General features: G+C 41.9%; 5 protein-coding genes across 10 annotated transcripts in view; 3 read left to right on the forward strand and 2 right to left on the reverse strand.

Moving 5' to 3' along the window:
* Nucleotides 1–4,505, forward strand: part of LOC311109308 (uncharacterized protein) — a 98,877-nt gene extending 94,372 nt beyond the window's left edge. The window contains exons 15-16 of the mRNA XM_084152141.1: nucleotides 2,191–2,380; nucleotides 4,395–4,505. Coding sequence (XP_084008267.1) covers nucleotides 2,191–2,380; nucleotides 4,395–4,399 — 195 coding nt within the window. The 3' untranslated portion in view covers nucleotides 4,400–4,505. The remainder of the gene's footprint in view (nucleotides 1–2,190; nucleotides 2,381–4,394) is intronic.
* Nucleotides 4,506–28,020: 23,515 nt separating this feature from the next.
* On the reverse strand, nucleotides 28,021–46,119 carry LOC311109071 (myosin-7-like; the record flags this gene model as incomplete). 6 transcript variants are annotated; one of them, XM_084151870.1, is made up of 37 exons in its annotated part: nucleotides 28,021–28,041; nucleotides 30,990–31,124; nucleotides 31,224–31,319; nucleotides 31,419–31,523; nucleotides 31,666–31,962; nucleotides 32,063–32,266; nucleotides 32,376–32,684; nucleotides 32,772–32,896; nucleotides 33,518–33,683; nucleotides 34,019–34,202; nucleotides 34,529–34,725; nucleotides 34,816–34,934; nucleotides 35,033–35,159; nucleotides 35,267–35,656; nucleotides 36,251–36,341; nucleotides 36,424–36,569; nucleotides 36,666–36,842; nucleotides 36,931–37,173; nucleotides 37,401–37,656; nucleotides 37,743–37,879; nucleotides 38,425–38,548; nucleotides 38,641–38,846; nucleotides 39,041–39,114; nucleotides 39,233–39,530; nucleotides 39,698–39,868; nucleotides 39,971–40,120; nucleotides 40,322–40,440; nucleotides 40,544–40,682; nucleotides 41,300–41,403; nucleotides 41,843–41,941; nucleotides 42,032–42,095; nucleotides 42,483–42,575; nucleotides 43,839–43,944; nucleotides 44,036–44,063; nucleotides 44,149–44,305; nucleotides 44,393–44,536; nucleotides 45,919–46,119. In XM_084151870.1, the coding sequence occupies 37 exons, from the start codon at nucleotides 46,117–46,119 to the stop codon at nucleotides 28,021–28,023; spliced, it is 5,802 nt and encodes a 1,933-aa protein (XP_084007996.1). The 6 variants fall into 6 exon arrangements, with proteins under 6 accessions (XP_084007996.1, XP_084007997.1, XP_084007993.1 ...); XM_084151871.1 differs by having other exon boundaries at nucleotides 39,041–39,096; nucleotides 39,221–39,530; XM_084151867.1 differs by having other exon boundaries at nucleotides 39,221–39,530.
* Nucleotides 46,120–60,189: 14,070 nt separating this feature from the next.
* On the reverse strand, nucleotides 60,190–73,020 carry LOC311109378 (myosin-7-like; the record flags this gene model as incomplete). The annotated part of the gene is made up of 37 exons (XM_084152232.1): nucleotides 60,190–60,210; nucleotides 60,551–60,685; nucleotides 60,804–60,899; nucleotides 60,996–61,100; nucleotides 61,243–61,539; nucleotides 61,639–61,842; nucleotides 61,952–62,260; nucleotides 62,348–62,472; nucleotides 62,780–62,945; nucleotides 63,317–63,500; nucleotides 64,402–64,598; nucleotides 64,687–64,805; nucleotides 64,904–65,030; nucleotides 65,138–65,527; nucleotides 65,620–65,710; nucleotides 65,786–65,931; nucleotides 66,009–66,185; nucleotides 66,274–66,516; nucleotides 66,758–67,013; nucleotides 67,100–67,236; nucleotides 67,797–67,920; nucleotides 68,020–68,225; nucleotides 68,420–68,493; nucleotides 68,600–68,909; nucleotides 69,068–69,238; nucleotides 69,343–69,492; nucleotides 69,694–69,812; nucleotides 69,916–70,054; nucleotides 70,151–70,254; nucleotides 70,684–70,782; nucleotides 71,101–71,164; nucleotides 71,597–71,689; nucleotides 71,823–71,928; nucleotides 72,021–72,048; nucleotides 72,138–72,294; nucleotides 72,382–72,525; nucleotides 72,820–73,020. 37 exons carry the CDS (start codon nucleotides 73,018–73,020, stop codon nucleotides 60,190–60,192), a joined length of 5,814 nt encoding a protein of 1,937 aa, XP_084008358.1.
* Nucleotides 73,021–111,707: 38,687 nt separating this feature from the next.
* On the forward strand, nucleotides 111,708–113,639 carry LOC311109213 (sialic acid-binding Ig-like lectin 13; the record flags this gene model as incomplete). Its single annotated transcript, XM_084152061.1, has 4 exons — nucleotides 111,708–112,086; nucleotides 112,320–112,625; nucleotides 112,762–113,028; nucleotides 113,542–113,639. The coding sequence occupies exons 1-4, from the start codon at nucleotides 111,741–111,743 to the stop codon at nucleotides 113,637–113,639; spliced, it is 1,017 nt and encodes a 338-aa protein (XP_084008187.1). The 5' UTR covers nucleotides 111,708–111,740.
* Nucleotides 113,640–119,891: 6,252 nt separating this feature from the next.
* LOC311109214 (sialic acid-binding Ig-like lectin 13) overlaps nucleotides 119,892–144,179 on the forward strand; it is a gene marked incomplete at its 3' end in the record, with an annotated part of 29,540 nt that continues 5,252 nt past the window's right edge. The window contains exons 1-7 of the mRNA XM_084152062.1: nucleotides 119,892–119,968; nucleotides 120,304–120,690; nucleotides 120,923–121,228; nucleotides 121,365–121,631; nucleotides 122,618–122,711; nucleotides 122,824–122,881; nucleotides 123,258–123,452. Of these exons, the coding sequence (XP_084008188.1) occupies nucleotides 119,920–119,968; nucleotides 120,304–120,690; nucleotides 120,923–121,228; nucleotides 121,365–121,631; nucleotides 122,618–122,711; nucleotides 122,824–122,881; nucleotides 123,258–123,452 (1,356 nt within the window). The 5' untranslated portion in view covers nucleotides 119,892–119,919. The remainder of the gene's footprint in view (nucleotides 119,969–120,303; nucleotides 120,691–120,922; nucleotides 121,229–121,364; nucleotides 121,632–122,617; nucleotides 122,712–122,823; nucleotides 122,882–123,257; nucleotides 123,453–144,179) is intronic.

Below are 144,179 nucleotides of genomic sequence, written 5' to 3' on the forward strand. Positions count from 1 at the left end.
GTTGAGAATATAATCGCAGTGAGGTGCTATAGGCCTATTTCAGAGATGGTATACTATGCCTGCACATACCTATCATCTTACACAACACTTGACCAATCCATGTTTACATCATACAGTGAGGGGAAAAAAGTATTTGATCCCCTGCTGATTTTGTACGTTTGCCCACTGACAAAGAAATGATCAGTCTATAATTTTAATGGTAGGTTTATTTGAACAGTGAGAGACAGAATAACAACAAATAAATCCAGAAAAACGCATGTCAAAAATTTTATAAATTTATTTGCATTTTAATGAGGGAAATAAGTATTTGACCCCCTCTCAATCAGAAAGATTTCTGGCTCCCAGGTGTCTTTTATACAGGTAACAAACTGAGATTAGGAGCACACTCTTAAAGGGAGTGCTCCTAATCTCAGTTTGTTACCTGTATAAAAGACACCTGTCCACAGAAGCAATCAATCAATCAGATTCCAAACTCTCCACCATGGCCAAGACCAAAGAGCTCTCCAAGGATGTCAGGGACAAGATTGTATACCTACACAAGGCTGGAATGGGCTACAAGACCATCGCCAAGCAGCTTGGTGAGAAGGTGACAACAGTTGGTGCGATTATTCGCAAATTGAAGAAACACAAAATAACTGTCAATCTCCCTCGGCCTGGGGCTCCATGCAAGATCTCACCTCGTGGAGTTGCAATGATCATGAGAACGGTGAGGAATCAGCCCAGAACTACACGGGAGGATCTTGTCAATGATCTCAAGGCAGCTGGGACCATAGTCACCAAGAAAACAATTGGTAACACACTACGCCGTGAAGGACTGAAATCCTGCAGCGTCCGCAAGGTCCCCCTGCTCAAGAAAGCACATATACAGGCCCGTCTGAAGTTTGCCAATGAACATCTGAATGATTCAGAGGAGAACTGGGTGAAAGTGTTGTGGTCAGATGAGACCAAAATCAAGCTCTTTGGCATCAACTCAACTCGCCGTGTTTGGAGGAGGAGGAATGCTGCCTATGACCTCAAGAACACCATCCCCACCGTCAAACATGGAGGTGGAAACATTATGCATTGGGGGTGTTTTTCTGCTAAGGGGACAGGACAACTTCACCGCATCAAAGGGACGATGGACGGGGCCATGTACCGTCAAATCTTGGGTGAGAACCTCCTTCCCTCAGCCAGGGCATTGAAAATGGGTCGTGGATGGGTATTCCAGCATGACAATGACCCAAAACACACGGCCAAGGCAACAAAGGAGTGGCTCAAGAAGAAGCACATTAAGGTCCTGGAGTGGCCTAGCCAGTCTCCAGACCTTAATTCCATAGAAACCTGTGGAGGGAGCTGAAGGTTCGAGTTGCCAAACGTCAGCCTCGAAACCTTAATGACTTGGAGAAGATCTGCAAAGAGGAGTGGGACAAAATCCCTCTTGAGATGTGTGCAAACCTGGTGGCCAACTAAGTCATGTTTTGCAGAGGGGTCAACTGCTTATTTCCCTCATTAAAATGCAAATCAATTCATAACATTTTTGACATGCGTTTTTTGGATTTTTTTGTTGTTATTTTGTCTCTCACTGTTCAGATAAACCTACCATTAAAATGATAGACTGATCATTTCTTTGTCAGTGGGCAAACGTACATAATCAGCAGGGGATCAAATACTTTTTCCCCTCACTGTATTTGTTTTGGCGCTCTCTATGGTTTAGGTATGCACATTTCTTTCAAATTAAAATGGTGATAAAACCCAGGGTTTAATGGGTTTGAAATATATTGAATTACACACACATTTACCAAACAATCTAACTTCCCCTGGATTTTATCATTGGTCCCTTCCATTGTAGTCTCTTTGTGAAATAGTGACACCTGATTTATGGACCCAGAGACTCATACTACGTACTCCTACACCCCTGTCTAAAGATTCAGATTATTATTATTCCAATTGTTAAATATAGATTAAGAATATATTCCTCATCTAATATGTTTGAGTAAATATAGCTCGATTTTCCACTTGATTTGATTCTGTCAGACCACTCACCCTGGTTGTGCTATAGCTTTAATGATTTTCTTACCATTTTTATTGAAGACATCCTCAGCGCTTGCCATGTTTTCTTTGAGTACTCTTGTTGTCCTACTGTACACACACTGCAAACCCTTTTCCATTCCATTGCCCCAACTGACACCCTGCCACTGTATGTGTTTCTAGGCTGAGGGTGCCCAGGAGATAGCAGAGGGGAATGGGGTTCCCCCCAGTGATACCCCAACCCTAGCCCCAGTCTCAGCCACGGTGCCAGGGCAGGCAAACAGCCCCGCCCAGGAGAATGGGGTGAAGGAGGGCGCCCCGTGCCAGGGCCTCCATTACTCCCAGGGCCTGGACTCACGTATCCCTGAGACAAGTAAGTATGCCCTCCTCCCAAGCCGACCTGTCCCCCACCTCTCCTCGCTCCTCCAGGGCCGCGTACCACTCCTGACTCCTTGTCAGACTCCTATCCCCTGATGTGAGTCCAGGCTCTGTCGTAGCTGGCCGTGACCGGGAGACCCATGGTCGGCGCACAATTGGCCCAGCGTCGTCCAGGGTAGGGGAGGGAATGGCCGGCAGGGATGTAGCTCAGTTGGTAGAGCATGGCGTTTGCAACACCAGGGTTGTGGGTTTGATTCCCACGGGGGGACAGTATAAAAAAATAAAATAATGTATGCACTCACTAACTGTAAGTCGCTCTGGATAAGAGCATCTGCTAAATGACTAAAATGTAAATGTAAAATGTGAGCTGAAATGAGGCCTCTCAAATACTGGCCTGTACCTTTGACCACCTAGCTTCAATCCAAATGTGCTTTATGAATGTCTGGTCTGGAGAGGGGCCTTTTGAAGTTGGGATGCAAAAGGAACAGAGAGGGTCTGTTATCTAAATGACTTTGTGACGTCCTTATTTATTTTGTGAATTATTTAATTTGTACATGAAGTCCCTGACCTCCACATGACCTTTGACTTCTTATTCTACAGGCGTCTAATTCTTCTTTGTGTTATCCCTCTACCCTCCTCATCTCAACCCCCTCAACATCTCCTCTCTCTCTCCTCCTCTCCTCTCTCTCCTTCACTCCTCTCGCCCCTTCACTCCTCTCTCTACTTCACTCCTCTCTCTCCTTCTCTCCTCGCTCTCCTTCTCTCCTCTCTCTTCTCTCTCTCCTTCACTCCTCTCTCCTCCTCTCCTCTCTGTCCTTCGCTCCTCTCTCTCCTCCTCTCTTCTCTGTCCTTCTCTCTCTCTCCTTCTCTCCTCTCTCTCCTTCTCTCCTCTCTCTCCTCTCTCTCCTCCTCTCCTCTCTCTCCTCTCCTCTCTCTCCTTCACTCCTCTCTCTCCTCCTCTCTTCTCTGTCCTTCTCTCTCTCTCCTTCTCTCCTCTCTCTCCTTCTCTCCTCTCTCTCCTCTCCTCTCTCTCCTTCTCTCCTCTCTCTTCTCTCTCTCCTTCACTCCTCTCTCCTCATCTCCTCTCTGTCCTTCGCTCCTCTCTCCTTCACTCCTCTCTCTCCTCCTCTCTTCTCTGTCCTTCTCTCTCTCTCCTTCTCTCCTCTCTCTCCTTCTCTCCTCTCTCTCCTCTCTCTCCTCCTCTCCTCTCTCTCCTTCACTCCTCTCGCCCCTTCACTCCTCTCTCTACTTCACTCCTCTCTCTCCTTCTCTCCTCGCTCTCCTTCTCTCCTCTCTCTTCTCTCTCTCCTTCACTCCTCTCTCCTCCTCTCCTCTCTGTCCTTCGCTCCTCTCTCTCCTTCACTCCTCTCTCTCCTCCTCTCTTCTCTGTCCTCTCTCTCTCCTTCTCTCCTCTCTCTCCTTCTCTCCTCTCTCTCCTCTCTCTCCTCCTCTCCTCTCTCTCCTCTCCTCTCTCTCCTTCACTCCTCTCTCTCCTCCTCTCTTCTCTGTCCTTCTCTCTCTCTCCTTCTCTCCTCTCTCTCCTTCTCTCCTCTCTCTCCTCTCCTCTCTCTCCTTCTCTCCTCTCTCTTCTCTCTCTCCTTCACTCCTCTCTCCTCCTCTCCTCTCTGTCCTTCGCTCCTCTCTCCTTCACTCCTCTCTCTCCTCCTCTCTTCTCTGTCCTTCTCTCTCTCTCCTTCTCTCCTCTCTCTCCTTCTCTCCTCTCTCTTCTCTCTCTCCTTCACTCCTCTCTCTCCTCTCCTCTCTCTCCTTCTCTCCTCTCTCTTCTCTCTCTCCTTCACTCCTCTCTCCTCCTCTCCTCTCTGTCCTTCGCTCCTCTCTCCTTCACTCCTCTCTCTCCTCCTCTCTTCTCTGTCCTTCTCTCTCTCTCCTTCTCTCCTCTCTCTCCTTCTCTCCTTCTCTCCTCTCTCTCCTTCTCTCCTCTCTCTCCTCCTCTCCTCTCTCTCCTCTCCTCTCTCTACTTCACTCCTCTCTCTTCTCTCCTCCTCCAGATTGAGTCTTTCAAGCTCAACTTCCGCGAGAACGCCTGCTCTCGCACGGACCACGGCGCCGACATCATAACCTGGCCAGCCTCGGACGACAGCCCCTCACACCTGCAACCCAGCGTCTCTCTCAATGACTCCCAGGCCTCCGCCAGCTACCCCTGCTGCCCCCGGCCCCCTCACTCCTCCCCCTGCTGGGGCATGGGGGCAGCGGCACACTAGCAGGACTCAGGTCATGACCCTCAACCCCACTCCCCACATCCAAACACCTCTCCCTTCCTATGATCTCATTAATGTGTCATGTTATTACGTCTACCCCTGCGCTACCTACCTACCTACCTACCGCTGTCCTGTTCTCATTGGCTGAGCTGACATTGTGCATACAGTAGGCCAAGCTTCAGGCAGGGTGGGATAACAATGGGAGGGGAACGGAAGCTTGCCATGTTCTCTCCGATTTCTCTGGTTGTGCTAACCTTGTATTAACGTGCTCTGAGGACTCTCCTAGGAATCATGGTTTCCATTGGTCCCTCTGATCAGGTGATGGGAGGGGGCGATGGGTTGTGTTGTATATGAACCTTTCCCTTCCTGGCGTCTGACAACAGTGCTCATTTTAGATCACGTTTCCTTCACCTCTACAAGAGCATAACATGGCAGTCACAGCGTACAGTAGCAAACGTCAGTCTTGTCCAGTATTACAGGACGTACTAGTGCCGTTTTAGTGAGAGCGTAACCTACCAGGCAACCCCAGCCTTGAACAAACCTGTTTGCTTCGCACAGACACCCCCCATAGACACTACCCAATGGGAAACCCTCCTAGACTCACCTGTGGGTTATGTATGCAGAGTAATATGTGTGTAGCACCCCTTTACTTGTGAGCATGTAGGGCTGTCGTGTGTTCCCAATAACCATTGATTATTCACTCACTATTCACTAACCATCGACTCACTCACTGCCTCACCTCCCTCCTCTCTTTCTTCACTGTCCATCATAAGAGCATTTAAATCTAGTAGACTGTTTGAACAGTAGGCTATTTAACTCTCTTTAATCTCTGTGTTTGTGATGGTGTGTTTGAGTGAATTCTGCTGTAACAATGAGCTGTGGTGTTCTGTTCTGTTTACTTTCTCTCTCTCGACTGGTTTATTTTCCTCATCTGTTTTGGTAGAAGGTTTTTCTCATCGTTTTCTTCTTGATTTTTATATTTTCTTGTACAAGCAATACGGTGGATGGTCTCTTTACCGTTAGGACTCAGAAAGCCTCTTGAATACACGCACACATTTATGTTTCTTGAAACAAAGGCATACAGTCATAAAGATGCAACTCTGTTTAGGGCTTTGAGACTGAGGAGGCATGTCAGGCGTGTAACGAGGGAGATGAAGACAGGGAGACAATGAACACTGAAAGACGTCTCCAGTGTGTTAAAACAACACTGTGATGTGTCAGAATAGTAGTCTGGGAAAGTTCAAGAAAGTAATAGAGTTTGGAAGCTTTTTATTTTGAATTCAGTACAAGGGACTTGTGCGAAGATTAATGATGTGAAGGAAAGTGTCTTGGAAATTGGTGGAGCTGTGTGTCTTTGTCTATGTGCCTCCTGTCCTGCTTACCTGAAACTGGGATGGAACTCGGGCTGGAAGCTCAAGCTGATGTACTCTTGTCCCTGGAGAGACACAGACAGAAAGAATGTCATAGTTGAAAACGAACCGTCAAGCCGCCTGGTGGCACTGTAGTTTGATTAGGATTTAGAAGAGTTGTATTTTGTAACTAGTCCTGGTTGTTGTTCCATTTCAGTTGTTTTCTGAAGGTTCTGGTCAGGTGTCATTGACAGTTACAAGAGGACTTGCTGAAGGACTTGTTGGAACATTATTAGAGGACTTGCTGAAGGACTTGTTGGAACATTATTAGAGGACTTGCTGAAGGACTTGTTGGAACATTATTGGAGGACTTGCTGAAGGACTTGTTGGAACATTATTAGAGGACTTGCTGAAGGACTTGTTGGAACATTATTAGAGGACTTGTTGAAGGACTTGTTGGAACATTATTAGAGGACTTGCTGGAGGACTTGTTGGAACATTATTAGGGTTTATGCTGAAGGACTTGTTGGAACATTATTAGAGGACTTGCTGAAGGACTTGTTGGAACATTATTAGAGGACTTGCTGAAGGACTTGTTGGAACATTATTAGAGGACTTGCTGAAGGACTTGTTGGAACATTATTAGAGGACTTGCTGAAGGACTTGTTGGAACATTATTAGCGGACTTGCTGAAGGACTTGTTGGAACATTATTAGAGGACTTGCTGAAGGACTTGTTGGAACGTTATTAGAGGACTTGCTGAAGGACTTGTTGGAACATTATTAGAGGACTTGCTGAAGGACTTGTTGGAACATTATTAGAGGACTTGCTGAAGGACTTGTTGGAACATTATTAGAGGACTTGCTAAAGGACTTGTTGGAACATTATTAGCGGACTTGCTGAAGGACTTGTTGGAACATTATCAGAGGACTTGCTGAAGTACTTGTTGGAACATTATTAGAGGACTTGCTGAAGGACTTGTTGGAACATTATTAGAGGACTTGCTGAAGGACTTGTTGAAACATTATTAGAGGACTTGCTGAAGGACTTGTTGGAACATTATTAAGGGTTCTGCTGAAGGACTTGTTTTGTCAGGCTGTTGGCAGTGGAACATTCAATGTGGCTTATTTTACTCATAGCAATGTATCCAACAATTGCCTCCAATTGCCTTTTTAGTGCATGGCCAGGTAATATAATGCCCAGAGCAGAAAGCCTATGTGCATTATGACTTGCAGTGTTGTGGTTCAGTATATTTGTCCTTGGGGGCAATCATAGTCAGTGGTGTATCTTTCCTTATTATTGCTTTCTTTGCTTTAGACAGTGGGCAGGAAGAAAATCGGGGGCTGTCATTTTGCCTGACAATTATATTGCAGTTTGGTATATTATATAATTCAGCTATAAGTTCATCGTGTTTATTTGTGTTGTACTCAAATGAGGACAGGACACCAATTACGCCCCGCTAATTCAAGTCAAGATGGAGACCTACTGAAAGTAGCACCAACACTCCAAAATGTGTAAAAATAATACAATTGACACTTGAATCTCCTCTTAAATCAGAGATATGGAAGCTATTAAAAGCACCTTAAAGGCTTGAATATATCAAAGAGGGTTCACTGTGATGGAGATCTGTATTTGATTAAAGGTAGAGCTATCCCTGGAAATGTCTACAATGCATCAGGGCCCCTTAACAAACACAGTTAAGGAGCTTTGCACACTCCTGCAGAGCATATAACTGTATTTAATCTTGATGGCCTCCCATTTTGCTTCTTGGACCTCCATGAAATATTGTTTAAGAGATTAATAGTGTTTTTAAATTGAATTAATCACAATCTATTGAGATGTGTGGAATAATCCCCAGAGCCAAATGTTTTAAGAAAAACAGGCTATACATTTTATTGTTATCAACAAAGATTTTATTTTGAAATTGGAGAGGTTTGTAGATATTGATATTTGAGCAGTTTTGTCGCGCATTAGAGGAGCGGCCGCTGAGGTGGATCGTCGTATGGCCTCTGTTGCCACGGTCCTCGTCTGATGGGGACATTTCTCCTTGTGCCTGTCCACACTTTTACTATCTCTTTCACCCCTGGTCTTGACTGAGGTTCTCTCTGAGATCGCACACGGTTGTATAGAAATATAGATCTGACTGTTTATACACTATTTCGTCACAGCAACAAAAACAATATGAAAACAACAATGAGGGTAATAAGGAAGTATAGCTTTTATGTTCATCTACCTTTTAACGGTTTTAATGGTAAGGAGCAACATTATTATTATTATTATTATTGAGCAAGTCTGCCTTTTTTTTTTCAAGAAAAGGGCTGCTAAAGTGAAAGAATGTTCTGGAGATATAATGTACTAAAGACGCAACACTTTTGTAAATGTATTTATCTTGTGTTCCCATTGCTTCGTGATGGTTGTGTCAGTGGGGAGTGTTAGAGGGTTTATGGGAGGGATAGTAGGGTCTGGTCCAGTTTGTGCATTGCTGTCTATTGAACAGCCTTTGGTTAACTTTCACATAATCTTTGTCCATCCCCACATATTGTTATTTACCTTTTTAGATGTGATTTTGACATTGTAGGATACAGTGACCTCCTTGCGTTGATTTGAAAACAAGATACCTGTAACATGAAAGGGATTGAAACTAATATGTATGAATTGCACTGTATAAAATACCGTTATAACATGCAAGGAAGAGGGATTAGAAATCAGAGGTCATATCGGTCATTTAGGAACATTGTTCCCCTCGCCCTCCACACACACACACACACACACACACACACATATGGAACACACACAAACACACACTACCCTGGAGTGTCATGGAGACCTCCACGTCCTAACACACAGTTTTGTGTAAGACTAACAGTAGCTGTCAGGTTTGGCTTGTGTTATGCTTAGAGCTCTCCAGTAATAGAACAATGGGGTCCATAGATCTGCTTCTACCACTAGCTTCTACCACACACAGTGTACAAATAGAACACACCTACTTAAAAGCATGCTGAAACAAATGGGGATGTGTTAGGTAGACTTTGTAATTTGCTAAATGTATTTTTGTTAGATTTTTTGTTTTTCATTCATTTTGAATTAATTTTTTGGTTTGAAATAAGTGTTTTATTGTGGTTAATTGTTAATTAGTGATGTGATTATTAAAAATGTAATAAAATACAAATGTTTAAGATGTGCTTGCCTTTTGATTAATTACATAATCCTCTCTGCCACAGATGAGCCATACATACATGATATAGATTTACATTGCAAATAGAAAGCAAGAAACATTTCGACACATTCCCTTTGGACAATTACTTAATGAGGCAGCGAAATGCTATTGTAGAAGTGAGTCCTATCTGCCGGAAGACAATCTCACATAATAAACTATATTTCTAGGCCCATATAACCGTTCATACAATGTTTGCACATAAAACATTTTCCCCCAATTAATACAAGAGTAATAAATTGCGTAGTTCACCATTTAATTTTGTTTTATTATCAGGGGGTGCTGCACCCCAACTTCCCGTGGCTATGCATAAGAGGAATCGATTCAAGTCACATGCTGACAGTGAACAGTAGATTTAAACAAGCTACACACATTTCATCACTTCCTGGTCCACAGTGAACAGTAGATTTAAACAAGCTACACACATTTCATCACTTCCTGGTCCACAGTGAACAGTAGATTTAAACAAGCTACGCACATTTCATCACTTCCTGGTCCAAAGTGAACAGTAGATTTAAACAAGCTACACACATTTCATCACTTCCTGGTCCACAGTGAACAGTAGATTTAAACAAGCTAGCTACACACATTTCATCACTTCCTGGTCCACTTCCTGATATTTACTGACCCTGGCCGTGACCCCACTCTCCGAGGGTCTCAGGGGGACTTGGGATATGCAAAAAAACACATTTCCAATTTCACACATGCGTATTAATACAAATAGGACAAATCTAACCACATACTAAATTATTATTAATATTATTACTTTAAATAGTTTGTTCGGAAGTCAAAGCATTGTCCATTCAGGGTGGAAATGGGGAAATCTGCTTATTAAAAAAAATAAAAATGAACAGGCGAGTATGTTTCAGAATCCCCATTGCGTGCATGCTAGTGCATGACAACAATATTTGGAGTTGACTGGAGCTGATCAATCTTAAGTTAAATGAAATGTATTTTTGTGTGACCGCAAGGAAACATTCTTGGCCTTGGGGAAAACTGTTGGCCTATAGTAGGACAATAAGTGTCAGCTATAGTCTCATATAGCCTGCTCTTGCATTGTTGCCAAACAAATGTCCCTATGGGACAATAAAGTATTCATTAATTCCTCCACCAAGCAAACTGGATGCAAACGAGGATTCTGGTACTTGGCCTCGCATGAGAAAAGTCTGCCCTCTAGTGCACACACAAAGATTTCCTTTAATAAATATCTGTCTGCTGCACTTTATGCACATATGATAAGTCCTTTGTAGTTTTTCGCCTCTGAATATATTTCAATAAAATTGAAATAAATGTAAATACATTGGGTAATGTATTTATCAAATATATATGTATATAAATTAACATTAAAATATGTGTGTAAAATACACAGTCGCACCTCACAACCTTCTCAACCCTGATGGTAATGCTATTGACCATTGTCATTAGGTTCCCAAAGTGGGCTTTTGCATGCAAAAGTTGGATCAGAAAATGAATTATGCAGCTAACCTATTATCCTATTCCTTGAGGTATATCTGCTACTTATTAAACACAGTAAGTTTAAAGAGACAGGTGAACCTAGAACATATCTGTAAATATATTTTTCAGTGAGCTGTCAATCACAATTTCAAATGTTCCCAAGCCCTATGGAGCGAGATACCTGCCAAAAGGTTGATCGTAAAAATCGTTAGGATCGTAAGAAAATCCATACGTAAATTTTTAGGATCGTAAGAAAAGCCATGAATGAAACGTAAACGTGACATTTTATCTGTGAACATACAAACACCATGTTACGATCACGGACGAACATTTTAGGCTTCAACAAATCTTGTGACGTACAATAATACCTTTCAGAGTTTTCGCAGTTTCACATCACCAACAAAAAAAACGTACACCAAACGGCCTGTGAGGAGTGCTACGCGAACAAGCATAACACAGTATATAAAAAAAAAAACGGAAGTCAGGGATACCGGAAAGAGGTAACCTGCACTTTAAGTTAAAATTCTCCATTCACTATTACTCCTCAGTTGAGTTTACTTCACATTTAGGTAGCTAATGTAATGGATTTGTTTGCCAGTGCAAGTCTAGATAGCACTAGCTGTATTATGCCTACAACAGTGAAGTTTCAGTCCGCTAGGTGTATCTGTACAGCATGGGCATATCTCTGGGTGACGTGGACATCCCCATGCATGCACCTTATCAAAATATGACTCATTTAATATTGCACCCTCCCATGCTCCGGGCTCTGTCTGCAATCATAACCAGTAGTATCTACCAAGAATAATGAAACATAGAATAATAATAGATGTTTGGTGAATCTATGGATTATGTATGACCACTGGAGTCTACCACTCAAATGTAGTTTTTTATAGAATATTTCGATATTTATTTCATCACTCAAAATCTTGCCAAAGCATATTCTGTAGGAGGGGTTAATATGAATTTAAAATAATTTTACATGATTTATATGAATCGGGTCATGAACATATGGACTTTGAAATGAACAAGGGAGAGGTTAAACGTAGGTTAATGTCTGGTATAAGCTTATTCCCACACTTTACAATAACTCTGTTGCAGTGGTCTTAGGTAGTCTCCGTATAGGCTATTCCCTCCATCGCGACACCGCTGCCCAGTTGAAGAGCTTGTGATCTCCATGCAGCACCACAGCACCATGCGCCTTCGGAAAAGCACCCCTAAGCCTCAGAAGATGTCCTTGTGGAGGCATGCAGCCGTAGAGTCTGTCGTATCGAGTAAATGCTGGCAATTATTGCTGATAAACAAAGGAGTCCGCTCATACTGAACCTGGATCATACGTTTTATTCATATCACAAGCTTTCAGCATGAGTTACAGACTTGCAGGGTCTGGAGAGCAGTGTCCTCGAATTCTAATGGCTGCTCTAACCCCCTATGCCCCCAGCATATACTTATAAACAATGTGAAAATATGGGTTGCTCCCTCTGCGGTCCAATCACCGGTCTCCCCTGGGGCGTCACCCCACAAATGGCTACTTTTGAACTAACATAAACAACATTCTTTCAGTTCCACTTAAAACCATTAACAAAGACATAATCCTAATACACGACATATCCCCCCTTCGAGACTACTAAAAGTCTCGAAAACAAACAGAATAGGATTATGACAAGTACCAATTTATCTTATTGAGTATTTTTAACCTTAACCCAAAAAACATTCTTCTCTAGAGTGTATATACCTTTCTATGAAATATGAATAACTGTTTATGAAGTGTGAATACATTACTATGAAATATGAACAAATCTTTATGGAGTGTGAATACATTACTATGAAATATGAACAAATCTTTATGGAGTGTGAGAGCGAAAAACTGTCTGGCAACCTTCATTCCAAATCCATCCATCAATCAAGACAGTAAAATTCTCTCACGGTTCCTCTGCCCCAAGCAACCACCTAGATACTCCCGATGACTTCATATTTCTTTATAAATGCATTTGAAACTATGATGCAATTAAATATACATGTAAGCCCCTGCAAACAAAATCCTATCCAAAAAATGTCCACTCTAAGGCTGGTCAACCCATTGGACCCTATAGTGGACCTCTCCCTGCCTAGACTCCCTGTCCCTAAGCATTCACGAAATAAACAAAAACATCTAAGTTCCCCACTGTCAGAATCGTCTACCATAGATGAGGACCAAGGCGCAGCGTTGCAGGCAAACATACTCTTTATTAAGAGACACGAAAAAACAACAAACGATACGTGACAGTTCACGGTCTAACAATAACAGACTTGAAACAAGATCCCACAAAACCAAATGGGAAACAGACAGTTTAAATATGGCTCCCAATCAGAGACAACCAACGACAGCTGACACTCGTTGCCTCTGATTGGGAGCCACTCAGGCCAACATAGAAATACACATACTAGTTTAACAAATGAAATGCACACCCTGGCTCAACATACAAGTGTCCCCAGAGCCAGGGCGTGACACCCACATGTATTCAATAACATCAAATATCATTCTACAAAAATCAATACCTAAGAATATGACACAAATTATGTATTACACATGCAAATATGTCTATATTTCATTGCAGACACTGGAATGTAGTCCACTACACTTCATCTCCCCCGTAGTCTCGACTTCCAATGAATTGTTGATGATGGAATGGGAATCTTTCCACACCCTCCTTGTTTCATCTCCTCCAGTCATTGTCCTTTCATATTGTCCCTTCATATTGTCCTTGTTTGAGTATTTCAATCTCCACATATTCCCCCAAATGCTTCTGGAAGAAAAGAAAAGACCAAACAGTATCTTTTGCAAAACAACACTTTCAAATTAAACATCAATATCATCTAAGAATATAAAAATGATATATAAATGATATCAACTAAGAATATAAAAATGATATATAAATGATGTATGAATCACATTATCCTATTCCCCCCTTTGATTCATAAAATCATACTAAAAATCACACTAATATTGAAAACATGTTTTTTTTTAAATGATCAATAATCAAAAAGGATATTTATCATCCAGTCCCACTTGTCCATCTTCATCCAGATCAGGAACAGTCAACAACGGCATCTGAGTGTTGTCTCCAGGCATCACTACTCCAACCTATCTCAATATCATAGCTTTCTCAAAGGTCAGTAACAAATTACAAACATCACACACAGTGCTATCAAAACTGCTATTAAAATGTAATCCATCACTGCTCCTACTGGCCTACCTGATCTTGCAACCAAGTCTTCGCTGACCATCCAGCTCCTTCAGATCTACCAAATGCATCCCTTATATTCTTCAATGCATATATAACCCTAGTGATAATATCTGAACTATCTGGACTCAAAGTATAACTAATATTATCAATATGATCTTCCCAAATGTTACACCATACCATGGAAAAAGTCCCCCCTTCTCCCTTAGATGTATCCTTCAATGATAGGCTTGATGACTATGACATGTCGCCATGTCTCTTTTCACCCTATTTTCAACCCTAGCTTCAGATTTATCTGTGTCCGGTGCTACCCCTCTTTTAATGGTAAAAACCTCATATGGAAGCTTCAACGTTGACATGTAACAACATCCTGTCCTTCCATAGGGTAAGAATATATATGCTTTATCACCACAAACCCTCCAAATATCTCTAAAATTCCCAATAGTCACATTGTCAGGCAAAAGCTAATTTTTCACCATCAAAGTCTTGCTCTTCTTACTAACTGGAACATAAAAACGAACATTATATTTCTCATTACTACCCTTAAGGTCATGCTTACCCAAAGTTATCATATAATCATCACAATCTGATATTCCCATAAACATACCCCTTACATCATATGTTTTATTAGAACAAAACAACTTTTAGCCCTCAATGGTTTCACCTCCAATGCTTCAGGGTTCGCTGTTAACTGATTTTCCTTCCCATCTAACAAATGCACACAAGTTAATTCACTTAACCCAATAACACCTAACCCTAGGCTTAAACAAATGTTTTGACAACGACATTATTTTATCTGTTACTGATTGTTGCTGATACAACAGCCATGACCCTGAGTCCTTCTTGCTACCCCCTTTAATTTCAGAAAAGTTGTTGTCGGTGTCATACTTCCTACATTTGTTATTGCCGTCGCATCATTAATCCCTTCCAAAGTTACCATTAAAGTAGTTGATTTAGTTGATGTATTAACACCCTTAACTACTTCTAGTGGGAAAGTTCCCGATATCCTCTGTGTATTATTTACTGTTGGAGTGACTACTGTAATCTACTCCTCCTGAACTCCTTCGGTGACTGTGGAAGCTTCAACAGATTTCAAATCTTCCATTATAAGCGTCACTTTACGAATTACATAGCCTTTTAACCAATAATTCTTAACCGGAACAAATTTTTAATGCTTGCACTAGATAAGTACACATATATTCTCCCTGATCTTTCTCTGTAACATTACGCAAAATAAATGAACAATCACTCATAACCCTCTTCCACTTCATATCGTTGTACAAAATATACTTCCTTTGACTAGGTGCAGCAGCTTCTACATCTGGTCCTGATAACAATACTTATTCTCCATAATTATCTCTCCATGTGGGAGGAATGTCCCCATCCTAACCCTAATAACAGTCTTTTCCCCCTAAAATTGGTGCTGGAGCTATTGGTTCCCTTATAATCAAATGCGATATATTTATGGCTTTAATAACTATCAATGTTGAAAGAGTTAAATTGCTTCTCACTGTTGTTTTAATAGACTGACGTGTTAATGTCCTTATTGTTACTTCATCTAGTTTCCCCAAAGCTTTGAACTCTTTGCTTGTACTTCCATCTATCACCACTAGTGTCAAATGACGTAAATGTAACTTACATTCACTCTCTCTTCCTACTCTAAACCCTCACTTTCAAACCTTTGATTATAAAAAATACACCTACAATTACCTTGATCTTCCTACTCTAAAATATCCTTCACCATTGTTCTCTCTCTTACTACTAACTTTGAAACTTAGCTTACTGTCTTAGAGTTCCTTCAACCCTAGTTCTCCTAACTTTTTTTTTTAAATCTAATCTTTTCTCCTAACCTTTAAAAACATTTTCCACTGATTTATTCACAAAATCCTTTACCACCAATTTTTAGAATATGTGATTGGGAAAGTCCCCACCTGCTTCTGACTTCTTTACACACAGACTTGGCAAACGACTAAACATCTTTTAGCCTAGCCTGAAATCTCTTGGTGTAAGAATGTAACCCAGAATAACAGTCACCCCTTTTAACTTTATTTTTCAGACAGATTGTCTAATATGCAGTCTAATAGATTATCATCCTTCCTATGATATTATCTTTTCAAGCCAATATGATTCCCAAAAACCCTACTTTTTAAAATCCTCTACCAGACAGTCGTCTAGTGTACATCTTATTGTACAATTCAATTTACACCATGCATCTCTTCCCAACAATGCAATAGGTATATGTTCTAATATTAGTATGTCTATTTTAATTTCTCTTTGATTTTTATAGCAGAGCTCAATTGGTTCCTTAAGAGTAATTAGCTGTTTTACTACCTCAAATCCCTATCCTAATTAGTTAATTTTACCTAGTGAGATGTTTAACCTCTTTAGGCTCAACACAGATAAAAGCTTTTCCACTATTCACCTCTCCTAGTCCTTTGTTTTTACTTCAATTGTTAGATATTTTCTCTTCTTCTCTAATCGGTGCTACCAGCTGACACCCCCCTTCGTATCTTCTAGGCACTCTAGAATCCTTAGGGTTCACCTGTCCTTTATCTTCCTTAGAAATGTCCTCTGTTGTTTCCTCCTGGCCCATTGCAGTCACAGGTAAAGTGACCAACCTGTCCATAATTATAACAGTCTTCTGGAGATTGCTGGAAGTGTAGCTGAAATCTTCCTCCTCCTTCTAAGCCTTCTCGTCCTCTTCCTCTCCAATTCTGTGTCTGTCCAGGAACTGGCTGTGGATATGAAACACCTGGTACCGCCCTTGGTGGCTGGTACAATTGCATTTGATCTTGTTCAGTTGAAGCTGTAACAGTGATTGTTGATTTGGTTCACTCTGATTCTTCATAACCAAAGCTTCTCTTCTCCTTCTCCACCAGTTGTATGATTGAGTTTTTTGAGAGTTTCTTCGTCCTGTTCTTTGTTGTTGACATATCAGGATTCTTCAACAGCTTATATTCGAAATATCATCTTCCATCATCTTCTTACTATTGGCCTTTCCTTGACCTCAATGTATTCTTCTCCTCCAATTCTTGGGATCCTTTCCTCAGCAGTTTTCTTCTGTATCTTCCCTTCTTGAGTTGTTCATCCAGTTGTGTTACTTCTTCTAAACTATTCGCTTTATCCAGGCATGATAAGCATCGGTCTATATCTTCTTCTATTTCTTCTGTGCCAGTCCTTGTAGGATAAACTCCTTTTGAATACACAGCACCTTTAGTCTCCTCTTTATCGCTGTCTTCATCTGAACTCGAATCTCTTGTATCCTTCTTCCTTCAACTTCCATCAGAGATCAAATCTCTAGTATCCTTCTTTCCTCTCTTGCCAACTTCCTTCTGATCACAGAGTCATATCCACCCATGATCTCTTCTCAATCACTCTGATCTTCATCTTCATCATCTTCTTCAAGTTCCATCTTCCTTAACCTCACTCTTCTCTTCCAGACATCTCATTTTCTTCCTTCTGGAGTTTTGGATTCATTTTTATTGTCGTTTCTGCTTGTCCTCTATCTATTATTCGTTCATCTTCATCTCTGATGCAATAATCACCCTGCTGGAGGATCACTGGAAGCTGAGGATAAACATCCCTAAGCTCTACTTCCTTCTCGTAAGGTGGGTGTCTTTTTGCTGAATCCGTATGTGAGAAAGGTGTACTAACTTCTGCCATTAGTTTTTCTGTCGCCTTTTCTTCCTTTAGCATTTTCCTCTATACCTTTGTTTATCTTATCGCTGGAATTTTTTATAAGTTTTTGTTTGAGAATGAAGGGCAACTTTTGTTTCATTTGCCGGATAACCTAGCAATACTTTAGTTAAAGGATTTCTATTTTGTACTATATCATCAGGTGTAATCTCCTTCATAGCCTTGCTGTCCTTTCTCCCCATTGTAACAACCCTTTTATATTCCTTTATTGTGACTTATTTTATTTTAGACTATATAGCCTATGGCTTCCCCCCTTTAATTATTAATATAACCTAAACAAAAAAAATAATAATAATAATCATCCAATCGCAAATTTTTATTTTATTTTAAATCAATCAACCAAAATATGAATATTAAAAATTCAATTAAATTTTTTTATTCAAAAAATATTTTTAATTAAAATAAAAAATCTATAAAAAAATCAATTAAAAATTATGAATAATTAAAACCAATGTTTTATTTCTATATCCTATCTTACCAATTTATCAATTAGTGGCTATCTTACCATTCCTAAAAACAAAGCCCTCTAACCTTACAACACTACAATTCCCATAAACCCCCTTGCTCTATAAGCACCTAATTATCTTAATTTTACAGAATAATGTCAGTACTCGATTTCCAACACAACTGCAATCAAACCCAAGTGATGCCCGAGACTCCAAAATGCAAATTTTATTCAAATGATCAGTCTGTTGCCAAGCCTCTGTGAAATTGTCATAACATCAAATATCCCATAGGGGAAGATTTTGCAAACATACCAGTACCAAAACCTTTTTGACTTGATCCTCTGTCGCGTCACGTGACGTCACGTCAGCACCCCCTCTCTTTCTCTCTCTCTCTCCATCGTCTTTCCTCTCATATGACAAAAAACAGAGACACAGAAAAAGATTTTAGTAGTTACTGCAATCACTGAGTTATTTCAACCATATTCAATATTCCTTCGTTCACATTCGCTCTAAGAATCAACTCAGGACTAAATAGCTCAATAACATTTTTATTTATTTTAATCGTCTTTTAATTTAATTTATTATAATCCGTCCACATATATCTAATTTATAAATTCACTACATCTCAACAAATAGTTTCATTTTCAAACAACAGCCGCTTTAACGACTAAAAGATTCGTGTCCAAATCTCTCTTGTCTGTGGCTATTTCTCTGTCTCCCCCTACAGCGCACATCCGAACAGAAATATGACACTTTACCCACAATCCCTGTCTTGTAGTTTTAGCAAACCCCTCGTGTTGTAGTTTTAGCGCCGTAAAATCAAGCGCATGCGCAAATCCATTCAAAAAATACTTTCTCACACAATAGAACGCCAGCATTCTACCACAGCCTCTCTATTTTACCCTTATAGTCAAACAATAACAATTAACAGAGCTCACATATCGCATAGAACTCTGAATTCTACACATACAAACATAATTTAAGAGGCATATCCAATCGCAATGGCACCCCTAAGGACACCCGTTAGCATGTAGCACGCAACACAATTAGCATTTAGCATTTAGCATTTAGCCTTAGCCTTTATGTACAATGTGGCCTGAAACCCAACCAGCATTTAGCATCAGCATTAGCATTAGCCTTTAGCTAACCTGTGGCTGGCACCACGCAACAGGTACCTTTCACTGCCCTTTTTACCTTTTGTCTATTTCTCCTACCGTTTGTGATGCCGTGAGTTTAATGACCATCCACTGAGAAATTACACCCAAGCGGACACCACGTCGGACGAAAGTCGAGCCATAATCACAATCAGATAAATTCCATCAACTCGAGTTTTTCTTTAAAACACACCGACTTGCACATTCTAACGCGCAACCGGATTTTCGGCCCATTCCTACAATGGCCCACTCCGGGGTCTTAAATGGTACAGTGCCCTAATGCATACGTATTCCTGCCTTTATTCACTACCAATCAATTGTTCTAGACTTCCTATTATTTACCGTTTACCAATGCAACCACATTTTAGAATAATTATTACAGACTCCTAGTCGACCGCAATAGCACCACATCAACAACACCGACCCAAGTAATTTTAACGGTACACCCTTCCCATCCCCTCAATGAGCCATCGAAACAACTAATGCCCAAATTGTGTGAGAAATCTCACCTTTAAAGCCGGCTTGAGCAGTAGTCAACTCGCGACTCAGGAAGGGAACCAAGAACGATGCAATCAGTATCTCAGCGGAGCCTCCATTATGTCGTGTTGCATCGGCTGTTGGTGGTTATTGCTGACAAACAAAGGAGTCCGCTCATACTGAACCTGGATCATAAGTTTTATTAATATCACAAGCTTTCAGCATGAGTTACAGACTTGCAGGGTCTGGAGAGCAGTGTCCTCGAATTATAATGGCTGCTCTAACCCCCTATGCCCCCAGCATATACTTATAAACAATGTGAAAATATGGGTTGCTCCCTCTGCGGTCCAATCACCGGTCTCCCCTGGGGCGTCACCCCACAAATGGCTACTTTTGAACTAACATAAACAACATTCTTTCAGTTCCACTTAAAACCATTAACAAAGACATAATCCTAATACACGACAAGTCATTATACCCTAACGTAGGCCTATTTGCCTACTAGCCAAATAAAGTGCAGAGCGTTGCATGATGCATGCAACTAGTCATTCCAACATATTTGAACATTTAATTCATCCTTCATTCAGTTCAGTCAGTCAGTATGTCATCCATTCAGTCATTTGTCTGAGTTGCAATAGGAACTAAATCAAAGAGAATAGAACAGTCTTATCCATTTGTTTATTGAAATCCATGTTTGTATTCAAAATTATCTTAATTCTCCAAAGTTCTTTAGGCTATCGCTTTAATAATTCAATGTTTAATTTAGGCCTATCCAAATAAAGAATGTGCATTGCAATTTAGGCTATCATTTTGGGGGGTGGCAGGTAGCTTAGTGGGTAAGAGCGTTGTGCCAGTAACCGAAAGGTCGCTGGTTCTAATCCCCGAGCCGACTAGGTGAAAAATCTGTCGATGTGCCCTTAAGCAAGGCACTTAACCCTAATTGCTCCTGTAAGTAGCTCTGGATAAGAGCGTCTCGTAAATGTAAATTTTGAGTACTGGTGTTTTTTAACTGTTGTTATTATAGGGCTCACAGTCCTCTCAATATAGCATCTAAATAAATGTTAAACAGAATATTTGAAGAAGCACGTGCAGTGGCAGATAGGGAAAACAGATCTGGCAATAAGAACAGGCTATAGATACAGTAGTCTTGACCATTTGGGACCCCTTGGCTATTTTGTTCAGGACAGGTTATAGCCAAGAATTAATCAATATTTTATTTTGTCTCATTTATTGATATGGATATAGCCTCTGCGTGATGGGGTTGTGCAACGCAAATGGCTATAACAAGTCACTAAGACAACAGTCAAAATGCCTAATATAAGGCCTACAGTCCGTGCTCCCAAATAGTGGAAAAAGTGTGATTCATTAGGTTACATGATCACCACAGTAGCCTCACGTGGCTATAAAAATAAATTATACAATTATATGGCCATTAAATAACACACAACAGCATGGCATATTTAGATAGTGGAATAGGCCTACATCATATTTACTTACTATTTTGCAGCTCAGGCGGTTATTCTAGACAAGGCTTTTCTGTGTCTTTATCATTCTCACACAAGTCATTTACTGAAGGCCCAAGCCTATACTACGCCATCTACTGGTATAACGTTGTTATTGAATGCAGTTCTAAAACAAGCTCTAGACTTTTATTTTGGAAATTAAACCAGAAGCTGCAAAGCAACTCTAACATCTGCAAAGCAACTCTAACATTGCTTGATTGACTCGCTAACTCTGACTAGCTACTTTCGGTTCATGTCCTTTGCAGATACCACATTACTGACAACAGTTTGTACATATAAAAAAGATCTGTAACCGAGTAAAGGGAGACGTAAAGTAAGAATTCAATGTGTAAATGTTTAATTCATAGTCGTAACATGTTTACAGATCTAATTTAACGTTTACATTTAATGTTTTACATGGCTTTTCTTATGATCCTAACAATTTACATATGGATTTTCTTACGATCCTAACGATAAGTATGTTCAAGATTTTGGCAGCTATCTCGCTCCATAGAGCCCCGTCTGCAGAGTCCAACCGAAAGAGCATCCGTTACAATTCAAAAAATAAATTGCTCGGAGGAAGGAGAAGAGCAGTCATTACCAAATGTTTTCTCATGGAAAATGGCATTTTATTGAATTACATATTCATAACATTGATTAAAAATATTTTTCCACCTGGGGGTGACAGAGGAAGAAAATAAATTGTTCGGAACTGCTTGCAAGCAAGAGATTTCATCGAGCTAACGTTATAGCTAGTTCATGTTAAATGTTCTTGGCTAGCAAGCTAGCTACGTACTGGCAATAAAGATGGTTTTCCGTACCATACTTAGCGCTAGCTAGCTAAATAACGTTAGTAGTCAAAGCGAGTGGAATGAACGGGCTGCTGCAGTCACTATGGTAAGTTATGGGAGCTGTTAAATTCTGCATAAGAGCATTACCTTGTAGCTAAATGGTTGAACTAGTGAGAAATATGTGATTGTGGCAAAAAATGTGTGCCGAAATTGAAATGTTGATTTATTTTTAAATATATTATTTTATATTACGCTAATTTTCTGTAGCTACATGGACAGTTAATTAGCTATTACACTAAGCTGGACACATTACATTTTTAGACGATTTGTTGTTTCTAAATTGCTGCTGGGTAATTTGATATGCGTTGAAATCTTCGTTCGTAAGCATTGAATTGAGCGAATGCTGCGCAGGTTCACTGAGTTGCAAACAAAATGGATAGGTCTAGCTCATTGATTTGTAGATCTGATGCAGATTATGATAAAGTGTCGTGAATTAGGTATGTAGTACCCACAGAAGGCCACAGGGAGGAGCAAGAGAGCAAAAACCCATACTGTTTGATTTAGTGTCACTATAAATCACTTAGTTAGGCTGTGTTTACACAGGAAGATAAATTCTGATGTTTTGCACAATTATTGGCAAAAGATCTGATCTGATTGGAGTTGGAGTGAGTAGTCATGCTGTACTTCGCTCCGCAGGTAATATGACACACATTACATTACAATGGAACGATTTGATTAGTGTAATGTTAGCTAGCTACATAGTTGTCTTTGTATCAAAGATAAAGGTGTAGTATAGAGAAACTATCGAGGTTAGCTAGCCAGCTACATTCATTCGCAGCGACGCCGTTTTTTCAAACAAAGTCAACACCGCAGCCATTGCTAGCTAGCCAACACTACCAGCTAGCAGTACTGAAGCAACTAAATACAATATCATTTTAGCCAGCTACATTCGTTCGCAGCGATGCCGTTTTTCAAACAAAGTCAACACCGCAGCCATTGCTATCTAGCCAACACTACCAGCTAGCAGTACTGTAACAACTAAATACAATATCATTTTAGTCAATGAGAATTTTGCAACGTAAAGCTTCACTTTCTGAACATTCGAGATATGTAGTCCATTTGTGTAGCTAGCATGACTGACTTTGTGCTAGCCAGCCAACGTTGAATTATTTCTGCATTATGAAAAGAACTAGACACGATTATCTGTGTATTGTGTTAACACACTATTTACATTTTACGTCATTTAGCAGACGCTCTTATCCAGAGCGACTTACATAAAATAAAAAAATCATACACGACCCACGTGGAGTTCCAGGCCTCCGGCAGCCTCTGGAACTGATGTTCTGCGGCCAACAAGGCAGAGTTCATTTCAGCCTATGCTACCCTCCAGTCCCTCGACTTCTTGGCGCTGACGGAAACATGGATTACCACAGAAAACACTACTACTCCTACTGCTCTTTCCTCGTCTGATCATGTGTTCTCGTATACCCCGAGAGAATCTGGTCAGCGCGGCAGTGGCACAGGAATCCTCATCTCTCCCAAGTGGACATTCTCTCTTTTCCCCCTGACCCATCTGTCTATCTCCTCATTTGAATTGCATGCTGTCACAGTCACTAGCCCATTCAAGTATAACATCCTTAACATCCAGGTTCCCTTGGAGAGTTCATCAATGAGCCTGATGCCTTGATAAGTTCCTTTCCTGAGGATAGCTCACCCCTCACAGTTATGGGTGACTTTAACCTCCCTACGTCTGCCTTTGACTCATTTCTCTCTGCCTCCTTCTTTCCACTCCTTTCCTCTTTTGACCTCACCCTCTCACCATCCCCCCCTACTCACAAGGCAGGCAATGTGCTTGACCTCACCTTTACTAGATGCTGTTCTTCTACTAATCTCACTGCAACTCCCCTCCAAGTCTCTGACCACTACTTTGTATCCTTTTCTCTCTCGCTCTCCTCCAACACTACTCACTCTGCCCCTACTCAGATGGTAATGTGCCGTCGCAACCGTCGCTCTCTCTCTCCCGCTACTCTCTCTTCTTCCATCCTATCATCTCTTCCCTCTACTAAATCCTTCTCCCTCCGATCTCCTGATTCTGCCTCCTCAAGCCTCCTCTCCTCCCTTTCTGCATCTTTTGACTCTATGTCCCCTATCCTCCCAGCAGACTCGGTACTCCCCTCCTGCTCCGTGGCTTGACAACTCATTGCGACCTCACAGAACAGGGCTCCGGGCATCCGAGCAGAAATGGAGGAAAACTAGACTCCCTGCGGACCTGTCATCTTTTCATTAACCTCCTTTCTACATTTTCTTCCTCTGTTTCTGCTGCTAAAGCCACTTTCTACCACTCTAAATTTCAAGCCTCTGACTCTAACCCTAGGAAGCTCTTTGCCACCTTCTCCTCCCTGCTGAATCCTCCTCCTCCTCCTCCCTCTTCCCTCTCTGTGGATGACTTCGTCAACCATTTTGAAAAGAAGGTTGACGACATCCGATCCTAATTTATTAAGCCAAATGACACCGCTGGTCCTGCTCACATTGCCCTACCCTATGCTTTGACTTTTTTCTCCCCTCTCTCTCCAGATGAAATCTTGCGACTTGTGACAGCCGGCCGCCCAACAACCTGCCTGCTTGACCCTATCCCCTCCTCTCTTCTTCAGACCATTTCCGGAGACCTTCTCCCTTACCTCACCTCGCTCATCAACTCATCCTTGACCGCGGGCTATGTCCCTTCCGTTTTCAAGAGAGCGAGAGTTGCACCCCTCCTCAAAAAACCTACACTCGATCCCTCCGATGTCAACAACTACAGACCAGTATCCCTTCTTTCTTTTCTCTCCAAAACTCTTGAGCATGCCGTCTCTAGCCAACTCTCCTGCTATCTCTCTCAGAATGACCTTCTTGATACAAACCAGTCAGGTTTCAAGACTGGTCATTCAACTGAGACTGCTCTTCTCTGTGTCACGGAGGCTCTCCGCACTGCTAAAGCTAACTCTCTCTCCTCTGCTCTTATCCTTTCAGACCTATCTGCTGCCTTTGATACTGTGAACCATCAGATCCTTCTCTCCACCCTCTCCGAGTTGGGCATCTCCGGCGCTGCTCCCTCTTGGATTGCGTCCTACCTGACAGGTCGCTCCTACCAGGGGGCGTGGCAAGAATCTGTCTCCGCACCACGTGCTCTCACCACTGGTGTCCCCCAGAGCTCAGTTCTAGGCCCTCTCCTATTCTCTCTATATACCAAGTCACTTGGCTCTGTCATATCCTCACATGGTCTCTCCTATCATTGCTACGCAGACGACACACAATACATTTTCTCCTTTCCCCCTTCTGATAACCAGGTGGCGAATTGCATCTCTGCATGTCTGGTAGACATATTAGTGTGGATGTCGGATCATCACCTCAAGCTGAACCTCGGCAAGACGGAGCTGCTCTTCCTCCCGGGGAAGGATTGCCCACTCCATGAACTCGCCATCACAGTTGACAACTCCATTGTGTCCTCCTCCCAGAGTGCAAAGAACCTTGGCGTGACCCTGGACAACACCCTGTCGTTCTCCGCTAACATCAAAGCGTGACCCGATCCTGCAGGTTCATGCTCTACAACATTCGTAGAGTACGACCCTACCTTACACAGAAAGCGGCACAGGTCCTAATCCAGGCACTTGTCATCTCCCGTCTGGATTACTGCAACTCGCTGTTGGCTGGGCTCCCTGCCTGTGCCATTAAACCCCTGCAATTTATGCAGAACGCTGCAGACCGTCTGGTGTTCAATCTTCCCAAGTTCTCTCATGTCACCCCGCTCCTCTGCACACTCCACTGGCTTCCAGTTGAGGCTCGCATCTACTACAAGACCAAGGTGCTTGCCTACTGAGCTGTGAGAGGAACGGCACATTTACATTTACATTTACGTCATTTAGGCACCTCCTTACCTTCAGGCTCTGATCAGACCCTACACCCAAACGAGGGCACTACGTTCATCCACCTCTGGCCTGCTAGCCCCCCTACCTCTACGGAAGCACAGTTCCCGCTCAGCCCAGTCAAAGCTATTCGCTGCTCTGGCACCCCAATAGTGGAACAAGCTCCCCCACGACGCCAGGACAGCGGAGTCACTGACCACCTTCCGGAGACACTTGAAACCCTACCTCTTTAAGGAATACCTGGAATAGTATAAAAGTAATCTTTCTACCCCCCCCCCCCTCCCCCACCCCCCATAAAAAAAATAGTGGGTGTCCCACTGGCTATCATAAGTTGAATGCACCAATTTGTAAGTCGCTCTGGATAAGAGCGTCTGCTAAATGATGTAAATGTGAAATGAAAGGTGGTTAACTGTTGATCAACAACATTTGCATTAAAGTAGCTTATTTGATTATGGCGTGCGCTGTCTCTTTAACTAGTAATGACGTCATTCACGTGGCAAGAGGGCTGCCTAGAGTCAGTTCGCTGAGGCAATAGATCATCTTTGGGAGAGACTTGAGAAAGAGACCGAGTAAGTGAAGGAATAAAGTTTTGGTGGCAATAGGCTTTGAAATCAGCATATTTTGCATGTTATCATAAACAAAGTACAAGGGGAGTGAATTGATGATAGCTTCATCTGTAAGCTAGCAAGACAAGTTAGCCTACAAAGCTGGAAGCTACCGGCATCTTCTTGCATTGTAAAGTGTTCTAGCCTGTATGGACATTGTTTTGCGAACAGTAGTGAACAGTTTCAAAATTTCTACATGCCGTGTCACATTATTCAAATGTGGCACGGTGCTTTCGTGCTATAAGGGGGACATCGGCTGCGCTAATAGACAGAGTTGATCTGTGAGACACATTTGACAGAAGTATCGAAAGTTACTTTTTCATGTTCTATTATCGAAAAATTATAGAAGTTTCGGTATGCGGTGCGACACTAATCGAATTGTCTTGAAAGGGAAAGATGCACACCCATAAAACATTTATATCTTGGCGCTGGCTGGTGGAATTTCTCACTCTGGGTGATCAATCATCAGTGTCCTACATGACTCCGTTTAGTATGCAAGAAGTCATTGTTATGAGCATAAAGACACATTTCCATTCTCTGTAAATTCATGGGCAATAAAGCAAATCTTATCTCATGAGTATATTTTTTATTTTAGCTTCACTGTCCCAATACATATGGAGGTGAGTGTAGTTGTCTGGTTTGGCTCGCTCATATGGGCAAGTCAGAATAACCTACAGAGAGTTGTGCAGGTCAGGGGAAAGATTGTAGGGGGTAAAGGCTCTCCAAGACATATACAAAGAGTGGAAACTGCTTTGGATCGAACAACATCCACTGAATAATCAATATGCAGGTAGCTTAGTGGTTAAGAGTGTTGTGCCAGTAACCGAAAAGTCGCTGGTTCTAATCCCCGAGCCGATTAGGTGAAAAATCTGTCGATGTGCCCTTGAGCAAGGCACTTAACCCTAATTGCTCATGTAAGTCGCTCTGGATAAGAGCGTCTGCTAAATTACTAAAATGTATATGCAGTACTGCCATAAGTGCGCAAACTCAGGTCTTTGCCTCTCAAAACCAAGAGAGCCACTAACAGTTTTGTACCGGCATATGTATGGCTGTTACCGACGTCTGTTAGATGTTTACTGTATTTTTAGATCTTATCTGACGTGCAACAACTGAAGTTCCTTCAGGGAAAATAAAGTGATTCTATTCTTAACTGCCAATTATGTCCTTAAGGAAAGCTAATAATCACAGCACTGAAATTATGAAAGATCCCTTTCAGTAGGTATGTCAATAGATAAACAATTTTGATATAATGCAAGTGCTAGTGGGTAAGTCAGTTTCTGTCCAGCATGCCACTGGGCCATGTGATTAGAAGTCAATTTGAGGTAAATAACCAAATTAGATTATGGAACATATCTGAACAATATTATCTAAATGTCCTGTTCGTAATGGAATTTATGTTCGTAATGGAATCAACACCAACCCAGATAGATGTCTATACCAGACATGGAAAAACTTTGGCATACAGCAGGTAACATGTTACAAGCAAAACACAGAGGGGCTATTTTAACTTGACTTCATTCTTTATTCTGCTCATGTTACATGGAGAATATAGAAAACTAAATCACTACAGTCAGGAGATGTTCAGAAAGGTCCATCCGAGAGCTTCACTCTTCATCATGTCCTTTCTGTGACAAAGAAGATAGATAAAGGTTGAGAACATTAACTTCTGAAAACGTTATTATTAAAATACTGTTCTTCATTTAAAGGAGTCATTATGTTTAAATCTTACAACCAACTCTTACAAGAAATAACCATTATACTTTTGAAATAATGTTTAAAAAAATAGTTACAAGTGAACAATAATCCAATTCATATTTGATTCTGTCTTGTACTGTAGTGTATAAAACATTAGGAACACTTCCTAATATTGAGGTGCACCCCCTTTTGCTCTCAGAACATGATCAATAGGAGGTGCACGGACTCTACAAGGTGTTGAAAGCGTTCCACAAGGATGCTGGACCATGTTGACTCCAATGCTTCCCACAGTTGTGACAAGTTGGCTGGATGTCCTTTGGGTGGTGGACCATTCTTGATACACACAGGAAACGGTTGAGCGTAAAAAACCCAGCAGTGTTGCAGTTCTTGACAAACTCAAACTGGTGCGCCTGGCACCTACTACCATACCCCGTTCAAAGGCACTTCAATCTTGTGTCTTGTCCATTCACCCTCTGAATGGCACACATACACAATCCATGTCTCAATTGTCTCAAGGCTTAAAAAACCTTCTTTAACCTGTCTCCTCCCCTTCATCTACACTGAATGAAGTGGATTTAATAAGTGACATGGATAAGGGATCATGCTTTCACCTGGTTCGTCTATGTCATGGAAAGTGCAGGTGTTCCTAATGTTTTATACACTCAGTGAATATAAAAATATATAATATGAATGATAGTATAGCTGTTTGACATCAAATACTTACAAAGCTATTGAGGTAGAAGCTGTTGACATAGTTGACATGAGGGAATTTGCAAATTATAACCAATATAATGAATTTGATTAGAAGAACTGACCTGGGAGCGGGCATCACAACTCTTGACCTCACTCCTCATCCTTTCCTTTCTGTGACAGAGAAGATGGATTCATCATGAGAAAATGTTTACTGTGTACTGGAAAACATCTTATACTGCCCTTTACTGTGTCCTTAAAATGATATGGTGGGAAACTTAAACAGGTATGTACAGTATGTATATTATGGTGAAGGGTTTGTGTCAGCTTTTAGAAATCTGCATTTTCAAAACGCAGACCATCAAAAAATATTTTTTAAACCATTTAGTTTTGCATTTTATATTGGAAGTGCACAGGTTTTTTTCTTCTTCAGTAGAATGATCAGGGGCATGCAACTATAGTTTTCCTTCACACAAAATACATTAGTGCTACACATTCAACAGAAAATAGCTTCATTTTCATCAGATGACAACAGAAGTGCAATGCTATTTTGGGCAGCAGCTAAACAAGTACATTAGCTTTCACTGAAAAAGCAAGGTATTTTTTTTTGCTAAAACGATGCATGGCCATCATATTTCTCATGTTTATCATTGAAAGAATGTAGCCAACTATATTTCCTAATGTTTTGCTTGAAGTTAATCTTACATTTTATGAGAGTAAAGTACACAGAGAAAAGCAGCTACACATCAGTCAGAGTGCTGTCTGCTGATAAAATGCCCTGGAAGTGAATACAGGAAATTGATTGGTCTGATGACAAGAGCAAAGATTTCTCATCTGAGTGGAGAAGTGCAACTGAAGCACAACATTAGTCAGAAGCCGAGCAGAAATGACAATAAAGAAGCATTATAGATCTGCGTTTACAAAATGCAGCCAAGATATTTGTTATGCGTTTTAGCCTATTTTTCTGTGTGGAAAATTGCAGAATTCTGCATTAACGCAACCCCTGCTGGTATGGAATACACTATGAACATCATGCTGTCCCTATACAGATATTAAACAAGTACCTGATTCACGTTACTGTGTAATACACTCAAGGGTTTACAAAACATTTATTGGAGCAACAATGTCCAATTTAAAGAATTCAATGGACACAAAAAAATTATACAATCTGTTATATTTTTTGCCTAATTCAGTTTTTTCCCAAATTATGTTTTTCCCATTTTGTCTTTCCTGGTTTCTGTTTTTCCCCCTGTTCTTTCAGGTTTTTGCTCTCAAAATTACAAATTTGTTATAGAGAAACATCTCAATTGGATGTTTTAAGTCCACAACAATGCTTTAACCACATCAGGAGACCACTTATGAGGTCTGGGAAAAATCGAATACATTTTTGCGTGTTCAACTGGGCACCGGCAAGAGACTAGCGGTGTTTCTGTAGCACACATATAATTGCAGAGTTTGCTAAACAAATCGCCACTGGATTGATGCAAATAATCATGATATCATGATACCAGGTAGGCATACTTTGTAGTTAACGTTTAATTTAGAAGGTTTTTGTGAACGCCTTTCCATCTACCGGAAGACGGTTATCATCATTAGCATCATCGCTAACGGCTACACAAAATGGTAGACAAACGCGCACACAAAGACAGGGGCGTTCCTGCGTTACCTCAACAGAAAGATTAAGGGAATACGAATCACTGATGCATTTTGTTAATGTATTATGATCATCTTGGGAAAATACATTTAGTTTATTTCCTACTAAGTTCAATGCATTGTTGAATTCTGTTTTAATGTCTGGATTCCGTCCACGCTCTCCGCTTCCTGGTTTTTATAGGGCCCTAATTTTTGCTCTTCAACTACAGGATGTATTGCAGAAAATTGTTAAAACCTGTTTGCGGCACAAATTCAAGGAGTAATCTAAAACAATTCTAGGGTTAAATGAAATTAAAGGGGAACTCCTCAACAACAACAAAAGGAATAGAGATAACGATAATATGAATATTATTTATTAATTATTATTATTATTATTATTATTATTATTATTATTATTATTATATTATGCTATTTCATGTAATATGCCTTTAAGCTATTCCATGTTGAGTTTTTTGCCATCTACATGGGAACACTACAGTACATGGGAAGTCTGAAAATTATCCTTTTGGACTCTTGAAAAAGTAACTTTACTGACCTTGGAGCCGGAATCACGACTCTTGGCTCTCATCTTGTTGACCTGCGACTCAGCAATATCAGCCCTCTCCTCTGCTTCATCCAGTTCATGCTGAATCTTGCGTAACTTGCCCAAATTAGAATTGGCTTGTTCCTCCTGTGAATAATGTTTTAAGTATGATTTCAGTTTTTAGCAAACACAACAATTTGAGAATTACAGATGCATCAGTTGGATGATGGAATGTTTTCTACTTACAGCCTCCTCTGAAGTTCTCTTGTAGGATTTGACCTTCAGCTGCAGTTTGTCCACCAGGTCCTGAAGACGGGACAAATTCTTACGGTCTTCCTCAGTCTGTACCCAAAAAGAAAGGAAAAAATTGTCATTTGTGCATCTTACATTTGATTCTTAGCATGTTAATAGTGCACTGTTAAATGAAAATATATGATGTACCTGGTAGGTGAGCTCCTTGATGCGTCGCTCATATTTACGGACTCCTTTCACAGAATCACCGCTCCTCCTTTGCTCCATTTCCACTTCACTCTCTAGCTCCCTCACCTAGAAAGACATGATGGATGTTAACACATTATTTCCAATTACGTTGTTAGTTACCACTGCTTTTAATATTAAAGCTAGAAATATGACTAGAAATATGAAAAATGATTTAGAATGAATAGAAGATAATGTAGCTGGGCCTTACTCTGGACTCCAGCTTCTGGATCTGCTTCTTGCCACCTTTCATGGCGATTTGTTCAGCTTCATCCAGGCGGTGCTGCAGGTCCTTGATGGTCTGCTCCATGTTCTTCTTCATGCGCTCCAGGTGAGCACTGGTGTCCTGCTCCTTCTTCAGCTCCTCTGCCATCATGGCAGCATCAGTAATGGCCTTCTTGGCCTTTTCCTCAGCGTTTCTGCACTCCTGCACAGCCTCCTCCACTTCATTCTGAAGCTGGGATGTGTCACCCTCCAGCTTCTTCTTCTGGCTCAACAGGCTGGTGTTCTACACATGTATATGACAAATTGCTTTTAATATAACCTCAACAAATCTCAAGTAGCAGACATTAAAGTAGAACACTAATTGTTATTTATTACCGTCTTACCTGTGAGTGCAGCAGCTGAACTCTCTCACTAACATCCAGCAGTTCCTGCTCAGCCAGTTTGCGGCCTCTCTCAGTCTGCTCCACCATGGCTCTCAGCTCATCCAGTTCAGCCTGCATCAGGTTGTTGCGTCTCTCCACAATGGCAATGTTCTCCTTCAGGTCATCACTGCCACGAAGAGCATCATCCAGCTGCAGTTGAGAATCCTGTAGAGAGAATTGATTTTACTATATTTCTTTCATTGTTTTACAGTGTGGTTTGGCTTTTTGTGATGGCACAAGCAATGTTTTTAATTCAATGGTGTGGAAGTATTACCTTCAGATGGGAATGGAGACCCTTAAGTTGCTTCTGGGCCTCTGCTGCCTGCCTGTTGGCCTGGCTGAGCTGGATCTCCATCTCATTGAGATCTCCCTCCATCTTCTTCTTCAGCCTGAGAGCTTCGTTCCTGCTACGAGTCTCTGACTCCAGGGAGCTTTGCAGGGTATCCACCACTCTCTGCTGGTTCCTCTTATTCATCTCCATCTCCTCATCCTTCTCCACCAGTTTCCGTTCAATATCAGCTTTGACCTGGTTGAACTCCAGCTGTGCTCTCAGGATCTTACCCTCTTCATGTTCTAGGGAGCCCTATGAAAACAAAGCCACCCATACTTTGTAAAATCTTCTAATTAAATTCTGGTACTTTCACTATCAGTAAATGTTTTCTATTCTCACCTCAGCTTCCTCTAGAGCAGACTGTATCTCAGCCTTCTCCTGCTCCAGCTGTTTACGGATCTTCTCCAGCTCATGGATGCTCTTTCCTCCTTCACCAAGTTGCTCAGTCAGGTCAGAAATTTCCTCTGTGGAATTATTTTATTGTACATCAGAATATTTATTTATCTCTATTTTTATTGTATTTCCACCCCCCCACCTTTTTCTATAACATATCAATCTTTAATTGACTAAGTCATGCTATTTAGTGATATCAAGAAGAAGAAGAAGAAGAATGGATAAGGAAAATACATTTCCCCAATGTTATTCTGCTACCAAATATGTTGTATTATGATCATTTACGTGAACTCATTTTAATTATAAATTTTCCCTTTAACAGAAAGTGAATAGATCAATTGATAGCTACAGTCACACATTGTATAAGATGACTTCCCAAGCAAAGTCCAATTTATTTGACCCCTCGACTTTAGAAGGCCTTAACTCAGCTTCTGAATGTCATAGAGCCAAACCAAATACATTCCCATGTGCATCAGTTGCGTCTTCATTTTGGCAGTTTACTGCTTGTTTTTTTAGCATAAAGCATCGCGGATGTATGCGTCGTTTTAGATCAGTATAACAATCGTGAATTGTGCCCCTCAACTCAAGGAAGGTCCCGTGTTCCCCCACGAAACGTGGGCGCCTCCTATGCCGGCGTGCCATAGGGAACCCCTGGACTAAGTTCTATAGTCCAATAATGCATATGCTCTGACCTTGGAGGTTCTTGTTCTCCCTTTTCATGGACTCCAGATGATCCAGAGATTCCTCATAAGAATTCTTGAGTTTGAAGAGCTCAGTGCTGAGAGATCTGGCCTCTTTCTGGGAGCTCTCCAGCTCAGTCTGGGCCTCCTCAAACTTCTGCTTCCACTCAGCCAGGACCTGGAAACGTAAGTGGTTTCAATACAGTATATGATTAGGATAAGATGTACTTTATTGTCCATTAGCTTACAGAAGAAGGATGCTCACAACCCAAGCCCCCGAGACATACGGGCTGAAAGCAAAGTGTCAGCCGCTGTGCAGCTCCCTTGCTCAAGGGCACAACTGCAGGTGATGGTAGGAGGATGTCAGCAACCCTCCGGTTGCCGGCTCACTCTACACAAGGTTTTCCCGTCTGAGGTTGCTGGCCCGCTTCTCTAACCACTGGGCTACCTGATGCCCCTATCATGTACTATAATGAAGGTTAATAGGACTTGTGAATACAATTTATTTATTACCTTGTCGAAGTTCCTTTGCTTTTTGTCCAGAGCGGCAGCAGCTGCATTGGATCTCTCCACATCCACCATGAGATCTTCAATCTCATTCTGGAGTCGGTGTTTAGTCTTTTCCAGGGAGGAGCATTTAGCGTTAACAGCTTCCACAGCTTCCTCTGCATCCTGCAGACGCTGAGCCAGCTTCTTCCTAGATTGACATAGATGAGAAACACATTTAAGAACAGCTGCCTTTTTTCTGTCTGATATTTAATGATTGTACAGTGCATTTAAAAATCCTGTTTTTGCTTTGGAATTATGGGGTATTGTGTGTAGATTGATGAGGAGAAAAAAACCCAATTTAATCCATTTTAGAATAAGGCTGTAACGTATCAAAATGTGGAAAAAGTCAAGGGGTCTGAATACTTTCCGAATGAACTGTAAATCAGGTAATCCATGTATCATTCATCATGTACTTTTGTGTGTCACTAATTCAGCCAAGGTTGAATAGCCTTAAAAGGAAGAAAACATCCTTACTTTGCGTCTTCAAGCTCCTCAGTCTTCTGGATGGCATCAGTTTCATACTTGGTTCTCCACTGAGCCACCTCAGCGTTGGCCTTGGACATGCCACGCTGCAGCTCAGCCTTGGCCTCCTGCTCCTCCTCATACTGCTCCCGGAGCAGGTCGGAGTCATGGCGAGCAGACTGCACCGCATGGGCAAGTGCGTTCTTTGCCTGGTAAGGACATTAAAAAGATTATCTGTAATTATGCCAGAGGATAAATAAAGTTGATTATGGACACAGTGCATTTTTTTGTATAAATACCTTGACTTCCTCCTCCAGTTGTCTCTTGAGGTCTTCAATCTGCTGAACGTTGGACTGCTTACCTCTGGTCAGTTGGGAGACCAAAGAGTCCTTCTCCTCCAGCTGTCTGGCAAGTTCACCTGTTTTAATACAATTCAAATTAATTTAAATTATATTATTTATTGTGGTTATTCATTGTGGCTATTCATGTGAATGTCCAGGTTTTTAGTTAATATACCATTCTCAGTTTGAAGCTTTGCTTTCTGCATGGTGAAATCATTGATGGATCGCTGTCCTTCCTCAGCTTTCGTCCTGTATTCACTCATCTGGTCCTCTAGAGTGCGGCACATTTTCTCCAAGTTTGTCTAAAAACAGATTTGTTTTTTGAATGACGGAACACCATCACTAGATTCCATCTTTGAAAAGCATGTAGAGATAACACATGTTATGATTGCTCAATGATACCACATACTTTGGACTTGACAATCTGCTCCATGTTGGAGACCACATCATCCAGCTCCAGCCTGAGCTCACTCTTCTCCTTCTCCAGCTTCTGCTTCACTCTCTGAAGGTTGTCAATCTGCTCTCCTAGGTCAGCCACACTGTCAGCATTTTTCTTCCTCAGAGAGGCAGCTGTAGCCTCGTGCTGCAGAGTAGCCTCTTCAAGATCTCTGCGCACCTTCTGGAACTCAGCCTCCCTCTTCTTGTTCATCTCAATCTGGGCAGCAGTGGCTCCACCTGCCTCCTCCAGCCGCTCACTGATCTCCTCCAGCTCTCTGGCCAAGTCTGCCCTCTGTTTCTCCACCTTGGCACGGGCAGCTCTCTCAGCCTCCAGCTCTTCCTCCAGCTCCTCAATGCGGGCCTGAAATGGAGGGAATTCAGATTTTCTGGTAAGAACAGAACAAGTGTACAATGGTGGAAAGAGTACTGAAATATCAAGTAGAAGTAAACTTACTGGTGTAAAAATAAAACTACTAAGTAAAAGTAAACAGTAGATAATTTAAAAAGTACTCTGTGTAAAAGTAATTGAGATACTTTTAATATAGAAACATTGAGCTTGATAATTACCTAATTTTGCTAAGGTTATCTGAATGTTTTCCATGTATTAAATTGAAAAAGTACTAGAGGAAATGAATGTACAGTAGGATCTAAGTTAATTTATTTTATGAGTTGCGACAAGGCAAATCTGTATGTAAAAGTACTAAGGATTTGTCAAATATATACTATTAACATTTGAAAATAAATGAAACATTCAAAGCAATTAAAGTCAGGGGTGTAAGGATTACTGAAATATCCTACTCAAGTTGAAGTACTGTTACACAACATTTACTCAACTAGAATAAAATTACTGACTTTGAAAGCTACTCAATTACATTAACGAGAGTAGTAATTCATTACTTTACACCTCTCCAAGTGTAACAGAAATATTCCCTTTTCAACAATGCTATTGAAATACCTGCAGTTCCTTGAGTTTTTTCTGAAGCTGGGCACCCAAGGCCTGCTCATCCTCAATCTTGCTGTTGAGTTGGCTCATCTCAAAGTCCTTCCTATTGAGAAGAACATACATTTTTAGCAAGCGTTTTCTACTGAATAATACTCTATAAGCATTTTTTTGATCTGTGATCTTACTTCTTCATTCTTTCCTCCATCTGCTGCTTGTCGTTCTCCAGGTCCATTAGGCTCTCCTGGGTCAACTTCAAGTCTCCTTCCAGCTTTCTCTTGGCTCTCTCAAGGTCCATCCTCACCTTCTTCTCTTGCTCCAGAGACCCTTCAAGCTGATAAAGGATATATTAAACAATATTGTACTGTAGCCTATTTTAGGATATTACTTATTTTGTTGTAATTTTTATGTTTTCCTGTTTGGTACTCACATCATCAACTTGCTGTTCCAGTTTCACTTTGGCCTTGGTCAGCGTGTTGACCTTATCCTCCTCACTCTGAAGGTCATCCAGCGTTTGCTGATGAGCCTCCTGCAGAGCCTTCTTCTCCTTGGTCAGCTTGGCAATGATTTCGTCCAGAGCCGCCATCTCCTCAGTCAGGTTTTTAACCTACAGGAAACAGGACAATGTCATTACGCTTTCATCCAGACCAATCAATTGGAGTTTTAACAATACAAGAATGAAGAAAAACGTTTACCTTGTTCTCTGTGGCATGCTTCTCCTTCTCCACTTTAGCCAGAGTGAGCTCCAGATCATCAATGTCCTTCTTGAGTTCTGAGCACTCATCTTCCAGCTTCCTCTTCTTAGCAGTCAGCTCTGAATTCATCTCCTCCTCGTCCTCCAGTCTTTCTGTCAGCTCTTTGGCTTTGGCCTCAAGCTGGATTTTGCTCTTGATCAGACCCTCGCATCTCTCTTCAGCATCACCAATAGTGTCTTCTGACTGTCAATGTGTCAATATATTGTAAGTATATAGAATTCTCCAAAGCTCAGAAGTTTGTTTGGTGGCAAAATATTTGGACACTACAAATGCTCCACTGATTGTACATACCTATTTAGCAAATCATATCTCTTCTCTCTCTGTTTTTCAATTTCTCTAGTTAGCTAAGGACATTTTGAAAAAGGATGTGAGTGCATTAAAGTAACTGTAGTGTAGTTAAAGTTACTCACAGTTTGGACAGCGAGCTGCAAGTCATTCTTCTCTTGGATAAGGGAGACCATCTTCTCTTCTAGCTCCTTTCTACGGGCTTCAGATTTAGCATAAGCCTCTTTAAGCTTCAGGAATTCTTCCTTCATGTTGGCCATCTCCTTCTCAGTCTCTGCTGTCTTCAACAGAGGTTTGATCTTGAAGTACATCTTCATCCAGGGCCAATTCTTGACACCCATGAAGGCACGAATGTTCCATTGGATCACAAGCAAGGCATCCCTGTGACATTGAATACAATTTTCTTGTTATACCTTTTCCACCTCCACCATATTGTCTGCAAAAGTTTTATCTAGTCTTATTCCAACCTGCGTTCAACAATTTTCTGGAACTCAATTCTGGCAAGTAGACCACGTGATCGGGCCTGGAGGCCAGTGATGATAAGAGCGAGACGGTCATCTCTCATCTCCTCAAGGGTACCCAGGAGACCAGCCTTGAAGAACACCTAATGATACACGAAGGCCATAATGTGGTGGTTGGATCATCTTCGGTAGGATTGTATTTTTCTGCCAGTTGACTATAAATAACTTGAATGTGTTATCTTATCCCCCATGTTTATAGTCATGTTTAGATTGTTGATTTCTTGCCTCTGTGCGAAAAAGGCACAAATAGACCACAAGGTGGCCCTGGAATGAGAAATTGATTTGACAACTTCAGACCCAGCATGTTGACCAAGAGTTAAAACATTTGGCAAGGTCTATCTCAAACAGTATGTGCACAATGCTTTTAATATCTTACATGTAGATCCAGATCTGGATCTACTTCATGGTGACGCTACACCAAGTATATATTTGTATCTCTTGACTTGATCCATTTCCCCTAGAGACAGATGATATGTAGTAATCATGCTCAGTGGTATATCAGCAGTTATTTCAAGAGGCATTGCTCAGGTTAACCTGATGGTGGTGTAGTAGTAATGTACTGCTTGGACCCCGTAATTGCTGCTGGTCCAACAAGTCTTATTGCTTTTCATCTATTTAGAGAACTTACCTTAGTGTGTCCTAATCTGTACTGGGTGTGGTCAATGTCCAGAGAGCCCAGCAGTTTTTCTGCTGCCTTCATGTTGTCCATGAACTGACCCTCAGGGATAGCATTTGGATTGAGGATGCGGTATCTGAATTTAAATCAGAAATCAATTATCTTCAAAAATGAAACACCTGAATTTATTGAATTTATTTTGGAAAGGAAATGCATAATAATTTTAACCTTTGTTTGAAGTCAGCATACAGGATCCTGTTGGGGAAGCCCTTCCTGCAGATCCTGATGCCTTCCAGCACACCGTTACAGCGCAGCTGGTGCATGACCAGAGGATTTTCCATGGCCCCAGGAGTCTTGGTCTCGTTGGGGATGAGGCAACGCACAAAGTGGGGGTGAGTAGACCTCAAGTTGGTCATGAGTTTACCCAAGTTCTCCTGTGAGTATGACAAATGTAGAATTTTCCATCAATGAATGACTCTCCCAGTACCTCACGAGTCACAACGGCATTTAATGCTAACATGCCAATCCACAACATACTGGCATTTCAAATGTAGCGCAAATATAATACATTTGTTATTTTCTGCCGTTTGAAAACATCAGAAGTATATTGATTTGAAGTCAGATTTACCCTGTGCAAAGCAGACACCGTCTGGAAGGAAGAACCTTTCTTCTTCTTTCCTCCAGCTGCTTTTTCTTCAGCAGCTGTAAGATAATGAAATAATTCAAATATACTATTATTACTACTGTCATGTACTTTTGTATTTATTTTAGTGTTTTTTGAGTCTTTGCAGATAGAAACACATAGTACCTCCTTCTGCACCAGCATAGCCCACAAAGAGGTTGGCCAGGAACTTAAGACCTGACTTCTGGAACAGTCCGACCACAGTCTCATTCAGCGGGTCCTTGTTCTTCACCAGCCAGTTACCAATGTTGTAATCAACAGTGCCAGCATAGTGAACCAGGGAGAAATGGGCCTCTGGTCTACCCTTAATAATCCTAGGCTTCTGGAAGCATGCATTTTTGCCCAGATGGGTGTCATACAGCTTAGCTTTGAATGTAGAATCACTGGCCTTGGGGAACATGCACTCCTCTTCAAGGATGGACATGATACCCATGGGCTAAAAGGGAAAATGAATGAAAATAAATTAATACTAAGGGAAAAGCATAGTGAATAAATATCAGAATAATTTGTTGTTGCACATTTAGGAAGATTGCCCTTGTAATGTTTGAAATCTCAAAGATTCAATCATATAAATTAAACTACTGTGAAACTGAAGACACCAACCCTTTCAATGAGGTCAATGCAGGCAGCCAAGTCCATGCCGAAGTCAATGAACTCCCAGACGATACCCTCTTTCTTGTACTCCTCCTGCTCCAGCACAAACATGTGGTGGTTGAAGAACTGCTGCAGCTTCTCATTAGTGAAGTTGATGCACAGCTGCTCAAAGGTGTTGAACTGAAAAAGAAGTTCACAGTTACATTATTTTGTCAGCTGTAATGTTTTAGATTAATCGTTTTATGATATGGCCTTTTTATCAAATTTACATCAAACACTCACATCAAAGATCTCAAAGCCAGCAATGTCCAGCACACCAATGAAGTGCTGGCGAGCGTTCTTTGTGTCCAGCGAAAGGTTGATTCTTATCACCATCCAGAGGAACATGTTCTCATAAATTTTCTTTGACAGTGCACCAATGGAGTAGTACACCTACAAAATATTGAGAAAATAATTTACCAAAACATAGACTCAACATAGGGACAGTTTCCCAGACACAGATCAGGCAATATCCTGGACTAAAAAGCATGCTCAATGGGGAATCACAGGCATGAAGATACTAGCAACTCTAAACAGAAGTTTTATGCTCAAGATTATTATCTCCTGGAAATGTCCAACTTTTTTGAGACTCACCTGGTCGACACTCTGACCTTTGGTGACCCACTCATTTCCTACTTTGACCCTTGGGTGACACAGCCCCTTGACCAGGTCAGCAGAGTTCAGGCACATCAGATATGCGGCTTTGTCAATATCTGGAAAGGCAAAGTTTTATGGTTGGAGGAGGCATTGTGACCGTCAGATTTTTCAGAGATTACTGTATTTTAAAGTGAGAGGTTTTAAATGCTAAGTGCTCACCCTCAGTGCCGTCTGCCTCTGCTTGCTCCTCCCTCTGCTTGTTCTTGAACTTCATGTTGCCATAGTGCATGATGGCACCAGTCAGCTTATAAATGCCATTCTTCTCCTCTTGGGAGAAGCCCAGCACATCAAATGCATCCTAGTTCCGAAATAAAGGTCATTGTTTTGAATTGGAGAAAGAATCGGATACAAGTGGAATATTATCGCATATACACTGAGTGTACAAAACATTAGGAATACCTGCTCTTTCTATGAAATAGACTGACCAGATGAGTTCAGTGAAAGCTATCATCCCTTATTAATGTCACCTTCAAGCAGTGTCGATGAAGGGGAAGAGACCGGTTAAAGAAGGATTTTTAAGCCTTGATACAATTGAGACATGGATCGTGTATGAGGGTGAATGGGCAAGACAAATTATTTAAGTGCCTTTGAACGGGGTATGGTAGTAGGTGCCAGGCACACCGATTTGAGTGTGTCAAGAACTTCAATTGCTGCTGGGTTTTTCACGCTCAGCTGTTTTCAGTGTGTATCAAGAATAGTCCACCACCAAAAGGACATCCAGCCAAATTGACACAACTGTCAGAAGCATTGGATTCAACATGAGCCAGCATCCCTGTGGAATGCTTAAAGACACCTTGTCGAGTCCATCCTTTAACGAATTGAGGCTGTTCTGAAGGCAAAAGGGGATACAACTCAATATCAGGAAGGTGTTCCTAATGATTTGACACTCAGTGTATATGAACATATTTTACTCACATCAGTAGCCATTAGCTCATCTGAATCATTAATGGAAGTTACAGCAATCTCTCCTTGGGAGATGAAGGCGTAGTCATAGGGATTGCTGGTGATGAGTAGCATCTCTGAAATGAATTGAACAGCACAGTTTAATTTGTGTTCAGGCTTTGGTATAAGCCATAACATAATATACTATTAGGAAAATTGGCATTGTACAAAAATAACAAAACAACAGTAATATTATACATAGACAGGATGACAAATTAGTCCTAATCAAGTTTAGAAAAACTGCAGCTGGAGATAGTTTTTCGTGCATCAAATGTTTATGTTGTGTGCTGAAATGGTATTTAAATCATTGCAACTTTCTCATGGACAAAGGAAATGTTACAGCATAAATCACGATACATTGTGTTGTGAGTTTTACGGTGGGGAATGGGGGGGTAGCACACTTCCTGCGCTGGCTGCACCATAAGAATTGAATTGGAATTCATCCGAAATTCTCAGTTGAATTCAGATTTAGACCTCAACCCCGCTCAGTACACAGTTTGATGATTTAATACTCACCCAGCAGTTCTGGTTTCTTTTGGGACAGGATCTGGTAGAAGATGTGATAGTCTCTCTCAGCCTTGAGCTGGAAAGTTACACGTGACTTCTCCAGAAGATCTGATCAGTATGGAAAAGTGCTTTTGGTATTAATGTGTTTTCTGTCAAAGAGATCTGTTCAAGCCTGAGAAAATGTTGTATTGTACTCACAAGTCTCAATGTCAGCAGACGAAAGCTTCCCACTGACTCCAAAATGAATTCGGATGAATTTACCCTGTAAGTTATTGTCAAAGCAGAAATGAATGAGCACACCAGATCTGGGTTCAAGTAGTATTTGTTTTCTTTTTGAATACCTTAGGTGTGCTTGAACGGTCTAATGGAAGTTTAAATCCCACCTATCTTGTAGGCTCAACCAAACACTGAAAGTATTTGAAATAAAACAAATACTATTTAAACCCAGGTCTGTTGCACACATACAGTCCCAAAAGGGAAGATTTGCTGATGGACCTGAGGAAGATTAGCTGACGTCATGACATCCACTAATGGGGATCTTAATAAAATTCTTATCCTAATGAAATTCAAATCGAGAAGGTAACAAATAAGATGAACATTTATGATAAGATTTGAATGGTATTTGACTGCGAACAAAGACCAAACTTACGAATCGGGAGGAGTTGTCATTCCTGATGGTTTTGGCATTACCAAAAGCCTCCAGGGCAGGATTGGCCTGGATGATTTGATCCTCCAGGGTCCCCTAGAAACCAACATCCATACAGTGTCAAAATGCAGCAATGAACACCAATACTCTATAAATACAATTTGATTTTGTCAACAAATGCTCATCCAGCCATGAAGAATGTTTAATTTAGGATCGATAATGATGAACACAGGGCTCGACATTAACGCTTGTCCACTCTCCCGGGGCAAGTAAAAAAAATAATAATTGTTGGACAAGAAGAATATAGATTTAAATTGTCCAAATGGACAAGTAAAAAAAATCACGAAACAAATCACAATATCAAACAATTAGGCTCCGATCAGAATTGGATCAGTGTCCTCCGGATTGCACGTTGTTCTCCCAATCTCTGCAGAGCACATCGAAGTATAAATACTGTAGGCCTGCATTGACAGGCACGAGCGGTCTTTCAATCATGCAGTCGCGAGATGCGTAAAAAACAAAAAAAAATCAAAGCCACATTGCTAGTTAGTGAGTTATTTGCCCAGTTATACCTACATTTTGGTCAGCAATGAAAATCCTGGAAAAGTCATGTTGTTTGCATCACCTGCATGTGCCAGTGGGCCATTGGCAGTGGGCCGTTGCCAGTGGGTAAAATAATGACATACAACAGACTAACTAGCAGTGACGACCCATCATTCAGGGCATGTGGGGCAGAGACCCACCTATTTTGAGCCCTACATGTTTAGCTAATTTATTTATTTATTTGCCCATTTTGCATGTTATTTTGGCATGAATTCATGTTACATATCAGTTTGCAAACAATGTAAAAAAAAAAATCAATAAAAACAATCCTTGAGTTAATAAAGCCGCATACAAACAGTAAGACAGGTCCAAAATGTTTTAGCCTAGCTCAGTGCTTTCTGTGGTGGAGGGGCAGCCAGCCCAAGCACAGAGTGTAGGCGTTGGTCATTTTCCCTAGTTGCGCCGTGATTGGCTGTGTTCTGTCACTCATTTACATTTTAGTCATTTAGCAGACGCTCTTATCCAGAGCGACTTACATGAGCAATTAGGGTTAAGTACCTTGCTCAAGGGCACATCAACAGATTTTTCACCTAGTCGGCTCGGGGATTAGAACCAGCGACCTTTCGGTTACTGGCACAACGCTCTTAACCACTAAGCTACCTACCTGCTGTCATGGGGACACTACCTCACCGCAGAATCTTCAGGGAGAGCTAGGCAGTTCAAGCCCCCCGATGGGTGCTGCTGTAGATTTACACTAGAAGTGCCCCTCCAAGAAGGCTCAAGGTCAAGGACCAGTGCATTCTATTTTCTATTTACCTTTTTTTCTTCTGCTGCACTTTTCTTTCCGCTAACAGCAGCAATACTGGCGAAGTACTGGATGACTCTCTTGGTGTTCACAGTCTTTCCAGCACCGGATTCTCCACTGGGATTGGAAATACAAATGTTGGTGTCTCAGAATGTATCTTAATTTTAAATATCCTCAAATCAATATAACCTTTGGTTGATGTACTTACGTGATAAGAACAGACTGATTTTCCCTGTCTGTTGAAAGAGAAGTATCAGTAAATGTGTCATTATCCAAATATCATTTGATTTCTGTAGATGAAAATGAAAAGTGATATTTTACCTGACAACATGTACTGGTAGGCATTGTCAGAGATGGAGAAGATGTGAGGAGGAGCTTCTGTCCTCTTCTTGCCTCTGTATGCATTGACAACAGACTGATCGTACACTGGCAGCCACTTGTAGGGGTTGACAGTGACACAGAACAGCCCTGAGTAGGTCTGTGGAAGACGAGGGGGATGCAGATTTAGTTTGATTCATTTGAATGAATGTTTGATTTAATGGAGATATTAGCAGGCATGACTTACGTAGATCATCCAGGCTGCGTAACGCTCTTTGAGGTTAAACAGCACTGCAGGCTCGTGCAGGAAGGTGAACATCGCCATGTCCTCAATTTTATCGAACTTTGGCGGGTTCTGGGGGTGGACGTCGTCCTCCTTCACAGTAATAGTCTGAAAGACGAGCAAATAAAATGGTTTTGTTTCATTTACAAGTTGGTGAGGTATTTACTTTGAGACAAATCCTTACTTGAGATTTTTCACAAATCATCCTGATGTGCGTGAAAGGTAAATATCTCAAGTCAGGACTCTGCTCTTTGTTATACACTATACATACAAAAGTATGTGGACACCCCTTCAAATTAGTGGATTCGGCTATTTCAGCCACACCCGTTGCTGACAGGTAAATAAAATTGAGCACGCAGCCATGCAATCTCCATAGACAAACATTGGCAGTAGAATGGCCTTACTGAAGAGCTCAGTGACTTTCAACGTGGCACCGTCATAGGATGCCACCTTTCCAACAAGTCAGTTTGTCACATTTCTGCCCTGCTAGAGCTGCCCCAGTCAACTGTAAGTGCTGTTATTGGGAAGTAGAAACATCTAAGAGCAACAACGGCTCAGCCGCGAAGTGGTAGGCCACACAGGCTCACAGAACGGGACCACCGAGTGCTGAAGCACGTAGCTCGTAAAAATCATCTGTCCTCGGTTGCAACACTCACTAACGAGTTCCAAACTGCCTCTGGAAGCAACGTCAGCACAAGAACTGTTCGTCAGGAGCTTCATGAAATGGGTTTCCATGGCCGAGCAGCCGCACACAAGCCTAAGATCACCATGCGCATTGCCAAGCGTCAGCTGGAGTGGTGTAAAGCTCGCCGCCATTGGACTCTGGAGCAGTGGAAACACGTTCTCTGGAGTGATGAATCAGGATTCCCCACCTGGCAGTCCGACTGACGATTCTGGATTTGGCGGATACCAGGAGAACGCTACCTGCCCGAATGCATAGTGCCAACTGTAAAGTTTGGTGGAGGAGGAATAATGGTCTGGGGCTGTTTTTCATGGTCCGGGCTACGCCCCTTAGTTCTAGTGAATGGAAATCTTAACTCTACAGCATACACTGTCATTTTAGGCGATTTTGTGCTTCCAACTTTGTGGCAACAGTTTGAGGAAGGCCCTTTCCTGTTTCAGCATGACAATGCCCCCGTGCACAAAGCCAGGTCCATACAGAAATGGTTTGTCGAGATTTGTGTGGAAGAACTTGACTGGGCTGCACAGAGCCCTGACCTCAACCTCATCGAACACCTTTGGGATGAATTGGAACGCCGACTGCGAGCCAGGCCTAATCGCCCAACATCAGTGCCCGACCTCACTAAAGCTCTTGTGGCTAGTGGAAAAAACTTCCCAGAAGAGTGGATGCTGTTACAGCAGCAAAGGGGGGACCAACTCCATATTAATGCCCATGATTTTGGAATGAGATGTTCGACGTGCAGGTGTCCACATACTTTTGGTCATGCAGTGTATCTCGTAAGAAGAATTTTAATAGTACAAATATTTACCTTTCCAAACTCAGTATCAACGGTGACTTTAGCCCCGTCTCTGCTGGTGATTGTGGCCTTGACGTACTCAACCTCAGGGTCAGGCACATAGCACTCCCTCTTTATGTCAAAGGGTCTAGTCTGGCATTCCATACGCTCCTTGTCTGACTTACGCAGAAAGGAAGCTGCGGCGCCAAACTCTGCCATCAAACTGTCCCCCATTTCTTAAATCTGTGCAGACAGAAACAGAGCATTGAATACATACATACAGTATATATTACACACAGTACCAAGTTTAAATTAATGCCGCCCCCAAACTCTGCCATCAACATGTCCCCCCATTCTTAAATCTGTGGCACAGAGCATTGAATGCGTACAGTGGGGCACACAATTATTGACACCCTTGACTGTATAAAATAAAATTATATTATTTTATACTAATACAATTGCACAGAGAAAGATATATATTTTTCCTCAAAAAGTTAGGGGTCAAAATTATTGACACCTCTAAAGATTCTTATAAATAAGGTAGTCAAAAGTTTAGTAAGTGGTCCCATATTCCTAGCACGCAATGACTGCTTCAAGCTTGTGACCCTACAAACGTGATATATGTATTTGCAGTTTGTTTTGGTTGTGTTTCAGAATAATTTTTGCCCCAATAGAAATGAATGGTAAATCATGTATTGTGTCATTTTGCAGTCTCTTTTATTGTAAATAAGAATATAATATGTTTCTAAACGCTTCTACATTAATGTAGATGCTACCATGATTACGGGTAATCCTGAATGAATCGTGAATAATGGTCAGAGAGAAAGTTACAGAGGGTCAAAGATCATACCCACAAGACATGCTAACCTCTCACCATTACCAATAACAGGGGAGGTTAGCATGTATGTATGTACAGGGATGGAAATTAAGCTAGCCTAGAAGTCTACAGGATGCTAGCTGTTCCCATAGACTTCCAGTCATTCTGCTAATGCTAGTTAGCAATTTTGCTAACGCTAGTTAGCAACATTCACACTGAACGCAGAGACATAAAAATGGTATCCACACGTTCATCTGACTGGGGAAGTAGACAAAAGGCCTCACTGCCTAAATCTGTAACTATCCCTTTACTCTGGGACCAGTTTTGAAATGCATACTAACTGTATGTCGCTCTGGATAAGAGCGTCTGCTAAATGACTAAAATGTAAATGTAAAAAAATATTGTAAATTATCCCTTTGATTTCGCCTTAATACTTAACTAAATTAATTTTAAAAATGTCGGTCCCAAACATTTTCCCCAAAGACCTAAATAAATTGGAAAATTGGATACTAAATTAGTATCACTTTATGTATGTTCTGTATTTGAGCAGTACACTCTACCATCATGGCAGACCAATAGAACTTTAAAATGTATGGAGTGACTGTAGATCCAACTTTTTCTGGATTTCTTGTCTGCTGCACTAAAACATCTGGAGCTTCCAGAAGCTTCTGCGCATGTGCGGATCACGTTTTGTGCATGGGCATGTTCTCTACTTAACGTGCAGCGAACAGGCTACTCAGGCGAACGGTCATGGTGCTCGTTTAATAAAGTTAGATCAAAGCTAAATCAATGTCTGCTAGATCACGTAATGATCACTGTGTTCTATATAACAGAACCGAATATAATAGCATAGTATAACGTTATTGTAAGACAAAAACACCATTTTTCTGTCATGTGGCTAAAACTCAACAGCGCATGCCACCAGGCAAAATACACAGTTAGACTATGCTACAGTTTGTTAACACCATCCGCTCTAAAAAAACGTTCACTCCATCATTCAAAACAACACTGTGGGCTACTTCGAAACTACACTGTATAACTCAATACGTTTTAAATGCACATCCCCATGAAACTGAATGAGATCAAATGGTTACTATGCAGAATGAATGCGTGTTGTAGAACCTCTATTTTTAGAAGACTATGAGGCTTACCTGTTGTTGGTCACCCCTTGGATACGTTGGAAAGGATCTCTACTGAGAATGAAATAGACAAATACAAAAGACCAATATCAATCAACTGAGCAGTTTTTATGTGGGTAATGACTAGTGTTAGGTCCTATGATGATTATCTTTGCCCTCCTCAGCGAACTCTATATGCTTACCTTCAGGATGTCCGGTGCCGTGTGTCTCCCCCTGGTCTGTCTCCCCCTGGTCTCCATCACTCTTTATAAAGAGGTTTGATCAGCCCTATATGGAGATGGGCCATCTATTGTAATACATTAGTCTGATTATTTTAGAAGATCTGTATTTGGAAGTGGAGGTGTGTATCTCAGACCTATACGGCTTGTTGTAACAACAGGCTATCAATGAGGGAGGAGGGGAGCAACAACCCAAGGTGCATGGCACAGCATCACACTTTGCTAGAACTTCTTTTATGGAGTGTCACTTTACAAGATGGCTACGTGACGACATTAGGACATTTCAGAGACCATTTTAGCACCCTCCTTTATAGAGCAGTTTCAGGCACCATGGACATCCAACACATATCAATCTTGTATTTTGAGCATTGGGAATTCCTTTTGAATTTAGTATTTTGGTGTAATATCTGTCAGCAATGCCAGTAAAGGGGAGTTCTGGTAATCTTCATGCAGATTCGTTTTTTTAGTTTTGCATTTTATGTTCTAGTACATGTTTACATGATTGCTTAAAGTCATTGAGATGACATGATAGTCTTCTCGCATGGTGTGAAATCATTGCAAGACAACTGCAGCTGTCCTCATTTGTTCACCAAGGCAAGGTCACTGTCCTATCCATTGTCTACTGTAAGCATATCCCATCTTGTTCATGTGGCATTGTCTACTTTTGATCCTTGAGGACAAATATAAACCTGTGAAATTCTTATTGGATTCCTTCTACTGTGGGCCTCACCATGTCTGGGCCTCACCATGTGACATTGTGATAGCTGCAACCTTCTCACATAAATATTTCCAGGCCACAAATGGAAGAACACAAGCCACCTTCCTCAAGCATCTAATGTTGGGGGGACTCAACATCAAATCAAAATGTATTTATCACATGCTTCGTAAACAACAGGTGTGGACTACCAGTGAAATGCTTACTTACATGAGTTGTTTACATGAGTTGTTAACGTGAGTTGTTAACAAAACTGTTAACAAAACTTCCACCCAGGGCGTCAAACTTCCACTCAGGGCGTCATGCATAAATTTGAAAGAAATAATATATTTTTTATTTTACACGTAATGAATTGGTGCTCCTTCAAGAAAAATGCGTCAAACAGGTCAGATACCCGTAACACTTTCACTTTCAAAGACAATATCACATTGAAACCTTGCCTTTTATAGTTTTACCCTCTTATTTATTAGCATCCTCTGTGTAAAGTATGGATCAACTCAGTCTTAGTACAATTTAATTCACACAAAAACATTTTCATTCCATTCCACTCTCTCCCTTCAAATGCTCTTAGCCATACATTTCCCATTAGACTGAGTGAATATCTGATAAGGTGTTGAGACAAGGGGGCATGAGGTCTTGGATTTGTAAGTGTCACACTGTTAAAGATCAAGATAGCTGTCAGGGCATCGTGTACAATGTGGGGAAAGTCAAGCTGTTGAGGTGATGATGTAGTGGTGACTCCTTCAAGACCAGTGCATTATGGTCTACTGGAGCCCTTTTGACTCTTTCAACTTCACACCTTGAGCCTCACTTCAGCCTTGAGGTTCTGCAATAGCTTCCAGAGCTGAGCATACCAACTCCTGCCCTTCAATGACTTGCTAAGGGTCCCCATTCCCAGCTGTCGTGTGTGTGTGTGTGTGGAGGGGAGAAGGGGTGGGGGAGATGGCTGTGCCCTCCACTGTATGCCGGTGTGTGTGTGGTGTGGGGCCTGGCGGCTTGGTAAGTATGTGTGTGAGGTCTTGCTATATGGTGTCAATTCCTGAAGGGGTTTTTTAAGGGGGTTATTTGAGTGTTGCTTGATGTACTTGAACACATGGACTCACCTTAAACTATTCTCCTGTCATCCTTTGTCTCCATAGAATGACAGACTGCCAGTCCATCTCCACGGCTCCCCCAGGCTGAGACCATCTCTTCCCTTACCAAGGCACGTGGGCTCTCTGACAGGGAGTGAGTGAAAGAGGAAGGCTAGGCTAGTGATGCAGGAGTAGCCTCCACAAATCTTCCTCTAGCAACAGAATTAGCACTGATCAAGGTAAGTCATAATGACATTATCTGTAACACATACACAACTGTCAGTATGCACTATTCAATGTGCAGGTTCAGGGATATCATCGTTTAAGAAATAAGTGTGGATATTATTATCAAATAGGCAATTAGTGAGTGTCATGGTCTGTATCCCAAAGACGGAACAAAAAGCCTTGATCTTACAGGACCTTCGAGATAATTTGTTGTGAGTTCTGATAACCTACCAGTAGTGGCATGAGAAGCCAGTAAAGAGGTGGGTAATGATACGCTTATTTTCTACCTTCCCCAAGTGGACAACGTTGGAAGTAGAGGGAGAACATTCTGAGTCTGCAGCCCAGGAGGCCACATTACAGTCCCTGTACTTTCACCCTTACTGTAGGAAGGGTAACAGATGAAATATTAGCTTGTTGTTTCTGTACTAGTAGTACTTTTTAAAGATTTGTATTAAAGGTAATTATGATACTTTTCAAAATTATACTGAACAAAAATATAAACGCAACATGCAATAATTTCAACAGTTTTACTGAGTTACAGTTCATATAAGGAAATCAGTCTATTAAAATAAATAAATTAGGCCCTAATCTATGGATTTCACATGACTGGGCACAGGGGCAGCCTGGGAGGGCATAGGCCCACCCACTGGGGAGCCAGGCCCAGCCAATCAGAATGAGTTTTTCCCCCACAAAAGGGCTTTATTACAGACAGAAATACTCCTCAGTTTTAGCACCTGTCCAGGTGGCTGGTCTCAGACGATCCCGCAAGTGAAGAAGCCGGATGTGGAGGTCCTGGGCTGGCATGGTTACACACGGTCTGCAGTTGTGAGGCCTGTTGGACATACTGCCAAATTCTCTAAAATGACATTGGAGGCGGATTATGGTAGAGAAATTAACATTCGGTTATCTGGCAACAGCTCTGGTGGAAATTCCTGCAGTCAGCATGCCAATTGCACGCTCCCTTAAAACTTGAGACATCTGTGGCATTGTGTTGTGTGATAAACTACACATTATAGAGTGGCCTTTTAGTGTCCCCAGCACAAGGTGCACCTGTGTAATCATCATGCTGTTTAATCAGCTTCTTGATATGCCACATCTGTCAGGTGGATGGATTATCTTGGCAAATGAGAAATGCTCATTAACTGGGATATAAACAAATTTGTGCGAACATTTCAGAGAAATACGCTTTTTGTAAATGTGGAACATTTCTGGAATCTTTTATTTCAGCTCATGAAACATGGGACCAACACTTTACATGTTGTGTTTATATTTTTGTTCAGTATATTTCATATGAATCATCAAATAATTTACTATGAAAGTCCTAAATACCTCATAATATGGCAAAACATACACGCAGAACTTAGGCTACTATGAAATTATAGGCTGAAGTTAATCAAGCACTTTAAATTTTTTTTGCATGTTAATCAATTACTTAACAAACAGCTTTCCAAAATGCAGGGTTTTCATCAGAAATGCTCTGTGATGTAGTGATATTATCTGTGATTACTTTATAGGTGGATTATTAAACCAACTAATTGGTCAATTAAACTTTTGCAGTTCACCATCAATAAACCAAATTATTGAATACCAACACTGTTTTCAGTGAGAAGTTAGGGCTGATCAGAAGCCGAAATGCCAGGAAATTAAATCAAACAACACAGCTCAACCTCACTCATGCAATACCAAGGTTTTCCAGCACACAGCTTTGACACGTGCTACATTAAAGTGCAGAATACTACTACTAAACTACTAGAGCAGGGGTATTTAAATCCATCCTTTTCTGGAGGTCTGCTGGTTTTATGTTCTACCTGATAATTAATTGCACCCACTTGATGTCCCAGGTTAGAAGGAATATTTATTTTTTTTAAAACAGAGGAACTGGCTTTGAGGTCCAGATTTGAATTTGTACACATAGTTCTGATGATTGTGTTGAAATTAGATTGATGTAACAACCTGTTAGTCAAGTTAAGTCAATGTATTTAAATTGAAGTTTTACCCTAATTTAAATGTTTACAACACTTGTTGAAATGAGATGAAAACTACTGGTTGATGACTTTTTTCAAATCCAATGTATTTTCCACATTGATTCTATGTCACAATATGTTGACAAAATACGTTAAAACGACGTTGATTCAATCAATTGTGTCTGGAAAGTAGCTAGTAAGCTAGCCAACATTGGCCAGTTAGCTTGGGTGCTTGACTGCCGTTGTGAAATCAAACCTACCCATTGGCTGGAGCGTCCAATGTGCGCTCTGAACCCTCCGAGAGCGAAACTCTCTGAATTTATGAAAGGAAATCTGACAACGCTCTGAATTTACGAACGGCCCAGAGCGTGCACTCTGACACTCCAGAGTGAATTTACGAACTAGTTGGCTAAATTAGTTACGTGCAGAATACAGAAATCACTGTCCCCAACTATACTTTCCTTAGGAGTTGTAAAATACTGATATAAACTGCTCAGAGCTTGGCCCCTCTTTATAAAGTGCACTGTTGTCAGTTTTAGGTCGGCATTCAATCTAACCGCGGGTTGTCGACAATTAAGCTTTTTAAAGGCAGTGTTCTCCCATTCGCATAGATCGCATTTCAAGGTAAACGCTGCAGATGTCGGCTCAATCAGAAAATGCTTTTAAAAGCTGCATTGTTGACAACTCGCGTACACACAACTGTACACAGTTGGTGCATCAGTTGGAAGACAATCAATTAGGCAAATAAAATATTATAGTTTTGTTGTTTTTTTCAGCTAGAAAGCATTGTCTAATGACTAATTAGCAAAAAAAACATACACCAATTATATTACTCATAGTTACATTTTGATTAGCGTCTTTCAAAAGAGCAATGAAGAAAAGTATAGAGAATCACCTAGAAAACAAGAAACAGGAAGAAAACAAGCAGAATACAAGTAAGGTTGTGATTACATTATAAGCCTAAATATACAGTGCCTTCGGAAAGTATTCAGACCTCTTGACTTTTTCCACATTTTGTTACGATACAGCCTTATTTTAAAATGGATTAAATACAAAAAATGTCCTCATCAATCTACACACAATACCCCATAATGACAAAGCGAAAACAGGTTTTTAGAAATGTTTGCAAATGTGTTAGAAATAAAAAACAGCAATACCTTATTTACAGTGAGGGAAAAAAGTATTTGATCCCCTGCTGATTTTGTACATTTGCCCACTGACAAAGACATGATCAGTCTATAATTTTAATAGTAGGTTTATTTGAACAGTGAGAGACAGAATAACAACAACAAAATCCAGAAAACCGCATGTCAAAAATGTTATAAATTGATTTGCATTTTAATGAGGGAAATAAGTATTTGACCCCTCTGCAAAACATTACTTAGTATTTGGTGGCAAAACCCTTGTTGGCAATCACAGAGGTCAGACGTTTCTTGTAGTTGGCCACCAGGTTTGCACACATCTCAGGAGGGATTTTGTCCCACTCCTCTTTGCAGATCTTCTCCAAGTCATTAAGGTTTCGAGCCTGACGTTTGGCAACTCGACCCTTCAGCTCCCTCCACAGATTTTCTATGGGATTAAGGTCTGGAGACTGGCTAGGCCACTCCAGGACCTTAATGTGCTTCTTCTTGAGCCACTCCTTTGTTGCCTTGGCCGTGTGTTTTGTCATGCTGGAATACCCATCTACGACCCATTTTCAATGCCCTGGCTGAGGGAAGGAGGTTCTCACCCAAGATTTGACGGTACATGGCCCCGTCCATCGTCCCTTTGATGCGGTGAAGTTGTCCTGTCCCCTTAGCAGAAAAACACCCCCAAAGCATAATGTTTCCACCTCCATGTTTGACGGTGGTGATGATGTTCTTGGGGTCATAGGCAGCATTCCTCCTCCTCCAAACACGGCGAGTTGAGTTGATGCCAAAGAGCTTGATTTTGGTCTCATCTGACCATAACTCTTTCACCCAGTTCTCCTCTGAATCATTCAGATGTTCATTGGCAAACTTCAGACAGCCCTGTTTATGTGCTTTCTTGAGCAGGGGGACCTTGCGGGCGCTGCAGGATTTCAGTCCTTTACGGCGTAGTGTGTTACCAATTGTTTTCTTGGTGACAATGGTCCCAGCTGCCTTGAGATCATTGACAAGATCCTCCCGTGTAGTTCTGGGCTGATTCCTCACCGTTCTCATGATCATTGCAACTCCACGAGGTGAGATCTTGCATGGAGCCCCAGGCCGAGTGAGATTGACAGTTATTTTGTGTTTCTTCCATTTGCGAATAATCGCACCAACTGTTGTCACCTTCTCACCAAGCTGCTTGGCGATGGTCTTGTAGCCCATTCCAGCGTTGTGTAGGTCTACAATCTTGTCCCTGACATCCTTGGAGAGCTCTTTGGTCTTGGCCATGGTGGAGAGTTTGGAATCTGATTGATTGATTGCTTCTGTGGACAGGTGTCTTTTATACAGGTAACAAACTGAGATTAGGAGCACTCCCTTTAAGAGTGTGCTCCTAATCTCAGCTCGTTACCTGTATAAAAGACACCTGGGAGCCAGAAATCTTTCTGATTGAGAGGGGGTCAAATACTTATTTCCTTCATTAAAATGCAAATCAATTTATAACATTTTTGACATGCGTCTTTCTGCATTATTTTGTTGTTATTCTGACTCTCACTGTTCAAATAAACCTACAATTAAAATTATAGACTGATCATTTCTTTGTCCGTGGGCAAACGTACAAAATCAGCAGGGGATCAAATACTTTTTTAGCTATTTCACTTGGTTTCGAGAAACTTACCACTGTCTGCATGGAGAACCAACATAGCTGGTAGGGGAAATCGCTCCAGTTGCACAAAATTGAATATAACGTCGTGGATAAAGTTAGGAATTACGCAATTTCATATTGTACAACATCTTAAGTTCTGCATCACCATACTGAGAGCTTTGCCATTTCTAAAAGGACATATTTGGGTGTTTTTCAATCCTTTGTTCATGTTTTTCCGTAGACCCAATACTGCAGAACGAGCAATGAGGAAGTCTATTGCTGGTGGGGATAGTTTCTTAAAACCAAGTTAAATCGCAGAAAAAGTGTCTGGACTATAACATACCATTTGCATCAAAAAGTAGAGATTTGGTTAAAAAATTGTGTTTTCTTGTGTTAGTCTTGTGTTCCCTCCCTTTGTCCAAATATAATCCAATGGCATTTCTGCTGAGTGCCTTTCTCTGACTGAGATGGACAGCTTGTGAGGTACATTGCTATCTGAGATTAGATAGTGGTCTATAAAAATGTCTGTTCACTTAAATTTGGTAACAGATATATAAAGCAATTTAAGATCATTACTGATATAATTACTACAATATTCATCCTTGAATGGAAGCGTCACTAAAAGTGAATGGAGGGAATGTATTAATTATTTTAAGTTTACTATAACCAATGCATGATTGTCAAAGCCATAGAGAGGAAACATTTCTGAGAAGCATTCCCTTTGAGAAGCAGCTGGTGCGTGTGATTGAACCGTGGTTGAGGAGGGGAATGTGGAAGCGTGAGGGCAGCAGGTTACAACAGCAAGCAAAGAGTTAAGTTTTAGGTCAGGGGTTAATAGTTGCAATGCCACCTTTTAGCACCATCTCAAGGAGGGACTGCTCCAAAGTAAGTTGTTGAAGCCTTAGATGACCTCTTCACTGAGGAATGTGGTTGTTGTTTTTTTAAAATTATTTTAATTAGTGTGTTTCTTCCTTGTGTAATTACCTGGTTTTGTAATGTAGGGCTCCCTCGATAAAAGAGACTGTGGTCTCAATGGGACCCCTGCTTAAATAAAGGTTAAATTAGGTCCTTTGCCTTGTTTGAACCTACTGTAAGAATGTCTTAATATATCTTAAGTAATTAATGGTGCTGTCTAATGTGTCCACACGACAGTAGTATGCGGTGTCGGGAATTGGGAACAGACCCCAGCTGTTCAGACCAGACTCCTCTTCCAATAAGACGGCCTTCAAATTGCCTTACCACGCACTAGTCACACTCTGTTGCAGCGCTCCGTAACTTCATGCTTGCTTGGCCTTATTCATCTGTGCTGCCCCTATTGAAGGAGAAAGATGGCCTGCTGCCCCACTCTCACCTCTCTTTTAATGAATCTGTCTGATCTGATGCCATTCCTGTAGGTGCAGTTCCACTGAAGACCGGAATTCTCATTGAAATCCTGATCATGAGGTGGGTCAACTTTACAAACCCTGTATTAGCCTGTTAATATGGATAGTAATACATTATATGTGTTATTACCTTTTTTTTTGCTCATAAAGAAGGCTCTAAACATGGTATCCGACATTAGATAATTCTATTGAATTCTGGGTGGGGTCAATTCGAATTGCTTTGGTGAACCCAAGTTCAATTAAAGTTTGAATTTGAATTGAGAAAGTCCAGAGGAAGCACATTTCGAATTGGACTAACAGAATATGTGATTATGGAAGTACCTTTTCCATTACTTCCATGCTTCTCTCTACTAATGTTGTATACTGGTACCACCTTAATATCACGGTACCAAAACGTCATGATACTTATGATACCAACATTTTAGAATACCTTAGGATAGGACCGTAATCATATTATTATTATTATTATAGGACTGTTTCATATACTACCAAATGTTTCAGCCCTACCGATCTAATGAACCTGCTGGCGCCTCGTATATAATGTTTATATAGTCAGTTTTGTTGATGAATTAAGTTGAATTTAAGCAACAGCCACTCGTTTCTTGTATTCGCAGGTCGCATCCCCTACCCGCCCTCAGTCACCTGCTTCTCTCCGCTCTTCATGCGCATCTTTTCCTCCGACAGTGTTTTTAAAATATAATGTAGCAGTGATGGCGAGCGGGGATGCAGACCCAGACCCTGATGAGTCTTTTTTTTTTGTTAGATTTGTACATTTGTTACATTGGAGCAGCGCGCAAAGCGAGCGATGTTGTTACATTGTATCATTTAATCGCCTGTTTTAACCAAGAGCACAGGCCAGTCTGAGTAGACTTTGCAAGTTCACTGTCGTGCAGCCTCTGAGTATCAGAGAGGGAAAATGGAGCACCGCTGCGCAACAGGCATGCTTCCAGCTTTACATTTTAGTCATTTAGTAGACGCTCTTATCCAGAGCGACTTACAGTTAGTGAGTGCATACATTATTTTATTTTTTCATACTGGCCCCCCAACTGAGCTACATCCCTGCCGGCCATTCCCTCCCCTACCCTGGACGACACTGGGCCAATTGTGCGCCGCCCCATGGGTCTCCCGGTCGCAGCTGGCTATGACAGAGCCTGGATTCGAACCAGGATCTCCAGTGGCAGAAAGGAAGATGGCTTGTCTCTAGCCTAAATGGTTAAAAAAATATGACCCATATTACCAGAGATGACTTTTTATCTTTCTATGGGGATTTGTGCGCATTTTAAACTAATCCTGGGTTGTTTATTATTGGTTTAATAACAAACAACGTTGTTCAGTCCTGTTACCAAGCTAGCTAACAACCTGGTAACTTGACACATGGTTTAGGCAAATTTGATTGGCCCAGGAAGAAAGGAAAAGTGTCTGCTAGTCATGAGATGTGCTTCAAAGGTAGGATTCATATAGGCCTAATGTAAGCCTAAATGATAAAACAAATATATTTATTTATGGTGCTCCTTAAATTCTGTTTGGTGCCTAACATTTTAAAAGTTGGGAGCAGTGTGTGTTTGTGGGAGAGAGAGTGGTGTGTGTGTTTATGAGAGTGAGCTAGACAGAGAGAGTGTGTGTCTGAAAAGTAAAGAAGGTTTCATGCAGTGTTTTCCCCTTACTGACACAATGACATGCATATTTACATTTACATTTAAGTCATTTAGCAGATGCTCTTATCCAGAGCGACTTACAAATTGGTGCATTCAACTTAGGATAGCCAGTGGGACAACCACCACTGGAGGAGGGGGGGTGTAGAAGGATTACTGTTATACTATTCCAGGTATTCCTTAAAGAGGTAGGGTTTCAAGTGTCTCCGGAAGGTGGTCAGTGACTCCGCTCTCCTGGCTTCGTGGGGGAGCTTGTTCCACCATTGGGGTGCCAGAGCAGCGAATAGCTTTGACTGGGCTGAGCGGGAACTGTGCTTCCGTAGAGGTAGAGGGGCTAGCAGACCAGAGGTGGATGAACGTAGTGCCCTCGTTTGGGTGTAGGGTCTGATCAGAGCCTGAAGGTAAGGAGGTGCCGTTCCCCTCACAGCTCCGTAGGCAAGCACCATGGTTTTGTAGTAGATGCGAGCTTCAACTGGAAGCCAGTGGAGTGTGCGGAGGAGCGGGGTGACATGAGAGAACTTGGGAAGGTTGAACACCAGACGGGCTGCAGCGTTCTGGATAAGTTGTAGGGGTTTAATGGCACAGGCAGAGAGCCCAGCCAACAGCGAGTTACAGTAATCCAGACGGGAGATGACAAGTGCCTGGATTAGGACCTGTGCCGCTTTCTGTGTAAGGTAGGGTCGTACTCTGCGAATGTTGTAGAGCATGAACCTGCAGGATCGGGTCACCGCTTAGATGTTAGCGGAGAACGACAGGGTGTTGTCCAGGGTCACGCCAAGGTTCTTTGCACTCTGGGAGGAGGACACAATGGAGTTGTCAACCGTGATGGCGAGATCATGGAGCGGGCAGTCCTTCCCCGGGAGGAAGAGCAGCTCCGTCTTGCCGAGGTTCAGCTTGAGGTGGTGATCCGACATCATCATGATGCATGTATATTCCTACCTCCCATTCCTTCAGCCAAATCACAGGTAGGCTTTTGCAAATATGAGCAAATCAGCCATTCTATGCAGCATTCTATTATACACTGAACAGTGTGAAGTTAAATTAAATGTGTTGTATTGAGTAAAAGTGTGAATTTCAGTGACAGGTTTTTAGAGAACGTTTAGAAAAAGGGAACACGTGTCCGGGGGACGTAGCAAACAGGATGCTAGGCAACTGATTTTTGATGATTTTATGTGGTGTAAATTCACTTGCCACCTGTCGCTGTGTTTATGTGGTGTAAATTCACTTGCCACCTGTCCCTGTGTTGATTTCTTTCAGCAGAAAATCAACAAACGCTAAAACTCTAGTGCCTTTTTGTCAGCAGATAAAGTTTCTCCATGGATGTAGTGTTGGGTCACATGCAAATATGATCTAATATTAATCAAATTCTCATGAAACCTCACAAACTCGTAAGTTTTAGGAAAACAAAATATATTGTTAATCGGTGTGGGTCGGTGTTTCACTTTCTGTCTAATTAGGTATTTTCTGAACAATGTTTCTGTCCATTTAGGGCAGTTCCCAACCTTTTTCGATTACTGTATGACCAACTGAATTTTGCTCTGCCCAGAATACCCCTGAAATTCCCCCCACGTGAATTTTACCAGTAGGCATATGGTCTCATGAGTCTTCTCAAGTCACCCCTGTGGATAGGCTGGATAGGCCAAGTAACCCCAGGTGTACTAGTACCCCTGGTTGGAAGCCACTGATTTATGGGGACCCAATTTGGCTCAGGAGTACCCCCCAGAGAGATGTTTGTCTATTTTCATGATTCTCTGTGGGGGAAGGTATCACTATGAAAACCAGTGTTTACTTAATTTTGTGAAATAATAGTGGATTTCATGCTTATAAAATGTCTGGAATTCCTGTTTATAATAGAATCAAGAAAAACACAGAGGGGCTATTTTAACTTGACTTCATTCTTTATTCTGCTCATGTTACATGGAGAATATAGAAAACTAAATCACTACAGTCAGGAGATGTTCAGAAAGGTCCATCCGAGAGCTTCACTCTTCATCATGTCGTTTCTGTGACAGAAGATGGATAAAGGTTTAAATGTAATTAACTATGACAGGGAACATTATTCAAAAGTTATATGAATGATAGTATGGTTATTGGACATCAAATACTTTCAAAGCTATTGAAGTTGGGTAATTTATAGTTGACGAACCACATAATATTCTTTTAAAAAAGAACCCATGACAGGGAACATTATTCAAATGTATAGGTAGTTATATGAATGATAGTATGGTTATTGGACATCAAATACTTACAAAGCTATTGAGGTAGAAGCTGTTGACATAGTTGACATGAGGAAATTTGCAAACTATAACCAATATAATGAATTTGATTAGAAGAACTGACCTGGGAGCGGGCATCACAACTCTTGACCTCACTCCTCTTCCTTTCCTTTCTGTGACAGAGAAGATGGATTCAAAATGTTTACTGTGTACTGGAAAACATTTTATACTGCCATTTTATACTGTGACCTCTGGTTGAAATTTTACAGTTGGGAACTTCAACAGGTATAGTTACTTGGTAACAATGTAACAAATAATTAATGTATTACATATTTTCTTCAGGAATCAACAGGTGAATATAGAGAATTTAAATGACCATTAAACAGAGTCCCAGATCCCAGACTTTAGCGTTGAAGCTATTTAAGGTTGAGGATTTTGCCATACATTACAAATGGGAATCTGCTAAATTATAACCATCACAACTATGTACATTGAAACAGCAACTTCACTGACCTTGGAGCCGGAATCACGACTCTTGGCTCTCATCTTGTTGACCTGAGACTCAGCAATATCAGCCCTCTCCTCTGCCTCATCCAGTTCATGCTGAATCTTGCGGAACTTGCCCAAATTGGAATTGGCTTGTTCCTCCTGTGAATGATGTTAAAAATGAATGTTAAAAATCCTGTGAATAATGTGTTGTTTCTTGCAAACAACAACTAGAGAATGACAGATGCATCAGTTGGATGATGGAATGTTTTCTACTTACAGCCTCCTCTGAAGTTCTCTTGTAGGATTTGACCTTCAGCTGCAGTTTGTCCACCAGGTCCTGAAGTCGGGACAAATTCTTACGGTCTTCCTCAGTCTGTACCCAAAAAGAAAGGGAAAAAATTGTAATGTATCTTAAATTTGATTCTTAGCACGTTAATAGTGCACTGTTAAATTAAAATATATGATGTACCTGGTAGGTGAGCTCCTTGATGCGTCTCTCATATTTACGGACTCCTTTCACAGAATCACTGCTCCTCCTTTGCTCCATTTCCAATTCACTCTCTAGCTCCCTCACCTAGAAAGACATGATGGATGTTAACACATTATTTCCAATTATGTTGTTAGTTACCACTGCTTTTAATATTAAAGCTAGAAATATGACTAGAAATATGAAAAATGATTTAGAATGAATAGAAGATAATGTAGCTGGGTCTTACTCTGGACTCCAGCTTCTGGATCTGCTTCTTGCCACCTTTCATGGCGATTTGTTCAGCTTCATCCAGCCGGTGCTGCAGGTCCTTGATGGTCTGCTCCATGTTCTTCTTCATGCGCTCCAGGTGAGAACTGGTGTCCTGCTCCTTCTTCAGCTCCTCTGCCATCATGGCAGCATCAGTAATGGCCTTCTTGGCCTTTTCTTCAGCGTTTCTGCACTCCTGCACAGCCTCCTCCACTTCATTCTGAAGCTGGGATGTGTCACCCTCCAGCTTCTTCTTCTGGCTCAACAGGCTGGTGTTCTACACATGTATATGACAAATTACTGTTATATTACCTCTACATACCTCAAGTAGCAGACTTTTAAGTAGAACACTTATTGTTATCTATTACCGTCTTACCTGTGAGTGCAGCAGCTGAACTCTCTCACTAACATCCAGCAGTTCCTGCTCAGCCAGTTTGCGGCCTCTCTCAGTCTGCTCCACCATGGCTCTCAGCTCATCCAGTTCAGCCTGCATCAGGTTGTTGCGTCTCTCCACAATGGCAATGTTCTCCTTCAGGTCATCATTGGAACGAAGAGCATCATCCAGCTGCATTTGAGAATCCTGTAGAAAGAATTTATGATTTTACTATATTTATTTTGTTTCACAGTGTGGTTTGGCTTTTTGTGAAGGCACAAGCAATGTTTTTAGTTCAATGGTGTGGAAGTATTACCTTCAGATGGGAATGGAGACCTTTAAGTTGCTTCTGGGCCTCTGCTGCCTGCCTGTTAGCCTGGCTGAGCTGGATCTCCATCTCATTGAGATCTCCCTCCATCTTCTTCTTCAGCCTGAGAGCTTCATTCCTACTGCGAGTCTCTGACTCCAGGGAGCTTTGCAGGGTATCCACCACTCTCTGCTGGTTCCTCTTATTCATCTCCATCTCCTCATCCTTCTCCACCAGTTTCCGTTCAATATCAGCTTTGACCTGGTTGAACTCCAGCTGTGCTCTCAGGATCTTACCCTCTTCATGTTCTAGGGAGCCCTATGAAAACAAAGCCACCCATACTTTGTAAAATCTTCTAATTAAATTCTGGTACTTTCAGTATCAGTAAATGTTTTCTATTCTCACCTCAGCTTCCTCTAGAGCAGACTGTATCTCAGCCTTCTCCTGCTCCAGCTGTTTACGGATCTTCTCCAGCTCATGGATGCTCTTTCCTCCTTCACCAAGTTGCTCAGTCAGGTCAGAAATCTCCTCTGTGGAAAAATATAATTTTACATCAGAATCTTTCTGTGACAACTAGTAGGGTAGGGCGGTATCCAGATTTTCATACCTTCATACCGGGGTATACTGTATTACTGGCAGTGTAGATTTATTTGGCACATCTTAGATAGTTAACTTTACAGTATTGAAATTCATACCGTCGGTAATTCAAAATACCCTTGTATACGGTATATATGGAAAAACTTCCAAGCCTAATAACTAATATATTTCTGTGATCTCTATAACATATCGATCTTTAATTAACTAAGTTCTATAGTCCAATAATGCATATGCTCTGACCTTGGAGGTTCTTGTTCTCCCTCTTCATGGTCTCCAGATGATCCAGAGATTCCTCGTAAGAGTTTTTGAGTTTGAAGAGTTCAGTGCTGAGAGATCTGGCCTCTTTCTGGGAGCTCTCCAGCTCAGTCTGAGACTCTTCAAACTTCTGCTTCCACTCAGCCAGGACCTGGAAACGTAAGTGGTTTCAATACAGTATATGATTAGGATAAGATGTACTTTATTGTCCATTAGCTTACAGAAGAAGGATGCTCACAACCCAAGCCCCCGAGACATAAGGGCTGGAAACACTGGGTCTGCCGCAGTGCAACTCCCCTGGAGCAATTATAGGGGGTGAAGTTCCTTGCTCAAGGGCACAACGGCATGTGATGGTATTATGTAGGATGATGACAGCAACCTTCTGGTTGCCGGCTCACTCTACACAAGGTTTTCCCGTCTGAGGTTGCTGGCCCGCTTCTCTAACCACTAGGCTACCTGATGCCCCTATCATGTACTATAATGAAGGCTAATAGGACTTGTGTATACCATTTATTTTCTTACCTTGTCGAAGTTCCTTTGCTTTTTGTCCAGAGCGGCAGCAGATGCATTGGATCTCTCCACATCCACCATGAGATCTTCAATCTCATTCTGGAGTCGGTGTTTAGTCTTTTCCAGGGAGGAGCATTTAGCGTTAACAGCTTCCACAGCTTCCTCTGCATCCTGCAGACGCTGAGCCAGCTTCTTCCTAGATGGACATAGATGAGAAATACATTTAAGAACAGCTGCCTTTTTTTCTGTCTGATATAAAATGGTTGTATATCAGGTAATCCATGTATCATTTGTCATGTACTGTTGTTTGTCACTAATTCAGCCAAGGTTGAATAGCCTTAAAAGAAAGAGAAAGTAAGAAAATATCCTTACCTTTTTTATTTTTTTTGGCTTTAATATTGCAAATAGATTGTGACTTCTATCAAAGTAATTTCTGCATCATTTCCAATCCCCCATATATATTTTTTTATAAAGATATATATATATATTATTTTAAATATATTTTAGTTTATTATTTACTCCTAACCCTACCACCCCTTCCCTAATTTGAGTACATTTATGGGCTTCTACTTCTACTTCCAGCTTATAAATACTATTTACATTTTACGGACACAGTGTATTTTACATTAGTTATCTTTTGCTTTGTTTTTAGTCCCAGCCTTCAGCTACCCTCAACCCCTCCCATCTATCTCTGAACACCATCCAGTTTTGATTTCTATTTGCCATATACTTTTCAACTGTGCTGTGATGTTTCACAAAAGTTCTGAGCCTTTCTATTCTCATAGTTTCTACAGATTGTAGATTAAAGATGAACATTTTTGCTAAGAGTATTATTATATTATTGATCGATTGACTGTGACTTTTCAGATCACCCAGCAGTGCTATTTGCAGAGTTAACTCCAGACAAATGTTGCAATTTTTCAGCCATTCCTGAACCTGCGACCAAAAACAAGCTACATATGGACAGGTCCAAAACAAATGATCTAATGATTCTGTCTTTGCAGCAAAATCTGCAGAGCTGGGATTGTTGTATCCCCCATATATATAACATTCTATTGGTTACAAGAATTTTGTATAATAATTTAAATTAAACTTACTTTGCGTCTTCAAGCTCCTCAGTCTTCTGGATGGCATCAGTTTCGTACTTGGTTCTCCACTGAGCCACCTCAGCGTTGGCCTTGGACATGCCACGCTGCAGCTCAGCCTTGGCCTCCTGCTCCTCCTCATACTGCTCCCGGAGCAGGTCTGAGTCATGGCGAGCAGACTGCACCGCATGGGCAAGTGCGTTCTTTGCCTGGTAAGGACATTAAAAAGATTATCTGTAATTATGCCAGAGGATAAATGAAGTTGATTATGGACACTGCATTTTTTTGTATAAATACCTTGACTTCCTCCTCCAGTTGTCTCTTGAGGTCTTCAATCTGCTGAACGTTGGACTGCTTACCTCTGGTCAGTTGGGAGACCAGAGAGTCCTTCTCCTCCAGCTGTCTGGCAAGTTCACCTGTTTTAATACAATTCAAATTAATTTAAATTATATTATTTATTGTGGTTATTCATTGTGGCTGTTCATGTGAATGTCCAGGTTTTTAGTTAATATACCATTCTCAGTTTGAAGCTTTGCTTTCTGCATAGTGAAATCATTGATGGATCGCTGTCCTTCCTCAGCTTTCGTCCTGTATTCACTCATCTGGTCCTCTAGAGTGCGGCACATTTTCTCCAAGTTTGTCTAAAAACAGATTTGTTTTTTGAATGACGGAACACCATCACTAGATTCCATCTTTAAAAATCATGTACAGATAACACATGTTATGATTGCTCAATGACACCACATACTTTGGACTTGACAATCTGCTCCATGTTGGAGACCACATCATCCAGCTCCAGTCTGAGCTCACTCTTCTCCTTCTCCAGCTTCTGCTTCACTCTCTGAAGGTTGTCAATCTGCTCTCCCAGGTCAGCCACACTGTCAGCATTTTTCTTCCTCAGAGAGGCAGCTGTAGCCTCATGCTGCAGAGTAGCCTCTTCAAGATCTCTGCGCACCTTCTGGAACTCAGCCTCCCTCTTCTTGTTCATCTCAATCTGGGCAGCAGTGGCTCCACCTGCCTCCTCCAGCCTCTCACTGATCTCCTCCAGCTCTCTGGACAAGTCTGCCCTCTGTTTCTCCACCTTGGCACGGGCAGCTCTCTCAGCCTCCAGCTCTTCCTCCAGCTCTTCAATGCGGGCCTGAAATGGAGGGAATTCAAATGTTTTGGTAAGAACAGAACATAAACAAGTGTAACACAAAGATTCCCTTTTCAACAATACTATTAAAATACCTGCAGCTCCTTCAGTTTCTTCTGAAGCTGGGCACTCATGGCCTGCTCATCCTCAATCTTGCTGTTGAGTTGGCTTGTCTCAAAATCCTTCCTGATAAGTAAAGCACACATTTTAGCGCTTTCTTTAACATAATTATTCATGAGATTTTGTGGGTTGTGATCTTACTTCTTCATTCTCTCCTCCAGCTGCTGCTTGTCGTTCTCCAGGTCCATTAGGCTCTCCTGGGTCAACTTCAAGTCTCCTTCCAGCTTTCTCTTGGCTCTCTCAAGGTCCATCCTCAGCTTCTTCTCTTGCTCCAGAGACCCTTCAAGCTGATAAAGGATATATTAATTTGTTGTTTGTTGTAATTTGTTGTTGTAATTTTTATGATTTCCTGTTTGGTACTCACATCATCAACTTGCTGTTCCAGTTTGGCTTTGGCCTTGGTCAGCGTGTTGACTTTATCCTCCTCACTCTGAAGGTCATCCAGCGTTTGCTGATGAGCCTCCTGCAGAGCCTTCTTCTCCTTGGTCAGCTTGGCAATGATTTCGTCCAGAGCCGCCATCTCCTCAGTCAGGTTTTTAACCTACAGGAAACAGAACAATGTAATTACGCTTTCATCCAAACCAATCAATTGGAGTTTTAACAATACAAGAATGAAGAAAAACGTTTACCTTGTTCTCCGTGGCATGCTTCTCCTTCTCCACTTTAGCCAGAGTGAGCTCCAGATCGTCAATGTCCTTCTTGAGTTCTGAGCACTCATCTTCCAGCTTCCTCTTCTTAGCAGTCAGCTCTGAATTCATCTCCTCCTCATCCTCCAGTCTTTCTGTCAGCTCTTTGGCTTTGGCCTCAAGCTGGATTTTGCTCTTGATCAGACCCTCGCATCTCTCTTCAGCATCACCAATAGTGTCTTCTGACTGTCAATGTGTCAATTTATTATAAGTATATACAATTCTCCAAAGCTCAGAAGTTTGTTTGGTGGCAAAATATTTGGACACTACAAATGCTCCACTGATTGTACATACCTATTTAGCTAATCATATCTCTTCTTTTTCTGTTTTTCTATTTCTCTAATTAGTAAAAAGCTAACCAGAAAGGACATTTTGACAAAGGATGTGAGTACATTAAAGTAACTTTAGTGTAGTTAAAGTTACTCACAGTTTGGACAGCGAGCTGCAAGTCATTCTTCTCTTGGATAAGGGAGACCATCTTCTCTTCTAGCTCCTTTCTACGGGCTTCAGTTTTAGCATAAACCTCTTTAAGCTTCAGGAATTCTTCCTTCATGTTGGCCATCTCCTTCTCAGTCTCTGCTGACTTCAGCAGAGGTTTGATCTTGAAGAACATCTTCATCCAGGGCCAATTCTTGACACCCATGAAGGCACGAATGTTCCATTGGATCACAAGCAAGGCATCCCTGTGACATTGAATAAAATTATCTTGTTATACCTTTTCCACCTCCACCATATTGTCTGCAAAAGTTGTATTTTTTCTTATTCCAACCTGCGGTCAACAATTTTCTGGAACTCAATTCTGGCAAGTAGACCACGTGATCGGGCCTGCATGCCAGTGATGATAAGAGCGAGACGATCGTCTCTCATCTCCTCAAGGGTACCCAGGAGACCAGCCTTGAAGAACACCTAATGATTCACAAAGGCCATAACGTGGTGCTTGGATCGTCTTGTATTTGTACGATTGTATTTTTCTGCCAGTTGACCATAAATAACTTGAATGTGGTATCTCCCAGATGTACAAAACTTGGTAGTCATGTTTAGATTGCTGATTTCTTGCCTCTGCGAAAATGGCACAAATTGACCACAAGTTGGCCCTGTAATGTGCAATTGATTTTGCAACTTCAGTCCAAGCGTTACCGAGAGTTAAAAACAAATGTTCTTTAAAAATATGTGAGAGAGTCTATCTCAAACAATATGGCCACAATGCTTTTAATGTCTTATATGTAGCCACATCTGTGTCTACTGCATGGTTTATATTTGTATATATTTGTATCTCTTGACTTGATCCATTTCCCCCAGAGACAGATAATATGTAGTAATCATGCTCAGTGGTATATCAGCAGTTATTTGAAGAGGCATTGCTCAGGTTAACCTGATGGTGGTGTAGTAGTAATATACTGCTTGGACCCCGTAATTGCTGCTGGTCCAACAAGTCTTATTGCTTTTCATCTATTTAGAGAACTTACCTTAGTGTGTCCTAATCTGTACTGGGTGTGGTCAATGTCCAGAGAGCCCAGCAGTTTTTCGGCTGCCTTCATGTTGTCAATGAACTGACCCTCGGGGATAGCATTTGGATTGAGGATGCGGTATCTGAATTTAAATCAGAAAGCAGTTATCTTCAATAATGGAACACCTGAATAGGTAAACAGTTGAATTTATTTTGGAAAGGAAATGCATAATAATGTGTACCTTTGTTTGAAGTCAGCATACAGGATCCTGTTGGGGAAGCCCTTCCTGCAGATCCTGATGCCTTCCAGCACACCGTTACAGCGCAGCTGGTGCATGACCAGAGGATTTTCCATGGCCCCAGGAGTCTTGGTCTCGTTGGGGATGAGGCAACGCACAAAGTGGGGGTGAGTAGACCTCAAGTTGGTCATGAGTTTACCCAAGTTCTCCTGTGAGTATGACAAATGTAGAATTTTCCATCAATGAATGACTCTCCCAGTACCTCACGAGTCACAACGGCATTTAATGCTAACATGACAATCCACAACATACTGGCATTTCAAATGTAGCGCAAATATAATACATTTGTTATTTTCTGCCGTTTGAAAACATCAGAAGTATATTGATTTGAAGTCAGATTTACCCTGTGCAAAGCAGACACAGTCTGGAAGGAAGAACCTTTCTTCTTCTTTCCTCCAGCTGCTTTTTCTTCAGCAGCTGTATGATAATGAAATAATTCAAATATACTATTATTACTACTGTCATGTACTTTTGTATTTATTTTAGTGTTTTTTTAGTCTTTGCAGATAAAAACACATAGTACCTCCTTCTGCACCAGCATAGCTTACAAACAGGTTGGCCAGGAACTTAAGACTTGACTTCTGGAACAGTCCGACCACAGTCTCATTCAGCGGGTCCTTGTTCTTCACCAGCCAGTTACCAATGTTGTAATCAACAGTGCCAGCATAGTGAACCAGGGAGAAATGGGCCTCTGGTCTACCCTTAATAATCCTAGGCTTCTGGAAGCATGCATTTTTGCCCAGATGGGTGTCATACAGCTTAGCTTTGAATGTAGAATCACTGGCCTTGGGGAACATGCACTCCTCTTCAAGGATGGACATGATACCCATGGGCTAAAAGGGAAAATGAATGAAAATAAATTAATACTAAGGGAAAAGCATAAATAAAATAATTTGTTGTTGAAGCACATTTAGGAAGATTGCCCTTGTAATGTTTGAAATCTCAGATTCAATCATATAAATTAAACTACTGTGAAACTGAAGACACCAACCCTTTCAATGAGGTCAATGCAGGCAGCCAAGTCCATGCCGAAGTCAATGAACTCCCAGACGATACCCTCTTTCTTGTACTCCTCCTGCTCCAGCACAAACATGTGGTGGTTGAAGAACTGCTGCAGCTTCTCATTAGTGAAGTTGATGCACAGCTGCTCAAAGGTGTTGAACTGAAAAAGAAGTTCACAGTTACATTATTTTGTCAGCTGTAATGTTTTAGATGAATCGTTTCATATGACGTGTCCTATTGATCAAATGTACATCAAACACTCACATCAAAGATCTCAAAGCCAGCAATGTCCAGCACACCAATGTAGTGCTGACGAGCGTTCTTTGTGTCCAGAGTAAGGTTGATTCTTATCACCATCCAGAGGAACATGTTCTCGTAAATTTTCTTTGCCAGTGCACCAATGGAGTAGTACACCTACAAAATATTGAGAAAATAATTTACCAAAACATAGACTCAACATAGGGACAGTTTCCCAGACACAGATCAGGCATTTTCCTGGACTAAAAAGCATGCTCAATGGGGAATCACAGGCATGAAAATATTAGCAACTCTAAACAGAAGTTTTATGCTCAAAATTATTATCTCCTGGAAATGTCCAACTTTTTTGAGACTCACCTGGTCGACACTCTGACCTTTGGTGACCCACTCATTTCCTACTTTGACCCTTGGGTGACACAGCCCCTTGACCAGGTCAGCAGAGTTCAGGCACATCAGATATGCGGCTTTGTCAATATCTGGAAAGGCAAAGTTTTATTGTTGGAGGAGGCATTGTGACCGTCAGATTTTTCAGAGATTACTGTATGTTAAAGTGAGAGGTTTTAAATGCTCAGTGCTCACCCTCAGTGCCGTCTGCCTCTGCTTGCTCCTCCCTCTGCTTGTTCTTGAACTTCAGGTTGCCATAGTGCATGATGGCACCAGTCAGCTTATAAATGCCATTAATCTCCTCTTGGGAGAAGCCCAGCACATTAAAGGCATCCTAGTTCCAAAATAAAGGCCATTGTTTTGTATTGTAGAGAGTTGGATACAAGTATAATATTATCACATACAGTGTTCATGAACATATTTTACTCACATCAGTAGCCATTAGCTCATCTGAATCATTAATGGAAGTTACAGCAATCTCTCCTTGGGAGATGAAGGCGTAGTCATAGGGATTGCTGGTGATGAGTAGCATCTCTGAAATGAATTGAACAGCACAGTTTAATTTGTGTTCTGGCCGTGGTATAAGCCATAGCATAACATAGCATAAGGGCCCCCCCTGCCGACCGGGGCGCACCCCACAGTTTGGGAACCACTGATCTAAGATCCCTTCCAATGTGTTCTTCAATCTCATAAAACATTTTAGAAAAATGCTCAGTGTCGTTATCCTCACAAGGATTTTGTTAAACCAAATCTATTTCTCTGAGTAATTGAATTAGTATCAAATGTATATAAATAAACAAAATGTAGCTCAGTGTTTGTATTTTTAATTTATACAGTATTTATTTTGCTAATCTTTATCAAGGGATCCAATAAATCCATAAATCTGTAATCCGAAATTCTCAGTTGAATTCAGAATTAGACCTCAACCCCGCTCAGTACACAGTTTGATGATTTAATACTCACCCAGCAGTTCTGGTTTCTTTTGGGACAGGATCTGGTAGAAGATGTGATAGTCTCTCTCAGCCTTGAGCTGGAAAGTTACACGTGACTTCTCCAGAAGATCTGATCAGTATGGAAAAGTGCTTTTGGTATTAATGTGTTTCCTTGTCAAAGAGATCTGTTCAAGCCTGAGCAAACATACTATTCTATAATATTCTACTGTATCTTAGTCCATGCCGCTCTGTCATTGCTCGTCCATATATGTATATATTCTTAAATTCCATTCCTTACTTAGATTTGTGTGTATTGGGTATATGTTGTGAAATTGTTAGATATTACTGGACTGTCAGAGCTAGAAGCACAAGCGTTTCGCTACACCCGCAATAACATCTGCTAAACACGTGTATGTAACAAACAACATTTGATTTGATTTGTACTCACAAGTCTCAATGTCAGCAGACGAAAGTTTCCCAGTGACTCCAAAATGAATTCGGATGAATTTACCCTGTAAGTTATTGTCAAGGCAGAAATGAATGAGCACACCAGATCTGGGTTCAAGTAGTATTTGTTTTCTTTTTGAATACCTTAGGTGTGCTTGATTGAGCTTGCATGGTGTAATGGAACTGATGGAATAGTCCCAAAAGTTTAAATCACACCTTTCACACTCTAGGCAGACTCGATCAAACACTAAAAGTATTTGAAAGAAAACAACAAACAAATACTATTTAAACCCAGGTCTGTTGCTCACATACAGTCCCAAAAGGGAATATTTGCTGATGGACCTGAGGAAGATTAGCTGACGTCATGACATCCACTAATGGGGATCTTAATAAAATTCTTATCCTAATGAAATTCAAATCGAGAAGGTAACAGATAAGATGAAACATTTATGATAAGATTTGAATGGTATTTGACTGCGAACAAAGACCAAACTTACGAATCGGGAGGAGTTGTCATTCCTGATGGTCTTGGCATTACCAAAAGCCTCCAGGGCAGGATTGGCCTGGATGATTTGATCCTCCAGGGTCCCCTAGAAACCAACATCCGTACAGTGTCAAAATGCTATAGTGAAAATCAATAGTGTTTGTCAACATATGATCATCCAGCCATGAAGTATGTTTAATTTAGGATCGATAATGAGGAACATTTGCAATTCTATTTACCTTTTTTTCTTCTGCTGCACTTTTCTTTCCGCCAACAGCAGCAATACTGGCGAAGTACTGGATGACTCTCTTGGTGTTCACAGTCTTTCCAGCACCGGATTCTCCACTGGGATTGGAAATACAAATGTTGATGTCTCAAAAATGTATCTTAATTTTAAATATCCTCAAATCAATATAACCTTTGGTTGATGTACTTACGTAATAAGAACAGACTGATTTTCCCTGTCTGTTGAAAGATAAGTATCAGTAAATGTGTCATTATCCAAACAACATTTGATATGCCAATGTAGATTAAAAGGAAAAGTGATATTTTACCTGACAACATGTACTGGTAGGCATTGTCAGAGATGGAGAAGATGTGAGGAGGAGCTTCTGTCCTCTTCTTGCCTCTGTATGCATTGACAACAGACTGATCGTACACTGGCAGCCACTTGTAGGGGTTGACCGTGACACAGAACAGCCCTGAGTAGGTCTGTGGAAGACGAGGGGGATGCAGATTTAGTTTGATTCATTTGAATGAATGTTTGATTTAATGGAGATATTAGCAGGCATGACTTACGTAGATCATCCAGGCTGCGTAACGCTCTTTGAGGTTAAACAGCACAGCAGGCTCGTGCAGGAAGGTGAACATCGCCATGTCCTCAATTTTATCGAACTTTGGCGGGTTCTGGGGGTGGACGTCGTCCTCCTTCACAGTAACAGTCTGAAAAAATAGGAAATTAAGTTATTTTGTTTCATTTTCAAGGTGTAGAGGTATTTACTTAGAGAGAAATCCTATCTTGCATCTTTGCATGAAAGTTAAAGATCTCAAGTTAGGATTTTTCTCTTTGTTATCTCTTGTGAGAATAATTTTTATAGTAAACAGTAAAGCACATAACTCAATTCAGTTCATAGCTTAGCTGTTCATCAATCATAGAGTTATCCTAGTAGAAAATGTATTATCTTGTGATTTTCCAGGTCATATATTTTCAGAAATGCTTTTCACCAAAATATTTACCTTTCCAAACTCAGTATCAACGGTGACTTTAGCCCCGTCTCTGCTGGTGATTGTGGCCTTGACGTACTCAACCTCAGGGTCAGGCACATAGCACTCCCTCTTTATGTCAAAGGGTCTAGTCTGGCATTCCATACGCTCCTTGTCTGACTTACGCAGATAGGAAGCTGCGCCGCCAAACTCTGCCATTAACGCGTCCCCCATTTCTTAAATCTGTGCAGGCAGGAAAAGAGCATTGAATACATACATACAGTATATATTACACACAGTACCAGCTTTGAGTTGGAATAATATTATGTGTTTGTGATTGTGGATATGTATGTATTTGTGTATGTATTATTAGGTTAAATTAGCTAAACTTCAGAGTTACATGTGGCTGTCTTCTCACTGTTGACAAGGTTTGTTGTATGCTAGGATTCTCATAACAAACTGTTATTAAACTTAAAGCTGCCATATGTAACTTTTTGGGCGACCCAACCACCTTAACATAGAAATATGTGTTATAGATCTGTCATGATGATTGAACGCAAGGCTAAGAAGCTGTAGATCTGTTCTCTGTTCTGCTATTTCTTTGCTTCCCCGTTCTTAAGTTTTTTTTTTGCGTCTTTCACTTTCAGTTTTGTACAACAGCTTCTAAAAGCTGAAAAAAACAATATTTTGGGGTTATGGAAAAGCGGAGCGATTTCTGCTTAGTGCATCTTTAAGAAACCACAACCATTTTACTTTACAGTATTTATTACAATATCAAACATATTTTTATAGTTTTACATTTTATTCTGTTAATGACAAAGGAAACCATGGATATTGTTGTAATAATCTAATATCAGTGTAAAGCGCTAATATAAAATAATATTAAATAAATCAACACCTTTAGGGCTCCGGGGCTGTAGTTCCCTGTTCTCGACCAGTGTTGTAATGTCAATTAGCCTTAATACTTAAATTATTGTTATTTAAATTGGTCCCAAAAATGTTAACCCCAAAGACCTAAATCAATTGAAACATTGGATATTAGTATCACTGTATGTATATACTGTTTATATGAGTAGTATTCTGCAGCATGGCATACTGGTCATGGCAGACCAAAATAACTTTTGAATAATAGCTTAAAGAAAACCTGTTGAGGCAGAACACCACTAGGGTACCAGATTTAGAATCCTAGATTGATGAGACTTTATCTGAACAATATGAAGGCCAGCAAAACCAATAGCACATTGAAAATAAACCAAAACATGTGAGGTTCACAGCAGACCAAAAGTAGCTAGGTCCACTGTAGCTAAAATCTACAGCTTGTGTTATCGATGACACTGACAACATGTAATTACTATACGGGAAAGACATATTACGCAACATATAAAAGTTGACTAGATTAATGAGTACAGACCTAAATAAAAAATGTTATTAGTATACGAATTTGGCAAGCTGTTAACAGTTTTCATGAAACACATTTAAAGACTTCACGCAAACCACTAGGAGGCGTGTTGTAGAACCTCTATTTTAGAAGACTATGAGGCTTACCTGTTGTTGGTCACCCCTTGGATACGTTGGAAAGGATCTCTACTGAGAATTAAATAGACAAATACAAAGACCAATATCAATCAACTGAGCAGTTTTATGTGGGTAATGACTAGTGTTAGGTCCTATGATGATTATCTTTGCCCTCCTCAGCGGACTGCCTCTATATGCTTACCTTCAGGATGTCCGGTGCCTTGTGTCTTCCCTGGTCTGTCTTCCCTGGTCTGTCTCCCCTGGTCTGTCTTCCCTGGTCTGTCTTCCCTGGTCTGTCTTCCCTGGTCTGTCTCCCCTGGTCTCCATCACTCTTTATAAAGAGGTTTGATCAGCCCTATATGGAGATGGGCAATGACATGAATTAGACTGATTATTTCAAAAGATCTGTATTTGGGGCTAGAGGTGTATACCTCTTTTGACCTATCAGGCTCGTTGTAACAATAGGCTATTCCCGGGTGGACAGAGGAGGGGAGAAATTGGCTGCATTGAAAGCCCACTTGATCATAGGGCAGTCTCAGGCACTGTGATCATCTAGAAAAGACAAGCATGTACGTTTGACCAATGGGAATTCATCCAATTCTATATTTTTACGTGCAACAACACAAAGTAAGTTAGTTCCAAAAACAGTTTGAAACGTTGAAACCATAAGTAATGTATGTCAGTTTTTGTTAAGAAATACTCTGAAATACCCCGTTTTACTTTGCTAATTGTGAACACTTGGGGGGGTGACATGAAAGTGTTGTTGCAGTGCGTAAACTCATTGCATGATAGGGTACTTATGACAAGTGCAGCTGTCTTTTGTTCCCCAAGACAAGGTCACTCTTCTATCCATTGTCACTAAAGAGTAACAGCTACTTTAAGTATTAAACTAGACCTCATCTTGTTGACGTGACATAGTTTCCTTCCCTTTGTCCTTGATGACAAAAATAACTCTGTGAAATTGTTCTTTGGGTCTACAGTTCATGAAGAGCCCATAATTAAATTAATTTAAGCCACAAACGGAGCAATACAGGTAAGCTCCAAAATAAAGGATAAAGCGCGTTTGGCCACCACGAGACGCCAGAACATAGACTCTACAAGTCTCTGGAACACTATTGGAGGGATGCGAAACCATTCTTCCATGAGAAATGACATCATTTGGTGTTTTGTTGATGGTGGTGAAAAACGCTGTCTCAGGCGCCGCTCCAGAATCTCCCAGAAGTGTTCAATTGGATTGAGATCTGGGGACACACACCCTTTAAACACCCGATGCTGTTTTGAGGAACCTCTTTCAAGGTCACTGACATGTCTTCTTCTAGCCATGGTAGTCAAAATAATGGGCAACTGGGCATTTTTATACATGACCCTAAGCATGACAGGGTTTTAATTGCTTAATTAACTCAGGAACCACACCTGTGTGGAAGCACCTGCTTTCAATATACTTTGTATCCCTCATTTACTCAAGTGTTTCCTTTATTTTGGCAGTTACCTCTACATGTCACTTTCAAGAAAATCATGCTGTTTTTAATAGAGGGGGACTCAATATGTAAAACGTTTTAAACAACCTGTGTAAGGTGCTGGCTACTCAGTTTAGAAATGGTCTGTGTAGGGTACTATGTAAGGCGTTGACACAAGGGGCACAATAAGGTCTTAGATTTGTAGTAACACGCTGTTAAAGGTCAAGATGGCTGTCAGTGCATTAGTGTGAAGCTGTCTGCAAGCTGTCTACGAGGTGATAATAGTGTATCACCAGAGAGAGTTTCCCTCCTTAGACCTCTTCAGGGCACATAGAGGAGCACCTTTGACCTCTACAACTTCACACCTTGGGCATTCAGCCTTGAGGCTCCTTACTCCCACATGCTACTCCTCAATGACACTGTTAGGTGTCCCAATTCCCAGCTGTCGGGAAATTAATTATTGTCACTACAGGAGGGAACACATGCTGATCATGACAAAACAGTGTGACCTTTTACCCTAAAACAATATCAGTAGATGGTTAAAAACAAATTATGTTCTCTCTCTCAAAGATGGATTTCAAAAGTATTGTAAGCCAAGGCTGTAACTGGCATGTTATTCTTTAACATGAGGATAATGTAACACCCCCCCCCAAACTCATCAGCTAATACCTTTCAATCCTCTAAAATCTACCATGACCCACAACCCTCAAATGTTCGAATTAAGCAGTAAGGCCATATACCACAAACCCCCGAGGTGTCTTATTGCTATAATAAACTGGTTATCAAGATAATTAGAACAGTAAACAAGTAATTTTGCTTCATACACGTGGTATATTTAAGCAAGAAGGCCCGGGGGGGGTGTGGTATATGGCTAATATACCACGGCTAAGGGCTGTTCTTACGCGTTGCCTGGATACAGCCCTTAGCCGTGGTATATCGGCCATATACCACAAGGTGCCTTATTGCTATTATAAACTGGTTACCAACGTAACCACCCAGTTTATAATGTCTAATATACCACAGCTTTCAGCCAATCAGCATCCAGGACCCAAACTACCCGGTTTATAATATAAAATGTATGCAATTTAACAGACGCTTTTATCCAAGGCGACTCACAGTCATGTGTGCATACATTTTCACGTGCGGGTGCTCCCGGGAATCGAATCCCCCATTCTGGCGTTGCAAGCGCCATACTCTACCAACTGAGCTACAGAGGACCACACTCCCTCTCATCAAGCTCCTTACTTAGTCTCAATACTTGAGCAGTCTATTCCAGGCTCAACCTTTCTTTATACGTCCTCATTCTCAGCTGTCCAGTCTTCTCGTGTTATCATCACTGTGTTCTGTCTGTCAGATAGAAGGAATGATGGCTGGACACCTTACCGCTGTTCTGCTGTGTAACCTGACTCTCCTTTGCATTTCAAGGACTGCACTATCTTTAGGATGTCCGTGCGTCTGTTGTGACACAAAGGTCATAGAGAGCTTCACTCAACTCATCTCTCAGTGTTTGTCTTTGTCCTAGCGTTGCTGTTAACACTCTGACGCTATTATGGTTTGTGCTATTCCCATACTGTGGATGCTTTAACAGGAAACTGTCATCGAAATTTGTTGCACTACAAATGTAACTGATTGTTGGTTTTAGAATGATTTAGAAAGTTGAACTGAAAGTGAAGGTCGAAACAAAGGTTGTTGTTTGCCACTTGCATTTCTGTGTAATCCCAGTACAACGGTGCACCTCTCTGTACGGCAAAGTAGCTAGCTACATTTGTTAATTGACAGGCAAATTGTTTACTCTGTCACTCCGCAGATATTAAATATTAGACAGTTTTTGCCCAAACATGCAATCTAATCTTTTTATTTGTGGTGTAACTGAAAACTCCCTTTGGGTTTGATGGCTGTTTTAAAGTGCTGTACTGTGGCTTACTGACAATTAACAGGATAACATAAGTGTCCTGTTTGGACAGTTCCGGTATTAACCTTATTTGTATTCATCATCAATCTCTCCTCCATGTGTCCATGTGACTCACAGATGCAGGTCCAGACACTTGCATTTGGAGACCTCCTGTCAGGGACACCAAACATGACCACACACAAGATATGGTAAGAAGTGAACAGTTTTGGTAGCATTAAATTGTACACTATCACAGTGTCTATTGTTTTATTTACTCCTAATTAAATTTGTTATGTCTTTAATTTCCATCGTTTGATACCATGAACATACAGATGCGCTGGTTAACAAGTTACCTTTTCTGCTCGCGTCATGCTGCGGCAGCAAGCACAATCGCTAGTTATATTTCCATTCAACGGGCTAGTTTTGAAGAAAATACACTATAATTTTTTTATAGAATTTACCGTAGAACGTCAGATATTTATTGAATTTTAAACCAGCGGATTTGTGTGCTCGCCTTTGCTTTTTCCTCAATTTGATCTTACGTTTCACTTTTCATCTTTTTCAGCTTATTATTTTTGCTTTCAAGTCCCTTCTTCCCTCTACATCTCTACATCTGTACATTATTTCTAAATATGTTATCTGATTGTTGTCTCCATGTCTTCTAAACTTTGCATTGACCCTTATAAATGTACTTTTTGTAACCGAAAACAGTTCAGTTAAGTTAACCGTTTTTAATGGGTAGGCCCCTAAGTAGCCAATGTAAAACAATTGCTCTTGTTTTGATCTGTACATTCGTTTTTATTTTCTTACTTTATCCATGCATTTCTCCAAATAATTTGTAGGTTTTTCTCTGTTCAAAGCTATTGCACCACTTTGGTCATTTATATTTGCTGTAATACTTTCCTCTGTCTGTAATTATTCTGTTTTATATACTGAATGCATCCATTATCATTGTATTATGTGTTACTCAAACTTACTGGTTGATCTGGTAACAATGATGGCGATAGCTGTCTTTACTCACTAACTTTAAAAGGCTTAAAAAGCAGGGATTCATTTACCTGAAAGGTCTTTAAGTGAAGTTAACACTGTACTCTGGAACCTGTTGTAGTAATAAAAATAAAATGTATTGCACAAGACATAATTGTAATATACCAAAATGAATTTATGATATGAAAATTATATTTCATGAGGATGCACTTGTAGGTCACCTTCAATATAGTCTCAGGATAGTATTTTCTTTCCACAGGAACCACAGAACCATCTGGGCAGGATAACATAGCGCGTGATGTATCATCATTCAGAGAGGTAACGGCAGATGTGATTTTATCCTAATAACCATTTTCTTTATTTTAGGTCAACTCTAGTGATGGGGGGGGGGGGAATGATGGCATACATTCATCCAATTCTGCCCACTGGGAAAACTAATCCTCACCACATTTTATGGAAGATTTTGGGAGTCGCCTCAACCTCAAATCCATAACAGAGTCTGCATCCAATGCTCTCTACTGTGTAGATTTTTTTGCATTTTATGGACTTTGCAGGATTTATTGTTACATAGTTTTAATGGCCAAAACATCTAAATGCACCTTGTTATTTGATACAGAAAAACATTATTTAGTCTGTAGTGTAGCATTGCTAAGCAAGTGCACCTCTTGTTCTGAATGTTGTTGTTTTTTAAATGTGCCAGCCTTCACTATAGATATCTTTTTCGTTTTGTGACTGGTTAAGATTACTCAAATGGATTTTCAACAGAATATCTTCATAGAAGTATGTTGTCGTCTGTATTCAAGGGTGTCAACAAGACAGTGTTCGAATACAGTGATCTAAAATGTATGTACGTCTAGGATAATGCAGATATGGAGACTAAAATGTAATGACAGAAAGGGCTCCAAGAGTGTTCAAGACAATGTATAGATACATATTTGGACACACCTTTAACTTGATGACAAGAATACTGATTTTCCCTCACTCATATTCTTAGTGTGGTCTTTGTTTTGTATAAAACAGTGTTTCCCCTAGGACGTATCCTATCTTGTATAGTTTTAGAACACAAAGGATGCCAGCAAATTATTGAATATGAATATAGATATTCAAATATGAATGATATTATGGCTATTGGATATAATATGCCTTAAAAGTATTCAACGTTAAGTCTTCATCCATACATTACATGGGGTAATCTGCACATTATAATTAAAGATGCACTATGCAGAAATCGCTCTGCCATTTCCTGGTTGCTAAAATTCTAATAGTTCTCCTAATTTCAGTTTATGTGGCAAAACAAGCAATGTACCAGAATCCTTGTACCATCTAAACAGCTGAAATATATTTTCCGTAATTAAAAAATATTATGTTTGAAGCTGGTGTACAAAACCGAAAGTGAAAGACACAAAAACGAAACTTAAAAACGGGAAGCTTCGAAATAGCGCACATAGAACCGATCTACCGCTTCTTAGACTTGCTTTCAATGAGAATGACAGATCTATAATTCACATTTCTATGTGATTTTTTGGGGGGTTGCCCAAAAGGTTACATATTGCAGCTTTAATAGAAAATTGAAACAGCAACTACTGACCTTGGAGCCGAAATCACGACTCTTGGTTCTCATCTTGTTGACCTGAGACTCAGCAATATCAGCCCTCTCCTCTGCCTCATCCAGTTCATGCTGAATCTTGCAGAGCATGCCCAAATTGGAATTGGCTTGGTCCTTCTGGGGAAAAAAATATTAATGATTTAGTAGCAAACACAACATTTTGTAGATTACAGATACATCAGTTAATCAGGGGTCCTTTTTCCCCCAGGGACCCATATTTTTAAAGTTGCACTATGCAGAAATCGCTCCGCCATTTCCTGGTTGCTAAAACTAATAGTTTGCTTAATTTATGTGACAAAATAAGATAGTATGGTGTAGAAAATCATTGGACAATCTAAACCGGAGTGAAATTATTTTCCATAACCAAAAAATATTGTTGTTTCAGCTGTTTGAAGCTTGTGTACAAAACCGAAAGTAAAAGATGCAAAAACAAAACTTAAGAACGGGAAACATAGAAATGGCAGAACATAGAACAGATCTACCGCTTCTTAGACTTGCTTTCAAGCAGAATGATAGATCTATAACAAATGTGAATTTGGTCGGGTCGGCCAAAAAGTTACATACTGCCACTTTAAGACAAACTGAAGATATCGCCATGTGCAGCAGAGTTACGTGTTTTATTTGGGGGGAGGTGCGGGGGTTTACCCCTCAAATCAAGTAAGGTCCTGCGACCCCCCCCCCAGGAAACTTTGGTGCCCCCCTGTGGGGATCACATTTACATTTTAGTAATACAGCACCCCTAGGTTGGGAACCACTGAGTTATATGATGAAAGGTTTTCCAATCAATGTTTGATTTAATTGAGATTTCAGCAGGCACGTCATTACTTACGTAGATCATCCAGGCTGCGTAGATCTCTCCGAGGTAAAACAGCTCAGCGGGCTCCTGCAGGAAGGTGAACATCGTCATGCTCATTATACAGGGCCTTCAGAAAGTATTCATACCCCTTGACTTATTCCACATGTTGTTGTGTTACGGCCTGAATTCAAAATTGATTAAATATATTTTTTTTCACTCACCCATCTACACAAAATACCCCATAATGACAAAGTGAAAACTGAAATATCTAATTTACATAAGTATTCACACCTGAGTCAATACCTTTAGCAACTATTACAGCTGTGAGTGTTTCTGGGTAAGTCTCTAAGAGCTTTGCACACCTGGATTGTATAATATTTGCACATTATTCTTTTTAAATTTCTTTAAGGTCTGTCAAGTTGGTTGTTGATCATTGCTAGACTGTCATTTTTAAGTCTTGCCATAGATTTATAAGCCGATTTAAGTCAAAACTGTACCTAGGCAACTCTGGAACATTCAATGTCATCTTGGTAAGCAACTCCAGTGTATATTTTACCTTGTGTTTTAGGTTATTGTCCTGCTGAATTTGTCTCCGTGTCTGTTGGAAAGCAGACCGACCCAGGTTTTCCTTTAGGATTTTGCCTGTGCTTAGCTCTATTCCATTTATTTGTATCCTAAAAAACTCCCTAGTCCTTGCCGATGACAAGCATACCCATAACATAATGCAGCCACCACCATGCTTGAAAATATGAAGAGTGGTACTCAATGATGTGTTGTGTTGGATTTGCCCCAAATATAACGCTTTGTATTGAGGACATAAAGTTCATTTCTTTGCCACATTTTTTTTTACTTTAGTACCTTATTGCAAACAGGATGCATGTTTTGGAATATTCTGTACAGGCTTCCTTCTTTTTACTCTGTCATTTAGGTTAGTATTGTGGAGTAAATGCAATGATGTTGATCAATCGTCAGTTTTCTCCTATCACAGTCATTAAACTCTGTAAGTCACCATTGGCCTCATGGTGAAATCCCTGAGCGGTTTTCTTCCTCTCCGGCAACTGATTTAGGAATGACGCCTGTATCTTTATCTTTATAATTATCTGCATAATGTGTATATTTACAGTGCATTCGGAAAGTATTCAGACCCCTTGACTTTTTCCAAATTGTGTTACGTTACAGCCTTATTCTAGAATGAATTAAATTAAATTTGTCCCTCATCAATCTACGCACAATACCACATAATGACAAAGCGAAAACAGGTTTTTAGAAATGTTTGCATATTTATTAAAAATAAAAACAGAAATACCTTATTTACATAAGTATTCAGACCCTTTGCTATGAGACTCGAAATTGAGCTCAGGTTAATCCTGTTTCCATTGATCATCCTTGAAATGTTTCTACAACTTGATTGGAGTTCACCTGTGGTAAATTCAATTGATTGGACATGATTTGGAAAGGCACACACACCTGCCTATATAAGGTCCCACAGTTGACACTGCATGTCAGAGCAAAAACCAAGCCATGAGGTCAAAGGAATTGTCTGTAGGGTTCCGAGACAGGATTGTGTCGAGGCACAGATCTGGGGAAGGGTACCAAAACATTTCTGCAGCCTTGAAGGCCCCCAAGAACACAGGTTCACATCCCAACAGGACAACGACCCTAGGCACACAGGCAAGACAACGCAGGAGTGGCTTCAGTCTCAGACTGGCCCAGCCAGAGCCCTGACTTGAACCTGATCGAACATCTCTGGAGAAACCTGAAAATAGCTGTGCATCAACACTCCCCATCCAACCTGACAGAGCTTGAGAGGATCTGCAAAGAAGAATGGGAGAAACTCCCCAAATACAGGTGTGCCAGGCTTGTAGCGTCATACCCAAGAAGACTCAAGGCTGTAATTGCTGCCAAAGGTGAGTACTGAGTAAAGGATCTGAATACTTACGTAAATGTGATATTTAAGTTTTTATTGTATTTATTTTGGCAAAAATGTCTAAACCTGTGTTTGCTTTGTCATTATGGGGTATTGTGTGTAGATTGATGATAATTTTATTGTATCCATTTTAGAATAAGGCTGTAACGTAACAAAATGTGGAAAAGGTCAAAGGGTCAGAATACTTCCCGAATGCACTGTATGTTGTATATACAGGGCACATTTGTAAAAGAGACCTAGGTTAAATAAATAAAAATATAAAAAATGTTTTATTGATACACCATCCAAAGTGTAATTAATAACTTCACTATGCTCAAAGGAATGTTCAATGTCTCCTTTTTTTTTTTTTTTTCATCTACCAATCGGTGCCCTTCTTTGCGAGGCATTGGAAACCCTCCCTGGTCTTTTTGGTTGAATCTGAGTTTGAAATTCACTGCTCGACTGAGGGACCTTACAGATAATTGTGTGTGTGGGGTACAGAGATGAGGTCGTCAGAGCTGTGTGCCAGTAATTCAAACAGACAGCTCGGTGCACTCAACATGTCAATACCTCTCATAAATACATACAAGTAGTGATGAATTCAATCTCTTCTCCACTTTGAACCAGGAGAGATTGACATGCACATTATTGATGTTAGCTCTGTGTACATCCAAGGGCCAGCCGTGCTGCCCTATTCTGAGCCCCCTGCTATAAAACTTATTGTATGACCTCTTATACACTATATTAGGCCCAGCCTTTGGAACTTTGGTTTTCCTAGATATGGCTACTCTATTGTGATCACTACATCCAATGGATCTGGATACTGCTTTCAAGCAAATTTCTGCAGTATTAGTAAAGATGTGATCAATACATGTTGATGATTTCATTAATGTGCTGTTTGTAACTACCCTGGTACGTTGACTGATAACCTGAACCAGGTTGCAGGCACTTGTTACAGTTTGAAGCTTTTTCCTTGAGTGGGTAGCTTGATATAAAGCCAGTCAATATTTAAATCACCCAGAAAATATACCTCTCTGTTGATATCACATACATTATCAAGCATTTCACACATGTTATCCAGATACTGACTGTTAGCACTTGATGGTATATAGCAGCTTCCCACAAGAATGGCCTTTAGGTGACGCAGATTAACCTGTAGCCATATTACTTCAACAGTATTTAACATGAGATTTACAAGAATGTGGTTCTGAATATAAACAGCAATACCTCTACCCATGGCATTTCTGTATTTTCTGTAAATGTTATAACCTTGTATTGCTTCCACTGTATCATCAAAGGTATTATCTAAGTGAGTTTCAGAGATAGTCAGAATATGAATGTCATCTGTTACTAGCAAATTATTGATTTCATGAACCTTGTTTCTTACACTACATATGTTATTTTGAACACTTTTCAGGGATGCTTGCTTGTTTTCATTGCTTTACTGGGAAGCTTAGCAAATGTAGATATGCTCATGTTATTTATGGTAGTTACTGCATACAATAGCTGTAGGATCAGCAGAGGCATTCAGGGCAGTTAGAGGGACATAAATTAGGTTACTTACGTTGTGTCTACCAACACCCCTGGTATAATGTACATTTGCTGAAGCATCATGACAATTCAGCATCACAATGGTAGGGATTAACTGAGCTGGGATAAGTCATTGTCATAACGCAGCCTTATAATGCTGTGAAAGGATCCAGGAACCCAAATGATTTGGGTGGATCCCATCCTCCTTATAAATGTGTTTTGTTTCCAAAAGGTATCGAAAATGTCAACAAAGGTTACTCCCATTGAGCTGCAATAATCACGTATCCAGTTGTGAAGAGAAAGAATCCTGCTAAAGTGTTCAATGCCACGATTCAGAGAGGGCACAGGGCCAGATATGATGGGCCTTGTATTAGTGTCTAGCAGAGAGTCAATCATCTCTTTAAAATCCAGTTTCAACTGTTCCCACATGGACTACGATAGAATCGATTTCCATGTCTTGACGTAGTACATTTGGGAGCAGCTTAGTAATGTAATTTACTCAAGCTCTGGGATAGGACATTGTTTTTGCACCAGGAACGGTCACATTTCTTTCCATGGAGCTGCCCAAAATCACGGCTGGCGAGAAGGACGAGGAAATCCGCCCACTTCCATGCTTCACAGGATTCTGAGAACCCTTTATGGACGGGCGAGAGGCAGGATAACTTGAGCCCCGTTGCTCCTTGCGTCTGGTGCAGGCCTCCGACTGATGGAGAAGCCCCGCTCGATCCAGATCAGGGAATAGTTGTTAGGTCCTTTAATGATTATCTTCTTCTGCATACTACTTCTGCACGCTTACCTTCAGGATGTCCGGTGCCTCGTCTATCTCCAGACCTTCATCCCTCTTTATAAAGAGCGTTGTTCGGCCCTATATGGAGAGGGCCATAAAAAAGTAGTCCTCCTCCCATCTTGTTTACGTGTCATTGTTCCTTCCCGTTATCCTTGAGGATAAAGATAAACCTGTGAAATTGTTCTTGGATTCCTTCAACTGACCATGAGGCACTTCAACGTGCTTGGCTGTCTGGGCCTCACCATCTGACATTGTAATAGATGGGGCCTGTTTGCAAAGGTCTCACATAAATACATCTAGGCCATACATGAAAGAACACTTGTCACCTTCCTCAAGCAACTCGTGTTAGGCTTTTAACAAGGGAGACTCAATTTACCTTATGAGATGTTAACTAAATGTCCACCCCAGGGCGTCAAATATTGTTTATTTTACACATAATTACGTCAAATTTTATCAAATGTACTTTTAGTGCCTCCTTTTTTTTTTTTTTTTTAATAAGTGCATTACGCCTCTGCTTCCACCATGACAGATACCATTCACCCTCAAAAGACGATATCCCATTGAAACCTTGGTAAATAGCCTTTTCTATAGTTGTTCTCTTTATTAGCATCCTCTGTTTAATGTAAGCATTAACTCAATCTTGGTTACAACACTGATATTAACAAGTTATAGATGATCAATCTATCTCCGGAGATAGGTGGGGATGTGTTAAATAACTTACCAGTGTAGATAAATATGGACATTCAAATAGTTTAAATTGGGCCAAAGTCAACATTATCCGGCCCTATGACAATGGATAACATAATAAGACCGGATAATTTAGTAAAGTATTATTTTATAATGTAATAAAACTGTTGAACTGATAAGTAACTGGTTCCCGGATAATGTATTAATACGTTATGGTGAGTAACCTTTTGACCTGCGTGCCACAAGGATTAAATTATTTTTTTGGCGTCTCAATTGACGACTACCCAGATAAGTGCAACAGACATTGTGACTGAGACACGGTGGCTGTGGTAAGACATTAGTGAAAGTGTGAAGCTGTCTACAAGGGGATAATGTAGTGGTTGACATAGCTGGAAAGGAACTTCACACCTTTTTTTTTAAGAGTGTATATCTATGACCTAAAAGGATAATCCGGCTGTCCCCATATGAGAACCCTTTGGGTAACCCTTTTTGGTTCCAGATAGAACCCTTTTGGTTCCAGGTAGAACCCTTTTGGTTTTCATGTAGAACTGTTTTCACAGAGGGTTCTACATGGAACCCAAAAGGGTTTGCCTATGGGGACAGCCGAAGAACCCTTTTGAAACCATTTTTTCTAAGAGTGTACCTCCTTCAAGACGTGCGTGCAGGCGGTAAGTGCCCTGTGTCGTCTTCTGTAAACCGTAGAAGCCCTTTTGACAACTTCACACCTTCCACCTAGCTTCACCCTCTGTAATTAGCTTCCAGAGCTGAACATACCAGTCTGTGTCCCTCAATGATTTGTTAAGGGTCCCATTCCCAGCTGTCTTGTGTGCGTGTCTGGAGAGCATTTGAGTCTTGCTTAATGCACTTGAACAAATGTTCACTTACACTTATTGAAGGGGGTAAAGGGAAAGTTCACCCAAATTAGGTTTCCTTAACTGGTAAGCAATTAAGGTAAACAAAACCATGCTTTGGCTTTGTTTACCTAGCCATTGTCTCAAAATGCATTTCTGGCCCAGAATGCAAGTAAATAATCCTGAAATTAGGAAACCAATATTTACATTTGTAATTTGGGTGAACTATCCCTTTAGGGGGTTATTTGATTCTTGCTTGATGTACTTGAACACATGGACTCACCTTAAACTATTCCCCTGTTATCCTTTGTCTCCATAGAATGACAGACTGCCAGTCCATCTCCACGGCTCCCCCAGGCTGAGACCATCTCTTTCCTCACTAAGGCACGTGGGCTCCCTGACAAGGGTGAGTGAAAAAAGGAGAGGATGTGTCGTTGGCTAGCATAGTGATGCAGGGGTAGCCTCCAATCCACACCAGGGTGCTGTGTGGGCTCTTAAAATGAGTTCCAACAAAATAATAATAACTGAGACTTTCACCAGATTGAAAAACAAACATAATTTATTGAGGTACTATTCAGCATGCACTATTGCTTCCCAGAAGCATAGATCATTCCTCAGATATCATATAAAGATACACTATATGGCCAAAAGTATGTGGACACCTGCTCGTCGAACATCTCATTCCAAAATCATGGGCATGAATATGGAGTTGGTCCCCCGTTTTCTGCTATAACAGCCTCCACTCTTCTTGGAAAGCTTTCCACTAGATGTTGGAACATTGCTGAAGGGACTTGCTTCCACCATTCAGCCACAAGCATTAGTGAGGTCGGGCACTGATGTTGGGCGATTAGGCCTGGCTCGCAGTCGGCTTTCCAATTCATCCCAAAGGTGTTCGATGGGGTTGACGTCAGGGCTCTGTGCAGGCTAGTCAAGTTCTTCCACACCAATCTCAACAAACAATTTCTGAATGGACCTCGCTTTCTGCACAGGGCCATTGTCATGCTGAAACAGGAAAGGGCCTTCCCCAAACTGTTGCCACAAAGTTTGAAGCACAGAATCGTCTAGAATGTATGCTGTAGAGTTAAGATTTCCCTTCACTGGAAATAAGGGGCCTAGCCCGAACCATGAAAAACAGCCCCAGACCATTATTCCTCCTCCACCAAACTTTTCAGTTGGCACTATGCATTGGGGCAGGTAGCGTTCTCCTGGTATCCGCCAAACCCAGATTAGTCCGTTGGACGGCCAGATGGTGAAGCGTGATTCATCACTCCAGAGAACACGTTTCCACTGCTCCAGAGTCCAATGGCGGCGAGCTTTACACCTCTACAGCCAACGCTTGGCATTGCGCATGGTGATCTTAGGCTTGTGTGCGGCTGCTTGGCCATGGAAACCCATTTCATGAAGCTCCCGACGAACAGTTCTTGTGCTGACGTTTCTTCCAGAGGCAGGTTGGAACTCGGTAGTGTGTTTTGCAACCGAGGACAGACAGATTTTTATGCGCTTCAGCACTCGGTGGTCCTGTTCTGTGAGCTTGTGTGGCCTACCACTTCGCGGCTGAGCCACTGTTGCTCCTAGAAGTTTCCCCTTCACAATAACAGCACTTACAGTTGACCGGGGCAGCTCTAGCAGGGCAGAAATTTGACGAACTGACTTGTTGGAAAGGTGGCATCCTATGACGGTGCCATGTTGAAAGTCACTGAGCTCTTCAGTAAGGCCATTCTACTTCCAAGGTTTGTCTATGGAGATTGCATGACTGTGTGCTCAATTTTATACACCTGTCAGCAACAGGTGTGGCTGAAATAGACAAATCCACTAATTTGAAGGGGTGTCCACATACTTTTGGTCATGTAGTGTAGCTTCCTCTAGCAAGAGAATCAGCACTGATCAAGGTAAGTCAAAATGACATTATCTGTAACTCATACATAACTGTCAGTATGCAGTATTCAATGTGCAGGTGTTGGATATTATCTTTTGAACGGCAAAGAGAAAACTGGATAATAACTTAGGCTGTACATGTACTAATAAAAGTTCATGAAAAAAGTTAAAAATAATGTTTAAGCTTATAAACAAATGCAGTATATTTCCTTAAGCGCTTCAATTGTACTTTTGGGGGTTTAAATTGGCCCACTTCTTTGTACTCTTTACTTAATTTGTACTTCACGTCTTAAAGATACTTTACTCTCAATGGATTTTAGTTCACATTTATTATTTTCAGTATACTTATAATATAGTTTATGGAGACCCAAAATACATAAGAAATATATTGTGTCATCAAATTATTGGAAGTAATTTTTTGTTTGCTATTCCGATAAAATTGTTCCTTTTTGATAATTTAATGTCTGTCCCTTAACTAATATACAGTGCATTTGGAAAGTATTTTTCTACATTTTGTTATGTTACAGCCTTATTCTAAAATTGATTAAATAGTTTTTTTCCCTCATCAATCTACACACAATACCCCATAATGACAAAGCAAAAACAGGTTTTTAGAAATGTTTGCTAATATATATACTGTATATATGAAAAAAAATGGAAATATCAAATTTACATAAGTATTCAGACTCTTTACTCAGTACTTTGTTGAAGCACCTTTAGCAGCGATTACAGCCTCAAGTCTTCTTGGGTATGACACTACAAGCTTGGCACACCTGTATTTGTATTTGTATTTGTATTTATTATGGATCCCAACTAGCTGCTGCCAAGGCAGCAGCTACTCGTCCTGGGTTCCAGCAAAATTAAGGCAGTTATACAATTTTAAAAACATTACAATACATTCACAGATTGCACAACACACTGTGTGCCCTCAGGCCCCTACTCCACCACTACAACATATCTACAGTACAAAATCCATGTGTATGTGTGTGTATAGTGCGTATGTTATCGTGTGTGTGAATGCATGTGTCTGTGCCTATATATGTGTTGCTTCACAGTCCCCGCTGTTCCATAAGGTGCATTTTTATCTGTTTTTTTTAAATCTAATTTTACTGCTTGCATCAGTTACTTGATGTGGAATAGAGTTCCATGTAGTCATGGCCATATGTAGTACTGTTTGCCTCCCATAGTCTGTTCTGCACTTGGGGACTGTGAAGAGACCTCTTCTGGCATGTCTTTTGGGGTATGCATGGATGTTCCTTGACACCCACTCTGAAACTGCAGCTCTTTGTTAAGTGTTGCAGTCATTTCAGTCGCTGTAGTAGCTGACGTGTATAGTGTTGAGTCATCCGCATACATAGACACACTGGATTAAAAAATAGTAAAGGGCCTAGACAGCTGCCCTGGGGAATTCCTGATTCTACCTGGATTATGTTGAAGAGGCTTCCATTAAAGAACACCCTCTGTGTTCTGTTAGACAGGTAACTCTTTATCCACAATATAGCAGGGGGTGTAAAGCCATAACACATATGTTTTTCCAGCAGCAGACTATGATCGATAATGTCAAAAGCTGCACTGAAGTCTAACAAAACAGCCCCCACAATCTTTTTATCATCAATTTCTGTCAGCCAATCATCAGTCATTTGTGTAAGTGCTGTGCCAATCCAAATAAAAATCAATTTAAATTACAGGTTGTAATGCAACAAAATAGGAAAAACGCCAATGGGGAAGAATACTTTTGCAAGGCACTGTATGTCTGGAGAAAACCAGGCACAGCTCATCACCTGTCTAACACCATACCTACCGTGAAGCATGGTTGTGGCAGCATCATGCTATGGGGATGCTTTTCAGTGGCAGATACTGGGAGATTGGTATGGATAAAGGGAACAATGAATGGAGCCAAATACAGGCCAATCCTTAATGAGAACCTGCTTCAGAGTGCAAATGACCTTAGACTGGGGCGAAGGTTTACATTCCAATAGGACAATGACTCGAGGCATACAGCCAAAGCAATGCTGGAATGGCTTCAGAACAAGAATGTGGAAGTCCTTGAGTGGCCCAGCCATAGCCCAGACATGAATCCCATTGAAAATCTGTGGAAATGCTTGAAGATTGCTGTTTACCGCCGCTCACCATCTAACTTAACAGAGCTCTGCAAGGAAGAATGGGAGAGAATCCCCATATCCAGATGTGCAAAGCTGATACAGACATACCAAAGATCACTCAAAGCTGATACAGACATACCAAAGATCACTCAAAGCTGATACAGACATACCAAAGATCACTCAAAGCTGATACAGACATACCAAAGATCACTCAAAGCTGATACAGACATACCAAAGATCACTCAAAGCTGATACAGACATACCAAAGATCACTCAAAGCTGTAAATGCCACCAAAGGTGCTTCTATAAAGTATTGACTCAAGGGTGATATTTCTGTTTTTCATTTTTAATACATTTGCAAACATTTCTAAAAACATTTTTTTCACTTTGTCATTACGGGGTATTGTGTGTAGATGGGTGAGAAAAAAAAATATTTAATCAATTTTGAATTCAGGCCGTAACACAACAAAATGTGAAATAGGTCAAAGGGTATGAATACTTTCTGAAGGCACTGTATACATTGAAAAGTAATATACTTCCCAAAAAATACTATTTAAAATTGAAATGTAGTGTTTTGCTTTTAGTTAGAATAAAGTGTCAACTATATTGTGTTTTAATCCTACGGAATAAAGATACTTGAAGCATAATATGTTAGGTTATTGCATGTGATGTTACAATGGTGTCTACTGCTGTATGTACATTAGATCCAAGTTATGTTTATAATTTCACCCAGGTTGAACTAATACATTATTACCAGATTGCCCAAACATGGTTAGTTGGATTCCCAGGTATTCATAGGGAATGAGTGGGTGTCATGTTCTGTCTCTCAAAAACTGAGAAAAACAGCCTTGATTTTACGGCCTCTCACTTCAATGTTTATGTTATAATAATAATAATAATATGCCATTTAGCAGACGCCTTTATCCAAAGCGACTTACAGTCATGTGCGCATACATTTTTACGTATGGGTGGTCCCGGGGATCGAACCCACTACCCTGGCGTTACAAGCACCGTGCTCTACCAGCTGAGATACAGAGGACCACATCGTTATATCCCTTTTGTGTTTTTAATTCAATATACAAAATAGTGTATGTTATAATATTAATGCTAACACAAGTACTCACAACTTACCAGTAGTGGCATGAGAAGCCAGTAAAGAGGTGGGTAATGATACGCTTATTTTCTACCTTCCCCAAGTGGACAACGTTGGAAGTACAGGGAGAACATTCTGAGTCTGCAGCCCAGGAGGCCACACACAGTTGTTTCACGCTTACTGTGGGCGGTGGGGAAAAAAAGAAGTGTTAGCCAGTTGTTTCCTTGTAATTTAATTTTGAATTACAGGTAAGCAAAACATTTTACTCCTTAGTGGGAAATAGAGGTTCCTGTATTTACCATCTGTAATAATATTTGTTTGATCAGTACAGTAATGTAATTAATGTTTTGTTGAATAAATATTTGGTTGATCAGTAGAGTATTGTAATTCATTCAATATATTAATAAAGCAGGAAACTGTTTCTGTAGCCTACATGTCTCATGAATATTTGCGCATTGATGTGACCCACAAAATGAAAACATGTATGGTGTCTTTATACATCAAGATATGTAGCCATGACCTCTTGCTTAGGTTAGTTGTCCCTCATTTATCATTATAAACCTCCCATTGACATTGACATGCCTAAAACAGTTTGCCTTTATGTTGAAACAGACGTCGTGTGTTTGAAAGGGTAGCAGGGCTCTTCTGAGACACTTATTTCATGCTCTGACACTCCCTCCAGTGGTATGGCAAGGTACAGCAATATGGCAAGACAAAAATGAATTCACTATGAGATTTCTGCAGTGACGCGTGGGAGTGAAGCAGCCTAGGTTAGGGGCTCATTTTACAGTGGTAATAATTACATTGACCTCTCAGACTGAAGTAGAATCCCTTGCAAGTAGAACTTGTGTTTTGCATGCAGCAAAGCAAGCACAAATTCAAAGGATCAATGCAAACAGGAGACGCACACACAACCGTCAAAAATATTTTCAACTGGAGCTGCAGGCTTTAATTAATGATCCTTAAGGATTTTTTTTAAAGTGCTAGTTGAGATTCAGCTTCATCCTAGTACTGTATCAAAGCACCACAGTATTTTCAATTGACCTGCTTTTGTTCATTGCCAGAAAAATAATAGCTGCTACATTTAGATTTATGTTATAAAATACAATCTGACGTCAGAATCCTAAAAATATTCAAAACAATTGAATATATAATATGAAGATAGATTGAGCACCTTACCTCCAGCGACTCACGAGAGCAGCCTACCTTGTTCTGAGTAGCCTACTTGGTTCTGAGCAGCCTACTTGGTTCTGAGCAGCCTACTTGGTTCTGAGCAGCCTACTTGGTTCTGAGCAGCCTACTTGCTGTGGAGGAGTATTTTTATTGGCTGTAGAGGAGCCTGCTAATAATAGGACCTGATTCACGTTACGTCTGCGAGCAAAGACAATAATCAAACACTCCCATGAAAGTCCACACTTCCTCATAATATGGTAAATATTATTATATGTATTTATTTCCAGATCCTTTTACTTTGTCTGACCAAGTAGAGAGATTTACTTTGTGAGTGGACACAATATAGATACATATATATATTTTTAAAGACTGTATACCCTCTAACATTTTGAGGATGTATCTGTCACAAAGATTGTGTGTAAGTTAATAAATAAGACGTCCAAAATGCTTTATTGTTGTGAGTAGTGTAGGCCTATATTGTCAAATTCATTGAAAGTTATTAAGAATATATTCGATTAGCTAACTCATTAGGGAAGGTATTTTGTCATTAATGTGGCTAGATTTTGTTACCTGAAGAATACAGAAATCCAACGTGTCCCCAACAATTATTTTCTCCGCAATCATGTGTTGTCAGACACTGTGCTCAGAGCTGTGGCCGAGCACTGGTGTCCGTTTTAGTGGTGGTATCTCAGGCATCGCACTGCCTCAGTTATTGCTGTTGAGTGACTTTGACTTTATTCATTATTTGCTTTACAGTTTACAGAAAAACGGATTAAATGCATCATTTGAATAATAATAACAAATTGCATCGGAAATAGTGTGTGTAAGCCAAAGGTAGAATGTAAAGAATAATGAGCCGTAGGCCTAGCTGTTGCTGTCTCACAAGTTGATGGCTTGTGAGGTGTAACCTTAGCTGGGACATTTCACACTCATCTTTATCAAGGGTGCCAACAATTTTGCACCTGACTGTATGTGTAGGAGGTGTCTTTAATAAATGGGGGTGAAGCTGTTGCTGTCTCTCAACTTGATAGTTTGTGAGGTGTAACCTTAACTCTTGTCTTATTTACGCCACATTGTTTCCCGTCCTTTGTCCTTCAGTACAAATATAACCCAGTGAAATTCCCGCTGAGTGCCTTTCTCTGATTGAGGTGGACAGCTTGTGAAGTACATTGATATCTGATCTAGATTAGGTGCTATAAGTGTTTTGTCACAGATGAATCCTACCACCTGTCATGGAAAGGAAACCCTTTTTGAGAAGCATTCACTAACTACAAGCGAAGCAGCTAGTGGATATGACAAGTAGCTGAGAATGGGAATGTCGATGCTGATCTTGAATTAATTTGGGGTAATAGGTCATTTTCAATAAAATGTCACAATAAGGTGTAGAGCGTTCGATTTGCCTGCTCAAAATGTTTAGAATTACAGGAAATTAGCTTTTAAAATTGCAAAATATTCTCTCAGCTTCATGTAAAAATGTGTAGAATAGCAGGAAATAGCAGGCTTGCTCAAACCTTGCAGGGGGCCTCGCGAAACGCCACGGTCTCTGATGACTAAGTTACGGTAGATAACGTTAGCTAGCGTTTACATTTACGAAAAACTTAACGTTACACACATGGCTACCGGTAGGTAATGTTCAAAGACACAGCTCACAGTGAGTGAATATCTATATATTTTTTTTGCATAACTGAAATTCCTTACTGTAATCTCTGCAGACCATGACTAATGTCCGATAACCAGATGACGTCTTGAGTGGCACCTTTCGAAACCCCCACTTCTCCTTATATGGTTCCTTTCGAAACGTCTACTCCTATCGAAACCCCCACTTTTCCTGAGAGAGGACGTCGGAGCTGGGCCCAGATTCACAAAACCTTCTTAAGAAGAAATGTCTTCTTAACTGCCATTTTATCCTTAATTATAGATTTAAGAAGAAAGTTAAGCAAAAGTTGCTATTCCTCAAAAAGGTTATTGGACATTTTCTTGCGCTATTTCTTATGTTTCTCCTTAAGCAAAAAGTTAAGAAGAAATTAGATTCTTGAAAATCAAGTTCTTGGAAATGTTCTTAATTCCAAGATCGCTAAACCCTTGTCTTAAACTCAGGGCAGTGAGAGAAAAAGCTCATGAAAGCAATTGAACAGGTTTAATTCACCTCACGAACATCATTTGAAAGTTTCAGTATTCATTATTTTATTTAACAGTAATCTCAGTAAGAAATATGCTAACATGATTGCCATTGCTAGCTAGGTAGCTAGCTAAAATGGTTTCCTAGCAACAAACATCTTAAGAAGATTTGTAAGAAGATATTTGAGAAGTTCGTAAGAAAATCCTTCAATCTTAAGATATTGTTGAGGAATTGCACTTACTTATGAACTTTTTTTTTTTTCTTAAGAAGCTTCTTAGGTTTTTGCATAAGAAGTGTTTTGTGAATCTGGGCCCTGGACCCCAATCTGCTGGGGGGTAAGGAGACCCACAGCTCTGCTAAAACCATTGGGATTGTTCAAGGGATCAAGGGATTGTTAAATGTTAACTATCATAACCTCTTGAAGAGCATAGTCAGACCTACAATTGTCTGATTATTCCATGCAAAACAATTGTGCACATTTAGCTCTATCATCAGAGTTATACAGCAACTAACTGCATGTGTTTCATGATATAAAACAAAACTATACTTGACAAGTATGAGAGGTTTTGGTAAATTTCCCATATTTTGTGGGCTGCCTGTCAAGCAGCAGAATGGCGGATTTGCTGTGGTACTGTTAGCTGATATTGTTTAGTTTGAAAGCTACCGTTAGAAACGTTGTACAGTTGGCTAAACATATAGTGGGAAGCAGTGGCGGCTCCTGAAAAAATTCTCAGGAGGGGCAATTTTTCTGATGATTTAGGTGACCTACACACATTTTAAAAAATATATGTCCAGCAACAACATGAAGACAGGGGCAGCATATAAGTCAATACCAGAAGCATTTATTGACTGATCTGGGGAGATGGATTCCAGTTTCTGTGACAGATTATAAATAATCTCTGATGCCTTTGTTATATTAGCTTTTGGTTGAATGTACTGTCGTAGTAAATATATAATGTTATAGCTTGGTCTGACTAAAATCTTGTGCATGACCCATTTTGTGTTGGGCCTTTGTATTCAATACAATGAACAAGAGTCCTATCTTGTCAGCCTTGTCAGCAGGTGGCTAAGGATAACACCCACGCCATAGGTCTCTCAGTTCTTCCAACTCACAAGTTCTTGCCCTGAGGACACACACACACACACACCCACACACACACACACACACACACACACACACACACATCATCACTGATAAACACACACACACACACACACACATCATCACTGATAACAAACACACACACACACACACACACACACACACACACACACACACACTGATAACAAACACACACACACACACACAAATCCTCTTCTCTTAGGCTGAACATCTGAAGACAGAGAACCCGACTCAGAGCCAATGCAACAGTGACACTAGCCTGGAGGTGACCTCGCCCAACTCATCAGGACCAATCAGAAGATCAGAACTACTAGATTCAACCTACTTCATTTTATTGTATAAAATGTCAGCACACAATGTTTAGGGGCTCTTCTGATAAACTCCCTACGAGTTTGACGAACGGGTCCGTGCACGCGATTCCAGATATCTTTACCTCTGAATAAACTGCCTTATATTATACAATTATCCACCTTGTCCAAAAGTCTCTACTTGGTCTCCGTTCTCCAGTAAACTTGTTTTATCAACAATAGTAAGGTTCAATGACACAGAAAGCAGTTCAATGTCGGGGTACAGAGTCGCTCTCTTACCAGGATCGCGGTCCGCTCTGACCAGGGTGAAGCCGGCCGGCTCCACCTCTCTGTCCGGGACTCTGTCATCCAGCCAAGTCTCCCAGCTGTATTGGGATTCCGCTGCCAGCAGCGTTTTCATTATTTAGTCCGTTCGTAGCGGGTATGTACACGATCAACAAGATCAGTCCAAAACCGAAGATCAGTCCAAAGCAGAATGTTTGCAGAATGTTTGTAAACTAAGTCTACAAATTAAAAACATAAAATAACGCCACACTACAGGTCGCAACAGAGACGCTGCTAGCCGCCATTGTCTTAGTTACGTTCAACGTTACGTCACGTATGACGAAAGCGCGTAAGTGCAAGCCCACAGACACCCATAGAGAATGTATTGAAAGCTTTGAAATGTGAAAAAAATAGATTTTACATGACAGGCTATGAGAGACTTCTGGGCGATTTTCAACCTGACTGAAATCGCCCAAAAAACGGGCGGGGCCATTTGAAGCACGACTTTAGCCTGATTTGACATTTAGTGGCTGGCAGATCAGACGTGAACGCTGATAACTGCTGTTGCCGTGATATAATTGATTAGAAAAAAAATCCCTTCCTTTTCCCGTTTGGCAGTGCGTCGCCCATATCGCCCTATTGAACAAGCCGTCCCTGATTAGTAGACCTAATGTACTTGTTTCTCAAACCAATGTAGGCCTACCTAGCGAAGTTAGCTAACATGATTCCCTTTTCAACATTGTTTTTAATTACGATTGCTGCTGACAGACATGATATAGGCTACATTGATTGATGGACCACGTCAAATTGGCTAGCTAGCTAAAAGATCACGTCAGAATGGCTAGTTAACAAGCCAACTTTCAGGGGATAAACGTGCCATCCATAGTGTTGATGACAGTAGACTGACAACTTTACCAGGACGAAGACTTGCCGATGTCAAGCTATTTCCAAAAGCCTATAATCTCTGATGAAGCAAGCTAAATGATGTTGTTTGCTTAGCTAGCTACATGCCAAACGGATAGGTACCTTCACGTATCTGAAATTACATGATCGTTGATGTTTACTGATCATGAAACGCGTGCAGTTACTTACTGTATGACTCTGATGATAGAGCTAAATGTGCGCAATTGTTTTGCATGGAATAATCGGAAATGTGTAGTTCTATGCTCAATAGATTATATTAAAACCAAATAGTTATAACATTCATTTAACAGCCAACCTGGTCTCAGAGCATTTCGTATTATTCTGTACGTAAATCCGAGACACCCCATTTATTATGATATGTTACGTTTGGTATGGTTACATAAGACAGATGGTTGCTTATGGCAAAAACAAAATGACAGGAATTACAATACATTATAACCGCATTTTACAGAAAGTCGAATTGCCCCATATTCATTTGATTTTCATTAGGCTGCATGTCTGTGTGTTAGGGTTGAGATTGCATTTCCTTCAAAAGTATGTATTCCCTATAAAATAAACTACAAGAATGCTGCAATTGTAAATTATAAATGTGTAAAGAAATATATATTGGGAAAAAAATTAAAAATACAATCTATTCCCTAAAACTAGTCTACTGTCACGATTCTCTAAAGCAGAACCCAGAAGCAGACCAGGACAAGGTGAGTAGAACGAAGGTGAGTATTTATTTACAGATTCAAATGTGGAAGCAGAATAATCCAGGAGACGGAGCGGGCAGCGGAGGTGAGTTGGTGGGAGTGAATAGGCAGATCCGATGATGTCACAGAAGCCACCGACGACCAGGCAGGGGTGGGGTGAATGTTCCGGGAGAATGACTGTAGACAGAGTAAACGAAGGTAAGTACACGGCAAGCAAAAAGTACAAAACAACAAAACTAACTCTAGTAACTTTGAGGCTGACACAACATACTGTTCATGGCTAACGATCCGGCAGGGAATGATGTCAGGTCAGAGCTTATGAAGTGGAGAGGTGATGATCAGGACCAGCTGTGCAGATAGCTGATGAGATGCAGGTGCGGGTAATAGAGAGATCTCCCGCCTAGCTTCGTCGCCCGGCAACCGGACAGGGTGTGTTCTGGAACCTCAGGAAACAGACTTCAGAACAGAAAACAGGCAACACAGGCAGAAACAGGCTCAGGAAGCGGGATTCATGACATCTACAGGCTGTTTTAGACAATGTGATTGTAATGAAAAGCGTTCTAAAAGTGTATTATTAGTGGTAGCATAATTTTGGTGATATATTGACCTGGTCCTTGACTGATCAATTTCTGTTCCATGAGTGTAGTCATGACTTCACAATCACCATCCTATTGCCATGGAGCTGACACTGTCTTACATCAGGTAGTGCCACTCCTACACGACGCTTGTCCCTCAACCAACAGTGCCGGTGGAATCCTCACGCTATCTGATGTAAGACAATGGGAAGCTGACACATGCTCGTGGGCTGGGAAAGGTCTCTAGTCACCCATACACGGGTAGACTGTTCCTACAGTATATCAAATAACCGAGGATAAGCGTCATAAATATTTAGATATTTTGGGTAAAAGCATTACCCCAGATTCATTACAGTTTAACGGAAGTAATGAACAGGTTATGGGATATATTATTAAAATAAAATATAGGACAATGCCAAAAACATACGTACAACATTCCTTACCCCCAGACACCCAGTAACAGTTAACAATATACACTGAGTGTACAAAACACTAAGGACACCTTCCTAATATTGAGTTGCATCCCCCTTTTGCCCTCAGAACAGCCTCAATTTGTCAGGGCATGGACTCTACAAGGTGTCAAAAGCGTTCCACAGGGATGCTGGCCCATGTTGACTCCAATGTGTCCCACAATATTGTCTAGGTGGCTGGATGTCCATTGGTTGGTGGACCATTCTTGATACACACGGGAATCTGTTGAGCGTGAAAAACCCAGCAGCGTTGCAGTTCTTGACACAAACCGGTGCGCCTGGCACCTTCGACCAGTCCCCGTTCAAAGGCACTTAAATATTTTGTCTTGCCCATTCACCCTCTGAATGGCACACATACACAATCCATGTCTCAATTGTTTTAAAAATCCTTCTTTAACCTGTCTCCTCCCCTTCATCTACACTGATTGAAGTGGATTTAACAAGTGACACCAATAAGGGATCATAGCTTTCACCTCGATTCACCTGGTCAGTCTATGTCATGGAAAGAGCAGGTGTCCTTAATGTATTGTATACTCAGTGTATCTACAGTGAGACTGAGACAAATGCTGTCTATGTATGCAATTGCATCACAATATGAGCCCCAAATTATTGGAATTAGTCCATATGAAAGACACAGATACAGAAACATTGACCTTTCCATTCAGTCTCTGTCCTCACAGTTTTCCAATGTTAATGGAGCCCAGACATACTTCAACTCCCGAGTCAGCAGGACTTCCATACAACAGGTTACGGGATGATATATTCATTTTAGGTAGTATTACTCCAAATACAAAAAAACGCTAGCTGTGAAGTTGCTTCTCTTTATCACGGCTCAGGCTAAGACCCAGATGCAGATAGTACGAGTCTCAGAGTTTATTATAGGTCAAGGGGCAAAAGGTAAGTCAAGGCAGACTAAGAAAAACAAACTAGAGCACAGGAAACACGCTGGTAGGACTTGACGGGACAAGACGAATTGGCAACAGACAAACAGAAAACACAGGTATAAATACACAGGGGATAATGAGCGGAGATGGGAGACACCTGGTGGGGGGTGGAGACAAGCACAAAGACAGGGGAAACAGATCAGGGTGTGACAGTACCCCCAAGGCTTACCTCCAAACTCAGTGCCTCTTTGCTTGACATTATGGGAATCTCAAAAGAAATCAGCCAAGACCTCAGAAAGAAAATTGTAGGCCTCCACAAGTCTGGTTCATCCTTGGGAGCAATTTCCAAATGCCTGAAGGTACCACGTTCATCTGTACAAACAATAGTAAGCAAGTATAAACACCATGGGACCACGCATCCATCATACCGCTCAGGAAAGAGACGTGTTCTGTCTCTTAGAGATTAACGTACTTTGGTGCGAAAAGTGCAAATCAATCCCAGAACAACAGCAAAGGACCTTGTGAAGATGCTGGAGGAAACAGGTACAAAAGTATCTATATCCACAGTAAAACGAGTCCTATATCGACATAACCTGAAAGGCCGCTCAGCAAGGAAGAAGCCGCTGCTCCAAAACCGCCATAAAAAAGCCAGACTACAGTTTGGAACTGCACATGGGGACAAAGATTGTACCTCTGGTCTGATGAAACAAAAATAGAACTGTTTGGCCATAATGACCATCGTTATGTTTGGGGGAAAAAGGGGGTGACTTGCAAGCCGAAGAACACGATCCCAACCGTGAAGGACAGGGGTGGCAGCATCATGCTGTGGGGGTGCTTTGCACTTCACAAAATAGATGGCATCATGAGGAAAGAAAATGATGTGGATATATTGAAGCAACATCTCAAGACATCAGTCAGGAAGCTAAAGCTTGGTCGCAAATGGATCTTCCAAATGGACAATGACCCCAAACATACTTCCAAAGTTGTGGCAAAATGGCTTAAGGACAACAGTCAAGGTATTGGAGTGGCCATCACAAAGCACTGACCTCAATCCTATAGAAAATATGTAGGCAGAACTGAAAAAGTGTGTGCGAGCAAGGAGGCCTACAAACCTGACTCAGTTACACCAGCAATGTCAGGAGAAATGGGCCAAAATTCAACCAACTTATTGTAGGAAGCTTGTGGAAGGCTACCCGAAACGTTTGACCCAAGTTAAACAATTTAAAGGCAATGCTACCAAATACTAATTGAGTGTATGTAAACTTCTGACCCACTGGGTGTGTGATGAAAGAAATAAAAGCTTAAATAAATCATTCTCTCTACTATTATTCCGTCATTTCACATTCTTAAAATAAAATGGTGATCCTAACTGACCTAAGAAGGGAATTTCTACTAGGATTAAATGTCAGGAATTGTGAAAAACTGAGTTGAAATGTATTTGTCTAAGGTGTATGTAATCTTCCGACTTCAACTGAAGGTTTAATCCTAGACACATGAAAAGTGGGATGTATACGGAGTGTGCGGGGCAACAGAAGGCGAACAGCAGAGGGGCTAAGGACCTTAGATGGGGAAAGGTCAGATAAAACGGGTGGAACGTTTGCGGGACTCCACCCGGAGGGGCAGATCCCGAGTAGACAGCCATACCCTCTTGCTCCGGGAAGAGCGGGGGATGATATCCCAGGGAATACTCAAAAGGCGAGAGACCCGTAGCAGAACAGGGAAGGGTGTTGCGGGCATATTCCACCCACACAAGTTGCTGGCTCCAGGTGATGGGATTGGTGGAGACGAGGCAGCGAAGAGTCGTCTCCAGGTCCTGATTGGCTCGCTCCGACTTGCCGTTAGACTGGGGATGAAAACCAGAGGACAGGCTGGCCAACGACCCAATGAGGGTGCAGAACACCTTTCAGAACCGGGACTAGAACTGAGGACCGCGATCTGAGACCATGTCGACCGGCAGTCCATGGATCCGGAAGACGTGCTGCACCATGAGCTGGGCCGTCTCCTTAGCTGAGGGCAACTTAGGAAGGGGAATAAAATGGGCAGCTTTGGAAAACCTGTCCACCACCGTAAGGATGGTGGTGTTGCCATCAGATGGCGAGAGGCCGTGACGAAGTCCAAGGATATATGGGACCAGGGGCGGTGAGGGACAGGGAGTGGTTGAAGGAGGCCAGCTGGAGCTTGCCGCAGAGTCTTGTTCTGCGCACACACAGTACAGGCGGCACCTGTACTGTGTGTGCACATCGCAGTGCTAACTGTGCCACTAGATCCTGGTTCGAATCCAGGCTCTGTCGCAGCCGGCCGCGACCGGGAGACTCATGGGCGGCGCACAATTGGCCCAGAGTCGTCCAGGGTAGGGGAGGGAATGGCCGGCAGGGATGTAGCTCAGTTGATAGAGCATGGCGTTTGCAACGCCAGGGTTGTGGGTTCGATTCCCACGGGGGGCCAGTAAAAAAAAAGAAAAAAAAAGAAAAGAAAAAATATGTATTCACTAACTGTAAGTCGCTCTGGATAAGAGCGTCTGCTAAATGACTAAAATGTAAAAAATGTAAATGTAATGTCAGGAACCATGGTGGGCCACCAAAAACTTTGTCGGATGAAAGCCAAGGTCCGACGGGAGCCAGGAAACACTGGAGGACATGGAGGACGTGCTCTTGAGCTGACCGGGAATAGATGAGGATGTCGTAGACAAACACAAATCGGTTCAACATGTCTCGGAGCACATCATTTACCAGGGCCTGGAACACTGTGGCAGCGTTGGTCAGTCCGAACGGCATCACCAGGTACTCGTAGTGCCCGCTAGCCGTGTTAAAGGCAGTCTTCCACTCATCTCCTTCCTGTATCCGAACCAGATGGTAGGCATTCCAAAGGTCCATCTTGGAGAAGATGATCGCCCCCTGGAGAGGCTCGAAAGCTGAGGAGATGAGTGGTAGCGGATAATGGTTTTTAACCGTAATGTCATTGAGATCCCGGTAGTCGATACACGGATGCAGGGTCTTGTCCTTCTTCTCCACAAAGAAGAACCCTGCGCCGGTGAGGAGGAAGATGGACGCATAATCCCTGCAGCAAGAGAGTCCTCAATATACCCTTACATCGCTTTGGTCTCCGGACCAGACAGGGAATAAAGTCGCCCCCGAGACGGTGCCCGGGAGAAGGTCGATAGCAAAGTCGTAGGGCCAATTTGGCAGAAGAGATGTGGCTCGGGCAGAGCTGAAAACCTCACGTAAATCCTGGTACTACACAGGAATGGCGGAGAGATCCACGTTTTTTCCAAAGCCAGCAGGGAGACGTCCCGGGGCAGGCTGCGCTGACTTCAGACAATGAGCATGGCAAAACGGGCTCCAACCCATGATGGACCCCGTAACCCATTCGATAAGGGGATTGTGCATCTGGAGCCATGAAAACCCCAAAACCATGGGTACATGAGGAGACTCCGGGAGCGGAAACTGCATGGATTCACTGTGGTTGCCTGACACTCGCAGGTGGATAGGAAACATACTGTGGTTGACTCTGCCAATAGAGCGCCCATCCAGCGGTCTGATGTCCATCGGGATGGAAAGGGGTTGAGTGGAGATACCCAGCTCCAACACCAGGGTAGTGTCCATAAAGCTCTCGTCGGCCTCAGAGTCAATGAGCACCCGGATGGATTTGGACTGGCCTCCCCACAACAGGATAGCATAGAGGGGTTTACAAGTAGTAAGGGATTGGAAACTCCCCTTACGGCTCACCAGTGTGCTCATACCTACTGATGAGCCTGGTCTTTTTAATGGGCAGGTAGGTAAGAAATGTCCCGTAGCTCCACAATACAGACAGCTCTTAGTGTTTAGTCTGCGTAAGCGCTCAGCAGGAGACAATCTAGCCCTCCCCAGTTGCATGGGCTCTGGAGGAGGCAAGTCGGCAGCCCTCAGTGATTCCCGAGAGAACTCGGGTGACCTCGGATTCACTCGGAAATGTAGACTTCGAGGATTTCCGGGATTCCTTGGAGGCGAGGTAGGAATCGAGGATGAGCGAGGGCGTCAGGGAACAGATTCCCTCTCCCTCCTATGTTCCTGTAGCCGCCCATCGATCCGGATGGTCAAGGCTATGAGGGAGTCAAGGTCCATGGGCAGCTCCCGGGCTGCAAACTCATCTTTAATCACCTCCGATAATCCGTGAAGGAATATGTCGAACAATGCTTCCGGGGTTCCAGGCACTCTTAGCCGCCAACGTGAGAAAATCGACTGCGTAGTCTGCCACACTACGGGAGTCTTGACGTAGCTGGAGCAGCTTACGAGCAGCCTCTCTCCCGGACAACGGAGAATCGAACACCTTACGTACCTCCGCCACGATCTCCTCCAGACTGAGGCAAACAGCGGACTGTTACTCCCACACCGCCGTAGCCCAGGCGAGTGCCCTCCCGGACATCAGCGTTGTGAGGTACGCTATCTTCGAGCGGTCCGAGGGGAACGAAGAAGGCTGCAGCTCGAAGATGAAAGAGCACTGCTCCAGCAATGTATCGAACGCATGGTCATGGTGTTCTGCCAGGGTATGGAGTCACTCCACAAGGCATTACAGTAACTCGTCGTGTCTTCCAATAGTGGCTCCTTGCTGGTAGACAGTGTTGTGGAGCTGGTCTGAGTCTGCTGGGTCAGTCATGGCCAGTTCGTACTATCACGGCTCAGGTTAAGACCAATATGCAGACACAGGAGGCAGATAGTCTCAGAGGTTATTATAGTTCAAGGGGCAGGCAAAAGGTAAGTCAAGGCAGGCAAAGGGTCCTAATCCAAATCAGTCACGCAGGTACAGGACGGCAGGCAATCGGTAGGTCAAGACAGGCAAAGGGTCGTAATCCAAATCAGAGTCAGGCAGGTACAGGACGGCGGGCAGGATCAGGGTCAGGACAGGCAGAAAGGTCAGAACTGGGAAGACTAAGAAAAACAAACTAGAGCACAGGAACCACGGGAACACGCTGGTAGGACTTGACGGGAGAAGACGAACTGGCAACAGACAAACAGAAAACACAGGTATAAATACACAGGGGATAATGAGGGGAGACACCTGGTGGGGGGTGGAGACAAACACAACGACAGGTGAAACAGGTCAGGGTGTGACACTCTTGTTTAAATTGCTTTAGGTTGCCCTGTTCAAACCATAGAACCTGATCCATATGTTTTGTCAGGGATTTCTCTGTAAAACACGAAAGATAAAGCAATAAATGTTACATGTCAGTATCGACAATGACACAATGACAGTAATGTACTAGTGATGGGCTAGTAGATGGATGGATGAAGGGACTATTTGACAAACATAAGGTGAGTGACCTCTGTAAAGGGGGGAGATGGATCTGATGATCAAAAGACAAATGATGAGAAAATGATGAAGGTGAAAGAATAGACACGTGCAATGGGGCAGACGAGACAGGTTAACATCCAGTACTCATCCCACATCCAGAGGAAGCTGCTGTTCTGCATTGCACTGTGCTGCCGGATGTGATACATGGTAGAGGCCCTACAAGGCCAAGGTCACAGTAGCCATTGCCCCTTTCATTCCTGAGGCTCCCGAGTGGCACAGCGGTCTAAGGCACTGCATCTCAGCGGTCTAAGGCACTGCATCTCAGCGGTCTAAGGCACTGCATCTCAGCGGTCTAAGGCACTGCATCTCAGCGGTCTAAGGCACTGCATCCCAGCGGTCTAAGGCACTGCATCTCAGCGGTCTAAGGCACTGCATCTCAGCGGTCTAAGGCACTGCATCTCAGCGGTCTAAGGCACTGCATCTCAGCGGTCTAAGGCACTGCATCTCAGCGGTCTAAGGCACTGCATCTCAGCGGTCTAAGGCACTGCATCTCAGCGGTCTAAGGCACTGCATCTCGGTGCTTGAGGCGTCACTACAGACCCCCTGGTTCGATTCCAGACTGTATCACAACCGGCCGTGATTGGGAGTCCCATAGGGCGGCGCACAATTGGCCCAGCGTCGTCCGGGTTTGGCCGGTGTAGGCCGTCATTGTAAATAAGAATTTGTTTTTAACTGACTTGCCTAGTTAAATAAAGGATACATTTTTAAAAATCCCTTAAACCCTAAATCCATTGGATTACCCTTTCATCCAGGCAGCCATCTATTACCCAAAACGGCAATTCCTGGGCCGTGGTCTGACAATTCCCAAAGGGCCCGAATCCAAAATGGGAAATGACCCCTTTCTTAGGCTTATTTATGAAGGTGCGCAACGGGCTTTGCAGGTGTGGTTCCCTTGTGTGCGCTAAATAAATGTAATTCAACAGCTGAAAACCCTCCCACTTACTGGCCAACATATTTCTCATGAAGTTTTAATTCATTAGGGTTTCAGTACATTTATCTTAAGCCACCCCTTTAAATACTGTGTACCTTTTAGTTAGAATTTTGTCGACAGACTGGGAGAGAAAGACATCTAAATATATTGAACCAAAATATAAACGCAACATGTAAAGTGTTGTTTCATGAACTGAACCAAACGCACAAAAAGCTTATTTCCCTCATATTATGTGCACAAATTTGTTTACATCCCTGTTAGTGAGCATTTCTCCTTTGCCAAGATAATCCATCCACCTGACGATTGTGGCATATCAAGAAGCTGATTAAACAGCATGATCATTACACAGGTGCACCTTGAGCTGGGGAAAATAAAAGGTCTAAAAGGTTCAGTTTTTTCACACATCACAATGCCACAGATGTCTCAAGTTTTGAGGGAGTGTGCAATGTTGATTTCTCTACCATAAGCGGCCTCCAACGTTGTTTTAGAGAATTTGGGATCCCAGACCACGTGTAACCATAACAGCCCAAGACTTCCACATCCAGCTTCTTCACCTGCAGTATCATCAGAGACCAGCCACCTGGGCAGCTGATGAAACTGTGGGTTTGCACAACCAAATAATTTCTGCACAAACTGCCAGAAACCGTCTCGGGGAAGCTGATCTGCGTGCTCCTCATCCTCACCAGGGTCTTGACCTGACTGCAGTTCGACGTTGTAACCTACTTCAGTGGGAAACTGTGCCATGCGTCCGGTTCAAACTTAAGGCTTGGTCTGCGCTCCGTTCCATAACCATTGAATGTATTTTTTTATATAAATTATCAACTATTACTAATGATTGTCAGCAACAACCAAATGGCCGTGACGGTGTTTGCACAGGAAGCAAATGAAGGTTAACAAAACAATGTAATTAAATGGATTGATAATGTAGACTATACCAACTGAAGGGAACTAACGATAAATTGGCTGTTGAATATGTGTTGTTATTAGGCCTACTGACGGTCGATACTGGTAGTGGCTAATATTTAACATAAAGAATGCTGAGTTGCATCCAAAGAACACCATACCTACTGTGAAGCATGGGGGTGGAAACATCATGCTTTGGGGCTGTTTTTCTGCAAAGGGACCAGGACGACTGATCCGTGTAAAGGAAAGAATGAATGGGGCCATGTATCGTGAGATTTTGAGTGAAAACCTCCTTCCATCAGCAAGGGCATTGAAGATGAAACGTGGCTGGGTCTTTCAGCATGACAATGATCCCAAACACACCGCTCGGGCAACGAAGGAGTGGCTTCGTAAGAAGCATTTCAAGGTCCTGGAGTGGCCTATCAAGTCTCCAGATCTCAACCCCATAGAAAATCTTTGGAGGGAGTTGAAAGTCCGTGTTGCCCAGCGATAGCCCCAAAACATCACTGCTCTAGAGGAGATCTGCATGGAGGAATGGGCCAAAATACCAGCAACAGTGTGTGAAAACCTTGTGAAGACTTACAGAAAACGTTTGACCTGTGTCATTGCCAACAAAGTGTATATAACAAATTATTGAGAAACTTTTGTTATTGACAAAATACTTATTTTCCACCATAATTTGCAAATAAATTCATTAAAAATCCTACAATGTGATTTTCTGGATTTTTCTTTCTCATTTTGTCTGTCATAGTTGACGTGTACCTATGATGAAAATTACAGGCCTCTCTCATCTTTTTAAGTGGGAGAACTTGCACAATTGGTGGCTGACTAAATACTTTTTTTCCCCACTGTACACTGTCCAACGAAATTCTTACTTGCAGGTTCCTTCTCGACAATGCAACAACATAAGAAATTATAAAAGATTAGAATACGAACATAAAGTAAATGGCTCAGTAGAATATACAGTGAGGGAAAGAAGTATTTGATCCCCTGCTGATTTTGTACATTTGCCCACTGACAAAGAAATGTTCAGTCTATAATTTTAATGGTAGGTTTATTTGAACAGTGAGAGACAGAATAAAATAAAGAAAATCCAGAAAAACGCATGTAAAAAATGTTATAAATTGATTAGCATTTTAATGAGGGAAATAAGTATTTGACCCCCTCTCAATCAGAAAGATTTCTGGCTCCCTGGTGTCTTTTATACAGGTAACGAGCTGAGATAAGGAGCACGCTCTTAAAGGGAGTGCTCTTAATCTCTGTTTGTTACCTGTATAAAACACACCTGTCCACAGAAGCAATCAATCAATCAGATTCCAAACTCTCCACCATGGCCAAGATCAAAGAGCTCTCCAAGGATGTCAGGGACAAGATTGTAGACCTACACAAGGCTGGAATTGGCTACAATACCATCGCCAAGCTTGGTGAGAAGGTGACAACAGTTGGTGCGATTATTCGTAAATGGAAGAAACACAAAATAACTGTCAATCTCCCTCGACCTGGGGCTCCATGCAAGATCTCACCTCGTGGAGTTGCAATGATCATGAGAACGGTGAGGAATCAGCCCAGAACTACACGGGAGGATCTTGTCAATGATCTCAAGGCAGCTGGGACCATAGTCACCAAGAAAACAATTGGTAACACACTACGCCGTGAAGGACTGAAATCCTGCGGCGCCCGCAAGGTCCCCCTGCTCAAGAAAGCACATATACATGCCCGTCTGAAGTTTGCCAATGGACATCTGAATGATTCAGAGGAGAACTGGGTGAAAGTGTTGTGGTCAGATGAGACCAAAATGGAGCTCTTTGGCATCAACTCAACTCGCCGTGTTTGGAGGAGGAGGAATGCTGCCTATGACCCCAAGAACACCATCCCCACCGTCAAACATGGAGGTGGAAACATTATGCTTTGGGGGTGTTTTTCTGCTAAGGGGACAGGACAACTTCACCGCATCAAAGGGACAATGGACGGGGCCATGTGCCGTCTGTGTCTGAGGAAACACCGTACAACTGGCGACTGTACCTATGATGAAAATTACAGGCCTCTCTCATCTTTTTAAGTGGGAGAACTTGCACAATTGGTGGCTGACTAAATACTTTTTTCCCCCACTGTATCATACTGTTTGTGCTTTTGTATATGAAAACCTAAATGATTTATTCTTGTCTTCCATGAGGAGGAGTACATCTAGACTCTCCAATGGGTTTGCATAACAAGTCACTTAAGTTACATTGATTCACTCTGTGTGCAATACTAGAGTTTAACATGATTATTGAATGACTACCTCATCTCTGTACCCCACACATACAATAATATGTAATTTCACTCAGTCGAGCAGCGAATTTCAAACAGATTCAACCACGAAGACCAGGGAGCTTTTCCAATGCCTCACAAAGAAGGGCACCTATTGGAAGATGGGTGTATCCCTTTGAGCATGGTGAAGTTATTAATTACAATTTGGATGTTTTATCAATACACAGATTCACTACAAAGATACAGGCATCCTTCCTAACTCAGTTGCCGAAGAGGAAAGAAACCGCTCAGGGATTTCACACCCAGGAGGTTGGTGGCACCTTCATTGGGGAGAATGGGCTCGTGGTAATGGCTGGAGTGGAATAGGTGGAATGGTATCAAATCCATGAAACACATGGTTTCCATGTGTTTCATGCTATTCCATTTTGTCCGTTCCAGCCATTATTATGAGCCGTCCTCCCCTCAGCAGCCTCCACTGATTTCACCATAAGGCCATTGGTGACTTTAAAACAGTTACAAAGTTTAATGGCTGAGGATGGATCAACAACAAATCCCACATATATTTCCATTGAAGCCAGGGAGATAGGGGAGAGGGAGATGGTTATATTACCTAAAGTTTCCTTTATTATATTTACAGATGTCTCAGGGGCGGATTTAGCAATTTCGGGGCCTGTTTCAAAATGCTGTTGACTTTCCTAACCCCAAAAAGGGACATTTACCCCCCCACCCCAAATAAACTGCTTTTATTATGAATATCCCACAATTAAAAACCTATTTTGTATAACAGTTTCATTCCTGGCATAATGAAATATATAGCCCATATAAAGCTGTTGAATCAGTGGCTAACACTCACTTTGTGTTGAGAATCAGTCAGTGGGCAGCTAGGGCCCATTTCATTTGAAACTGGTGAAACATGGCTAAGGCAACCTCTGCAATGTTTCAAGTGACTGAAACAAATTGTGCAAGAGCAGAAGGTTCATTAGAAAATGACAATGTTCTTAGTACTTAAATGTAAAAACAATGCTTTCACAATTGATAAGGAAGCCCAGCACATAGACTTTTCAATTATCCTGTTATATAAATACTGTAGTATTCTTTTGAAATAATTTCTCACACTCTTATTAGGAAGTACGTCACTGATGAGATGTGAGATGTGTCACATGAATTTCAGCACTTTAGTTTGTTACACCACACTATGGGTGTGTGATAGTCTCTTCTGTAGACAGTTTACGTTACCGTCTAGGGTAAGTATCGACTTCTTCACTATATCTTCTGTTAATTTGAATGTTCAAAATAAATTAAAGGAAATTATTTACAAGAAATTAGATTTATTATGTTCAAAGTACTGCAATTCGTTCATGTATTAGCTTCACAACTGAAAGACATACTGAATTTGATATGGGGATTGTTCAATGCAATGTGTTGTGTGAGTTAAGCTATTCTACCAGTAAGTGTATGTTTGTCCTGTTTCAGGTGATCAGTAGTGTGTGAGTTCTCACATGGCTTGTCCTGAGAACATGTTTTTTCTCATTGGCCTCTTTATGTCAGGTGAGTCTTCCACACAGCAACAACTAGTTATGAATCAGACAGAGGAATAAGCACAAGTGATGATATTTCATGGTATGAGCTATATTCCCATCTGGCTCAATGTGTAGAAAAGTGTACAGTTGACTCCTGATAAGTACAGTTTAATATTTTGGATTCAAACATTCTTTGCTCCAGATATGTCCATAATCCAGTTTAGGGCATGGAGTCACGACATCAGGAATCACCTGTACATTGAAATGAGTTCATATGTTTTGATGCAGTGGCAGAATATTGGGAGAGAGTGACTGTACTGAAAAGATCACAGAACCTCCCTGATGTTGTCCTTTATGTTGCAGGTGTTTTGGCCTGTTTTGGCCAACGAGATTTGATCACCACAATGCCAGATAGACTGGATGTACTGACTGGCTCCTGTGTGCAAATCCCATGTGCATTTTATATTCCTGACCAAAATTACTATAAATTTAACAGCACAATACTTACCTCTGGAGTGTGGTTTAAAAAATCCCCACTGTTTGCTGAAGGTCAGGACAATGTGATATTTAACAGTAGTGAGATGGTCAACAGCTATCAAGGGAAGATAACTGGAAACATGTCCCAGAAGAACTGCACCACAGTCTTCTTCAATGTAACCACCAGTTACTCTGATAAATACTTCTTCAGGATTGAAAGTCAACCATACCGTGCAACAGACCCTGAAAAGCCTGTTAATATAGATGTCAGGGGTAAGAGACAATTTAACTGTTTACCAACTATTTTATCCATTTTAGATTCCTTGCATCAAAGATAAGAGTAGAACAAGTGAAACAGTTTAGCTATTAGTAATATAGATGTCAGGGGTAAGAAGACAGAGACTATTTAACTTTTATAAACTTTTCTAAAATGAAATGAGTAGAATAAGACCAAGTAGACAGTGTGTCTGTCAGAGTAAAATATATTTATTTTTAATGTATTACAGATTTGCCTCCCAGCCCCACCATTACTGTCTCAGGTGAGATGAAGGAAGGGACCCCTGTCAGTTTGAACTGCTCTGCTGTCGCTCCCTGTCCCGAACACCCCCCTGAGTTGATATGGACTCTCCCAACACATTTCACACCTGAGAACCAACTGCAGGAGAATCCAGACCAAACCAAATCAGTTCTCTCCACGGTGACCTTCACTCCGTCATACCTTCATCATGATAAGTACATCACTTGTACTGCAGTCTACCCAGTAGGGACAAGCAACAAGACAGCTGAACATACCATGATGCTTAACGTTTCATGTAAGATTTAGTCACAGTTTCCTGTAGAATAGATAATTCTATCATGTTTTCACTGATGATTGTCATAGAGTGGTTTTTATTAGATTATTCAATATACCACATCCAGATACATTCTAAATGAACCCTTCTCCCTTAGTCTCTCCTAAGAACACCTCAGCCTCCATCAGTCCAGCTGGTCCAGTATTAGTGGGCAGCTGTGTTAATCTGATCTGCAGCAGTACAGCCAACCCTCCTGTGACAAACTTCACCTGGTTCCAGATCAGTGGGGGTAAACCAACACAGGTAGCATCTGGACAGAGTTACACCCTCATTGTGACTGTTGGTGATGGAGGACTGTACTACTGTGAAGCAAGAAATAGTCAAGGCTGTGGGAAGTCAGAGGAAGTGAAGCTGGCTATTAAAGGTAGAAGCAGTGGCACATTCAATATGACACAACATTAAGAACAATATAGAGATAGATAGATATAATGTAGAAGAGATATACTTGTTTTTGTGGAACAGACCAGATAAAGTATGCCTGCTATATGTATCTAGGCATGATACAGTTGTAGGAACTTAAATTGATTACTATTTTGTTGCTGAGAAGTTTCTTGCACCGCGGGAAATGCAGATAAGCTTTGTGATTTACATAAATTCACAGAACACCTGCACCAAAACATGGTTGTATTAATAGTATTGCACTTTTCATGTAGCCTTATTTTGGCCAGCTAATAGCCTAACCACCAATGGAACAACAATATGGACTAAACGTTCAAATCCTTTTGCTGCAGGATTATTTTGCTGCAACAATACTGGTCAAATTAAGATCTTACATCTGTACATCTACAGTACACGTGTAATTTGTAATATTAGACAATGTGCAAAATGTTTCCTCTTTTTGGAACAGATGACCATACAATATGTGCTTTATTTACAGAGCAAGGGGAGGCTGTTAACCCAAAGGTTTATGAGATTATAGGAAAAATCTTGGTGTTGCTTTTCCTTTTCAGCCTGATCGTGTTCTTTGCATGGTAAGAAGCTATTCCCAGCCTCATTGCAAACATATTTATCATGCTGTTTGTGCTTTTGTATATGAAAACCTAAATGATTTATTCTTGTCTTCCAGGAGGAGGAGAACATCTAGACTCTCCAATGGGTTTGAAACAACAGACAGATCATAGGGACAGGTGGGAATGTTAGAGTCATCTTTTAAAACCCATCTAGAATGTGCATTTAAGGAAGAATTGAATTAATACTGTGTTGTATAACCAACTGTAACTATGAAGTCATTCTTCTTCTGAAGTGTCTGTCCTGACACCTGTTCCTTTCTCTGTGTTCTCTCCTCAGAACTCCCCGGTTGGGACGGTGTTCTCTAACCAGGCCACGTCGGGAGAGGGGACCAGGAACCACCACTTAACTACCTAGATGGGCTTTATGTACAAGTGAATAAAAGAGGTGCATTTTAAGTATTTTGCCAATAGGTATTAAATGTTTATGTAGATTAATGTCATTATGTATCAGTTTTCTATTGGTACTTTAGTTACTTTTATATTTGTGTGCTCTTTGATTATATGCATTTTGTATAATTTATTTTGAGCCAATTCATTTTGAGTGTTGCGTTCACAGAGCATCCGTTTAATGGGTTCCAGTATAGAGGAACTGCTGAGTTCAACTATCTTACTGAAGGCAGTTTAAGACCATATAAAGTCAATGATGACTGAGGAGAGAAGACACAGTTAGTTGGAGAGACAGTGGTCTGATACAAGACAGGAAGTTGGTGAAGTATGTCTACATGACGGCAGAATGGTGTTAACATCTACTAGTCACTGTTTCTCTGCATCTTTTGTGCAGTTACCAGAATAATAATATTATCTATTTTAACTTTATATCTATTTAGAAGTTATTGTGTCAGTTTTTATGTTGAGTGTTAAACCAGAGAAACAATTGGGACTGAATTTAAGGTTGTTTATTAATTGCACTGTAATAAAAACCTTTACATTAAATTCCCATGAAATATTTTGGTCTTATTGGTCCAACATTTTACATATCTCATTAAAATGGAATACATTGAGATGTTGTGTCACTGGCCTACACACTATACCCCATAATGTGGAATAATGTTTTTAGACATAAAAAAAATACAAAATGAAAAGCGGAACTTTCTCGAGTCAATATGTATTCAACCCCTTTCTTAAGGCAAGCCTAAATAAGTTCAGGAGTAAGATTTGCATAACAAGTCACGTAAGTTGCATTGATTCACTCTGTGTGCAATACTAGTGTTTAACATGATTTTTGAATGACTACCTCATCTCTGTACCCCACGCATACAATTATCTGTAATGTCCATCAGTCGAGCAGCGAATTTCAAACAGATTCAACCACGAAGACCAGGGCGCTTTTCCAATGCCTCACAAAGAAGGGCACCTATTGGAAGATGGGTGTATCCCTTTGAGCATGGTGAAGTTATTAATTACACTTTGGATGGTTTATCAATACACCCAGTCACTAAAAAGATACAGGCTTCATTCCTAACTCAGTTTCGCTCATGGTAATGTGTTTCATGCCATTCCCTTTGGTCCGTTCCAGCCATTATTATGAGCCGTCCTCCCCTCAGCAGCCTCCACTGATTTCACCATCAGGCCATTGGTGACTTTAAAACAGTTACAAAGTTTAATGGCTGAGGATGGATCAACAACGTTGTTGTTACTCCACAATACTAACCTAAATGACAGAGTGAAAAGAAGGAAACATTTACAGAATCAACATATTCCAAAACATTCATTCTGTTTGCAATAAGGCACTGAAGTAAAACTGCAAAACGTTTTGCTAAGAAATTAATAATAATATAATATAATAATATGCCATTTAGCAGACGCTTTTATCCAAAGCGACTTACAGTCATGCGTGCATACATTTTTGTGTATGGGTGGTCCCGGGGATCGAACCCACTACCTTGGCGTTACAAGCGCCGTGCTCTACCAGCTGAGCTACAGATTAACTATATGTCCTGAATACAAAGTGTTATGTTTGGGGCAAATCCAACACAACACATCACTGAATACCACTATTCATATTTTCAAGCATGGTGATGGCTGCACCATGTTATGTTTATGCTTGTCATCAAGTTTTTTAGGATAAAATAAATGGAATAGAGCTAAGCAGAGGCAAAACGCTAGAGGAAAACCTGGTTCAGTCTGCTTTTCAAAAGACACTGGGAGACAAATTCACTTTTCAGCAGGACAATAACCTAAAACACAGGGCCAAATATACACCAGAGTTAATTACTAAGACAACATTGTACAATCCATGTGTGCAAAGCTCTTAGAGACTTACCCAGAAAAACTCACAGCTGTAATCGCTGCAAAAAGTGATTCTAACATGCATTGACTCAGGGGTGTGAATACTTATGTAAATTAGATATTTCTGTATTTCATTTTCAATAAATCTCCAAACATTTCTAAAAACATATTTTCACTTTGTTATTATGGGGAATTGTGTGTAAATGGGTGAGAAAACCAATCCATTTACTCAATGTTTTATTCAGGCATTAACACAACAAAATGTGGAATAAGTCAAGGGGTATGAATACTTTCTGAAGGCACTGAGTATACCAAAAATTAGGAACACCTTCCTAATATTGAGTTGCACCCCCTTTTGCCTTCAGAACAGCCTCAATTCATCGGGGCATGGACTCAACAAGGTGTCGAAAGCGTTCCACAGAGATGCTGGCCCATGTTGACTCCAATGCTTCCCACAGTCGTGTCAAGTTGGCTGGATGTCCTTTAGATGGAGGATCATTGTTGATACACACAGGAAACTGTTTAGTGTGAAAAAACCCAGCAGTGTTGCAGTTCTTGACACAAACCGGTGCACCTTGCACCTACTACCACACGTCATTCAAAGGCACTTAAACATGTTTGTCTTGCCCAATCACCCTATAAATGGCACACATACACAATCCATGTCTCAATTGTCTCAAGGATTAAAAATCCTTCTTGAACTTGTCTCTTCATCTACACTGATTGAAGTGGATTTAACAAGTGACATCAATAAGGCATCATAGATTTAACCTGGATTCACCTTGTCAGTCTATGTCATGAAAAGCGCAGTAAGATACTGCTAAACGTTGGTTCTGATCTATCACCTAATACCTACTCATATATCCATTGACAGTGAGTGGTTGCCTGAACTGCATGCAGACAAGTCGTTTCATTGTCATTTCATACATTTTACCCACATATAGGCAAAGCAGTTTCCACCAAACTGAAATGAGCTTGTTAGTCCCTTTTCTGTCAGTCGCACCATATCCCCATCCCCACCATATTGCAGCATCAGCATAGTGTAGTGTCCAATAGTCCATACTTTCTCTCTTCTCTCTCTGAATCATCTGGTCCCTCCACCTCTCAATTCCTGACCCTGTCCTCCAGAGCCTTCAGCTCTCCCTCCACCTGTTGGGGGAGGTCGGCTCTCAACTGCTGGGTAAAGTACACCCTCGGCTCCTGGGTCTCCTTCTCCCAGAAGGCCTTGGGTAGGTCGAAGAGGTTTTTTTTTTCTAGAAGGGATACAGCTTTTGACAAATATGACTTTTCCTAGCAGGTTTAAAGCAATTTATGCAGCACGTTCGGATAATTAACGTAGCAGGTTAGGAAAATTAGATTGATGTAAAGAAAAGGGTTAGGGTTAGCTGAAATGCTAAAAAAATTCAACTTTTGACATTCATTTGACAAAAGCTGTATCCCATCTACACATCATCGTCGAAGAGGGTGCCCATGTACACCTTGCCGCCCAGGCCCTGCAGGTCGCTGGCTCCTTCCTGTGGCACCACGGCCATGCTCTTTTCATGAAATTTCAATAAGAAGTCATTTTGGAAGTAGGGCCCGATTACCGAACGGCCCCAGATAGCATATGATAGCAAAATGTGTTGAATATCAGGACATTTGCTTAAAAACAGCAACATTTCTGATCAGCTTCAGGACAAAATGTGTGGAATAGCATTATAAAACTCTACATTTTTCTCTCTGCACCATTGCAAAATGGGTTTAAATGTAGTAAGTAAACTCCTGGGGGGAAATAGACCTCAAAGAGGAAGTGAAGCAAGAAAAACAGGAAGTTAGTGCAGTAGAAGTTGAGTGGTGTGAGAATCAGTCAGATACAATTATAGTTACTCTGTTACATACCAAGTCTGTTTTTCATGTAAAAAAATTATGTGAGAACCATATGTTTTTTATCGAACTCAAATGTAACTTTTTTTTGGTCTTAAAGAAATTAATAGTTGATTTTGGTTCATGATATAACTATATATTTTTAATCCCACATACATTCCCATTGAAGCCTGGGAGACAGGGGAGAGGGAGATGGTTATATTACCTAAAGTTTCCTTTATTATATTTATTGATGTTTCAGGGGAGGACTTAGCAATTTGGGGGCCTGTTACAAAATGCTGTTGAGGTGTTCTTCTACCCCCATTAAGTCACATTTAATTAAATGTATAGGCCATATAAAGCTGTTGAATCAGTGGATAAAACATAATTTGTCTTTAGAACCATTTCATTTGAAACTGGTGGAACATGATTAAGGCCACCTCTGCAATGTCTCAAGTGACAGAAACAGAGGGTTCATTAGCATAGCAGAAGGTTCATTAGAAACTGAAAATGTTCTTAGCACTTATTTATGCATACAGTGTTTTCACAGCTGATAAGGACACCCAGTACATAGACTATTCAAGCATCCTGTTATACAAATACTGTAGTATTCTTTTAAAATAATTTCTCATACACTTATTAGGAAGTACGTCACTGATAAGATGTGAGATGTGTCACATAAATTTCAGCACTTTATCTTGTCAGACCACACTATGGGTGTGTGATAGTCTCTCCTGTGGACCGTTTACATCATTGGAAGGCAAGTGTCGACTTCTTCACTATCTTATCTTTACATTTTAATGTTCAGATTAAATTTAGGAAATGAATTACAAGTAATGAGATTCAATATGTTCAAAGTACTGTTATCCGTTCATGTTTTAGCTTCACAACTGAAAGACATACACAACATTACCAAAAGTATGTGGACACCTGCTCATCAAACATCTCATTCCAAAATCATGGGCATTAATATGGAGTTGGTCCCCCCTTTGCTGTTATAACAACCTCCACTCTTCTGGGAAGGCTTTCCAGTAGATGTTGGAACATTGTTGCGGGGACTTGCTTCCATTCAGCAACAACATCATTAGTGATGTCGGGCATTGATGTTGGGCAATTAGGCCTGGCTCGCAGTCGGCGTTCCAATTCATCCCAAAGGGTTTCAATGGGTTTGAGGTCAGGGCTTTGTGCAGGTCAGTCAAGTTCTTCCACACCGATCTCAACAAACCATTTCTGTATGGACCTCGCTTTGTGCACGGGGGCATTGTCATGCTGAAAAAGGAAAGGGCCTTTCCCAAACTGTTGCCACAAAGTTGGAAGAACAGAGTCGTCATTGTATGCTGTAGCTTTAAGATTTCTGTTCACTGGAACTAAGGGACCTAGCCCGAACCATGAAAAACAGCCCCAGACCTTTATTACTCCTCCACCAAACTTTACAGTTGGCACTAGGCATTTGGTCAGGTAGCGTTCTCCTGGCATCCGTCAAACCCAGATTCAACCGTCAGACTGCCAGATGGTGAATCGTGATTCATCACTCCAGAGAACGCGTTTCCACTGCTCCAGAGTCCAACGGCGACGAGCTTCAGACCACTCCAGATGATTCTTGGCATTGCGCATGGAGATCTTAGGCTTGTGGGCGGCTGCTCCGCCATGAAAACTAATTTCATGAAGTTCCCGACGAACAGTTCTTGTGCTGACGTTGCTTCCAGAGGCAGTTTGGAACTCGTTAGTGAGTGTTGCAACCGAGGACAGACGATTTTTACGAGCTACCCACTTCAGCACTCGGCGGTCCTATTCTGTGAGCTTGTGTGGCCTACCACTTCGCGGCTCAGCCGTTGTTGCTCCTAGACATTTCCACTTCACAATAACAACACTTACAGTTGACCGGGGCAGCTCTAGCAGGGCAGAAATTGGACCTATGACGGTGCCACGTTGAAAGACACTGAGCTCTTCAGCATTGCCATTCTACTGCCAACGTTTGTCTATGGAGATTGCATGGTTGTGTGCTCAATTTATAGCCAAATCCACTCATTTGTTGAGGTGTCCACATACTTATGTGTATATAGTGTATTTGATATGGGGATTGTTCAATGCAATGTGTTGTGTGAGTTAAGATATTCTACCAGTAAGTGTGTGTTTGACCTGTTTCAGGTGATCAGTAGTGTGTGAGTTCTCACATGGCTTGTCCTGAGAACATGTTTTTTCTCATTGGCCTCTTTGTGTCAGGTGAGTCTTCCATACAGCAACAACTAGTTATGAATCAGACAGAGGAATAGGCACAAGTGATGATATTTCATGGTATGAGCTATATTCCCATCTGTCTCAATGTGTAGAAAAGTGTACAGTTGACTCCTGATAAGTACAGTTTAATATTCTGGATTCAAACATTCTTTGCTCCAGATATGTCCATAATCCAGTTTAGGGCATGGAGTCACGACATCAGGAATCACCTGTACATTGAAATGAGTTCATATGTTTTGATGCAGTGGCAGAATATTGGGAGAGAGTGACTGTACTGAAAAGATCACAGAACCTCCCTGATGTTGTCCTTTATGTTGCAGGTGTTTTGGCCTGTTTTGGCCAACGAGATTTGATCACCACAATGCCAGATAGACTGGATGTACTGACTGGCTCCTGTGTGCAAATCCCATGTGCATTTTATATTCCTGACCAAAATTACTATAAATTTAACAGCACAATACTTACGTCTGGAGTGTGGTTGAAAGGATCAACAAAATTTGGTGAAGGTCAGGACAATGTGATATTTCACAGTAGTAAGACGGTTAACAGATATCAAGGGAACATAACTGGAAACATGTCCCAGAAGAACTGCACCACAGTCTTCTTCAATGTAACCACCAGTTACTCTGATAAATACTTCTTCAGGATTGAAAGTCAACCATACCGTGCAACAGACCCAGAAAAGTCTGTTAATATAACTGTCAGGGGTAAGAGACTATTTAACTGTTTACCAACTATTTCATCCAGTTTAGATTCCTTGCATCAAAGATAAGAGTAGAACAAGTGGACAGTTTAGCTATTAGTAATATAGATGTCAGGGGTAAGAAGACAGAGACTATTTAACTTTTATAAACTTTTCTAAAATGATATGAGTAGAATAAGACCAAGTAGGCAGTGTGACTGTCAGAGTAAAATATATTTATTTTTAATGTATTACAGATTTGCCTCCCAGTCCCATCATTACTGTCTCAGGTGAGGTTAAGGAAGGGGCCGCTGTCAGTTTGAACTGCTCTGCTGTCGCTCCCTGTCCCGAACACCCCCCTGAGCTGACATGGACTCTCCCAACACAGTTCACACCTGAGAACCAACTGCAGGAGAATCCAGACCAAACCAAATCAGTTCTCTCCACGGTGACCTTCACTCCGTCATACCTTCATCATGAGAAGAACATCACTTGTACTGCAGTCTACCCAGTAGGGACTAGCAACAAGACAGCTGAACATACCATGATGCTTAACGTTTCATGTAAGATTTAGTCCCAGTTTCCTGTAGAATAGATCATTCTATCATGTTTTCACTGATGATTGTCATAGAGTGGTTTTAAGTAGATTATTCAATATACCACATCCATTTACATTCTAAATGAACCCCTCTCCCTCAGTCTCTCCTAAGGACACCTCGGCCTCCATCAGTCCAGCTGATCCAGTATTAGTGGGCAGCTTTGTTAATCTGACCTGCAGCAGTACAGCCAACCCTCCTGTGACAAACTTCACCTGGTTCCAGATCAGTGGGGGTAAACCAACACAGGTAGCATCTGGACAGAGTTACACCCTCAATGTGACTGTTGGTGATGGAGGACTGTACTACTGTGAAGCAAGAAATAGTAACGGCCGTGGGAAGTCAGAGGAAGAGAAGCTGGCTATTAAAGGTAAAACGGGCACATTGGGCACAATCTTAGATTAGATATAAACTATATATACAAGAGTATGTGGACACCCCTTCAAATTAGTAGATTTGGTTATTTCAGCCACACCCGTTGCTGACAGGTGTATAAAATCGAGCACACAGCCATGCAATCTCCATACTCAAACACTGGTAGTAGAATGGCCTTACTCAAGAGCTCAGTGACTTTCAACGAGGCACTGTCATAGGATTCCACCTTTCCAACAAGTCAGTTCGTCAAATTTCTGCCCTGCCAGGGCTAACCCGGTCCACTGTAAGTGCTGTTATTGTGAAGTGGAATCTTCTAGGAGCAACAACATCTCAGCCGCGAAGCTGTAAGCCACACAAGCTCAGAAAACGGGACAGCTGAGTGCTGAAGCACATAGTTCGTAAATATCATCTGACCTCAGTTGCAACATTCACTACCGAGTTCCAAACTGCCTCTGGAAGCAACGTCAGCACTAGAACTATTTGTGGGGAGCTTCATGAAATGGGTTTCCATGGCCGAGCAGCCGCACACAAGCCTAAGATCAACAAGCGCAATGCCAAGAATCGTCTGGAGTGGTGTAAGGCTCACGCCATTGGACTCTGGAGAGTAGGAAACATGTTCTCTGGAGTAATGAATCCTGCTTCACCATCTGGCAGTCCGACGGACAAATCTGGGTTTGACGGATGCCAGGAGAACGCTACCTTCCCCAATGCATAGGTCCAACTGTAAAGTTTGGTGGAGGAGGAATAATGGTCTGGAGCTGATTTTCAGGGTTCGGGCTAGAACCCTTAGTTCTAGTGAAGTAAAATCTTAATGCTACAGTGGAGGCTGTTATAACAGCAAAGGGGGGACCAACTCCATATTAATGCCCATGATTTTGGAATGAGATGTTTGACGAGCAGGTGTCCACATACTTTTGTTCATGTCGTGTACTTTAGTGATCTTTTAGTTAGAAATGACCATAATATGTGCTGTATTTTCAGGGCAAGAAGAGCCTGTTAACCCAATGGTGTTTGGGATTGCAGCAGGAACTCTGGGGGTCTTTCTGCTTATCAGCCTGGTCTGTCTTTTTGGATGGTAAAAACTATTCCTGGCATCAATTCAAAACTATTTATTTATGTTGTGTTTACCCTTTTGCATATGAAAACCCTCTCAGTGGATTCAGAATACCTTTCTAAATGTCTTCCAGGAGGAGAAACTCTAGGCTCCCCGATGGACTTGAAAGGACGGACAATCCACAGGGAAAGGTGGGTATAAGGCTCAACTTTCAAAACACATCTACAAAGTGTATCTAAGGAAGTACTGAATTAATGCTGAAACTATCCAAAGCCATGAGGTTAACATCATTTTAGAGGAAGTTCACGGGGAGATGACCACACTGATAGCAATGCTACGTCTTGTGAGAACATTGAATGATAACAGAATAGCTGTTGGACTTTGACAGTATCCTTTAGATCGGAGCTCATTTGTTGTCAAAATGTAATTATTTTCTTCTGTCAGTTTAATTGACATTGTCATTGACATCCCTTCAGTATGTGTTGTGTAACCTGCTGACTTTAGAGTTTTACAAATGACTGAGCTTAGAACTTTACACCTGTTCCTCTCTCTGTGTTCTCTCCACAGAACTCCCCGGTTGGGACGGTGTGTGTTAACCAGACCACAGCCGGAGAGAAACCAGAGGAACCTGCAGAAGACCAGCCTGAAGAGATCCACTATGGTGACATAGACTTCTCCAAACTACGGCCCAAAGAGACCCCAGCTGCAGCACAGGACAGGAACAGGGTCCAGGGGCAGGAGACTGAGTACGCTGAAGTCAATGTGACCAGGAGAGGGCCCCAGGAACCACACCTTACTACATAGATGGGCTTTATGCACAAGTGAATGAAAAACGTGCATTTTAAGTATTTTGGATATACTGTATATATACAGTATGTCTTGTGAATTTGCTTTCTATTGTTATTTTTGATTTCGTATTCATAAGTTTGTGAACCTCAATTGTCTGCATATTTGTTGAATTTTCTGGTATGAAAATTGTTTAACTGTTTAAAAGTGCCGTGCCACCTGATAGTTCAAATGTAGTTTAAGGCCATATAAAGTCAATGATGACAGAGGATATATGACACAATTATTTGGCTGATACAAGACAGGAAGTTGGTGAAGTAAGTCAACATGACAGCAGAATGGTGTTAACATCTACTAGTCACTGTTTCTCTGCATCTTTTGTGCAGTTACCAGAATAACAATATTATCTGTAATAGGAATTACCAGGTGAACAAAAAAGAGCAGTCGCAGATAAAGTCAATCATAAATCAATCTGGATTAATACAAGTTGCAACAGGGAGACAACTTCCAGCATAGAAGCAGAGAAAATGTCTAACTGGCCTCTTGGAGACCGGCCCTTTACAGTAGCTTGATAAAGTATTCAACCCACTTGGCATTTTTCCTATTTTGTTGCCTTACAACCTGGAATTAAAATTGATTTTTGGGGGGTTTGTATCATTTGATTTACACAACATGCCTACCACTTTGAAGATGCAAAATAATTTTTCTTGAAAAACAAACAAAAAATAAGACAAGAAAACAGAAAACTTGAGCGTGCGTAACTATTCCCCCCGCCCCAAAGTCAAAACTTTGTAGAGCCACCTTTGGCAGCAATTACAGCTGCAAGTCTCTTGCGGTTTGTCTCTATAAGCTTGGCACATCTAGCCACTGGGATTTTTGCTCATTCATCAAGGCAAAACTGCTCCAGCTCCTCCTACATCTAGGACTGGGAATGTGAACTTTATTCATCTTAAATATTCCCATTACATATTTTAAATGTACATATTTTGGGGAGTTATGTCAGTTTTTATGTTGAGTGTTGATCAAGAGACACAATTGAGGCTGAATTTGATGTTTATTAATTGCACTGTAATAAAAACCTTTACGTTCAATTTCCATTAAATCTCCGTTTTATTGGTCCAACAGTTTGCATATCTTGTGTGTAAACATTAGATTATAATCATATTTATTAATATAAAAGTGAGAAAAAATGCTAATTAATCTTTCCCCCTGAGCCAACCAGATGTATTTCCTCCACATGGTCCAAGCCAATGGTCATTCAGTAATCCCAGGGACTAGTGAGCAAATAAAAGGATATTGACGTAACATTCTGCAAAAATGTTGAAATTAATATGGATATTAAAGCTTGTCATGATTAGATGATTCTTTGGGCTATAGCTAGAAAACATCCAATGCCTTTATTGCAAGATGTCAGTAAGGTACTGCTAAACACTGATTCTGCTAATATCACCTAATATCTACTCATATAGCCACTGACAGAGAGTGGCGGCCGAACTGCATTCGTCAGTGATGCAGTCGCATCATATCATTGTATTTTCTTACAATTTAGAAACGTTGGTTTACATGTACCCACATATAGGAAAAGCAGTTTCCACCAAACTGCAATTAGCTTGTTAGTCCCTTTTATGTCAGTCCCACCATATCCCCATTTCCACCATATTGCAGCATCAGCATAGTGTAGTGTCCAATAGTCCATACTTTCTCTCTTCTCTCTCTGAATCATCTGGTCCCTCCACCTCTCAATTCCTGACCCTGTCCTCCAGAGCCTTCAGTTCTCCCTCCACCTGTTGGGGGAGGTCGGCTCCCACCTGCTGGGTAAAGTATGCCCTCAGCTCCTGGGTCTCCTTCTCCCAGAAGGGCTTGGGCAGGTCAAAGAGGGCACCCATGTCCACCTTGCTGCCCAGTCCCTGCAGGTTGATGGCTCCCTCCTGTGGCACCCAGCCCACCATGCTCTTCCTGGCCGCCTCATCCTCCCTCTCGCGGCTGCAGCGCTTGAAGTTCCACTCCAGAACGCGGGCGTTGTCGCCAAAGCCCGGCCAGAGGAAGGAGCCCGACGTGGGGTCCTTGCGGAACCAGTTGACATGGAAGATCTTGGGCAGGTGGGTGGGGCCCTTGCGGGTCTCCATGCTCAGCCAGTGGGCCAGGTAGTCCCCGAAGTTGTAGCCGAAGAAGGGGCTCTTGACGAAGGGGTCGTGCATTATGACCTTGCCTGGAGAGAAAAAATACATTTTATTCAAAAGGTCATCGTTTTATTCATTATCACTGGAGAGGAATGAGGGAAAACTGTATGCCATCATATCAGGTGATATTAACCTTCGAGATGTTTTTACTGTTCTATTCTACTCTATAGACAGCTCATATCCACTTTAATTAGGCCCTCCTGTAGCTCAGTTGGTAGAGCATGGCGCTTGCAACGCCAGGGTTGTGGGTTCGTTTCCCACGGGGGGGCCAGTATGAAAAATGTATGCACTCACTAACTGTAAGTCGCTCTGGATAAGAGCGTCTGCTATATTACTAAAATGTAAATATGTTATAACTAATTTAATTATATGACAAGCTCTTTAATGTGGTTTATGAGGTACTGTACCTTTGTACTCAGCAGCTGCTGTGGCCTCAGACCTCATAGAGGCTCCCACAAACACGCCGTGACGCCAATTAAATGACTCGTACACAACTTGAAATAGTAGAATAATCGTAGAACTTGTTTAGCAGGTTAGGATAATTAACATAGTAGTTTGGATAATTAAATTAAGGTAAGGAAAAGGTTCATGGTTAGCTAAAATAAAACATGTAATCATCTTTTGACGTCAATTTGACAAAAGCTGTTTCCCATCTAGACATGACCGTTGAAGAGGGTGCCCATGTCCACCTTGCTGACCAGGCCCTGCAGGTCGATGGCTCCCTCCTGTGGCTCCCAGCCCACCATGCTCTTCCTGGCAGATAGAAGTGAAGCAATGAAAGAGGAAGTGTGTGCAGGAGAAATTGAGGAGTGTGTGATAATCCGTCAGCTACAATTACAGTTACTCTGTCTCTGTCTCTGACAAAGTCTATTTTACGTGTTGAAAGATAATGTGAGAACCGGGTATCATTTACTGAACTCACATTTACAGTGGGGAAAAAAAGTATTTAGTCAGCCACCAATTGTGCAAGTTCTCCCACTTAAAAAGATGAGAGAGGCCTGTCATTTTCATCATAGGTACACGGCAACTATGACAGATAAAATGAGGAAAAAAAATCCAGAAAATCACATTGTAGGATTTTTAATGAATTTATTTGCAAATTATGGTGGAAAATAAGTATTTGGTCAATAACAAAAGTTTCTCAATACTTTGTTATATACCCTTTGTTGGCAATGACACAGGTCAAACGTTTTCTGTATGTCTTCACAAGGTTTCCACACACTGTTGCTGGTATTTTGGCCCATTCCTCCATGCAGATCTCCTCTAGAGCAGTGATGTTTTGGGGCTGTCGCTGGGCAACACGGACTTTCAACTCCCTCCAAAGATTTTCTATGGGGTTGAGATCTGGAGACTCCAGGACCTTGAAATGCTTCTTACGAAGCCACTCCTTCGTTGCCCGGGCGGTGTGTTTGGGATCATTGTCATGCTGAAAGACCCAGCCACGTTTCATCTTCAATGCCCTTGCTGATGGAAGGAGGTTTTCACTCAAAATCTCACGATACATGGCCCCATACATTCTTTCCTTTACACGGATCAGTCGTCCTGGTCCCTTTGCAGAAAAACAGCCCCAAAGTATGATGTTTTCACTCCCATGCTTCACAGTAGGTATGGTGTTCTTTGGATGCAACTCAGCATTCTTTGTCCTCCAAACACGACGAGTTGAGTTTTTACCAAAAAGTTATATTTTGGTTTCATCTGACCATATGACATTCTCCCAATCCTCTTCTGGATGCACTCTAGCTAACTTCAGACGGGCCTGGACATATACTGGCTTAAGCAGGGGGACACGTCTAGCACTGCAGGATTTGAGTACCTGGCGGCGTAGTGTGTTACTGATGGTAGGCTTTGTTACTTTGGTCCCAGCTCTCTGCAGGTCATTCACTAGGTCCCCCCGTGTGGTTCTGGGATTTTTGCTCACCGTTCTTGTGATCATTTTGACCCCACGGGGTGAGATCTTGCGTGGAGCCCCAGATCGAGGGAGATTATCAGTGGTCTTGTATGTCTTCCATTTCCTAATAATTGCTCCCACAGTTGATTTCTTCAAACCAAGCTGCTTACCTATTGCAGATTCAGTCTTCCCAGCCTGGTGCAGGTCTACAATTTTGTTTCTGGTGTCCTTTGACAGCTCTTTGGTCTTGGCCATAGTGGAGTTTGGAGTGTGACTGTTTGAGGTTGTGGACAGGTGTCTTTTATACTGATAACAAGTTCAAACAGGTGCCATTAATACAGGTAACGAGTGGAGGACAGAGGAGCCTCTTAAAGAAGAAGTTACAGGTCTGTGAGAGCCAGAAATCTTGCTTGTTTGTATGTGACCAAATACTTATTTTCCACCATAATTTGCAAATAAATTCATAAAAAATCCTACAATGTGATTTTCTGGATTTTCTTTTCTCAATTTGTCTGTCATAGTTGACGTGTACCTATGATGAAAATTACAGGCCTCTCTCATCTTTTTAAGTGGGAGAACTTGCACAATTGGTGGCTGACTAAATACTTTTTTTCCCCACTGTAACTAGGCAAGTTGGATGGATTTTGGTTTAAGATTGAGCTACATATTTGTTAAAATACCACACACATTCCCATTCACGCTTGGGAGATAGGGGAGAGGGAGATTTTATTTTATTTTACCTTTATTTAACCAGGTAAGACCCATTGAGGTTAAAAACCTATTTTGCGAGGGCGACCTGGCAAGAAGGCAAAACAGGGAAATAGCAGCGTGTAAATAAAATAGTACAGAAAAATACAAAATACACACAAAAGACAAAGAGTCACAAGTTACAGATACAATTGAAGATTAGAAACAACTGCAGCTATCACAAACAGTGTTGTCGATCAGAGTCTTAAAAACAGTCAAGGACACTAACTCCCCGAACTTTAAATATCTTTTGAAGCATGTTCCAGGATGAAGGGGCATTATGGGAAAAATATTGTTTCCCCATCTCAGTTCTAGCCTTAGGAACAGACAAGGACAGCAGCGACTGTGAACGAAGACTGTATTGAGTGACTGATCTGGTCAGTAAGGAACAGAGATACAAAGAGAGTTGTCCTATCAATACTTTGTACACAAAAGTGTACCAGTGTTTTAGCCTCCTGGTGGAGAGAGAGGTCCATTGCACCATAGCATTCATCACACTAATTGACAACATACTAACCAATTGAAAAATCACCTGTACATTGAAATAAGTTAATATTATTATCATATTAATATTATGCATCCTCCATAAGAATTAATGAAATTCTACAGTATTTAAATCATATGTTTCAAGGACAAAATGACATGTATTTAAGTATTTTGTTGCAGAGGGGACTGTAAAATTAGTACTTTATAAAATAAATACTTTAATGTCTTTACATGTTAATTTTTTTATTTTTAATGTTCAGGTCATATAAAAAGCATGAGCTGTAACACCCAGAGAGAATTACTGAGGTGCTGACTAATGGAGAATAAACTGGAAGATACAAAAACAAATAGAGTTTCACACTATACATACAGTGCCTTCGGAAAGTATTCAGACCCTTTGACTTTTTCACATTTTGTTACGTTACAACAATACCCCATAATGAGAAAGCGGAAACAGTTTTTAAGAAATTTTAGCAAATGTATTAAAAATTTAAAACATAAATAAATGGAAGAAGTTTAAATGGAAGAAGTTTGGAACCACCAAGACTCTTCCTAGAGCTGGCCGCCCGGCCAACCTGAGCGATCGGGGGAGAAGGGCCTTGGTCAGGGAGGTGACCAAGAACCCAATGGTCACTCTGACAGAGCTCTAGAGTTCCTCTGTGGAGATGGGAGAAACTTCCAGAAGAACAACCATCTCTGCAGCACTCCACCAATAAGGTCTTTATAGTAGAGTGGCCAGACGGAAGCCACTCCTCAGTAAAAGGCACATGACAGCCTGCTTGGTGTTGGCCAATAGGCAACTAAAGACTCTCAGACCATGAGAAACAAGAGTCTCTGGTCTGATGAAATCAAGACTGAACTCTTTGGCCTGAATGCCAAGCGTCACGTCTGGAGGAAACCTTGTACCATCTCTACGGTGAAGCATAGTGGTGGCAGCATCATTGCTGTGGGGATGTTTTTCAGGGGCAGGGACTGGGAGACTAGTCAGGATTGAGGCAAAGATTAACAGAGCGAAGTACAGAGAGTTCCTTGATTAAAACCTTCTCAAGAGCGCTCAGGACCTCAGACTGGGGCAAAGGTTCACCTTCCAACAGAACAACGATCCTAAGCACACAGCCAAGACAACGCAGGAGTGGCTTCGGAACAAGTCTCTGAATGTCCTTTAGTGGCCCAGCCAGAGCTCGGACTTGAACCCGATTGAACATCTCTGGAGAGACCTGAAAATAGCTGTGCAGCAACGCTCCCCATCCAACATGACAGAGCTTGAGAGGATCTGCAGAGAAGAATGGGAGACACTCCCCAAATACAGATGTGCCAAACTTGTAGCGTCATACCCAAGATAACTCAATGCTGTAATCGCTGCCAAAGGTGCTTCAACAAAGTACTGAGTAAAGGGTCTGAATAGTTCTAAACACATTACTGTGCCTTTTTCAGGGTAATGTCATGAATGTTTGAACTAGGTTATGTAGACAAACAGCGCAATTAGTGCAACCATTGATAATAGTGAGGGGTGTATCATAATTATGAGGTTAAATAGAATGAATTGAGTGAAACTGTTAAAAGACAATAGTTTACAGCATATTGAATATATTAGGCTATTGTTATCATTAACTTTAGCATAAATTAGCATCAACATACATTATTGTTTAATTTAATTACACATATATGTAATTGTTTCCAATTTCATTAAATGTTGTTACATGTAATCTTTTGGTTCAACCATAATGCATAATAAGCATCATCAACAGGGGAAAAATATTGGGTGTACGCTGACAAGCTGTAGAAAGACTGTATTCATTTATAAGACTTGTTCATAGAAAATGACTGTGAATTTGAGGGAGGAGGTGGGATGGTTAGCTTCAACAATGTGTTCTTACACGTGAATGAGCTGCGGTGTTCAGCTATGCGTTGTTTTAATTGTCTTTTCGTTTGTCCTACGTAGGCTTTCCAACATGAACAGGTGATGAGATAGATTACTCCCTTTGTCTTGCAAGAGATGATAACCCTAACAGGGAGTTTCCGACCTGTATGTGGGTGTCTGAAGATGGATGTTTTTGTAGTGCTATTGCACTGTGCGCATGAGCCACATTTGTAGTTCCCATTTGGAATGGGTGTCAGGAGTGTCTGAGTGGGCTCAGGGGGCAGGTCAGATCTCACCAAGCTATCCCCAATATTGCGACCACGCTTACAGACCACCCGTGGGGGTTCCTTGAAGAGGTGTGCAATTTTTTTTGTCTGATTGCAGAATATGCCAGTGCTTTTTCAGGATTGCTTTCATTTTCTCTGAACACTTGGTGTACTTAGTGCAAAACACTGTTGCGTTGTTTTTCTTCTTTGGTTTAGTTTTTAGCAATTCCTCTCTTGGTTTTTGAGATATTTTCATCATTGCAGCATCAAGAGTTTTGTCCTTGTAGCCTCTCATTTTGAATTTATCTGTCATTTTCTTAGCATTGCTGTCAAAATCTGATTTGTTTAACCCTGCATAACTGGCTATATGGTAGACCATTCTTGAGGGGAGGAGGATGCATACTATCCGCACGTAGCAAGGTATTGCAGTCTGTTGGCTTTGTGTATAAGTCTGTATGTAATGCATCATTCTCTTTGATGATCCATAAATCCAGGTAGATTATTATTCTCTCATCAGACTGCATGGTGAACTTGAGATATTCAGAGCTCTCGTTTAGCAGAGTTTAGAATTAATTTAGTTCCTGCTGACTTCCTTCCCAGAGCACAAAGACATCTATGTATCTCTTCCATAGGAGGATGTTCTAGATAGTAGGGGGTGTGTCTCTATTTTGTAAATGAGTGCTTCCTCAAATTGTCCCACATACAGGGTCGCATAGTTGGGCAAAGGGGGAACCCATGACTACACCCCGAATTTAAAGGAAAAAGTCTGACTCAAAGATGAAGCAGTTATTGGATAATACCAGCTCAGTGAGTTGCAAGATGCAATCATTAGATGGAGCAAGGGTAGGGTCTCTCTGCTGAAGGAAGTATTGCAGGTCAAAAAATATAATACAAACGTTTGCATTGTCTGCAATAGAATATACTTCCAAAATCTTTTTTACAATAGAGGAGTAAAAATATGGGTGTGCGGTGGCTTCCAAACAGCGGACCCTGTCAGTCATCTAGTGTTAATACATATCATTGGATCTTGTCAATGATCTCAAGTCAGCTGGGACCATAGTCACCAAGAAAACAATTGGTAACACACTACGCCATGAAGGACTGAAATCCTGCAGCGCCCGCAAGGTCCCCCTGCTCAAGAAAGCACATATACATGCCCGTCTGAAGTTTTCCAATGAACATCTGAATGATTCAGAGGAGAACTGGGTGAAAGTGTTGTGGTAAGATGAGACCAAAATCGAGCTCTATGGCATCAACTCAACTCGCCGTGTTTGGAGGAGGAGGAATGCTGCCTATGACCCCAAGAACAACATCCCCACCGTCAAACATGGAGGTGGAAACATTATGCTTTGGGGGTGTTTTTCTGCTAAGGGGACAGGACAACTTTACCGCATCAAAGGGACGATGGACGGGGCCATGTACCGTCAAATCTTGGGTGAGAACCTCCTTCCCTCAGCCAGGGCATTGAAAATGGGTTGTGGATGGGTATTCCAGCATGACAATGACCCAAAACACACGGCCAAGGCAACAAAGGAGTGGCTCAAGAAGAAGCACATTAAGGTCCTGGAGTGGCCTAGCCAGTCTCCAGACCTTAATCCCATAGAAAATCTGTAGAGGGAGCTGAAGGTTCCTCCTGAGCAGGGACGGCCTGTTCAATAGGGCGATATGGGCGACGCACTGCCAAACGGGAAAAGGAAGGGATTTTTTTTCTAATCAATTATATCACGGCAACAGTAGTTATCAGTGTTCACGTCTGATCTGCCAGCCACTAAATGTCAAATCAGGCTAAAGTCGTGCTTCAAATGGCCCCGCCCGTTTTTGGGGCGATTTCAGTCAGGTTGAAAATCGCCCAGAAGTCTCTCATAGCCTGTCATGTAAAATCTATTTTTTTCAAATTTCAAAGCTTTCAATACATTCTCTATGGGTGTCTGTGTGCTTGCACTTACGCGCTTTCGTCATACGTGACGTAACCATGAACGTAACTAAGACAATAGCGGCTAGCAGCGTCTCTGTTGTGACCTGCAGTGTGGCGTTATTTTATGTTTTTAATTTGTAGACTTAGTTTACAAACATTCTGCCAACCATGGATTTCCAGTGGTTGGTTTTGGACTGATCTTGTTGATCGTGTACATACCCGCTACGAACGGACTAAATAATGAAAACGCTGCTGGCAGCGGAATCCAATACAGCTGGGAGACAGGCTTCACCCTGGTCAGAGCGGACCGCGATCCTGGTAAGAGAGCGACTCTGTACCCCGACATTGAACTGCTTTCTGTGTCATTGCGACCTTACTATCTGCCCCGTGAGTTCCCCCAATTGTTTGTTACCGTTGTGTACTGTTGATAATGTTGGTGTAATCATAAGGAGAGGAAGTACAATACCAACGACGCTAAACGGAGAGGAATATGTTTAAGCAAAAAGGCAGTTTATTAAACACAGAGATAGCTGGTATCTGCTCAAGCTACATGCATGGACCCATTCAATTGCCTCTTATGGAGAACAGTTGAGAAGGGATCAAAAACAGAGTTTTTAGCATTACTTTATACAATGCAACATAAAGAAAAGGGGTCCTTCTTCTAGTCCCTTGATTGGTTCCCGAGGCGTAGGAGGCGGGTCTGCTCTGTCCATAGCAGAAGCCCCATTGGTGCACGGCAGGGCTGCCCTTGGCACCCGACCAGTAGAGGGGAGTTGAGAATGAGTGTGCGTCCACATTGAGATGTCTGTTTGTGTCCAGAGAACTCCTGAGGAGTATCTGTTGTTTATGGCCGGAGGTGGGGGTGTTGTCTATTATCACATTCCTAGGCCATTTGGTGATAAGATAAGGTTTTCTCTGTCCTTTTGTTCTCTGACCTTTTGCTCTCTGACCTGGCACAGCATTTATTGAAAACAGGCTCCAAATGGGTCTTACAGAACATTTTTAGTCAGACCAATCTATAACAAATTATTTTTACTATGACAATAATCACAAGTTTACTGGAGAACTGAGACCAAGTAGAGACTTTGGACAGGGTGGATATGGTATAATAAAGGCAGTTTATTCAGAGGTAAAGATATCTGGAATCGCGTGCACGGACTCGTTCGTCAAACTCTCAGGGAGAAGAGAGCCCCGAAAACATTGTGTGCAGACATTTTATACAATAAATGATGTAGGTTGAATTGAATCTAGTAGTTCTGATTGGTCCTGATGAGTTGGGCGAGGTCCCCTCCACTGTTGCATTGGCTCTGAGTCGGGTTCTCTGTCTTCAAATGTTCAGCCTAAAGAGAGGGGATTTTTGTGTGTGTGTGTGTGTGTGTTTAACAGTGATGATGTGTGTGTGTGTGTGTGTGTGTTATCAGTGATGATGTGTGTGTGTGTGTGTGTGTGTGTCCTCAGAGCAAGAACTCGTGAGTTGGAAGAACTGAACACAAAATGGGTCATGCACAAGATTTTAGTCAGACCAAGCTATAACATTATATATTTACTACGACAGTACATTCAACCAAAAGCTAATATAACAAAGGCATCAGAGATTATTTATAATCTGTCACAGAAACTGGAATCCATCTCCCCAGATCAGTCAATAAATGCTTCTGGTATTGACTTATATGCTGCCCCTGTCTTCATGTTGTTGCTGGACATATCTTTTTTAAAATGTGTGTAGGTCACCTAAATCATCAGAAAAATTGCCCCTCCTGAGAATTTTTTCAGGAGCCGCCACTGCTCCTGAGATGTGTGCAAACCTGGTGGCCAACAACAAGAAACGTCTGACCTCTGTGGTTGCCAACAAAGGTTTTGCCACCAAGTACTAAGTCATGTTTTGCAGAGGGGTCAAATACTTATTTCTCTCATTAAAATGCAAATCAATTTATAATATTTTTGACATGCGTTTTTCTGAATTTTTTTGTTGTTATTCTGTCTCTCACTGTTCAAATAAACCTACCATTAAAATTATAGACTGATCATTTCTTTGTCAGTGGGCAAACTTACAAAACCAGCAGGGGATCAAATACTTTTTTTCCTCACTCTAAATGAGCCCCTCTCCCTCAGTCTCTCCTAAGGACCTCAGCCTATCAGTCCAGCTGGTCCAGTATTAGTGGGCAGCTGTGTTAATCTGACCTGCAGCAGTACAGCCAACCCTCCTGTGACAAACTTCACCTGGTTCCAGATCAGTGGGGGTAAACCAACACAGGAAGCATCTGGACTGAGTTACACCCTCAATGTGACTGTTGGTGATGGAGGACTGTACTACTGTGAAGCAAGAAATAGTCACGGCCGTGGGAAGTCAACGGAAGTGCAGCTGGCAATTAAAGGTAGAAGCAGTGGCACATTCAATATATATATATTTTTTAATCTTTATTTTAACAGGGAAAAACAGACTGAGACGTGGATCTCTTTTACGGCTGTGCCCTGTGTAAACATGTTGACATGTACAGTTTTAGACATACAGACAAGAACATTTCAAACATACAAAACGAAAAACACAATTCAACAGAAACAATCACAGACAACATCATATTGATCCTCCATTGTCACGATCGTCAGGGAGAGACCAATGCGCAGCGTGATGAACGAACATGGTTAACTTTATTATCTTTAGTGATAATAGAAACAATAAACAAAACAAGAAACGACTCGTGAAGTCCACGGTAACAATGACCGAACACGGAACAAAAACCCACAAACACAAAGGGAAAAACAGACAGTTAAATATGGCTCCCAATCAGAGACAACCAGCCAACAGCTGACACTCGTTGCCTCTGATTGGGAGTCACTCAGGCAAACATAGAAAATCAACAAACTAGAACCCCCAACATAGACATATAACACATAGAATAAACACACCCTGGCTCAACAAATAGAGTCCCAGAGCCAGGGTGTGACAGTACCCCCCCCTAAAGGCGCGGACTGCGACCGCGCCTCAATAAGAGCAAAACAGGGGAGGGCTGGGTGGGCATACCTCCTAGGCGGCGGTTCTGGCTCTGGCCTTGCCCACCACCCTCCAACAAACCCCCCATAGCGCCCCTGGTCCGGTCTGGCCCCGCTGGCTGGAGCTGGACTGGACGTAGCAGGAGCGGTTAGCTTCAGCTCCGTAGTGGAGCCGTTGACCGGTACCTGGTTAGGCACCGGTGACCCAGGCACGGGTTGTGCCGGACAGACGACGCGCACCCCTGGCTTGGTGCGTGAGGCAGGAAAGGACCGGACCTGGCTGACGATGCGCACCCCTGGCTTGGTGCGTGGAGCAGCAACGGGCCGGACCGGGCTGACGATACGCACCCCTGGCTTGGTGCGTGGAGCCGGAACGGGCCTCACCGGACTGACGACTCGCACCCCTGGCTTGGTGCGTGGAGCAGCAACGGGCCGGACCGGGCTGACGATGCGCACCCCTGGCTTGGTGCGTGGAGCCGGAACGGGCCTCACCGGACTGACGACTTGCACCCCTGGCTTGGTGCGTGGAGCAGCGACGGGCCTTACCAGGCTGACGACTCGCACACCTGGCTTGGTGCAAGTAGCAGGAACGGGCTGGACCAGGCTGGCGACTCGCACCCCTGGCTTGGTGCGAGTGGCAGGAACGGGCTGGACCAGGCTGACGACTCGCACCCCTGGCTTGGTGCGAGTAGCAGGAACGGGCTGGACCAGGCTGACGACTCGCACCCCTGGCTTGGTGCGAGTGGCAGGAAAGGGCTGGACCAGGCTGACGACTCGCACCCCTGGCTTGGTGCGAGTGGCAGGAACAGGCCGGGCCGGGCTGGCGACGCGCACCGTAGACTTGGTGCGAGTGGCAGGAACAGGCCGGGCCGGGCTGGCGACGCGCACCGTAGACTTGGTGCGAGTGGCAGGAACAGGCCGGGCCGGGCTGGCGACGCGCACCGTAGGCTTGGTGCGTGGAGCAGGGACAGGCCGGACCGGGCTGGCGACGCACACCGTAGTCTTGGTGCGTGGAGCAGGGACAGGCCGAACCGGGCTGTGGAGACGGATAGGAGACCTGGAGTGAAGAGCGGCCACAACCCGTCCTGGCTGAATGCCTACCTTCACACACTCTGTGTGAGGCATCCGCACAGGACGTACAGGGCTGTGTACCCGTACTGGCATAACAGCACGTGACACTGGAGCAGGATATCCGGGACCGCGGAGAGGCATTGGAGACCACGAGCGTTGAGCCGGCACACTCCGTCCTGGCTGCATACCCACCTTCGCACGACACGTGCGGGGTGCTCGCACAGGACGTACAGGACTATGCCGGACCACTCGTGGCACAGTACGCCGCTCCGCATACCGCGGAACCTGCCCCGTCCCATGCTGCCATGCCTGAGTACGGGACGTTGGTTCCGCTCTCCATCCAGGCTCCGCCAACCTGCCTTCTGGCCCCCCAAACCCGGTGGCCTCCTCTCCAAATCGCCCTGTGGCAGCCTCCTGCTGCCCAGCCGCCCATGCCGTGTGCCCCCCCCTAAAATTTTTTTTGGGTTGCCTCTCGTCCTTCCGACGATGACACTGCTGACGCCGCTGCTCCTCTCTCGCCAGGGCCTTAATCCTTGCCCATTGCCCTTTGCCCGCGAGCATGTCCTCCCAGGACCACGATTTGCCCACCTGGGCCATCGCCAGCCTCTCCATCTCCTTTCCCGGCGCTTCCTCCCATGTCCAGTCTGCCTGTTCCTGGACACGCTGCTTGGTCCTGGTACGGTGGGTTTTTCTGTCACGTTCGTCGTATTGAACAGACCAAGGCGCAGCGTGATGAACGAACATGGTTAACTTTATTATCTTTAGTGATAATAGAAACAATAAACAAAACAAGAAACGACTCGTGAAGTCCACGGTAACAATGACCGAACACGGAACAAAAACCCACAAACACAAAGGGAAAAACAGACAGTTAAATATGGCTCCCAATCAGAGACAACCAGCCAACAGCTGACACTCGTTGCCTCTGATTGGGAGTCACTCAGGCAAACATAGAAAATCAACAAACTAGAACCCCCAACATAGACATATAACACATAGAATAAACACACCCTGGCTCAACAAATAGAGTCCCAGAGCCAGGGTGTGACATCCATAACATTTTTAAAATGGGCAAGGGACACCAGAGTGTCTAACTTAAGTTGGATCTGCAGTTTGTTCCATAAATAAGGTGCAAAGGAACTGAAGGCAGTCCTACCCAACTCTATGGAGACCACATAAGTCTCTAATGTAATCCACATCTGTGATCTGGTTTTAAAATTAGTATATCTAGTGGAAATTAATGATGATATATATGGAGGTAGTTTTAAAATAAGTGCTTTATAAATAAACAAGAGAGCATGTTGCTCTCGCCTCACAGATAGAGAGGCCCAACCCACATGTTGATATAGGATACAGTGATGAGTTTTGTAATATCGTATCTGAAGATTATGCCTTTGTTAAATGTTTTGGAGGAACAAAGAATGTTGTTTTATGATCTTAGTTCAAATGTAGCGTTTGGAGGGTGATGCCCCAGGGGAGACTGGTGATTGGCCAGAAGAGGGAGTCACCCCTCTTTTTGCATTGTTTATAAATAGGGGTTAAACGATGAGACGTCAGAACGGCCATAGCAATCTGGGGAGCCGTTCTCCGGACATTGCGGGTCTGTACCTATGCTGTAAACTCGTGATTTTAATAAAAGCCTCTAACACGATACAGCATAACGGACTCTGTGTTGACAGCAATAATTGCCACCACTCATCAGATACGACATAATGGCGCCCAACGTGGGGCTGGGTTTGCGTCTCTTCTGTGTTTCAGTCAACCGCCAGGCTAACTCTCTCTGAAGCATGGCCGAAAAAGGGTGAGTGTTCTTACTGCTTCGGAGTTTGTTAGATTGGATACGACTTGTGTACACTGGAGAGATGTACCATTTCGACCTGGCCTCGGTGGTGTTATTGTGGTCGACTAGAGTCTGCTAAAATTTATTCCATCAAAAACGGCAGTTAATTGGAATGTAGAGCATTAAACGGTAGGATTTAAGTATTGAAAGTGTATATTTCATTGGTAACGGGTGACAATGGTTGGTAAATTCAGATATGCGCATTCTTTAGGGCACTGTACCGCTTTAAGACCTCCAGTGGGGGCCATTTTAGATGTCGGGCCGACAAATCCGTTTACACGATAGAATGGGTGGACGGTGGGTTTCTTTTTTCTTAAAGAGAGCTCGGATTCATGGGGTTTATCTGATTGTAATTATGATTTGACTCTCGTCCGACGGGGCGTTTGATTGGGTCTGATTTCTCGGTGTAATGGTCATTAGTCCCGGTAGCAAAAACGGTAGGATAAATATGTTAAAATTGATAGGGCAGTGCAGGGTATGTTTCTGTGTAATAGGCGGCAATTAGCTAGAGGCTAAGGCTGATGTCAAGGCTAAATGGGAGTGTGTTTCATGCTACATGGTACATCGTGGCTAAATGCTAAGGCTAAAGGCTGATTGTGTTGCGTGCTGCATGCTAACGTATCCTTAGAGATTCCATTGCGATGGATTAAAGTCTCTTAAATTTCTCTGTGTTTAAGTCAGGTTATATGTTTGTGAGCGCTGTTAAATGTTGTTTGACTATAAGGGGGAAAACGGGAGTTATAGCTGGAGTGTTATTCTGTCTGTTTGGGGAGAGAGAATAGAAAATCTTCCTTCCACGGTGAAAAGGGATTTTTGAATGGTTGTGCGCATGCGTTTAATTTTGCGACACTACACTAGAGAAAGGGGGAGTTTATGGCACGAGATTGGGACACGTTTTGGTTTACGGCACTAAAACTACGACATGAGGTTGGGCTAAGCCTACAAAACAAAATGGTGGGGTACAGGTCATAGGTCCCATTTGGCGTTACCCTGCAAGAGGGAAAATAGACAGACAGAGGAGAAATTTTAACAGGAATATTCTAGTTTAAACGGTGGTTGGTTAAAGATGAAACTTGTTTTGTGACCTATTGAATTTATAAATTAGATATATGGTAGCGGATTATAATAAATTGAATTAAATAATTAAATAACGGATTAAAATAAAAAAATGTTTTTGAGCGATCTATTTAATTCTGAGTTTAGTCTTAGAGTGAATAATGTAGAACGAACGAATATTGAATGGTTGGAAATACTCATTGATTGCATTAACTGCTGAAATCTTGTGTGTTTCTATGTTTTTGAAATATGAGAGGAACATGGAACGAGAGGAGAGAGAGAGAAGGGGCTAACGTGTGCGTCACGTGACAAGGTGTGACGAGGCAGACGAGAGGATCAGATCAGGCTAGTACACAAAATCATCCTAACAAAATATGTGATGTTATGACGATTTCACATAGGCTTGGCAAATACTATTTCATTAAAAATTGCATTTTTGATGCTCTGTGCATAACTGGGGTTTGATTGGAATTGGGTTGGGAATCAGGTACTGACATTATTCGGCAATTAAGATACTTGGGTGCATTTTAAACAATGGAATTTATAAAAATACTTATTGGGGTTAGAGGCTTTGTTTTTGGGGGATTGCTTTGAAGTTGACTAACTTCATTTACTTGCAGTTGATGGGTTGTGGTAATATAGCCACCACTAATGGATAAGTTGGTGACATAGGATATAGGAATAAAAATTGGGTTTAATTATTCAGGATTTATTTGGAGTTGTTTAGGGTTATATTAATAATTAGGGGGGGGGGAAGCCTTAGGCTATACAGTCTAAAATAACATAGTTCACAATAAAGGAATTTAAAAGGGTTGATATAGGGGAAAATTGACTAAAATAGTAATTCTTTAACTAAGGTAGTGTTAGGAGAGACTAATGGCAGATGTTAGTACACCTTTCTCACATACGGATTCAGCAGAAAGACACCCACCTTATGAGAAGGAAGCTTTCAGTGATCATCCAGCAGGGTGATTATGACATCAGAGATGAAGACGAATACAAGCAGAAACGACGATGAAGATGAGTGATGATGAAGAGGTCATGCATGGGTGGATATGACTCTGTGATCAGAAGGAAGTTGGCAAGAGAGAAACGAAGGAGACAAGAGATTCGAGTTCTGATGAAGAAAGCGATGAAGATTTGGAGATTAAAGGTGCTTTATTTTCAAGAGGAGTTTGTCCTACAAGGACTGGCACAGAAGAAAAGTAAGAAGATGATGGAAGAGGATATTTCGAGGACAGAACTTAGAACTAAGGTTGAAGAATACTGATATGTCAACGACGAGAAGGAACAGGACCAAGAAAACTGCTGAGAGAATCCCAAGAACAGGAGAAAACAACAGAGGAAGATGAAGGAGCAAGTGAAGATCACCTGTTCTAGAAGAGATGAAGGGGGGTGCATTGCTGAGAGCATCGATTAGAGAAGAAGAGAAAATAGCTAACAGTTGAAACAACCGACCATTAGAAGGGATAGTGAATAGGGGAAAACTTATCTGGGTTCAGCCTAAAGAGGTTAAACATCTACAAAGTTAAAAGGGGTGACTGTTTATTCTGGGTTACATTCTTACACTAAGAGATTTCAGGCTAGGCTAAAAGGTGTTTAGACGTTTGCCAAGTCTGTGTGTAATGAGTCAGAAGCAGGTGGGGAACTTTCCCAATCACATATTCCAAAAATTTGGTGGTAAGAGATTTTGTTAATAAATCAGGGGAAAAGGTTTTAAATGTTATGAGAGAAAAGATTAGATTAAAATAAGTTAGGGGTAGGCTAGGTTGAAGGGACTCTAAGACAGTAAGCTACGTTTCAAAGTTAGTAGTAAGAGAGAGAACAATGGTGAATGACACTGTAGAGTAGGAAGATCAAGGTAATTATAGGTGTATTTGTTATAATCAAAGGGTTGAAAGTCAGGGATTTAGAGATAGGACTGAGATTTGGGGAAAAAGTGACACTAGTGGTGATAGATGGAAGTACAAGTAAAGAGGTCAAAGTCTTAGGGGAAAACGGGGGAAAATTAGGAGTAACTAAGGACATTAACACTTCAGTCTATTATAACAACAGTGAGAAGCAATTTAACTCTTTCAACATGGATAGTTATTAAAGTCATAATATATATCGCATTTGATTATAAGGGAACTAATACAGCACCAATGTTAGGGAAAATACTTATTAGGGTTTAGGATGGGGACGTTTCTCCCATATGGAGAGATAATTATGGAGAATAAGTATTGTTATCAGGACCAGGAGTAGAAGCTGTTGCACCTAGTCAAAGGAGGGATAGTTTGTACAACGATATGAAGTGGAAGAGTTTAGGAGTGACTGTTCACTTATTTGGTGTAATGTTACAGAGAAAGGTCAGGGAGAATATGTGTACTTATCTAGTGCAAGCATTAGAATTTGTTCCGGTTAAGAATTATTGGTTAAAGGGCTATGTAATTCATAAAGTAACGCTTATAATGGAAGAGTTGAGGTCTGTTGTAGCCTCCACAGTCATTGAGGGAGTTCAGGAGGAGTAGAACTGAATGGACAGGAGTCACTCCAACAGTAGATAATACACCGAGGATAATGGGAACTTTTGCACTAGAAGTAATTAGGGTTGATACAGCAACTAAATCAACTACGTTAATGGTAACTTTGGAATTAATTAATGATACGATGTAGGGAGTATGGCATCGACAACAACTGTTCTGAAATTAAAGGGGGTTAGCAAGAAGGACTCAGGGGTTTATGTTACGGATGGAGAGTGCTGTCAATGATAGTACGAATAGGGTTAAAATAGGAGAACAGAGAGTAGTAGAGAGAATATGTCACGACCGTCTTCAAAAGGAGCAGACCAAAGCGCAGCGCGTTGAGTGAACATGACTTTATTAGAGTAAAGACACGAACGACAAAAACAATATACAAAGACGGCTAGTGAAGTCCACAGTTACAAATACTGAATACGGAGCAAAAACCCACAAAACCAAGGTGAAACCACACAGTTTAAATATGGCTCCCAATCAGAGATAACGAGCCGACAGCTGTCACTCGTTACCTCCGATTGGGAGTCACATGAATACAAACAAGGAAGACAACCACCTAGACACCCCAACCAAACAGCACACAACAAAACGAACACACCCTATACCCAACCTAACCCACACAACACCCAACAATACAAACACACCCTGGTTCATAAACAACGTCCCGGAACCAGAGCGTGACAGTACCCCCCCCTAAAGGTGCGAACCCCGGGCGCACCAACATAAAGTCTAGGGGAGGGTCTGGGTGGGCGTCTGTCCACGGTGGCGGCTCTGGCCCCGGTCGTGATCCCCACCCCACCAAAGTCACAAACTGCTTAAGTAGCCTCCTCCCACTGACCACCCTCCAAACTAACCCACCTGGATAAAGGGGCAGCTCCGGACGAAGAGGCAGCACCGGACTAAGGGACAGCACCGGACTAAGGGGCAGCACCGGGCTAAGGGGCAGCACCGGGCTAAGGGGCAGCACCGGGCTAAGGGGCAGCACCGGGCTAAGGGGCAGCACCGGACTAAGGGGCAGCACCGGGCTAAGGGACAGTACCTGACTAAGGGGCAGCACCGGACTGAGGGGCAGATCCTGGCTGGCTGGCTCTGGCGGATCTTGGCTGGACGGCTCTGGCGGATCCTGGCTGGACGGCTCTGGCGGATCCTGGCTGGCGGAAGGCTCTGGCTGATCCTGTCTGGCAGAAGGCTCTGGCTGATCCTGTCTGGCGGAAGGCTCTGGCTGATCCTGTCTGGCGGAAGGCTCTGGCTGATCCTGTCTGGCGGAAGGCTCTGGCTGATCCTGTCTGGCGGAAGGCTCTGGCTGATCCTGTCTGGCGGAAGGCTTTAGCGGCTCCGGTCTGGCGGACGGCTCAGAAGGCTCATGGCAGACGGGCGGCTTATGCAGCGCTTGGCAGACGGACAGTTCAGACGGCGTTGGGCAGACAGGCAGTTCAGGCGCCGTTGGGCAGACGGGCAGTTCAAGCGCCGTTGGGCCGACGGGCAGTTCAGGCGCCGTTGGGCAGACGGGCAGTTCAGGCGCCGTTGGGCAGACGGGCAGTTCAGGCGCCGCTGGGCAGACGGCAGACTCTGGCCGGCCGAGACGCACTATAGGCCTGGTGCGTGGTGCCGGAACTGGTGGTCCCGGGCTGAGGACACGCATCTCAGGGCTAGTGCGGGGAGCAGCAACAGGACGCACAGGACTCTGGGGACACACAGGAGGCTTGGTGCGTGGTGTAGGCACTGGTGGTACTGGGCTGGAGCGGGGAGGTGGCGCCGGAAATACCGGACCGTGCAGGCGTACTGGCTCCCTTGAGCACTGAGCCTGCCCAACCTTACCTGGTTGTATACTCCCCGTCGCCCGACCAGTACGGGAAGGAGGAATAACCCGTACCGGGCTATGTGGG

The sequence above is a fragment of the Coregonus lavaretus genome (genome assembly GCF_964263955.1).
Source record: "Coregonus lavaretus genome assembly, chromosome: 34".
Taxonomy (NCBI): Eukaryota; Metazoa; Chordata; class Actinopteri; order Salmoniformes; family Salmonidae; genus Coregonus; species Coregonus lavaretus.